General features: G+C 37.2%; 8 protein-coding genes and 1 long non-coding RNA gene across 14 annotated transcripts; 2 read left to right on the top strand and 7 right to left on the bottom strand.

The window, feature by feature from the left end:
• Positions 1-18,281: 18,281 nt before the first annotated feature.
• LOC110692638 lies at positions 18,282-19,244 on the bottom strand. The gene is made up of 3 exons (XM_021869669.1): positions 18,985-19,244; positions 18,628-18,876; positions 18,282-18,426 (listed from the first exon to the last, which is right to left on the bottom strand). The coding sequence occupies exons 1-3, from the start codon at positions 19,242-19,244 to the stop codon at positions 18,282-18,284; spliced, it is 654 nt and encodes a 217-aa protein (XP_021725361.1).
• Positions 19,245-21,242: 1,998 nt separating this feature from the next.
• On the bottom strand, positions 21,243-22,721 carry LOC110692636. Its single transcript, XM_021869668.1, has one exon. It carries the CDS (start codon positions 22,719-22,721, stop codon positions 21,243-21,245), a length of 1,479 nt encoding a protein of 492 aa, XP_021725360.1.
• A 7,742-nt stretch (positions 22,722-30,463) lies between these two features.
• On the top strand, positions 30,464-34,745 carry LOC110692649. Of its 3 annotated transcripts, none has more exons than XR_002505507.1 (4): positions 30,464-30,795; positions 31,408-32,046; positions 32,897-34,119; positions 34,221-34,745. XR_002505507.1 is itself a non-coding variant. In XM_021869680.1 (4 exons), exons 2-4 carry the CDS (start codon positions 33,703-33,705, stop codon positions 34,486-34,488), a joined length of 573 nt encoding a protein of 190 aa, XP_021725372.1. In that variant the 5' UTR covers positions 30,470-30,795; positions 31,408-33,702; the 3' UTR covers positions 34,489-34,745. The 3 variants fall into 3 exon arrangements, 2 of the variants coding, with proteins under 2 accessions (XP_021725372.1, XP_021725371.1); XM_021869680.1 differs by having other exon boundaries at positions 30,470-30,795; positions 31,408-34,119; positions 34,221-34,301; positions 34,414-34,745; XM_021869679.1 differs by having other exon boundaries at positions 30,474-30,795; positions 31,408-34,119.
• A 15,035-nt stretch (positions 34,746-49,780) lies between these two features.
• Positions 49,781-54,632, bottom strand: LOC110692648. 4 transcript variants are annotated; one of them, XR_002505505.1, is made up of 8 exons: positions 52,458-54,632; positions 52,072-52,178; positions 51,942-51,980; positions 51,780-51,851; positions 50,633-51,310; positions 50,247-50,387; positions 50,093-50,170; positions 49,781-50,005 (listed from the first exon to the last, which is right to left on the bottom strand). It is a non-coding gene; the product is annotated as an uncharacterized LOC110692648 (long non-coding RNA). The 4 variants fall into 4 exon arrangements; XR_002505504.1 differs by having other exon boundaries at positions 52,518-54,632; XR_002505503.1 differs by having other exon boundaries at positions 52,072-54,632.
• A 1,866-nt stretch (positions 54,633-56,498) lies between these two features.
• On the bottom strand, positions 56,499-62,129 carry LOC110692645 (probable beta-D-xylosidase 5). The gene is made up of 5 exons (XM_021869677.1): positions 59,108-62,129; positions 58,856-59,025; positions 58,555-58,652; positions 57,711-58,478; positions 56,499-57,406 (listed from the first exon to the last, which is right to left on the bottom strand). Exons 1-5 carry the CDS (start codon positions 59,783-59,785, stop codon positions 56,742-56,744), a joined length of 2,379 nt encoding a protein of 792 aa, XP_021725369.1. The 5' UTR covers positions 59,786-62,129; the 3' UTR covers positions 56,499-56,741.
• A 415-nt stretch (positions 62,130-62,544) lies between these two features.
• Positions 62,545-68,183, bottom strand: LOC110692646 (pyridoxal phosphate homeostasis protein-like). The gene is made up of 7 exons (XM_021869678.1): positions 67,849-68,183; positions 64,824-64,890; positions 64,458-64,504; positions 63,984-64,071; positions 63,299-63,432; positions 63,110-63,208; positions 62,545-62,931 (listed from the first exon to the last, which is right to left on the bottom strand). Exons 1-7 carry the CDS (start codon positions 68,071-68,073, stop codon positions 62,851-62,853), a joined length of 741 nt encoding a protein of 246 aa, XP_021725370.1. The 5' UTR covers positions 68,074-68,183; the 3' UTR covers positions 62,545-62,850.
• Positions 68,184-71,400: 3,217 nt separating this feature from the next.
• LOC110692635 lies at positions 71,401-90,694 on the bottom strand. Its single transcript, XM_021869667.1, has 2 exons — positions 90,108-90,694; positions 71,401-71,866 (listed from the first exon to the last, which is right to left on the bottom strand). The coding sequence occupies exons 1-2, from the start codon at positions 90,692-90,694 to the stop codon at positions 71,401-71,403; spliced, it is 1,053 nt and encodes a 350-aa protein (XP_021725359.1).
• An 11,224-nt stretch (positions 90,695-101,918) lies between these two features.
• Positions 101,919-103,251, bottom strand: LOC110692644 (zinc finger protein ZAT10-like). Its single transcript, XM_021869676.1, has one exon. It carries the CDS (start codon positions 102,868-102,870, stop codon positions 102,154-102,156), a length of 717 nt encoding a protein of 238 aa, XP_021725368.1. The 5' UTR covers positions 102,871-103,251; the 3' UTR covers positions 101,919-102,153.
• Positions 103,252-128,348: 25,097 nt separating this feature from the next.
• Positions 128,349-133,505, top strand: LOC110692643 (ATP-dependent Clp protease proteolytic subunit-related protein 1, chloroplastic-like). The gene is made up of 9 exons (XM_021869675.1): positions 128,349-128,737; positions 130,295-130,410; positions 130,494-130,697; positions 130,803-130,907; positions 131,254-131,316; positions 131,408-131,519; positions 132,582-132,643; positions 132,861-133,043; positions 133,141-133,505. Exons 1-9 carry the CDS (start codon positions 128,476-128,478, stop codon positions 133,225-133,227), a joined length of 1,194 nt encoding a protein of 397 aa, XP_021725367.1. The 5' UTR covers positions 128,349-128,475; the 3' UTR covers positions 133,228-133,505.
• The last annotated feature ends 10,674 nt before the right edge of the window (positions 133,506-144,179 follow it).

Here is a 144,179-nt window from a genome sequence, read left to right as displayed (position 1 = left end):
GAGATAGCCAGAGTATGAGCTAGAGGTGCATTGTCGATGCTTGGCTTCTTACTGGCAGGGGGCAACAGTAGTTTGTTATTGTCGATTAGGTCTTGGATAGCTTCCTTAAGCTTCCAACAGCTTTCAGTAGAATGGCCCCTACCTTGGTGATACTTGCAGTGTGCATTGGGGTTCCAGTTAACCGACCTCTTCTCGACTGGTGGGTCCCCAAATGGTCCAATGGGAGTTATAAGACCTTTTGCATTTAATCGATCAAATGCGGTGTCATAACTCATGCCAATAGGAGTGAAGTTCCTCCTAAATGGTTTTTTCTGTCCTTGGTTGTTCATGGCAAGAACTTCTCCTAAATTAAAGGTGCTAACATTATTTGAGTGGGCGGTTTTGGAAGAAGAAGGATTGTCGTTCTTCTTTCCTTTCCAGCCACTGTTGGAGTTATTGTTGGCAGCTTTTGACTTAGCCAAGTCATCTTCAATATTGATCCCAATGTCATAAACAACCTTAAAGGTATGGAGATTATTTTGATATTTAAGATGCTTGGAATATTTTTCTTGGAGATTCTTGATAAACAGTCTCACAGACTCTTTTTCACTTGGCACCTCAATCATTTTAGCTGAGGTTTCTCTCCACTTGTTAAAGAAAGAGGTGAAGCCTTCATTCTCTTTCTGTTTGAAGATTTCAAGTTCTCTATGGTCAGTCTCGACTTGAATGTTGCACTTGTACCTATCAACGAAAGCGTTTGCTATAGACTCCCAGGTAGAGGTCTTTTCTTTCTCGAGAGAAAAGAACCATTGTTGGCAAACGGTCTCGAGAGATAGTGAGAAAGAGAAGGGAAGACTTCTTATCGATACCCTTGATACTCATTATTGTTTCAAATGCTCTTAAATGAAAGTAAGGGTTTTCAATTGCTCTGAATTTTTGGGATGTCGTTGGCGTTGAACTTCTGCGGAAGAAGATCTTTGTCCACCGAGACCCTTGTGATGTAAGCTCTTGAAACTTGTAGTCGCTGGACAACTTGCTTAGGCTCTCTTGCATGAGGTCCATTTGTTGTTGCTTCATGGGATCATCGATCCTAAGTGCGAGAAGCTTCAGTGTCTCAGTCACAGTAGCCAGTTGGTTCTTAAGATCATTGACTTCTTCTTGAGTTGCCATTATAACCTTGCTTTCCTCTTGCGAGCTATAGGTTTGTCGAAAAGTTGGACTTGTACGAAGAGGTTATCTTTGATTAATCGTCCTTCTTTTCTTGACCACGCGCTGTAAATTAAACCATTTTGCGTTTTAATTACTTGACTCGAATCAACTTGACTTTATGTTTATTTTAAGGGAAAAAGAGAAAAAAGAAAAAAGGGTGCATATTTTTGCAAAAATAATGTACATATTTTAGGGAACAAGTATTATTATTTTTATTGGAGGATTAATATCCGACTTACCCCCCTAAAAAAATGACGGAAAAACGCGCACACAAGACTCTCTTAATCATGGTCAAAGTATGTGTATTGGTGTGTGCGTTGAGTGTAAGTGACATGCTTGGACTCTTGTGTAAGACCATGGGACTTAGTGCAAACTCGATCATTGATTAAATTAAACATTATTGACAGCAAAATTAACCGAATAAACAGAAAACTGATTAATTAGACCTAGGTGATGACTCGACAAATAATCCGAACTGTCGGCCAAGCGACAAACTGGCGTCACACTGTGGAGCTTGGGCCACCAACATAGCTGTCGTCAGGCGCTACACACCATAGTGTGGCGCTACAGCTCAGACCTTGCGCCAATATGGAGCTTCGGTCTGGGACTGTTTCGGTGTTATTAGTCAACTGGGGTATGCCTAAAGTCGTACTAGGTCAATTCCGATTAAAATATTAGACTTTATTGACTCAATTAATTAATTAATTAGGAAAAAGTTCTTTAAGTCATTAATTTATTTAATCTCAACACAAGTCAACAAACGGTTAAGAGAAACATAGAATATATATGCACAACAAATAATGCACAATTAGTCAAGTAGGCACAATATGATGCAATGCGTTCGCAACCTAACCATGGCTCTAGTTTCTCTAAAGTTCGGATATGGTTTAGTCAAAGAGGGTCCATGGTTAATTGTCCGATGCACCGCGCGGAAGCCTAACCGTGAAGGGTTGGCGCGAGTGATGGGACACCGCGAGTTTTAGAAAAAACTCGCTTCCATGGTTTGGTGAATTCAACATCTCGGATGTACCCTTTGTTGCACGGAGCGTTCAATCAGGTAGATGGAGCATGAATTCCCAGAGGGTTATGTCCATATGTAGAACACATATGGGTTTCAGAAAAGTGAGAAAAAATTCAATCAGGAAGTAGGATCGAGCAAACAATACGAAAAACCGGTCGAAATTAGAACGCATATTTCTGGCTCGGTATTGGGGAAAATTGGCGCCAACAAAAGAGACTGGCGCCAGTTTTAACTGTAGCGCCTGGCGCCAATACTGGCGTCTGCGCTACGGCTAAAAACTGGCGCCAAGCTCTGGCCCCTGACGCTACTTCCCACATGCCTCAGCAGCTTTCTGTGCTCGATAAAATTTTCCAGTTTCGCGGTGTTATTTCAGTCCTAGTTGTGAAAGACATTCCTCAAATTTCCTACGTGTAAAATCCTATGTTTTTAACTCATTACGGATGGTCTTTCCAATGAGATATTTTTTTATGCATATGACAATAATGTTAATCAAAATTACGCACATGAAATACTTAGAACTTTTCGAGTCTCATCCACTCATTCTAAATCATTGCCGAAACAAATTCAGGAATTAAAATAGAAATCCTCCCCAGTGGAGTCGCCAAAAACTGTAGGGAATAATTTCAAGCCTTTAAATCCCACTAGCTTGAACCCCACTGTGATCATACACTAAAGTACGGTGGCGTCCAAAAGGGAAGAAGATAGAGCAAAAGAGTCGCCAACAAGTTTTAGGAACTTGTAAACCGTTCATAAGGTGAAGGTTACACCCCTTAACGATCCAAGAGATCGTCAACTCCATAAGGTCAGAACCAAATAAGGGTTCGGGGATGAAGGTACAAATCCAACCTAAAAGAGATTGAACCTGCCCTAATAATAGGCCTCTACTTTATTCTGCTCGTATTCATGTGCGCTTTTTAATTAACATGCAATCAATAGGATTAACCCTAAACCTGTTTAATCTATGTTGGTTGAATTTAATGCACAAATAAACTATTATTGGCGATCACTTGAATTATAATCACATTAACCCTAACAAGATTATTAATTATCTTATTAAGCGTGATTACAAGTACCAAATTCCCTTTAACATGCATAAAAGGTGATCAAGCAATAAAATAATAAATATCAAGCAACATAATAAATAATCAATAAAATAATAATCATCATAATTATAACAATTATAATCATAATCATGTTCATGTTAATATTAAAGCATAATAAAAATAGCAAGATCCTAGGCATGATACTAACAAGATTAATAACAAACCCTAGCATGTCACTAAGCAATAAAAATCAAATCTTTAACCCTAACATGATACTAACAATCATAAATATTAGGAAGAACATAAAGCATCATAATCATAATAAAATATTAAAAATACCCTAGACATGATACTAGGAATATCATAATAACAATGTAAACATGATTCTACATCAAATATCAATTAATCAATAAAGTACTTACTTTGATGCCTCGTACCTCTTTCTAATAACAAAATACACACGTTAGTAACTTCAAGGAAAATAATAAAACAAAACAATTAAATTAAAATATTGAAAGAGAGATTTGGGACCAAACCCTCAGAAATTAAAACCTTTCACGTCTAGGGCGAAGGCAACTTCGAATATGGCTAGGTGTTTCTAGATCTTGCGAATGCGGAATTTTGTATAAAAACAAAGTTAGAAAGAATGAATGAGAGAGAGAGAATGCTAAAGAATTAATGATTTTGGAAAGAAACTTGATTGTTGATGAATGGTGAGAAATTGATGAATGAAAACGGGGTTTTTAATACGATATTTATAGAGAAAATCAGCCAAAAAAGATAAATAACAAAACAGAGTCTGACGCTCAGAAACAGAGTTGGCGCCAACCCTGGCTAGCTGGCGCCAGGCTAGCGCAGGCTTGGTTCCAGGCGCCAAGGCCTGGGGTTAGGCGCCAAGCCTGATTTAACGCGTTTGAAAATCCGATAAGTTTACCGTACTGGAGGATAAAATAATATAATTTCTTCGAAAATGCTATTTGATTTTGATTAAAACTTTGAAAAGTCAACAAAAGTCAATTTATCAATGCTAATTGAATTAGGAATGAAAAGAACCTTCTAGAAGATTCTAGAAGACTAAAACCATTCCTAATTGCATTAGGAATGATAAATCATATTAGGCCCTCCCCTAGATCATTGGGCCCCATATAAAGCTCAAACCGGGCCCAGTTTGGTAAATTGGCCATAACTTCCTCAATATTCATCGGAATTGGGCTTATAATATATCGTTGGAAAGGTCTTTGCAAGCCCCATCCAACTACACTACTATTGGACCCATATCATGGACCAACCAAACTGGATTGACTATTTTCTTAAAATAAGTTTTCAAAAACAGAGAGAAGAGAAAAGAAATTAAAACTTTCCGCAACACTAGACTTTCCACACTTTCACTTCATTCGATTATGATTCGACGTGAAAGGTACTCATCACTGGGTTTGTTGGGGAGACACAAATGGGTGTCTAGTACCCTCTTACACTTAGTGTCAATTCTATCCAAGCCATGAATTTCCCAAGCCATTTGTTGTAAACGGCATAAGTTTTTTCTTGGATTGTTATTTCACGGATGAAATCCCAACCCTATCCATAAGGAGAAAGCACCCCCATGCTTTGACTTTAACATCATGGGAGTACTTTTTGGGCGAGAAAAGAATGAGCCAACTTACAAAGAGGATAACTCCTCGCTCATTCAAACATTCCTACAAAGCGAAAGCTTCGATCCCTCGAAGCTAATCACTCCAGCGAAGGATCACTACAAGGATGGCGCAAGACTATCAAGGTGACTACTCGGAGTGGAAGAAAAATATCCATCACGACAGGGCAAGGACCAATGTTTGAAAAGTCGTCTGAGTCTGAGTCAGAGTCGGAGTCTCTCCCTAAAAGTCATCTAGGTCTTTAGTAGTAGCACCTCCTCTTTATCTCTTCTCCTAGGATAGTTAGTGATCAAGTCCCTGAGGACATATCACTCTTTGATGTAATGATCTCAGAGTACAATAATATTTCTTCTTCTCCTTATGTCTTGTGTTCTTCTCTAACCCAAGATGACGAGCATTGCTTAACTAATAATGAAAAAGACAAAGAACTTATTAAAGCAATGGAAACACTCGAAAAGAAAACGCCGGTAATTGAAGAAACTGAGACGGTTGATATCTCAAACGATTCAACCAATAAAAGAGAAGTTAAATCAGACTAACACTTAACGAACCAGAAAAAACCGACTTAATTAACTACTTAAAGAATTTATCGATGTATTTGCTTGGTCATACGAAGATATGCCAGGCATTAATAGAGAAATAGCTCAACACACTATACCACTAATTCCAGGAATGAAACCTGTAAAACAAAAGTTACGTCGAATGAAACCCGACGTAGCTCTTAAATAAAAGAAGAGGTCCAAAAAAAAACTGCAGGTTTCATCAAGGTATCCAAATACCCTGAATGGGTCGCCAACGTCGTCCAGTTCCAAAAAAGATGGAAGGGTAGAATGTGTGTCGACTATCGAGATCTAAATAAGGCAAGTCCAAAGGACGACTTCCCTTTACCACACATCGATATTCTGGTAGATAACACGGCAAATCACGTGCTTCTCTCGTTCATGGACGGATACGCAGGTTATAATCAGATTCTCATGGAAGAAGACATGGAGAAAACAACTTTATAACACCATGGGGCACTTACTGCTACACGGTAATGCCATTCGGGTTGAAAAATGCGGTGCTACTTACCAACGTGTAACAACTGCCTTACTCCATGACATGATGCATAAAAAAGTCAAAGTATATGTCGACGACATGATTGTAAATCAAAAGACCGTCCAGGCCATCAAGTAGCCTTAAGGAAATTTTTCGAAAGGCTAAGAAAATACAATATGAGGTTGAACCCATCTAAGTGTGCTTTTGAGTCACCTCAGGCAAGCTTTTGGGTTATGTCATAAGCTCTAGAGGAATAGAGATAGACCAACCAAGATTAAAGTAATCATGTTAATGCCACCGCCCAAAACCGAGAAGCAGATTCGAGGATTTATTGGCCGGTTGCAATACATAAGTTGGTTCATATCAAAATTGACGACGATATGTGAACCAAATCTTTAAGAAAGGCAAAGAAAACGCAATCTACTATCTAAGCAAGAAAGTGCTCGAATATGAAGCACGCTATACACCACTTTAGAAATTGTGCCTCGCCTTGGTGTGGATCACAACCAAGTTAAGACATTACATGCTAGTGCATACCGTCTTCGTAGTCTCCGATTAGATCCACTCAAGTATCTATTCGAAAAATCTACACTCAATGGACGCATATCGAGATGGATAGTCAATTTAGCCCAGTTTGATGTAAGGTTTATGCCGCAAAAAGCTACCAAAGGATCTGTGGTGTCAGACTTTCTAGCAGACTTTCCAATAAAGACTCGACACCATACAAGACAATGAATTTCCAGATGAAGACTTAATGGTTACTGAAGATATACTTGGACCTTATACTTTGACGGAGCCTCAAACAAAAAGGGATGTGGCGTTGGAGTATTACTAGTATCACCTAAATAAGAGCATGTTCTAATCTCCATAAAGCTTGATTTGGACGTTACCAACAACGCTGCTGAATACGAAGCATGCGTGGTAGGCCTTGAAACAGCTTTGGCATTGGGAGTAAAAAAGTTAAGGATATTCGGAGACTCTTCATTAATCATTAATCAAATATCCAAAAGGTGGAAAGTAAGGAGCGAAAGTCTAGCCCCTTACCAAACTTATCTGGAAACTCTTACTGATCAGTTAGAGAAGGTAGAATACAATATCTACCTAGAGAAAAAATCAATTTGCTGATGTCCTTGGCAAGGCTAGCCTCAATGGTTAGGATTCCCACGGAAATCGAGCAAATGCCTCTAAATATAGAGAAAAGGCCACAAACCAGCATACATTCAGGCTAGAAGATGATGAAGTAGTCCAAGAAGAAGAAGAAGAAGAAGAAGAGAAGAAGAAGAAGAAGAAGAAGAAGAAGAACGTGGTACATGGATATACTCAATTATGTCACCAAAGGAGAATATCCTCCCCATGCTGACAAAAGAGCAAAACGACCTTAAGACTCTTGGCTTCCCAATATGTACTCATAGACAACGAGCAACATAAAAGGGTACCTAAGGGTCGACTCTCTTATGTGTAGGAAAAAAGGACGCACAAAGAGCAATGGAATAGTCCACGAAGGAATTTTTGGCACTCATATAAATGGCAAAATGTTAGTCCAAAAGATAATGCGAGAAGGATTATTATTGGACTACAATGAATAGGGATTTCCATCAATACGTAAAAAGATGCCCTAAGTGCCAAATCTATACCAATTTACAACATGTTCCTCCATCCTGCTCTACACCTACACGTCGCCATGGCCATTCTCTACGTGGGGAATTGACATCATCGGCAAAATCACTCCCCCAGAACAGGAGGCCATGAATATATCTTAGTAGCAATTATTACTTCACAAAGTGGGTCAAAGCGCTATCATACGCTAAACTCATTGCAAAACATGTAGCACTCTTTATTGAGAGAAATATTATTTGTCGATATGAAGTCCCACATGAAATGATAAGTGACAATGGAACTCACTTTCAAGCCGAATGTGAAGAATTGTTACAAAAATATGGCATTCAACATCACCATTCTTCCCCTTATAGGCCTCAAGCAAATGGAGCAATCGAGGCAGCTAATAAGAATCTAAAGACTATCATCGAGAAAATGACTGAAAATTATAAGGATTGGCCTTACAAACTTCACTTCGCATTGTGGGGTTATCGCACGTCAATTCGCACATCAACAGGAAATACGCCATTTTCCTTGGTATATGGAATGGATGTCGTACAACCTGTCGAACTAGAGATTCCATCTCTACGCGTCGCGTTAGAGAGTAAACTCGATGAAGTTGAATGGACAAGGGCAAGATATGAAGAGCTAATTCTACTTGATGAAAAACGACTAGAAGCTCTACATCACACTTAGTGTTATCAAACTCGCATGGCTAGGAATTTTAATAAGAAGGTTAAGAGAAGAAACATCAAAGTAGGAGACTTGGTGTTAAAAGCATTAAGGAAAAATGTTTTAGATCCAAGGGGTAAATTTAGATCTAATTGGTCTGGACCCTACATTGTCAAAACAATCCTATCAGGAGGCGCAGCAAAATTAACTGATATGGATGGCAATGAGTTCTCGAACATGACAAATCTTGACCAACTTAAGAAATACAACCCATAATTACTTGAGTAGGATATTCAACAGAGCTACGTTCGGCCTGATTCCTTAAGAAAGGATACGTAGGCAACCCTTTACGGGTGCGGCCACTTTAACTCGCATCCTAGAAATAATTAAAAATTCGACAGAAGATCGACGGAACATCGGCGTCACAGAAAACACTCTAGCGCCAGCCGATGACCGTTAGCGCCAGACGACGACTTCCGTCGCCTGACGCCAAACTGCCGCGGCCGGCGCCAGTCTCGAAGTTGTGGCACCAATTCACAGTTAAATTCTGGGAACATTTCGGTGTTTTTCGGAAAATTTTTTACTTCCGTACTCGAAAAATTTCTGGAAAATTAATTTTTTCGGTTTTCATTGCTTTAATAAAATAAATTTAAAGTACATAATTAAAAAGTTGAAATTTCATTAATAAAAATAAATTACATTATTGATGGAATTTAAATAAAGCTTAAATAAATTAACTTTAAATAACAAAAAAAATAAACTAAGTCTAATAATTGGAAATTAAGCAATGCTCTTAATCTTCTTTCTCTTTCTTAGCCCTTTTCCAATTTTTGTCTGCTTCTTCCTTCTTATCCTCTAGCTAGTAGGAATCCTTTAGAGGACCTACATTCAATCTTGGAGTAGATAGTTTCCCCTTCAGCTAGGACTCCATGCTTCTTTTCTACCCAAGCTTTCTTCTCTGTGGTGTCAACTTTCCTTTTTCCCTTATCTTTTGTTGTACTCTTCTTCCTAGGCATTGTAGGTATTTTGAATTCAATTCTTTCACCTAAGAGTTCCCTAATAGGAACCACCTTGTCACCTAGACAACTCTTCACATCAGTTTTACCCTGATTTTTCTTCAAATCCTTTTAAGGTTTCTTCAGCAGCCACTTCTTCACATCATTGGGCAAGGAAGGAGGAACCTTTTGGGTAATTACTTCCCATAAAGGTCTGACACTCCAATAAGTATCAAATTTGTCTACTTCCTGGGAGACATGAACTCGTAGGGAGGACGAAGATCTCCGGAAGGAATAGTCTGAAGTAGGTCGTATTGCCTTTTTACCCTGCAGGGATAATAATAATAATAAGTTGTACGGGACAAGCTTGGAAGACGGAAGAATGGTTGCTTGTTGACACCAACCATTCTTTCTTTTTTCCACCAAGGGATGACCCACTTGATGGCAAAGTTGCAGGATTCGAAGACCCTCTTCCATTCATGGCGCCCCATCTTAAAGAAGCGTTTCTTCCTCCTCACGAAGCAATTTGGAGAGTACTTCTCAATATTGTCTGGAGGGCTAATTAATTCCAGCCTTTCCATTAGCCACATCTGTAAAAAAAAATTGCAATGCAAATAAATTATTATTACTATACAAAAATATATTTTTGATTTCTGTAATTAAAAATATTATTTTTCTACCTGTAATAAAATTAGAGAGCCCAAAAAGGCGCTTTTGGATTCCTCTTTAATTCATCAAGACTAATCATAGTCTCTCCAACTATTAAAGGCATTGGACTTCTCCCTGATTCAATTTGTTCTAACACGGTGGTTATAATTGATTGACCCTCATTATTTTTACCACTAGTAAGAAAAAATTGATTAAGCATACAAAATGAGAAATCCCTTGTTCGATAAATATGAAAAGATTCGAAGTAAGGTTTATCAAAATAATAGCGAGCAAATTCTTTCAAATTAACTATGTTATCATCCACTATTTTTGATAGATCCCTTTCTTTTAAATTGAAGAAGCGTTCAAAATCCTTATAATAATATGCATCTATTCTAGGGACTACTACAAGATCTATTGCAGGGAAACCTAAAATAGCACCAAATACTTCCGGCAAAGGGCTAATTTCATCATACCCTATTCTAAAGCAATGAGTATCTACATCCCAATATTCTATAGCAGTATGAATAAAATCTAAGTCAAGATCTACCCCTTTGATACCATAAATACCCCCCAAGTGAAACACATCTAATTATTTTCTTCTTTGGCATTAAGAGACCGACACCATTCATAGGTGTATTGGGTAAAAGTTTTGGTGACTAGAGACATGATATTATTTTTCTAAAGCTAAGAATTATTTTATTTGCTGAAATTATGAAAAGAATCGGCTGAGCAGGGGGCTATTTATGCACGAAATCGGAGCAGTTTTAATCTGGGAAGGATTTGGAGCCAGCGCTATTTAGCGTCAGACGCTACTATTGGCGCCTGACGCCAAAGCCTGGCGCCAAATGCTAAGTGTAGCGCCTTGCGCTACACCAAAACGCGTGGCGCCAGCTGGCGCCAATTTGCCTCATCATACGCGCTTTCTAAAAACCGCGTTTCTAACTTAATTCGAGTCTGCTAATGACTTTACGGCTTCCTTATCTTTTTCTACATCTCCATTTATTCCTTCTTTTAATTAATGTAGCTATTATATTAATTATATTATTATTTTGGATTTTATTTAGACTACCTTCCAAGTTTTGATAAATCCTTTTTTTTTATTTGACTTTTCCTTTTTTCATTTTTTTTCTTTTTGGGGGAGAAAGTCGGATACCCTCCATCAATAAAAAAAAATGACAGAATTTTTTGCGCAAAATTATTTGTCACATTTTCTTACACACATAAACATGCACATAATAATAATAATAATAATAATAATAATAATAATAATAATAATAATAATAATAATAATAATAATAATAATAATAAATGAAAAAACATGATAAATAAATGAACTCATAATAGTATGTATATACAAATATGTCTAAAAAATGAGTCTAACTAAAAGGCAAAGTTCTATACAAAGTCAAATAAATAATAAAAAGCACAGGTATAAACTACGGCGCCGGGGGACGTAAACCCATCATCGCATAAAACTCCGCCGTACGAGGAGTAACCTCTCCATCAGCTCCGGCTCCAGCTCCAGCATCAGCTCCAGTCTCCGCAGGAGGAGGAAAGCTCAACGTAGGACCAGTCCACCCGAGATCAACCTGAGGCTGAGGCTGCGGAGGCTGCTGCGATGACGAGCCAACCTCGTACATCCCACCACCTATAAGAGCCGAGGTAGCCTCTCCCTGGCCTACCGGTGCAGCATGTGCACCCTCAGAGGAAGAACTTGAGCCCTCTACCGCCTCAGTACGAGCAGCCTCAGAGCGACCGCCCCTACCTCCCGAAGTAGTACAGCGACGTCTCGAGCTAGACCTCGCCGGATCCTTCCGCACCTCATGTCTCGTGCGGGTACGAGAAGGAATGGGCTGACCCTGCAAAAGAAATTAAAATCAGAAACAGGCAAAATCGAAGCGGTAATGCAAAACATATGAAGGAAAGACTACCTCCTGAATGGAGTCGTCCTGACGGTAGGTAGCCACGTTCCTCATCCGGACAAGCTGGCTCCAAAAGGCATCTATGCATCGTGCCATCGCCGAAACCACCTCGCGTGAGAACTGTCAAAGAAATAATTCAGTAAACATGCATAATATATATGGACAAAAGTTGCAAATAAATAAGCTTACCCGAGTCTGGTGCGCGAGGAATCGGCCGCTCTACGAAGCACTCGTCCTCGGGAGCCGGAGGAATCATCTCCTCAATCGGACCATATGTCCCCTGGTAACGGATAGACATACGGGGTGGCACGAACTCAGCAGCGTCATCATGACAAGGCAAGACAAATCAGTGAAGCATTACTTGAGGGCTACTTAACGAAAGGTAAAAGCTGAAAAAACATACCGCCATATCCTTAGCCGGTACAGGAACTGGAGCTAGTAACGGCAGTAGCTCCTCCACATAGCATCACCTAGGGATCGTGTAAGATCGCCAAGGGGTACCAGCTCCCTCTGACATGCTCGACAACCTCGCGGCGTTAAACATGTGGCGTGGTGGAGGAGTAGGAACGACAAAAGTATCGGAGGAATGCTGAATAGCAACCCTCTCTCCAAGGTACGCGACCGCTCCATAGGTCCCTAATAAATAGCGACGCTCAGCAGAATACTGCGCGGCTAACCCAGGGACTGCCAGGCCGTCCCACGGCCAGTTTAGCTCCTCAGGCTCCTACAAAGAACGTCAATCAGGAAAGAATCTATCTAAAGCATCTCAAAATTTCAAATAAGACTAGAATCATACCGAGATGATACAACCTCGCACATATGCAGTGGACATCCCCACACGGCGGCTGCCCCAGGAAGCACTAACTGGAAACCTGCGCGGTGACGGTCTCGCCGGTGCAGCTGAAGGGAAGTACTCGTAGAACCAGATCTAAAAGCTAAAGTTATTAGTATATGCTAACTAAAATGTAGAGCTAAACTTTATAGGGAATAAGGTTTACCTCTACGACCCTCCAAAAGTTGGACAAAGCGACATTCGCCCCAAAGGAACGATGTCGACACGAGTCCCTCAGCGCTCGAATGAAATCAGCATAGGCCAAGTTGGCCCAGTCATAAGTCTCGATCCAGTGTAGATCGAGGACGACAGGAAGGTAGTAAAGCAGCGCCCTACTACCCTTGTCAGGGGAGAACGTCCCTGACAGCAAAATAAGTGCAAATATGCGCACCCGCTGCTCTCGGGTGGTCGAGCGGTGAATCCCCCTAGCGCTGAACTGAGACGACTCTACCTCAGCTCGAGCCCGAATAGCAATCGGACCCAATAGCTCCTCGACCTCTGGGGAAAAGACGTCGATCCCGCTGTCGAACGACAGTGGCACGGAACTGAACTCCTGTCCTGTGATGAGACTGAAGTCGGTAGGAGTGACCATCATCTCACCCTAGGGAAAGTGGAAAGTGTTGGTCGTGTCCCAAAAGAACTCCACTGGAGCACGAACTACATGGTGACCCCCGCTGGAGGCAACCATTGCCTCGGAGGTCTCGTACAGCGTAGTAAGACCGCAAGACTCCCATAGAAGTCTCGTCTGATCGTCACTGGCAATGTACATCTTGTACAGATCGCCCAAGCCGTCACAGCCGGAACCATGACAGCGCGTCCTCCCGACGGTGATGCCCCGTCTCACCCTCTCAGAAATATGGTGGACAGGAGAAAAGTACAAGGTCCGCTCATCCCACTCGGGGAGTCGACCAAGCGAAGTGGACAGCTCGACATCGTCCTCCACGGGCTATTAATATGTTTTAACGTTGATATGATTATTTTAAGTATGATTATAATTGTTATAATTTATGGTGATCATTTAATTATTATTATTTTTATAATTTATGATGATTATTTATTATGTTGCTTGATTATATTTATTTTTATTACTTGATCACGCCTTTTTATGTATGTTTAAAGGGAATTTGTACTTGTAATCACGCTTATTAAGATAATTAATAATCTTGTTTAGGGTTAATTTGATTATAATTCAAGTGATCGCCAATAATTGATTTATTTGTGCATTAATATTCAACCAACATAGATTAAACAGGTTTAGGGTTAATCTTATTGATTGCATGTTAGTCAGAAAGCGCACATGAATACGAGCTGAATAAAGTATAGGCCTATTATTAGGGCAGGTTCAATCTCTTTTAGGCTGGATTTGTACCTTCATCCCCGAACCCTATTTGGTTCAAGACCTTATGGAGTTGACGATCTCTTGGATCGTTAAGGGGTGTAACCTTCACCTCGTGAACATTTTACAAGTTCCTAAAAAAAAACTTGTTGGCGACTCTTTTGCTCTATCTTCTTTCCCTTTAGACGCCACCGTACTTTAGTGTATGATCACAGTGGGATTCAAGCTAGGGGTTAACGTTTGAAATATTCCCTACAATTGTCCTTGCCTTTTTTTACCTTGGACGGATTTTTCATTTGTTCACTTGCCATTATTCACAAAATATACACAAAACATGATCTTGCTTTCGTTTTAAACCAATAACCAAACTTATATACCACAATCTCCAAAATATGACCATTTGCTTTGCAAAAACCAAAGATGAAAACGAAAATGAAACAAAAGGCTCAAGAACTAAAGATGTGGCTTGAAGAGAAGGGAAAAAGGCTCAAAGGGCTAGAAAGTAGGCAAATGTATCCCTACACCCAAAAGTAAAAAGAAATTCACTATCCTAGAAAAAGGAAAAATACCTCCCCGAAAAGATGCCTTTGTCCTCCCTAGGTGGTTCGGTCTCGGTCTTAGGAATCATACGTTAAGATTCAAGATTAGGTTTGCGAAAGTCAAGGATCCATGCCACTCATGCAAGAAAATGTTGAAAGCTTGAAAAAGTATGAATCTCACATGAATGTAGCAAAAACTCACTAAGGTTGTCAAATCAAAGATAGGGAGCAACTACCAACATGCCACAAACAAGTAGAATCCATTTTCATGATCCCCTTAGTTTCTAGACAACTACCTTAGCATGCTTTATCCTAGAATCAACCAAACGTAATCTCAAACCGTGCATACCATGACCACCTAGTAAGATTATTAGTCAAAAGCAAGAGTCCATTATTTACAAGTCCAAGTCAAAATAGAAAGAGTGAAAAATAAAGTCTCAAAAAGCTATGTACAAAACAAAGAACAAAAAGAAAAGAAAATAAAAGATGGAAAACAAAGATAAAGGAAAAGTAGGAGAACAAAGAAAAGGACAAAAAAGATGCAATCATAACACGTATTTCCCAATCGACATACAAGCGGTCAAATGGCCACATCGCCAAAGACCCCAAACACACTAGGTGTTATAATCATACATTCTCGAACCATTCAACTCCCCTAAAACTAATCCTAATCTAAGAAACCAAGAAAAGTAAAGGAATAAAAGTAAAGAGATAAAACAAGAAAGGTCTCACCAAGCGTCCAAGCTATGCTACAATAATCAAAGAGCAAGAACGATCTCCTTTAAGAAGCTTCTAAGACCAAAGCATAAGCAACGAGCAAGGTGAGAAAAAGAAAATGTCTATACACAAAATGAAATTGTTAGTAACTTCCAAATTAAAGCAAACAAAAGAAAGCTTAATTGAATACTATGTACAAAGACCTAGAGAAACCATCATCATCATCAAACGAATCCACAAAACATCATCATCAATACCAAGACAACAAGACAAACAACATACCAACCGAGACTACCAAGAGCGAAGCAAGAGAAATCCATCAAAGCCTTTTCAAACACATCCCCATGAGTCCAAGGTTCCTCCCCAAGATCCTACCCTTAAACATCCTTTTTGATTCCCCCCCCCCTCACAAAATAAGGGCATCGACCGCGATGCTCAAAAACATGCAAAGCTAAAAGGGAGGAAACAAAAAGGGAATCAAACAACCAAGGGGGAAAACTATTGGCCACTAGGGCCGGCAACACCATCACCCACATCCCAACCTCCGGTAAAACCGGGAGGGAACCCATAACGACCCTTAAAAAGCTCAAGTTGGGATGTGGACAATTGGTCAAATGGCTCGGGTTGCATATAGAGCTCAGGGTGAGTGGGGTGAACATAGTAGTAGTCGGGGTCACCTCGATAATCACTCCCCCCCGAAACCCAGTAGTCATAATGACCGGACTCATCTGGGAAGTCACGTCTTGGCTTATCGGGGTGTGTAACCCCAGGCCAATAGGGGTACGTGGGGAGGTTGTCCCCACCCCAAGATGGCGCCGGCCCTTGTTGGGGCGGCACATATGGGTAGTTCACCGGAGGGTGACCTCCCCCCTACGCACACTTGCGTCATATAAGGCGCTAGTTTGAAAAGACAAAGTTTGATGGTTGGAATACATACCTTGCATGCTCAATTGCATGCGCTCCATATGCTCACGCAGAGCCTCCATCTCACGGAGATAGGCATCTCCTTGGTAGGCTTGTTGTTGATGTTGTTGTCTTCTTCTTCTTCTTTGCTGCAGTTGTTGTTGTTCTTCTTGCTCTTCTTCTTCTTCCTCCTCATCTCCACCTTCTCCTTCTCCACCTTCTCCATCATCATCATCATCGTCCTCATCATCGTCATCTTCCTCCATATAATCCTCCACTATCCCATTATCCATAGGAATCCTCCAAACAATCCTATCCTCTCGAGTAATTAAGGTGGCAGCCGGGTTTGGGAGCAAACAATGGTGCACATTACGCACTAGCCAAGAATAAACAATGTCTCTCTTAGTCTTAGTAATGAAGCGCAAAGTGTTAAGTTGCTTCAAATATAAGTACATGTCTTCACTCCCTCCAATCGGAGTGCAAGACCTCAAGAAACGTTCTTGCTTGAAATAATGCACCAATCTAGTAATCATACCACCACAATGAATCTCACCCCTCTTCTTCCCATTGATGATTACTTGACAACAATTCATGAAAATATACCCAAAATTCAACCTTGGCCCCAAATCCGGCCCTGTAGCCATCCAAAGAACTAAGATATCCTCCCTCGAAAGCTTCCCAAGATCTTTCTTATTAAACACGGCATAGCCAAGAACCCGATGAAGAATTCTAAGAGCTGCGTGAATGATCTCACTAGCAAGTGAATCCTGAGAGTTAAACACCATATTCTTAGATATGACACTCCACCATGCTACCTCATTTTAATCGGACTTGAGAAGGGCAACCAAGGGCTCATAGATGTCAGTATTGGGGTTGAAACCAAAGGCTTTGTTGAATTCGGCAAGGTTCATGGTATGTTTTGAGTTGAATAGTTGAAAAGAGATGATATAATCGGTATCCCCTGACCTAATATACTCAAAGGTGGAGAAAAACTCAATGCACGGTTCCAAATAGGTTTGCGGGGATGTCTTTACATACTCATCAAAACCAAGGTTCCGAGTAAAATGTCAAGGTCGGCATTTGACCATAACATCGGGAAGATAGTTGCGGGTAGGTCTAAATTTCAGGGACATGTTTAGACCGGTTGTGAAATTTGAGAGGAGGTAAAGTAGGAGGTGGGTTATCATCTTGAGTAGTTTGGTTTTGAGGAGGTTCGGTGTTTGAAGGTTGGCTACGAGTGGATTGGCCTTGGGAGGATTGGTCGGGAGATTGGTTTGAACTTTTCTTGCAACTCTTAACTTTCCTTAACAAATCCATAATCTCAAGTTCAACCAACACAAGAATTCACACAATCACCCAAAATCAACACCAGCACTACCACCAATACTTATAACACCTTCATAAACCACCCAAAACCACCACAAACTACAAAGTACTTGTTACAAGCAACAAAACAGCCAAAAATCCAACAACAACCAACAACATTAACAATCCAACATAAAAATAGGCACAAATTACTCAAAATAATTCCAAAATCACCAAACAAACTACTAAAAACATCATAGTCATGCTTAATCAAGGCCAACCAAAACCAATGTATAATAATCAATTGAAATTGACAAAAATAAATCAAAGGTTAAAAGTATACCAAGATTGAAGACTCAAAGTAAGCTCAAAAAACCGTCTATGACTCGAAATTCCTGAAAAAAGCCACGAGAAAAGAGATTATGCTTGATGAAAATGGAGTGTGATGGAAATTGGGATGGAAATTTGAGTGAAAACTAGGGTGAATTTGTGTAAATTTGTGTGAGAAAGATGATTTGGGGGTTAGGGTTTGAGAGGAGGAAGAGAGAGAAAGGGGGAAATTAAGGGTGAAATGGAAAATAAGAGAGGAGAGAGAGAGAGGAGGGAAAATCGGGTTACTAAACAACCCAGGTGCCCGCGCCCTCTCTCGACATCATCGCGCCCGCGGAGAGACCGCGGGGCAACCGTGGGCCTATTCTGGAAAATTTTGATTTTTTTTACCAGAAAAGGGGGTCGCGCGCTCTCCGGGATTGTCGTGCCGGCGGGGCAACCACGGAGAGTTCCTAATTCATTTTTGTGAAAATAGGCCACGCCCTCTCCCGACTTTGCCGCGCCCGGGGTGATTAGCCCGCACCCGCGGAGAGCCTGCTAAGAGCTACTGATTCGATTTCCCTCTTTTTAAAGTAAGGGCACCCGAGGCCTCTCCAAGCCCGCAGGGTGCCCTCTCCCCTGCACTCCAAAATCTCCTTTTGCCATCCTCATCAAACACATTAAGTCCATAGATGATGAATGAAGGCAACCTACAAAACAAACCAAAAACACAAGGAAAGGTAAGAGCAAAAATCAACAAAGAAAAATAAAAGAAAGGAAAGAAAAGAGAGTAGAGGTGAGAATCCGGGTTGCCTCCCGTAAGCGGTTTTATTTAACGTCGTCAGCTCGATGTTTACCACCCCACTCAAGGTGGCTTGAAAAGAATCATTTTATGAATAATACCAACAAACACTCCATCAAAATATCTCTTGAGCCGATGACCATTAACCTTGAAAGAAGATAAGGAATCCAAAGAAGAAATCTCCACGGCACCATTAGCAATAACATCTTTCACCAAGAAAGGGCCACTCCATCTTGACATGAGCTTTCCGGGAAATAACTTCATTCTTGAATTGTAGAGGAGGACTTTATAACCAACACAAAATTCTTTTTTCTCAATAAGCTTATCATGAGCTTCCTTGGAACGAGCTTTGTAGGTACTAGCACAATCATAAGCATCAAGTCGAAGCCCCTCTAGCTCATGAAGATCCAACCACCTTTTCTCCCCCGCACTTTTTAAATCAATGTTTATCTTCTTGATTGCCCACAAAGCACGGTGTTCAAGCTCCACCGGGAAATGGCATGATTTTCCATAGACAAGGTGATATGGAGTGGTGCCAATAGGTATCTTGAAAGCCGTTCTATAGGCCCAAAGAGCATCATCTAACTTGTCCGACCAATCCTTTCTATTCCTTGCAACCGTCTTCTCAAGAATAAGCTTTATTTGACGATTGGAGACCTTGAATTGGCCACTCTGAGGATGATATGGAAGGTCAAACCGTTGATGAACTCCATGTTTCCTCAACATCTTTTGGAAGGCATTGTGAACAAAATGAGACCCGTTATCGCTTATCACAGCCTTAGCACACCAAACTTTGGGAAGATGATTTTTTTGAACAACTTCAACACAACTTTGTGGTCATTTGTTAGGGAAGCAATGGCCTCAACCCATTTAGAAACATAGTACACAGCCACAAGTATGATTTAATTTCCATATGGAGTTGGGAATAGTCCCATGAAGTCAATCCCCCATACATCGAACACCTCTAACTCAAGAATAGGTTGTTGAGGCATCTCATTCCTCTTGGATATATTCCCAACTCTTTGACATCGGTCGCATGACTTTACAAAGCCCCATGAATCCTTGAAGAGATGTGGCCACCACAAACCACATTGAAGAACCTTAGTGGCGGTTTTGGAAACACCCATATGGCCACCACTAGGATCCAAATGGCACGTCTTTAGAACACTTGGCACCTCTTCATTCGGAACACAACGCCTAAGAAAGCCATCAACCCCTCGTTTATACAAGATGGGATCATCCCACAAGTAATGTCTTGCCTCCCTCTTGAGTTTCTTCCGTTGGTTCTTGGAGAAAGAAGGTGGAAACTCCCCACATGCTAGAAAGTTCACCAAGTCGGCATACCATGGGAGGTCCGTAACCTTAATGGCATACAAGACATCATCAAGCATTCTATCTTCAATTGGTAAACCATCATCATGAATTTGATCACCCTCAAGGCGAGAAAGATGGTCCGCCATAACATTTTCTGCACCCTTCTTATCCCTAATCTCTATTTCAAAATTTTGTAATTCAAGCACCCAACGAATCAACCTTAGCTTGGACTCTTTCTTGGCAAAGAGATACTTGAGAGCCGCATGATCCGTGAAGACAATAGTCTTGGAACCCAACAAATAACACCGGAATTTCTCAAAAGAGTAAACAATGGCAAAGAATTCTTTTTTCGTTGTTGTGTAATTCTTTTGGGCCCCATTTAGTGTCTTGGACATATAGTAAATCACATAAAGATTCTTGTCCACACGTTGTCCCAAAACACCTCCAATTTCCCAATCACTAGCATCACACATCAATTAAAAAGGTAAATCCCATCTTGGGGCTTAAACAATAGGGGTAGAGATTAGGGCCTTCTTCAATATATTAAATGCCTCCAATCATTTACCATCAAAAACAAACTCAACATCTTTTTGAAGAATATCATTAAGGGGCTTGGCAATGAGTGAGAAATCCTTGATGAATCTTCTATAGAAGCCCGCATGCCCCAAAAATGATCTCACTCCCTTGACATTCACCGCAGGTGGAAGATTCTCAATAACCTCGATTTTGGCCTTATCCACCTCTATTCCTATATGAGAGATCTTGTGTCCAAGCACTATTCCTTCCTCCACCATGAAGTGGCACTTCTCCCAATTCAAGACAAGATCAACCTTCACACACAGTGCCAAACATTTCTCAAGATTCACAAGGCACTTTTCAAATGAGACCCCACCTACGGAGAAGTCACCCATAAATACCTCCATCTCTTCCTCCAACATGTCTCCAAAAATGCTCATCATGCACCTTTGGAAAGTTGCGGGGGCATTACAAAGACTAAAGGGCATTCTCCTAGAAGCAAAGGTCCCGTAAGGGCATTTAAATGTTGTCTTCTCTTGATCTTCGGGGTGGATTGGGATTTGGAAAAATCCCGAATAGCCATCAAGGAAGCAATAGAACTTGTGCCTTGTTAGTCTCTCTAACATTTTATCAGTGGATGGAAGGGGAAAGTGATCCTTTTTGGTGGATGTATTAAGACGTCGATAGTCTATACACATCCTCCAACCGGTGATCGTCCTAGTTGGAATGAGCTCACCTCTCTCATTCTTGACTACGGTCATACCCCCCCTTCTTAGGAACGACATGAACGGGAGAGACCCACCTAGAGCTTAAGATGGGGAATATGATTCTCGCATCCAAGATCTTGGTGATCTCTTTTTTCACCACCTCTCCCATTTGAGGGTGTAGCTTTCTTTATCGTTCAATAGAAGGAAGGGTGCCTTCCTCAAGCGTTATGTGGTGTGTACACAAAGCAGGGCTTATACCCTTAAGATCATCAATAGTATAGCCCAAAGCACCTTGTTTCTTTCTCAAGACACAACATAACGCTTGAGCTTGGCTCTCGCTCAAGGATGCACTAACAATTACGGGGTTAGTGGAATTTCGGCCTAAGAATTCATACATAAGGTGTGATGGTAGAGGTTTGAGCTCTACCATAGGCACACCTTTACCTTCTTTTGTTGCGGCCGCTTGCAAAGCTTCATGACTTGAGATCTTCAAGCACAATTGTTTACCCACTTCCTCCGTGTTTCCATTAAGAAATTCATCATACAATGCCATCTTCTTGCATGGTGCACCTAGCTTATCTTTGTTCAACAAAACATTCTCAAGAGCATCGTTAGAGGTGATCAATTTCTCATGCATGGAAGACACAACATGATCAAGAGAGTCAATTATCATGTAATTTTCAAGAGAAGAACTTGAATATTTCATGCTTTCATTTAAATCGAATTCTATGACCTCATCGCCTACCTTAAGGGAAATCTTTGCACACTTGACATCTATCATAGCACCCAAGGTAGCAAGAAAGGGTCTACCTAGAATGATAGGAATGGTAGCATCTTCATCCATTTCTAGAACAACAAAATCCACCGGGAACGCAAACTTCCCAACCCTCAATGGAACATCTTCGACTTTACCTTTTGGAAACTTGTTTGACCTATCGGCTAGTTGCAAGGTTATGTTAGAAGGTAATAGTTCCCTTAGATCAAGTCTTTGATAAAACAAATATGGAATTAGGCTTACACTAGCTCCTAAGTCACATAGGGCATTATTAATTTGCATCTTGTTAATAACACAAGGGACGGAGAAGTTTCCGGGGTCTTTCAACTTGGGTGGCATTTTGTTCATGATGATCGCACTACAATTTTCAGTAAAAATAATAGTCTCAACAACATCACAAGTCCTCTTCCCACTCAAAATGTCTTTGAGGAATTTGGCATAGTTAGGCATTTGGTTGATCATATCGGTGAAAGGTAGAGAAAGGTGAAGTTGTTTGAGCATGTCAATAAATCTCCCAAATTGCTCATCCAATGTGTGTCTCATGAATTTTTGGGGATAACGGAACTTGGGTTTCACAATCTCTTTCTCTACTCTCACCTCTCTTGGTGTCTCAACCACAACCTCATCTAGAGATGCTCTATCTCCCCCATTCTCAACCAAAGCTTCCTTGGGGACCTCCTTGTCTTCACTCCTCCTAGGAAATCTCTCCTCAAGAACCTTACCACTCCTTGTAACAATAGCATTCACGGGTTTCTTGGGACCTAGGCCTTGGGAAGGTAAAGAAAAAGGTCTTTCTTGGTCTTTCAAAGCATTAGCAAGTTGAGAAATTTGGTTTTCGAGCATTTTGTTGTGGGTCATCATCTCATTGAAATTCTTGTCACTAACGGCCATGTATGTGTTCAAAAACTTGGTTGATTTTCAATTATTTCCTCCAAATTGGTCCTAGAAGAAGAAGGTTGTGAATAGGAATTTTCACTTTGAGTCTTTGGAACAAATCTGAGTGGGGGACCTCTTTGAGAATTATTTTGAAAATTGCCCCTACCTTGATTGTCCAATTACCCCTATTTTGATTTTGACCATAACCTTGATTATGGTTTCCACTACCTTGGTTATGATTTTCATAAATTTGGTTTTGATTACCATAATTTTGGTTTTGATTTGACTACTATAACCTTGATTGTTATAGTTACCACGAGAACCTTGGTTCCCTTGGTTCCTATAACCACCACCTTGATTATAGTTGTCAAAATTACTTTGGTTTTGGTAATTCCTATTCCATTGACCTCTTTGATTATCAAACCTTTGCACATTATTATTTGAAACATAATTCACATGCTCACTCTCATTATTATCAAAATCATCACTGCATTCCGAAGAAGCATGAGGGCAATTATAAGAGTCGTGATCATAAGATCCACATGCATCACAAAACAAGCAACCACTAGGCATATTATTTGAGGAGGGAGGGGGTTGAGAGTTAGAGAGAGTACCTCTCCCCTTAAACTGGGAGGGAAGATTCGAAGCTTGAAAAGAAGAGGAGCTTTCCAACTAACTTGGCCTTGATTGCGGTCATTTCTTTCCCCGAGTTTGTCATTTGTGAGGATAAGTTGTTGATCGCATTTAGATGGTCTATAGAGTACACCGAAGAGCCACTCTTGCTAGTTGAATCCCTATCACCATCTAGCCAATCTCTATAGAACTTAACCACATCCTCTATAATGTCCACCACATCTTCTTCCATCCTATTCATTATGGGACCCACCCGCCTCCCCCATTAAGGCATGATTTTCCTTGAGGACTTAGCCACCATAGAAAATTTGAATGACTTGATAGGTTGGAATTTCGTGGTGGGGACACTCCCTTTAGTAGTCTTTATACCTCTCCCATGCTTTGTAAAGGCTTTCATTAGGTCTTTGCTTGAACCCTTGAATCAAAGCTCTAGCCTCCGCCGTTTTCTTTTTTGGGTAGAATCGGGACAAGAATTCCTTGGTGACTTCGTCCCATGTTCTTAGGGATTTTGGCCTTACCTCCTTGTCCAACCACTCCAAGGCCCGGCCTATAAGATAAAAGGGAAACAACTTTATCCGGATGAACTCTTGAGAAACTCCATTCACTTTGAAAGTTCGCAAAATTTTTCAAACTCCTTGAGATGGTTTAATGGACTCTCATTCTAAGCTCCTCTACATTGTCTCCTCTCGATCAAAGCAATCATAGCCGGATTAATTTCGAAATCATTCGCCAAAGTTGTAGGTGGAGCAATTCCACTCTCAAACTTGTACGCACCGGGAATTCCCAATTCTTTCAAAGCAACTCTTGCTTGTTCTCCCATGCCTAGTTCTTCTTCAACTCCTTCTTCGCTTGAGGAACTAAACTCCAAGGATCGACTAGAAATTCTTCTCCTTGAGAGAGTCCTTTCGATTTTCGGGTCAAAAGGCACAATGGATCAATCACAAGCTCTATGCATGCAAAACTCAATGAAAATATTAGTAGCAAGGCTACAAATGTAGCCTTAAGAAACAAATTTTTTTTGTATTTTTCAATTAAAGTGAAATAGACTCAAAAACTAAAGCTAAACACCAATATCACTCCCCGGCAACGACGCCATTTTGATAGAGGAATAAACGAGTCGTTAATTGTCTATCCCAAAATCAAACACAATTTATAATTTCCTAAACAAAACCAATACAAGTATAAGGCAAGGGTCGAACCCAAAGGAGTTAGTCGGTATTAACTATAGCCTAAGTCAAGCTACTTCGAAGATTGTAGTGAGAAAATGGTTGGTACTATGGTAACAAAGCTAGACTAATCAAGTAATTCAAGAAACTAAACACTGGGGATATAGGTTCCACATGCAAATTCAATAAACATGCTAATTGATAGTTCATTCACTTGATTTAAGCATTGCAAAGGACAAACAATAGTAGCAATCAAGAGAGTTCAAGAGCTATCCCCTAGAGGCCAAGCTAGGGGTCACTATGAATGGCTAATCAAGGAAATTCACAATCAAACTCAATCAATTAAAGCAATTCTCGAATTGGTGGTTCATGTCATTAAGAATTGCAATGCAATCTAGATTAATCTTATAGGTTGATCACTCCTAATCTAATTAATCACATGCAAAACTATGTCAACCAATTTAATTGCAACAATTAAATCAATCAATGATCATCAACTAGCACAAATTATCAATCAAGCATGCTTCTTCTTCTCCCTAGCAACTAATTTACTCACTAATCATGGTGTAGCTCAAGAACAAATCACTAGAAATAGCATTGATCATCATTCTAAATCAAAATCAAGAGAAATCAATATCAACTTCAATATCAAATTCAAATCCAAGCAAATAAAACAATCAAACATGAAACTAAAACAAACAAGTGAAGAGATAAACTAAAAGAAGAGATTCTCACTAATATTAATGATTGAGGATGAAGAAATCCAAGCACAATTGATCCAATGTTGAAATAAAAATCCAAAACCAAGAACTTCTCTATAACTTCTCTCTCTAAAACTAAGCTAATGAAAATTATCTAAAAGTTGGTTTTCAAAAAGGAATTACAAGTGTATTTATAGGCAAAGAAGGAAAACGGAATCCCCGCTCCCTATCTAGTAAACCCCGCGCCCTCGGGGAAATGGGTACTGAACCCATAACAAACTCCGCGGGCTGTCTGGGCAACACCCGCACCCGCGGGTCTTCTAGCCCGCGCCCGCGACAAGGGCGCGGCAAATCCCCTGCTCCCAAAGGGGGATCAGAGGGTCGCGGTCTCTCTAATCTCCCCGCGCCCGCGGGGAGCCCGCGGCCAGACCGCAGAGAGTTCCTGGTCGAAATTGGCCAATTTGGTGCAAACGAGCCCACGCCCGCGGCCTTCAAGACCCGCGCCCGTGGCAATCTTACAGGGCTTGATGCCCTCTCCAAGGCCTCTCCAAGCCGTCTCTGAGCCCTCTCCAAGCAGAGTGATTCCTCCTTGCTTAGTCAATATAGCTCATCTTGATCCCCTTGCAAAGACAACTCCTAGGTACCTACATGAACAAACAAAGGAAAGGAATAAAAGGGAAAAAGGACCAAATAAAAGGAAAACACAAAGAAAACACGAAAAAACACAAGGAAAGAAGGAACTAAAGGGAAAAGGAACAAAAATAAGATAAGAAAGCATGAAAAGGAGATGAAATCATCCTAAAAGACTACCCTATGAGTGCCATAAATGACACTCATCACCACACTCGGCAAACTGTTAAGTCGGCAACCTGTCAAGTGTTAAGGCTTACAAAATCCCAAAAATTACGACTCAATAAACTAGGTGAGTTGTTTACACAACTTAATAGACTCATTGTAGCATTCTAATCGAAACACCTGAGCTCATTTAGCTACGATTACTTGATCAATCTGTTATAAACGTAACTGCTCACCATTAAGGACAAATTCAAAATAGATCATTGTAGGGCCATCATAATAAAAAATCATGGCCGCAAACACAAGTAGCAATAACTAAAAAACACACGCGTCAGCAAAAAGTTGAGTGATCATCACATATCAGGGTACATAGAATAATAGAATAATCAACATTACTAACTCAATTAAATGATGAATATAATAACCTTTGTCTGACTCAACCTTGGATAATTATACGAACCTTTACTCAACTAACTCATATAACCCATAAATGTGTCATGCTCTTTGTTCTATGCCTATCCTTGGATATACATGGGTAATTCGAATAACAAAACCAACAAGTATAAAAACTTAAATACTCTCAATAACCAAAAAAACACCTTGAACCAGACCACATAAGGGTCAATTCCCACTGTAGGGGACCATAGAAAAATAAATAATAAAGATTGTATCTCAGTCTTAACTCATGATCATTATCTCATTACCAACATGCCAAGGACTAAGATCTATTACGTCGAGCCTCAAACCAATAACAAAATAATATGCTCAACCTTTTGATATAATACATTGATCAAATAACCATTCACAAATTAATTGATAATATCTCAATAATGGCACGGGTTCCCAAATTAATTAACGTAACAATTCGATTCATAAATATCTCAACTCTCAGGGAAGGGCGGCGACGGAAAGGGGAGCGGCGGCGGCGGTGCGGCGACCATCAGGGGAAGAGCAGCGGTACGATGGGTGATTTCCCAGTGGTGAGGATAGGTAATATGGTGGTGCTATGGTGGTGAGGTGGTGGCTTAGGAATGGAATGGAAATACCTAGGGGGATGGGGAATGGGGAATCAACTTAGAGGGATTTGGGGGAATGGAGAGGGTAAACCGGTAAAGGGAATGGGAAAAATAGTCTAACAAAAAACAACAAAGGGAATGAGGGTAGTTGATTCTCATTTTCTTTAATGAATACCCCCAACCAAACGGCCCCTAACTTCTTAATACACCAACTCCCCCCAACAATGGCAGCCGGCAGCCGCACCAATTTCACCATAACCTTCAACCAACCGAAGCAACATAACAATAACATCCATGTACCACCTCCACTAATCCAAAGTCCAAACAACTGTACTGTAGCAGCCATCCATCAATTCCCACTTCAATTGCACTAATTTCATCCCCGATTTTGAGACCCAAATGAGTTTGGGCAAGTGGTTTAGGCATGAGCCTCGTGGGCACCCACAGACCTCTCGAAATTTTTAACTTAAATTCTCTATTTTGGGCAAACAAATTTTGCTTTAAGGTTGTTTATTTATGCCACCAACTTTAATTTTTATCCTAATTTCATGGTAATTAACTTAAATTTTTTGAATTGAGGAATTACAAGTAAGCTTAGTCGAATATTGGGACATAGTTTGTGAAACAAGTAAAAGAGACTTCGTTTTTAGCATTAAGATTGCTGGAACTAGTGTTGCCAAAGCACATCACCTAGCAGTCAACTGTAGGAGATTTGGGTGATGCCTATTTTCACCTCTGCCAAAAAAAAATGTTGTTTTTACTAGCTTCGTATTGTTGGTGTTGATTACTACATGAATGTAATGCTACAGTAAAATGATGTTATTAATGTGAGTGATGTTGTTTGGTGATGATTACTGTTAAATTTAGTGCTTCAAGTTTGTGGTTAATAGCTTCTTTAGTGTTAGGATAAATATCTTAGTTTGTTTAATTTAGAATTAGTCAAATTAATTTAGTCATGTGTTAACTAATTGTTAGTGGGTGTTAGTGGACTTGTTAACTAAGTATTTGGATTATATCGTGGAGTACCAACTTCCTAGTTAGATTCTTTATTTTAGCTATTTGGTTTAACTTGTAAAGGCTATTTAAATGGCCTAACTTTCTATTATTGAATGGATTAGAAAGCATCAGTTTTACTTTAACGTTTCTCTTCTAGCCTTTTGCTTTCTTATTTCCAACAAATTGGTATCAAGAGCCATTTGATTCTAAGGGCTTGTGAGGTTAAAAAATCATGAGAGTTCTAATGTCTACCCCAAACAACTTTTCACTTTCTATTCCCACATTCAAAGGGGATAATTATAGTACATGGTCTATTAAAATGAAATCATATTTGAAAGTTATGAGTTTATGGGAAGCAATTGAGAGTGATGTGTACCCAATTCCTCTTTCACAAAATCCAACCGTAGCCCAAACTAAAAAATATGATGAGGATATGGCAAAAATTGCAAAGGCTCTTTCGTGTCTACATTTGCGGTGTCGGATGAAATCTTCACAACTATTATGAGTTGTGATACTCCTAAAGAAGCATGGGAAAATATTAAGGAGTATGAAGGAAACCATCAAACCAAACTCATGCAAATTTTAAACCTTAAAAAGGAGTTTGAAATGATGGCAATGAAAGGTGGAGAAGGTGTCAAGGAGTATGGAAATCGATTGATGAGTGTGGTCAACCAAATCAAGCTACTTGGTGGGGAATTTACAAGCCAAAGAGTGGTTGACAAACTTCTTGTCACTCTTCCGGAAAAGTACGAAGGTAAAATTTCTTTAGTTGAAGATACTAAAGATCTTTCCAAATTGGCATTTGCAGAATTGATCAATTCACTCCATGCGGTGGATCAAAGGAGGACCATGAGAAATGAAGTTGGTGAAACCAAAAATGAAAAGGCTTTTTAGCAAAGTCTCCTAATCAAAAGGGGAAAGGCAAGTCCGTCTAATGCAACAATTGTCAAAAGATAGGTCATGAGGAAAAGGATTGTTGGCATAAAGGAAAGCCGAAATGTTTTAAATGTCAAAAATTTGGGCATTTGGCAAAGAATTGTAGGTCTCAAAATGAAGAGCAAGAGATCATGGCACAAGTGGCCGTAGAAGAGAACCTATTTTAGAGTTGTGGGTGAGAAGTGCACCATGGAGGGAAGTACTCCAAAATTTAAAGAGTGTGTTAGTTGGTGAGATGTGCATCAACAAGTAAACATTGATGGTTGGTGATAATGTGCATCAACAACAATTGTGTAGGTGATGTGAAGGGCATCACAATAAAGAAAAGACGTGCTTCATGATTATCACAAATTTTAAAGCAAGGGGGTGTGTTAAAGTTAGTGCTTCAAGTTCGTGGTTAATTAGCTTCTTTAGCGTTAGGATAAATATCTTAGTTTGTTTAATTTAGAATTAGTCAAATTAATTTAGTCATGTGTTAACTAATTGTTAGTGGGTGTTGGTTAACTTGTTAACTAAGTATTTGGATTATATCGTGGAGTACCAACTTCCTAGTTAGTTGCTTTATTCTAGCTATTTGGTTTAACTTGTAAAGGCTATTAAATGGCCTAACTTTCTATTATTGAATGAATTAGACAGCATCAATTTTACTTTAACGTTTCTCTTCTAGCCTTTTTCTTTCTTATTTCCAACAATTACTACCAGAATTATATGAAAGATAACACTTTGTACCTATGTCTTCTTGTTTTCTCATCCCGCTTATTCCATTTTTCAACCTCTTGTGTGCATCAATTATGAATTATAATCCTATTATCTCTTACTTTATCATAAGATACAATGCTATAGTCTAATAAGATAGTAGAATATGAATTAAGGGGTGGGGATTGCCGAAAAAAATGGGGTTGCTGGGAAAAGGTGGGATTGGGTTGCTTAGTGGCGGATCCAGGAATTGTACCTAGGAGATTCGAACTTCATCAAACACCTGATAATTTAATTTTAAATGCACGAATATAAATTGGGTATTCAAGTATAAAATAGAGTGTTCAAATAAATATCAATATACAAATACACCACAAAATAAGTCCAAACTTCAATAAAATTGCAAAATAAAATAATCCAATACAATAATGCATAACTTTGATTTAATGTCTAAATACAAAACATTTAAAAAATGCAAATTATAAAAGCATTATTTGAGTTTTCATACAATAACACATCTACTGGTTTCCAAAAAAAAAAAAAAAACATCTACTGCCGATTTATTCATTTAAGTTAACAATTAATAAGGAAAAAAAAAACTAAAATTGCGTACTACCAAGCTAGAACCCGAGACAACTATAGAGTAACCTATCCAACTGAGCTACAAGCCTAATGGTTTACATGTTTGCTTCAAATATTATTTATAGAGGAAATACAAGTTAATAACTGTGCTAAACGACCAAAGTTTAGCACATGGCAATTTCATAATAAAATTGTATTGGAGTGCGTGTTTTGCCAATAAACAAATATAAAGTATTCTAAAGTATCTGACATTTGGTTATGGCACTAAGAAACAAATGTAACGGCATAGATCAAACGTTCGTCTAGGTAACTCCCACTCCCAACCACAGTAACTATCAACTCCAACAACGGTAATTTTACTTGAGTTAACATTTTTGTACCTCTTAACTTACTTGATTGTCTTTGGTAGAGAGAGAAAGACAAAATCCGAAAACCCAGTGAGTGAGAGATGAGGTTTCAAGCTTGCTAGATATGTGAAGGGGTTGCTTGAAGCTCCAAGCTTGGTAGATCTGGGTACGGGTTTGGAGATCTGTGAATCTGTGGTTGTTACATCTCGCACAAGACGGAGGTAAGTGTTCAATTGTACCATATTTTGTTGATTACTATTTCCAAATAACAAATTGGATGGATTTTGTCACTTGGTTCTTCGACTTTCGTAGATAATTGTAGGCAATGAGGCAAACTCGTTGTGTATGGTGTTTTGGTAATAATCTGGTTTTGGGGATTTTTTATTGTTGCTTTTGTAGGTGATTTCTAAAATTCTATTTCTGTGTTTTTTGGGGTTGTTTATTGCCGGAGATTTAATTTTGTTATTTTGTTGAATATTATGGAACTCTATTATTGCTGATTTAATTTGGTCTTATTGAGTGTTGCTGCATGTTCTGTATCATAATATTCAGCTATATCCATGTTAGGTTATTGATTTTTAATAGGAAACAATTGAATGTCAATGCCTTGGGTTAACATTTTCATTATAGTAAGTGTGGAAAACTTGCAATAATGGTGCGTTAATTTATCGTCCAACTTCGTTGATATTATAATTAAGCTATCCTAGCAGGTGGTACTTGTTGGTAGGTAGTAGTAATTGTCATAATCCAATGTTATGGTTTGTTACAGTTGAATAATTCGTTGACATTAGAAATTCCCTTTTCTTTAATTTTTATGCTTTGTTTATGTTCAGATGTCTTTGATTGAAGAAAATGATGGTGCTGGTAATTGCATTGTTAACTTGAGTGATGCAAACTGTGTTAGCTTGGCTGATGACATGAATGACCCAGACATAGCCATGGTTTCATTGTCTGGTCGTTCTGACTATGATTATATGGATGTTGGGGAGGGTATGGGGCTGCGGCTGCCTGCAATCTCCCCTAGTGTAATTCCCAGGGTTGCACAGGGTTATTTATCCCCAATCAAGACTATTCGTACTGTTTAGACTGTGGAGATTGTTGTCTCAACAAATAATCAAGTGCCTTATGTAGTAGATCCACCGGCAGAGGGTATGGTCTTCAAAAGCTGGGTGGATATTGAGGCCTACTTTAAACAGTATGCAGAACAACATGGTTTTGGAGTTAATAGGGTTTCAAGTGCGTACAAAGACAAAACCAGGGAGCGTAGGGCCATTACTTGGAGGTGTGAATGCTGGGGTGCGGCTGATATGAGGGCGCAAAGGGAGGCAAAAAAGAGGGCGAAGGCAATGGATGTAAGTGGAACCGGGGGCAATGAGGAGACCTTTGGCTGAAATTATGCCTTCATCTCGACACAGGAGGTGCATATGGCACATTATGAGTAAGATTCCCGACAAGCTTGGCAAATGCAAGTGGTAAGTGATTTCTTTTCTATTATTCTATTTAAGCAAATCCAAGTATACCTTCATGGACTAGGTAATTTAGATGCCTGACTTGACTTTATAATGCATAAATTTATCCTGCGCTGATCAGTATAAGGTCTTAAACCTTTTTTAGTACTAATGCATTTTCATTTTTCTTACATCAGTGTATTGCATAAATTCTTCCCTTTTTTTATTTTTACATCAGTTTGAAAAATTATTGTTAAGAGGTTGTTTATTTTGCAATTATGTTATAGTGTTGCTGTTATAAAGTTGATTGTTAGAAAATGTGTCTCATTCTTAATGTGGGAAAATTTATCATACATCATGTATTGTTTGGAAAATCAGCAATGTTACTGAAATGTAACCCTGCATCATGCATCAATGTTATTGAATTGATTTTGTTCTTCGAGACTGATTTATAATTTTGTGTTCCTGACAATAATTGTTGTACACTGCTTGAAGCTTTGCTGATTTCCCTTTCAGCACATGGGCCCTGTATTTTTTGTTTTATAGGTTGGGATTGCAGAATCATACTTAAAAAGTTCATAACATGCCTATTTTTGAATCCATTAAAGCCATCATTTAATACATTCTGCCTATTTGTTCATAACTTGTTTCATGTATAACCTTTGTAACTGTCTGCCTATTTGTACCCAACTTGTTTCATTTATAATCTCTCATTTATAACATGTTGCCTATTTGTTCAGAACTTGGTTCATGTGTAATCAAATTTTTAGCTGTCATGATTAATAATATGTAGTATTGGATGCTGTCATAATTAGTTATATTTGTTTCCAAAGATGTTATTATGGTTTGATTTGTTCTGTATGGTACCGACTAGGTACAATGACTTTAAAAGTCCTCTTAAGGCTCTGATTTATGAAAGCTTTACTGTGGATGAGTTTGAGCTCCGATGGTGTGCTTGTATTAAGAAATACCACCTTGAAGAAAATGAATGGCTTCAGGAATTGTTCAATGAGCGTCATATGTGGGTTCCATGCTTCATGAAAGAGCACTTTTGGGCTGGTATGAAGACGACCCAAAGGGTGGAGAGCATTAATAGCTTTTTTGATGGGTTTGTGAACTGGAAGACTAAGCTATTTGAGTTTCCCCAGAAGTACACTAGAGCCATGACTAAACGAGTTGAAGATGAAAATGAAGCTGACGCAAGATCAACAAAGTATGTTAGAAGGTTGGTTAGTGGGTTTAAGCTTGAGAGACTTTATCAAAAAATTTACACAGATGCCAAATTCCAAGAGATCCAAAAAGAATTGTCAAGGATGATGTATTGTTATGGGCGGGAGGAAAGGGTTATTGATGATAATACTGTCCATTATTACCTATAGGATTGTGTCTGGGTGGTTCCGGAAGGATTGAGTGAAGAGGTTATTACTGACAGAAGGCGCATCTATTGTGTGAAGTTCAGTCGAGAGTCAAAAGAGGTGATGTGAGATTGCTGTAAATTTGAAACTTTTGGGGTCTTATGCAAGCACTGCATCCGTGTCCTAGATCAAAACCTTGTGTTTGATATACCAGACAAGTATATCTTGGACCGGTGGCGCAAGGATGTTATAATAAAGCACACTCATCAAGGTTTCCTATCACGATCCGACCGACACAAAGGAGGTTCAAAGGTTCAACAAGATAATGAATCACTTCAAACCTATTTGTGATGAAGCATCGATGGTTGATGATGATACAGTTGACATGGTCATGTCTGCTCTGTCCAAGCTGAAGATTGATGTCAGTGATCGGAGGAAGAAGTTCATTGAAGCTAATGGTGTGATGACACTCCCTAGCACACAATATCCTACTTCCGAAAAAGGATCGACGAGTAACTTGAAAACTCCATCTTCTGTCAGAAAACAATTGAACACAAATACTCAAGAGGTCATGGAGTGTGATGAAGTTCCTGACCAGATGGCAAGTCAGCACACCCCTTTACCTGAATTTAGCCAGCACATACTGGATCCGAGTGTCAAAAAGAGATGTCGAGGGAGGCCTAAAGGATCTCGCAACAAACCCTACTCAGAGACAGGCTATAAAACCACAAAAAAGAAACAGGTATATTTCACAGTTCATATTGATTGAGTTGTGAGATTTACCTTTTACTAGTATAATGAATTTACATTTTCAACTTAAACTGGTATGCCTCTGATGTGCAGCCTAGAGATGCAGATTTGGATATGGAAATGGAGCTACCTCTGAGTGCTATGACTCCTAGGGTTCCTGCTGTGCCAGCTAAGGTAATTGAATTCTCATTCTTGACCTACATTATGCTACATTCAGTCTGTTGGGATTGGTTTGAACCAGTACTTGACACTGCAATGTGCTGATTGCTGGGAAAAAAAATCCAAGAGACAGAGAAGGAATATTGCTGTGAAATTGGCTACATGTTTTGAAGAAGAAGATGAGGGTTCAATGGAATTCTGAAGACAACCTAGTAGAATGGTGTTTGCGTGGTGATGAGGATAATTTGTGTTATGTAATATGTACTCTTTTAAATTCTCAGAACTTTTATGTATTGTGATAGCTTCCAGATGTTTGTTATGTCGTCGTATCGTGTTGCTCCTCATCGAGTGTATTGTGATAGCTTCAGGATGTTTTTTAATTTTAGGATGTTTGTCATGTTTGTTATGCGTACTGTCGTGGTTTGTTTGTTTATTGTATACTTGTCCGATTGTTCGTAAGACTGTAATGCGATTTGGGATGGCCTTAAATGGTGTGCCCAGTCGATGCCATCACGTGGGTCCTCTTCCACAAAAGTGTCGAAAGTAGGACCCTCATGGTCAATTTGATTAATGAGGTGGTCAAGGTTGCAGGCTCCAGCCTCATCGAGAGGTTGAAGCCCGAGTTTTTCAAAGGAGTTGTGGGAATATTATTAGATCGTCAAAACAATGATGATAACGATAATAAGAATGTTAATAACAATGTTAATGTAGGCAAAAAGAATCACAGAATCATTGAGGCCAACACCATTTTCGACCTAATTGAGATTAAGTTAGAATTGGGCCTGGTCCAATCAGTGAAGAATAAGAAAATGAACGAGCTTATATTTTGATCTTAGCCCAACTGTGCTCTTGCTGATGGGCGAGCCCAATTATGAGCCCACTCCGGAGGGATGGCTATGGTGTCCAAGAGGATCTTGCGGGTGTCAGCCGTGGTGGATGATCGGGCGCTGCATATGTTCGGATTAATAGCAAAGTTCTCAGCCACACTAAGGAAGTGTTGCATGACATGTTAAAGGTTGGTGCAGTCTCAAAGCTATGCATGGTGTTGCAAGAAGATTTTACAAAAAAAAATTACAATATTTTTTACATTTTATCACATTTTTTACAATTTTGTGCAAAATACCCGACCTGTCGTAACCCTATTTGCAAAAATTTTTACATTATCCCATGGATGATTAAATGTGCTTACATGTGGAAAAGACAAATTATTAAATCAAATTACAGTTTTAAATAATTAAATTATCAAATAGTTTTTTCTTTATTAAAAAATTAAATAATTACGATATAAAAACAAGTGAAGAAGACAACTTTTTAAACACAAACACTGTTACACATATTAAATCACAAGAACATTACAAGATTTTTTAGACAACAACAATTACCACAACCTATTACCACTAATAACATACTTACTTCTTCAACTCTAGTACTTCAATACTAACAATTACTACTTTATGACTCACACACTAACATAGCAACACCCCCACATAATAATACTTCAGTATGGGAGTGGGATTGTTGCTCCGCACAGCTGGTCGAATGTCTTTCTCCTTAGGAACATCATCATGGTGAATGATGGCTTGTTTGGTGTTCTTCTTGGCACATCGGTTTGCAACAAGGCCAGCATGCACCTGCTTCTTGAGTTTCACAACAGTACACCAGGGAACGTCGAACTGTATCGGTTGTAATGGGTTATGGAGAGCTTCAAAAGCGTTGTTGCTCAGGGTTGTCCTCAATAAACGGTTGGCTTTCTTCCCACCCTTTTTTTTTGTGAGGTGTAGGAGAGCCATTGGATGATGATCCATCGGATGAGGAAACTTTGGATTTGTTGGATAACAAGGATGGCTTCCGGGAAGGCTTCATTTTTGTGGAGATAGTATTAATTCGGTTGTGTTGGTTGTGATCTTGTTCTGTTCCAAGTAGAACTTTTTATAAGAAGAGTACCATTAGGGTTTTGACTAATGTGTTGATTTTACATTAAGAGGGTTATATTTCAATAATATTTCAAATGATGGTGTATGTCGTATACAAAGTCTGGTATGCAAATGTTTAGTTGAAATATAATCAATTTTTGGTAGAATGTTGTTTTTATTATTTGGTAGTATATTATTGACATAATTTATAATTAATTTTCAATTTAATATCACACTATTATTCGAAACCACTGATTAAGTTACGCGTTTAATTATTTAGCTTGAACTTACTTACTGGTCTTTATAAAATTAGTCAATTTACTAACTTGACAATAATGAGATATTAGTAATAATATCTATTATTTGTCTGTATTACTCTTATCCGCAGATCTATACCATGTTCTTTTTCGTGCTTTTGTGATACAAAGATAATTATACAACAGGTCCCCAACTTTTATATGTAGCCATTCCTCTTTGGACTTTGGTAACACATATCTTGTAATTCGAAAACGCAATTCCAAATGACATTTCTATATAATTGATTTTCAGTCGGTTTCAATTGAAATAGTATAGCTATTTTTACTTGCAATTTTGATTAGCCGAAAATTGAATGAATAAATTACGTTTTGACGTCATTTAAGTAAATAATTTTGGACATACGTATACGGATGGGTTAAAACATCTAAAATTAAAAAAATACTCATTTTTCCGAATTGTAAAACCATATATAGTATGTTATATCAAAAAACCTTATTAACCCAGTATTTATTAAAGGTGTAGGCTGAAATATGTGGACTTGTTATTGTATTGATGATTAATTACCTCGTTATGATTTTGATGAAAGTACTAATTCTGACTTTCAAGATGTTGTTTATAAGGTACTATTATTTTTATTACAATTTTTTTTTCTCTTGGTTAAATGGTATTATTTTTAAATATATGTTTGAATGAATATAATTAGTTTAGGTTCCGGATCAGTGGGTTGATTTTACTTAGTAGTTGTTAACAGCTGTACTCATCAATTAGTCAATCAATAAATGTTAATTAATTTTGTTTATTTGACCTTGTTATTGACTAACTATTTCATTATTTAAGATTTTAACAAGTAATTCATAAATTAATTTAAATCTAGCTATTAGTAATAACTTAATGAGTTTTTGCAAAAACTCATTGTTAACTAATCACATACAACCTTAAGTATCATTATTATATAATTATGGGTTGTATGATATGGTCTCACAATAACTGAATCTGTTCTCTTAACTAACGTTCTTTCATTATTTTTGTACAATGACATGTTTTTAGTAATGTCTTTGGTATCATGTTTCTAGTAACTCAAATTCTGTTCAACTCAATTCCCTGTAGTTTAGTTCATTTCAGTGTAATACAGTTCATCTCCCACCTCAGTTCAACATCGTTCAGCTCAACTCTTTTCCCCTCCTCATTTCGGTTCTGATATATTCATTTCACTTCATTTCAATTAAGTTATGTTCAAGAATAGGCCCTAAACCCTGAACCCTAAACCCTTAACCCTAAAACAAGAACCCTAAACCCTAAACCCTTAACCCTAAACCCAGAACCCTAAAACCTAAACCCTAATCCCTCTACCCTAAACCCTAAGCTCTAAACCCTAAACCCCTAACCCTAAACCCCAAACTCTAAACCCTAAAACCCTAACCATAAACCCTAATCCCTAAATCCTAAACCCAGAACCCTAATCCCTTAACCCTAAACCCTAAACTCTAAACCTTAAACCCTAACCCTAAACCCTAAACCCTAAACCCTAACCCCAAACCCTAATCCCTAATTCCTAAACCCTAAACCCTAAACCCTAATTCCTAAATCCTGAACCCTAAGCTCTAAACCCTAAACCCCTAACCCTAAACCCCAAACTCTAAACCCTAAAACCCTAACCATAAACCCTAATCCCTAAATCCTAAACCCAGAACCCTAAACTCTAAACCCTAAACCCTAACCCCAAACCCTAATCCCTAATTCCTAAACCCTAAACCCTAAACCCTAATTCCTAAATCCTAAACCCTAAACCCTAAACCCTAATTCCTAAATCCTAAACCCTAAACCCTAATCCCTAATTCCTAAACCCTAAAACTGAAACCCTTAAGCCTAATTCCTAAACCCTAAACCATAAACCCTAATCCAACCCTAAACCCTAAACCGTAAACCCTTAACCCTAAACACAAATCCCTATACCCTAAACTCTAACTCATAACTCCAAATCCCCTATCCCTAAACCCTAAACCTTTAACCGTAATCCCTAATCCCTAAACCCTAAACCATTTCTCCATATACCTACAAGTTGATTGGACTTTTATCATTACTGAACTCATAGTGATTGGTTAACCTAATAAGTACTACAGTGATTGGAGCTCAACTCCAAAAACCGAACTTGTTGGAGCTCAACAGAATTACATTAAACTGAATTTAATTGAATTAATTAAAGATAAACTGAACTGCTTACGATTGTTGAAAGATTGGAGTTGAACTTAAATTTAAAATGAATCGAAAAGCCCTAACTCCAATGTAATGTCATCATTAATATTAAACTCTCCATATGAATATTACCGTAATTATGAACCCATTAACTCTTCGACCTTCCCAGCATTAGGTTTTCTTTTTAAACATAACTACATTATAAAATAGCGTCGGAGACTCCTTATAGAGATGATTATATAATAGTCATTCTATTTTAAACCAAATGTATTTTTTCATTTAATTTCTAGTGTACGAAATGAAATTAGTTTATGAAATAAAATTTTATGCAACACTTTTAATGATTGAGGGATATTGCACAGCTTTTGAATTATTTGTTCATCGAATTCACAAAACCAAAATAATTCTTCTTATTGTAATAAATTTTGCAATGGTCCAAATATTTTTTATTTAAGCTTAGGACTACAATTAGTACATACCTATTGACCTACCCATTGTGGTATCCTAGGAGAATCAATTTGGCAGATTTGTAGTGAATCTATTTAAACTAGGGCAAGCTCCTTTCCAACTTTTCAAAACTACTCTGCAACCATGTCTTCCTATTCCATCTTCCCTTGAATTGTCTTATCATACTTTTAGGATTTTGATCTCACTTCAACTAGGGTTTTATACCATACTTCTTTGCTGCTTCCCCAAGGGTCTTGTCATATGATGTAAACTACAAATGTAAAATATTAGCAATAAAATAAAAATAAAAAAATATAGATTAATTAGTACGTATTAGTATCTAATTTAATAATTATTCTGAAAAATCATTGTTTTAACTAGAAAAGTAACATTGTATTATCATTTTCTTATTAGATAAAAGATATAGAAAATTTATTATCATTTTATTTGTAGAAGATATTTTCGTATGGTACCACATTATTTAAGTTTTAGTTAATTAGTATTCAAAACCAGTACAGTATTTTTTTATCAATATCTCTGTCAAAATATTTTCTTTGTAACATATTCCCCAACTTCCTATATACTCTCACTTAAGCCTACTTCACTAAGCAGCACCTCCCTCCAAAATGTTCATTAAAAGCACCATGCCCCGAGTTGCAAGAACCCCGAATGACAATTGTGCACTTTTGTTTTTCGAACCACCTCAAGGCCGTAACCCGGAAAAGGACATGAATAGTCTAATTATTCTTTTTCGTGATTCGAATGACAACCCTTGTTATGTTTCAAAAAAAAAACAATCGCCAATTTCATACTCAACCCCAATGAGATAACCACCGACTTCTCGACGTTGAAAATGAGATCAGTGGATTTACACGATGAACTACGACCAGCACACTTGCCTAGCGTTGATGACTACTACGGTCTGCCGGTGTTGATAAAGAGGATTATCAAATGGTTCCTAGAAAAACATCACACCGTCCCCTATTACTTACAACACCTAATTGACCCTGAACCTATCCTTGATTTCTCTTACCCTCCATTCAAGTTGGGTTGGAGGCGTTGTTAATATTCATGGGTAATTTCACAGATGCTTTCCAAGTTGTGCATCCACCAGATTACCCATGTGTCCTCATCCTAACAATAATTCGTGCACCTGATACCACAGACAGAGCACCGTACCACACTGTTGGGTATGATCCTGTCCTAACTCTCCCTTGGGTACCTAATATTATATGTTGATATCTTGTTTGCAGGGTGCTCGAAGTGGACCCAACATTTCGCAACCCACCATTAAGAAAGCAAAGAAAGTTTTTCGGGGGATGTGCTTCAAGTGACGTGGATGCCTGAACTCCTTTGTTCAGACGAGCAACACAAGAATGAGTATTAGGAGAATAAGTCGGAATTTAATCAATGTTGATGTTGAATTATGTATCCTTCACGTGGTTGTGTATTGTTAGTACTTAGAAATATGAATTAGTAGCCAGGTGAAATAAAGTGTGTTATGGATGACATCTTGTGGTGATATTGTTATTGTTAAAATATTGTTATGCCATGTTTGTTATAACTTATAAGCGATTACGATGGGATTAGGCCATTCCGATCCAAATTCGTACCAAATCTAATCCAACCTTATACGAGTTATAATTCGATATTTTGATCCAATTCGAAAGTCCGAATTAAAATATAAATTAAAATACGTTTCTTTGTAATACGAATAAAAATACATATTATGAAATTAGAATAATTAATTTACTTGTCTTGAAAGTGTACTAGTACGTGATTTATAAAAGTAATGACAACACATGTGTACATGATTAGTACTATTACAATAAAGCACATAATTTTACATGGTTTATGTCGAAATTCTTATAAAATAATGAAAAATATAATATCGTTATATAAGACATTTTTTTTTTAATTTTTTAAGGCAAGTTTAGATTGATTGGGAGCTGGATTTCCCATCCTTGGAAATGTATTAGGGTATTCCCACTCTCTATATTAAAGCGATTAGGGTATTGTATATTAGTTAAGGGTATATCATTTTTATATTTTAGTTTTTCTTTATTTTTAAGATTGCCTTGGGAGTTGGATTTCCCTTTGTTCGCAATTTATTAGGGTATTCCCGCTCTCTATATTAAAGCGATTAGGGTATAGTAGATTGGTTTAGGGTATTCTAGGCACGAAAAATTTATATAAGTGCCACATCGGATATTATATGGGTCAAAAGTCAATACCTTAACTTAATGGTTTGACTATTTATTTAAAATTAATTATTGTGGGTGAAATGATATAAATTAGCCCAAATCAAGATTACCAAGTCAAAAGCCCAACTCCATTGTACATTAAACCGTAACCCTAGGCTGTCTCACTCTATAAATAGAGACTCTCTAATTCATTTGAAGAGAGGAAAACCTAGAGAGAGAACAACAGAGAGAAAAACCTAGAGAGGAAAAATTCAAAGGAAAAAAGGACTTCAAATCAAGAAAATATCAAGCCTCGAAGGCCCTTAACACGAAGGAAAAAAGGACTTCAAATCATCAAAATCTCTACATCAAATAGTCATTGATCGAGATCAAGCCTCGTCGGCCCTCAATCAAAAATTTAAGTCAAAGGTCTACGTCAACAACAAATTAAAGGTCTTGGTCAATAACAAGTCAGAGGTCTACATCAAATCTTCGATCGAGATCAAGCCTCAACGGCCCTCGTTCGAGAATCAAGTCAATCTTTGAATTACGTCAAAGTCAAAATGGAGATCGAATCAGAGGATAAAATTAGAGATTGTACCCAAAATTATCAAATTAATAAAATTCACACTTTGTTGCATTTATTTTGAATCTATATTTTACAGATTTAAAATTTTTGTTTACAGGTATATCATTTTTTTTGTTTTTCTTTTTTAAAGATTGCCTTGGGATTTGGATTTCCCTTTCTTCGAAATGTATTAGGGTATTCCCGCTCTCTATATTAAAGCGAATAGGGTACTGTAGTAGATTGGTTAAGGGTATATCATTTTTATTAATTTTTTTTTAAGATTGCCTTGGGAGTTGGATTACCCTTTTCTTCAAAATGTATTAGGGTATTCCCGCTCTCTATATTAAAGGGATTAGGGTTGTGTGGATTCGTTAAGGGTATATCATTTTTTTTTATGATTGCCTTGGGAGTTGGATTTCCCTTTCTTCAAAATGTATTAGGGTATTCCCACTCTCTCTTTATTAAAGGGATTAGGGTATTATAGTATATTGGTTAAGGGTATATCATTTATTTTTTTTAAAGATTGCCTTGGGATTTGGATTTCCCTTTCTTTGAAATGTATTAGGGTATTCCCGCTCTTAGGGTATTGTAGATTGGTTAAGGGTATATCATTTTTATATTTTATTTTTATTTTAAGATTGCCTTGGGAGTTGGATTTCCCTTTTCTTCGAAATGTATTAGGGTATTCCTGCTCTCTATATTAAAGGGATTAGGGTTGTGTGGATTCGTTAAGGGTATATCATTTTTTTTCTTTTTCTTTTTTAAAGATTGCCTTGGGATTTGGATTTCCCTTTCTTCGAAATGTTTAGGGTATCCCCACTCTCTATATTAAAGCGATTAGGGTATTATAGTAGATTGGTTAAGGGTATATCATTTTTATTATTTTTTTATTTTTTTTTAAGATTATCTTGGGAGTTGGATTTCCCTTTTCTTCGAAATGTATTATAGGGTTTTCCCGCTCTCTTTATTACAGCGATTAGGGTATTGTAGATTGGTTAAGGGTATATCAATATTTTTGTTTTTTTTTTAAGATTGCCTTGGGAGTTGGATTTCCCTTTCTTCGAAATGTATTAGGGTATTCCCGCTCTCTATATTAAAGGGATTAGGGTATTATAGTAGATTCGTTAAGGGTATATCATTTATTTATTTTTATTTTTTTAAGATTGCCTTGGGAGTTGGATTTCCCTTTCTTCGAAATGTATTAGGGTATTCCCGCTCTCTTTATTAAAGCAATTAGGGTATTATAGTAGATTTGTTAAGGGTAATTCCTTTTTTTAGTTTTTTTTTTTTTTAAGATTGCCTTTGGAGTTGGATTTCCCTTTCTTGGAAATTTATTAGGGTATTCCCGCTCTATATATTAAAGGGATTAGGGTATTATAGTAGATTGGTGAAGGGTATATCATTTTTTTTCCCCAAACTTCAAGACACTTACTTTTTTAATCCACAAAGGCCCCAACATCAATTTACTATTCACTGTATTGTTTAGGAAGTTATGGGAATTATAGTTTAAGGAATTGCATACACTTTATTCCATCTTGCAAGATCGTGCCACGTGTATTCAGTAAAATGTGTTGATTATTGTCTAGTATTGATAAGTTTGCAAGGGGGTGAAGGATCGATGACTCGGCAAGAAAGGCATGCCAATATACAAACTTGGTTTGATGCCTTTTATTTTGCATGTTTTTTTAATAAAATATATATACATAACACAAACATTTAATGGTTTGGCGCCAGTTAGAGACAATTATTAGAATTGGCGCCAAGTTGAATGTTTTGTTTTGGAGCCAAAAACATGAGCTGCTTTTATTTCGCGCCACATCTTCCATGTTATTTATAAAGAAGTCATTCTTGATGCGAAGACAAACATCCAAAACCAAACCGTCTGAAGCCATGGTAAACACTATAAACGTACCGTTGAGTTGTTTCAAAATAACTGCAAAAACCTTAAAAACAAAGAACAAGAAAATAACTAAACACAAATATCGTCCTACCTTCACCATGAAGAAAGTGTCATACCTAATTCCAACCACAAACACTATCCACATCACTAGCAAACCACTTCGTCCGGTGGGAGGAAATCCATTTCTAGGTAGAGGGTTGTTTGTTGTTATACAATCTCATCGAATCGCAAGTGATGGAACAATAGTCGTGAGGATGGTTGAGGCAAGCGAGGTGGCGGCGTGGATATGCGGTGGCAAAAATCAAATGGTGACCTTGTGGTGTTACATAGCAAAGGGTTGTATCCGGCACACGTGCCCGATTTATCAGACCTAGCTTAGCTACCATTGGCGTTGAAAATGTCAGTAAGGTGGGCACTTTTGAAAGAGGGAGGTGCACAAGGAATAAGTGCCCAGCATCTGGTTTCTTCAAGCGTGAAGAACATTATTTACCCAACTTTGGGGTTACCCGACGTGATGGAATCCTTCTCCATTGCATCAGAAGGGGTTCACGTGATGGAAGTGAATAGCTACTCCGACGACTTGAAAGTAATTGTGACTGAAGCCCATATTAGCCTCAACAACATCTCCGTCGATTCGTCTTGATTGGGAGGACACCTCTTGGACGGTAGGAAAGCTACATTGCAGTTCACAACCACCCATACTAAAACAAAGAGTAAATCTAAACTTGTTACGTGGAATTGTAGGGATATGGGCAGGAAGTCATTCATGGAGCAGTTAGAACTTTTGATTGAACTGCAGCTGCCGGATATAGTACTCCTAACGGAGACGCGGGTGTCCATTCACTTGGCTAGATTCATATGGAAGCATATTAACTGGACTTCAATGCATGGTCTTTCATCAATGGGTGTTGTAGGAGGGTATGCTATTATGGTGTTGTCCAATAAGGTAAATGTAAGTGCTGATAGTGACAGTAGGAAATGGAGAGTCATTGATATGTAGTGTAAGACTTCCGAATATTGTATTGTCATTCTATTTATTTTGTAATTGCGTATTGTAATGTACGAGGGTCTGCTATATTATGGTGTTGTCCACCTCTTGGTAATCCTGGGCACCGTGCCTGCCGTGCCTGGCGGGCCGCGGGCTGGTTCGTGCCGTACCGATCGTGCCGGCGGGCCCAGGATTTCGTGCCGTGCCGTGCCGGCCATTTTCACAGGCCAGCCCACGGCACGGCACGGCCCTCGTGCCTGGCGGGCTCGTGCCGTGCCGGCCACGTGCCGGGCTGCGGGCTGGCCTGCGCGGGCTGGTGCAGTTTTCATTTTTTTTTTTTTTTTTTTTTTTTTAATGACAACATTATTAATTAATAAGTTTATAATGTATATAAGTTATAAAATTATAATTATAAGTTTTATAAGGTAACTTATAAGTTTATAACTTATAAGTTATAAGTTATTAAGTTATGAATTTTATAATTATAAGTTGAATATTTATGTTTTATAATTTGTATATTCAATATTTATATTTATATATTTACTTTATACTATTACTTTAAAATTTAATGTTTATGATTTATTAGTAATTGGTATAATTTTATTTTTTTTTAATATGAATTTACAAATTGTAACAAAACGGGGAAAAAAGGCAAATTGGACTTTGAATGTGAATAATGCGTACTTTATATTATTATTACTTGAGTTGAAAAAATTGTACAATGATAACAATGATAAAAATCATACAATGATGGTATTAAACAAAAATTGGAAAATGATAAAATTGATATTTTTAAAATCGTACAATATACAATAATTGTCTATTCTTCTTCTCCTTCTTCTTGCTCGTCTTCGTCTTCGTCTTCGTCTTCGTCTTCGCCTTCGCCTTCAAGGTCATCGGCTAGTTGCATAGATTGGGAACTAGCCGAACCCGAACCGGAAGCGGAGGTTCCTTCTTCGTTGTCGTTGTGGTCGTAAGAACGGTCTTGTGAGCGATTTTCCGCATCCAACCAATCTTTGAAACACACGCACATTTCTAGTGTTTCGGGTTTTAGACTTGTTCTTCTATCGTCTAAAACCCTTCCGGATGCGCTGAAAGCTCGTTCGGAGGCGACGGAGGAAACTTGGATAGCAAGAATGTCTCGTGCCATTGCCGCCAAAGTTGGATGCTTCGAGCTTTGTTGTTTCCACCATGCAAGGAGGTCGAGGCTGTTTATCTCATCGTCGTCCATGCCTTTGGTGAAGTCGTAACTCAGGTACATCTGCAACTCCGAGACGTCGCTTTGCGTTCTCCTGATTGATGAATCACCTGAAAACCTTGAAATCAAGTTAGTAGCTTGTGAAAATAAATGTTTGGCCTTCTTACTTACGTTTTTGGATGGTTGGGAAGGCCCTGAGCGAGGAACGGTGCCATATTTGGCTTCATAGACTCTATATAAAGCAAAAAACTGATCCTTCACATTAGTCTTATAGTTTTCTACATCATCGTCAAGAAACATGCATTGAAAGTAAATGTCAACTAACATAAATGTGTTTTCATACTTTTGCCTAGGATCTAATATGGAAGCAAAAATATAAATCAAAGGAATCTGACTATAATATTTACGCCACTTTTTTTCCATTGCTGGAAGATACTGATCATAATCACTTTGATCGCGATGATCAGCGAAAAGTTGGGCGAGTAAGCATGCATTAGAAAGAAAGTTTTGAGCACAAGGATTGTAAACAGTAGAAAAACAATACGTCATGTTATATAATAACTGTAAAAATTTCATATATCTTTCACAGTTATTCCAATCATCATCATACAAAGCATTTTGTGGAAATTTTTGGTTGTAAAATAATGTTAACGGGCCCTTGTACTCAATTGCCTTTGTTAACATGTCATAGGTGGAATTCCACCTAGTTGGGCAATCGGTTCTAATTTTTATTACCCTTATCTTTTGTTGTTTTAGAAAACTCTTCCATTCTTGGTATCTCATGTTAGAGCTATTAATAGACATAATAGCATCTCTGATTTTGCTGTAGTATGGGCCAATTGCCCGAACTCCATCCTGTACACATAAGTTAAGTACATGGCAAACACATCTAGTATGAAGAGCTTCACCGTCTAATAGTACATCGGTTAAGTTTTGTTTGATAAGATTAGCTGTGTATGTCATAGAGGTTGCATTATCAAAAGTCATAGACATCATTTTATCTCGAAGGTTGTATTCGTCTATTGCTTGCATTAAATGGTGAGCAATGTTAATGCCGGTGTGTGGGTATTCCAGCATTTTGAAATGTATTATTCTTTTTTGTAACATCCATTGATCATCTACCCAATGGCAAGTCACACATAAATAGTGATATTTATAACCACTATCCCAAGAATCGGCTGTTAAAGATACTCTACAGTTAAGGTTACTCAATTCGGCTTGTAACCGGACTTTGTACTCTAGGAAATTTTTCATTGCTGCGGAACGAACGGTTTTCCTAGAGATTCTTTTATGTTGGGGTTGTAGTGCTTTGTTAATGTAGGTGTTGAATGCGTCACTTTCCGAGAAAAGAAAAGGTTGTTCGGCGTGTACTATCATTTTTCCTAGTTCATCCCTATCCCTCTCATAGTTGTATGTAAAGCCGTATGGATGGAATTGGGAAATTTTGGGCTGGGTTGGATCACTAGCTGGTTTTGCACAAGCTTTCATGTGTCTAGATAAGTGTCCCGTCCCGTTTTTGGTAACTGCCGTGAATACACTATTACATGTTTTACATTTTGCCCATTGTTCACCATCTTTACTTAGGACAAAATAACGCCATACCTCACTCCTTCGGTTTTTCAAAAGTAGCATCTCAGTTTCGGTTAACCATTCATGATGTGTGTATTGGTTAGTAGGGGGACTAGTGGGAGTGGCAGTAGAAGGGGTAGAACCGGAGGGAATTCGGGTACTTTCTTGGCTACCTTGGCTAGAACAATAGTTTTGTTGATTACCGATATAATTAGGTGGAAATTGGTATGGTGGTAGTGGAAATTGGTTTAGTGGTGGTGCTGGAAATCCCGACGTATTATATGGCTCATAGCCCGGGGGGAAGTAAATGGGGTCATTGGTTTGACTCGTAATTTGGGGGCTCGTTGTATTTGGTGGTTCCCTAGAACTACTACTACGGATAAGTCGGCCTTTCCCCCTAGACCTAGATGATGGGTTGTTCGATGCCATAATTAACAATTAATTTTTTAATAAAAAGTGGTTAACTATAATAATAATAATTAATAACAACAATTTTAACAATAAAAATATCAATAATATTAATTAATAACAACAACTATAACAACAACAATAACAACAAAAATAAATAATAACAACAATTGTAACAATAATAATAATTAATAACAACAATTATAACAACAACAACAACAATTAACAACAATAATAATTAAACAAGATTATTCTAATAATAACAATAAAACAATAATAAATTTAAGATTAGTTTAGATCTTACAACCGTGCTTCAACGCTCCACTAATTACGATTACGAACTTTTTAATTTTTTCCGATATTAGGAAAATAATTAGAGAATTTAAGAGAATAATTAGAGAATTTAAGAAAATAAGGATTATTAGAGATTTAGAGAATATAAGAGATAAGAAGAAGAGATTGTGATTTTGTGATTTGGGAATGAAATGGAGGTGAGTATTTATAGAATTTTTGGCAAAAAACTAGCCGTTTATAGCCGTTTAACTAGCCGTTGGCCCGCGGGCCGTGCCTGCGGGCCAGCACGGCGGGCCTTGCCCGTGCTCGTGCCGGGCCGTGCCTGGGAATTCTCCACCGTGTCCGTGGCACGGCCCGTGGCACGGAAGTCGAACTTCGTGCCGTGCCGTGCTTGACTTTGGGCCGTGCCGGGCTGCTCCGAACGGCGGGCCGTGCCGGGCGGCACGCGGGCCAACCCGGCCCGTGCCCAGGTTTACCTCTTGGTAACTTAGGATTGTACTACATCAGATTTAATATTTAATATTTTTTTCATTTAATATTATTTTCTGTAATATGTTTTTATTCAGTTAGTAATTTTAATTATGTTATAATTGAATAATAGTGTACAGTACAATAAAGATGATTGTATGTTCCTTAAAATTAAAAAAATTGAATAAATTTTAAATTAGATGAAAATCGCAAACTAGATTAATTTTTCAAAAAAAGAGTGATGAGAAGTTTATTCACCTTTTTAAAAAGAGGATAAGTAGTACTACAAATATATTATCCTTTAAAAAAAAAAAAAAGAGAAAGTACTATCCTACACCAACAGAAAACAATTGTAAAAATATTATTTTCAAGAATAAAAAGTATGAATTGTCTTATCAAACACTACTACTCATATTTAACATATCTTCTCAATGAAAGATAACTTGTAAACTGTGAATTATAATTGGTAAAGTGTGAAATATTTTGTTTATTTAGGTAATACGCATTGATTAGGAAAAGTTATATCTACTGATCATACTCTAGTACAGATGCATCTAAGAAATCAAATATCTACTGATCATACTCTAGGTGATATTAGGGAGATGTTGTGGGTAGTTATTCTGATTTTAATACAAAACATTAAATATGTTGTTACTATGTGTTAAAACAAAAAAAAAAAAAAAAAAAAAGGTGTGCACTAGTTGTAAATAATGATCTTGTATTGTGCAATATGGGATAAGAATTATACTCGTAATTATTTAGTTGTCCGAAATTAGGAGACGGATTGATTAAGGAGTGCTATGATAGACAACTAAATTTATATAACCATGAGTCATTAAGGAGCAAGCGATTTCAAAACTAATTATTCGGAGATTTGGTATCTGGATTGGCCATGTAGTAGGTTGGGCGAGGCCCAAATGTTAAATCATCAAATGTCAGTTTGGACGGATACAATTAGAAATAATTAGTTCATCCATTTGGTTTGGGCTTAGCCCAAACCGTTGTTTCACATTATAAGACCTAATGTCAATTTATTCAGTCCAAACTAATTTAAATCATCATATATGAGTTTGGGCGAAAACGATTAGTAAAATTAGGCCGTCTCAGTTGGTTTGGGCTAAGCCCAATCCTTTGTTTCACAGTATAAGCTTTAATGTCCAATTATTCATTCCAAACTCAGTAACAATTCAACTCATCAAGAATACAATACACATTTCGTTACATGATAATAGGTAACTCTGGCCGTACTTATTTGAACCATGATACAACATCTCCCTTCCAAGGCCTCCTTCGCCTAGGCTTTGGGGATGAGTTCGTTTCTGGCAGTTCGATCTGCAGGTGTAGGAAGTAATATTATCAAACTTAAACCTTTAATATGATAGCATGGAATACATTTGTCTATCAACTGCTATATTGTACCTTACAGCATGATTCAGGAGGTCCATTGGTATCCCTCGCGTCTAGAGGGTGGGTTTCACCATAAGCAACATCCAACATCTGTCAAACAGAAACTGTAACTACGTAATGCGGAACAGATGTTCACTAATTATCAAACAACAGATGAGAAACATACCCCAAGTTTGCCAAATTCACCAACATCGCTAATGCGATCATCTTTGGCTGCAAGACGTAAATCATGTTTGCCCCAAACATTTATTCGAGGGAATGTCCCCCACCGAAGGGGATCCCTGATAAGCCGATCCAGGTAAAAGACCTACGGTGACAATACAAAACCATCCAAGACAGCAAAACAGGAAAATATGTCAGGATAAGAAAGCACACATCCAAGACATCAAACACCCAAGGCACAAAAAAAGAATACTATGCCAAGAACCATCACAGGAATGCTGTGCCAGGAAACAACACACCAAAATCATATGTTGAACAAAAAAACCGCGGGTTCAACATCAAAGTCACGACTTTAAAATCAGTTAAGGATATTTTGATTAATGTACTAACCACAATAAACAACAAGCAGCCACCGCTACCACCACCATTTCCTGTTGCATCCAAGCGCTTCGCAAATGAAGAGACAGAGGATAGAAATTTTGACAACACTAAGTTGCACCAGTCATACTTATCACACTCATTTGCACAAGTCACAGCAGGCAGCAAATCGGAAGATAACCGTGGCGACTGTCCATATGAAGTGAAAGAATGAGAAATAGTGTCTTAAATTCAGCCTCCTCGTTCTCTTCCCAATTACCTTCAACCGTATCCATTATAGTGGAATTGACATGGATGCCCTTGACAACATACGCACGGCCTTCGTATCTCCGGCATTTTGTTTCCCATGAATGGCCGTATCGACTAAGCAACTTCTCAACTTGCTCCTTCACATCTAGCCTCATATTTTTTTTTCAAGGGAACACACTTGCCACCATTCGGGATGCCAAGTATCCAATAAACTTGATTCGCGGACAACTTAAACTCAGTCCCCTTGGGAGAAATCAGCATCTTCCTAATGGGATCCACCCGACTCATCAACCAGTATGCCAACTGCCTAGGCATATGCATCCTAGAAGCTAAATGAAGGCGGCCAGAAAACCCTATTTCAGACACCCACCTCTTCCTTCTCTCGTCAAACTTCTGACATATTCTTCCGAATGACTCCACACGGCAAGTCAAATTTGATGCCTGGCAAACCAACAATTGATAATTTTCAAACTACGCCATATTGTTTATGAGACTAGCTGTATAACTACATATGTTTCAGTAATTTAAATTTAATGACATATTGTAAAGGATCCATGCTGTGTTGTTATGTTTATGACAGAATTTCAAACCATTACAAAATAATCATAATTCAATTCACTAAAATAAAGAAAAGAATTACATAAAATTCCCCAAATCAGTTGCAAGGTCCCACAGTCAATCTGGTCATAGTGTCTGGTTGGGTCTTCATCAAATACACTAAAAAGAATTTCAAAAGCAACAACAACAATTTGGGCAGAAGTATTATACTTTTTCCTAAGGTTTTGGGCCCTGAATTCCAAAAGTTTTAGTGAATTTTGAAATTCTTTGAACAAAATTCAGCATAAGGATTCAGTGCTTTTGTTTTTTTATTCAACATGATGTTTGAACAAGGTTGTATGAGTTGACTAACCTTTGTTCTACCTTAACACTCTTGGGGATTCAGTGCTTCTGTTTTTTTATTCACTTGACCCCCCACAATGTCCTGTTTCCAGTTTGTAACAAACACAATTCAACCAATGTGAATCATTCTATTACGAGCATTAGTATCTGAACTTGTATGAAAATATCATACCTTCTCTACCAAATTATTTTTCGACCTTGCACAACCAGCCTACATTGGACACAACGGCTTAATCAGTACCAATTTGTTCATCACCACATACATTACAAGATACAAACAGAAAGTAAATGTGAACTCATACCTTCAGCTCCAATTTCCTCTTCGACATTTACTCTGCGATATTTTGCCTAATTTACATGAAAAACAACACTCTTCACTAAACACCTACCCGACGTCAAAATGCCAATTCTGTTATAAAACGCAGAAAATTGGAGTATATGATAAATAAACGCAATTAAAGTAGCAATCAGTAGCAAACCCCTATTTTCCCTCTCATTTGCAAACAAACATAGATTGAAAGTGAACATGCAAACATTTCGTAGTAAATCAGAAATTACACATACCCACCAAATACAAATAAAACCCCTAATTTTCATCTCACTTATGTAAATCAAAAGCCAATTAAAATTGGAAAATTACTATTAAAAAAAATCCAACAAATAGGAGTAGTTCGAAATTTACACCTACTTTATAGCAAACAAATTGAAAACGCTAACAAATTAGATGAAACGCCAACACAACACGCACCTGCCAAAGAATTTACAAAATTCCACCGCAATTTCCCCAGATCGACGAACAACAGCATTCGAGACCAAATCCACAACAATCGCTATTCAACCAGTAGATGAGAAATGCAAAATTTAAAACGATTCATTCCATGCATAAGGATTCAAGTTCCGGCTAGGTAAAAGAACAGGAAACAAACAAACAATGAGGGGAGTGAAAAGGCACCGACAAAGTAAGGAAGACGAGGACACGTGTCTCATAATTAAAGTCGGGTGTCTTGGGTTGCTGTAACAGCAAGTAACCATGGTTAAGCAAGGAAAAGTAACGTCCAACATAACAGCAGTTAGGCATCAAATTCCCCTTGGACATTTTAACCCTTACTTTTGAATTTGAATTGACGATTCTGCCCTGTTATAAACGGCCCAAGTTTAGCATGGTTATTAACCTGGGCCGCCTCTTATTTATATATTTTTTTTAGTTTTTTTTTTAATAAAATTCCTATTTTTTTTTTCCGAATCTAACGGGTCAACTTGTGAAGTGTGAGGGTTAATGACTTTGGCAAAACCTATATTTTTGGGTTTTGATGGGGTAAAATAAAATAATAATTTAGATGGGTAGTTTAAATCAAATTTATGCAAAAATAAAAATTTCCTAAAAATTAATGTGCTTTTCAACATATTTATTTTTTTAAATTAAGAAACAAAGGTACACATCTAATGATCATTCTATTGCACGAAAAGATCACTAGAATATAAAAGTCTCAATTTCTCAGCAAAATATAATAGGTCAAAGGAAATTTTGTCAAAATAAACCATTTATAACAACTATTTTGTTGGAAAAAAAACTTATAAAATTTTTTTGACAAGGAGAAACAAGATTATAAAATATTTTTGTTGAAGATATCCTTACATCTCTAATCACTCAATCAACCACTAATTTACACTAATTTCTTCTAATTAGTCATAACTTTTACTAAGTATTTAATAATTAAATTGAATTATAAATAATAAAAAAAACAAAACAAAACAAACCAAAAACCAAAAACCAAAAAAAAAACAAAAACCACCTTCACCACCACCGGTCAACCACTCTCTCCTTCTCCCCCTCCCATGGCAGCAACCCGCTCCCGGCCTCCACCATCTCCAGCCGCCGCCTAGAACCCCTCACCCGCGCCGAACCCACCCCCTCCCTTTCCTCTTCACCGGCCACCCTCCTCCGGAACCCAATTCACCATTCTTCTTATTACCTTTTCTCTCTCTCTCCTCTTCTTCCCCAATTCAACATTGTTAGACCGTTAAACTTATCCTCACGATTATCAGATTATGTTCGTCTCATTTTCTTTCTCATCCACTTCTTCCTATCTTCCTTTTGTTTTCGAATTTGGCGGCGCTTTTCTCCGGCAAATTTTCTCTCTCCTCCAGTTGGGGTGGTTTTCTGGTTTGTGGTTATGGCAGAAGGTGGTATTGATGGGTGGTTAATTTTCCGGAGGAGGGTGGTCGGCGAGGGTGAGGGGTTCTAGCCGACGGCTGGAGATAGATGGTGGAGGCTGGGAGGGGGTTGCTGTCATGGGAGGGGAAGAAGGAGAGGGTGGTTTTTAAAAAAAAAATTATAAATCAAACTTACTTATTAAATACTTAGTGAAAGTTATGAGTAATTAGAAGAATTAAAGGAAAATTAGTGGTTAATTGAGTTATTAGAGATCTCAATTCAACAAAAATATTTTACAAACTGGAATCTTCTTGCCAAAAAATTTTTATAAGGTTTTTTCCAACAAAATAGTGATTATAAATGATTTTTTTCGACAAAATTTCCTTGATTAAAAGAAAAAAAAATACATAAACCAAAGAAATACGATAGTAGTTGATAATATAAACAATTGAACATTCATTCCAAATTCATAATGGATTCACCTTTTCTAACTATTTCCATCAAATTGACGATGGTATCTACTTTAGCTTCACCCACTACAACAACAACAAATCAACAAATAAAAGAAAAAAAAAAATTATTAACCCCCCAAATTAAAGTTCCCAATCGATTAATGGGAAAAATTAAACAGAAATACTCACATAATAAAATCTATCTTTTCACACTTGGAAATTTAATGAAACTTATTTTGCAACTCTTAACTAATTAACCCATTAACTAATACTGATGAAACTTGTTGATCGTCTTAGAACCATGCTTATTACCATAATCATAATTATAATTATAATTAGAAGCATTATTTTGATGTTGTATATGCCTTAACCCTTTGCTAGTAGTATCCATGTTAATGTTGTTGCTCTTCATGCTACGTGAACGTATAAACTGATCAACTTCAGGCTGCAAATCAACCGAACTCGGGGCTTGAAACTCCGATTGTGTTCTCCTATGAGACGACCCGTTAAACGAGTCTCCGGCACTGCCTAGCAAGTGGTAGCTCCGCCTCGAGCCATCGGAGAGGCATCGAAAACTATGTTGGTGTATGTTTTGCTTCTTGATTGCACGTACAAGAAATGGAATTAGTCCCTCCATGTATAATTTTTGTGGTATGAACTCTTTTTTTATGAACAAATAAAGTTGAACTTAAAATTGGGTTTGTAAGAAATTGTTTGGATATTGTATGAAATAAATGGATTAGTGTATGATGATATATATAGTGGAATAATGTCAAATAGATAGCTGTAAAGATTGAAAGAAAATTCAAAGAAATCGACATTTGAAAGAGGAAGTAATAGGATATTACTAGTTGGCCAAAGTTGAACATAGAAAGAGAACAAATAAATGATTAAAAATTGATAATAGTATGTTGGTTTTGGTGCACATGACGGGTTGAAGTTATCTTGATTTAAGGAATTTTAGTGGGTAGCCACTAAATTAAACAATTTTGGCATGTTGTATTTGCTATAAGCTATATTGTAGGGTATCTTTTGGTGTAAAACCAGCAATTTGTGCACGGTTTTATTCGGTGAATAAGTTATATGGCGTTCGCCTTAATCATTGCCGTCTTCTAGTGGTCAAGTCTCATGTCTCAACATTAAAAATCTGTTAAAAATGATTAAAATGGTAAATAAAAAACTAGTGACTACTTTATCTATTTTTAATTCATTGCAACATACAACTTTTTTTTTTTTCTTTTAGAAAATTAACTACTATTTTATTATTTATCTCTTTCACTTATTACTTGCACTAATTTTATACTTATGCCCGCTCCCTTAATTATATGACGGGATAGGCACATATTTTGAGATAAGGATAGAGAAAGAGAAAATTAAATAGAAAGAACATGCAATGAGACAAAGTCTCTATTTGCCCAATGAGTAAAATGTGCTTTATTAAAGATAGAAAAAAAAAATACAAATGAATGATCGGTGTATAAATTTTTTTCACTTACATGAATGTTTGCAAGTGGGTTAAGGGATAGAGGTATGTTATTATATTAGGATAAGGAACAATCTTAAAGGGACATTCCAAAATAGAATATAGGGTAAACAAATAGGGACAAGGGGGTAAAGAGAAAGTGTGCTCAAACAGGAAAGTGTTTGTAAACTTCCTAAATTGATACGGCCTTTTTTTTTTTTTTTTTTTTTTTTTTTTTTGTTTAAGTGTTCCATTTTGACTTTTGCACAGGTACACCACTTTAACCAATGTTTATGATATATATGAGTACATAAGATTAAACATAGTCAATGAATCATGTATATAGGCACTTGTTATAATCGTCTCAATATACATTTTCCTGATATAATCTTTTTATACTAGTGCTTAGTAATGTATACTCATTGAAAACTGAAAATATTTTTAGTCAAAGTTCCACATTAGCAAATATGCTAATCAAACTAGGGCACTAATAAATCACATGCCAGCACCAATTGTTCCGGGTGTCCTAGATTAAAACGAGTTGGTAGAGGAGCTAGATAGTAATTGTTACAATATTTGGAGAACGGAAGTATTACTGACAATCTGGTACAAAAGGTCAAATGAGACAAACAAAAGAAACCAAAAGAGTAATACTTAGAATTAAAAAATATATATCTTAATATATATTCAATGTCAAGCTTCATACAATGCAGTAACGAACGCTACATACATTTTTGGATATCAATAATAGAAGCTTAAAGGTGCAAGTCTTATTTATACAATAAAATCATGAAGTATAGATTCATATATATAAGGTTTCCAATTATACTAATGTATTACTGTATGGATGATCAGATCTGAAAGGAAAATTACTTTGAGCACATACTTGTAGCATTACATGCTTCATACCTGGTGATCCTTAATGCTTTCATCAGCGCGAAGAGTAAACTTATGGCTAAGCCTTTTCTCACTAGGAGCACCAATCACTAATTCGTGGCGTCCAGTAACCAGCTTCCTATCGCCTTGCTTATCCACAAGGCTGAAAGCTTCACACACATTTACTTTAACTACAGCCAACTCTGTCTTCCCTGCTTTCACTTCAACTCTCGAGAATCCAACAAGCTGTATATTGGGTGCTCCCTCGATCTCACTCCATACAGGCGGCTTCCAAAACACGAGCACAACGTGCCCTCCATCCATCTTCCCTTCATTTTTCACCCCTACGGCAACAACATAGTCTAACTTCTTGCAGTTTACTTCTGATACATCAATGATCATTTTGTCATCAGCCTGATTATCAGTTGGAAGAAGCAGTGTTTGGTTATTGGTGTTGTTAAAATTTTGTTCGTATGATCTTTTGACGGTTATTTTTGAGGGGGCGTGTATTAGAAACTTGATGAAAGTAGTATAGCTGAGTCCATGGCCGAACTCATAGACAGTTTTCCCAGTGAAAAATCTGTATGTCCTACCGGGAAGTCTTCTGGATCTGTCCCTCCTCATATTCATGTTTGTCATTGGAATTTGATCTACGTACTCTTTACGGTACCATGTCACAGGTGTCCTTCCACCTACAGACATCAACCAACATTAGTACAGAATTAGTATTGCTTAGGCTTTATGCTTCTCACTATGTGGAAAAAAATACTTGTAGCTTATTTATCTGAACTTATTTAAACTCCTCGGAACTAGCATAACGTCATCTGAACTTTAAATAGTTGTGCATTGACCTTTGGTAACCTTTTTGGAAATTATTAGAACTACCTAAGCTTATTTTCGTGAAACATCTTTTTTGAGGTTATGCATAAAGCCTAAGATGAAGTTAGTTTTTCTTATAGTTATGAGTCATATCAGTAAAGAAAAGTTCAAACTTACTTGGGTTATGATATCCAAACACTACTTGAGCAATGGCTTCACCTCCTTCTTGGCCTGGGTAGCCGACCCAGAGAATTGCTCGAATCTTTTTCAATTTGATTGCAAATGACACATCTATCGGACCAGCTGACATGATCACCAGAATAACCTTTCCTTTGGCTGCACTAGTGACCTTCTCTACTAGTGACTTCTGGTAGCCGGGCAATGTCAAGTTAACCCTGTCTAGTCCCTCTGCTTCAACCGACTGATCAAGCCCCATTACCAATACCACCACATCAGCAGTGGCAGCCACCTTAGCAGCAGCCTTTATAGAGCTTTTATCTTGACACTTCACATCTTGGCACCCTGATTTATAATACACTCTCTTCACATTTTTTTGAAACCCTTGTAGAGGACTAGTGTACTTGCACGGTATACTAGCATAGTTACTTAACATGGTTTTAGTGGCGTTTGCATTAGGACCAATAACGGCCAATTTTCTTACATACTTTGAGGATAATGGAAGTGTTGATCCCTTATTTTCTAGCAAGACTATCCCTTGTTTAGCAGCATCAAGAGCCAGTTTTTTGTGATCTTTCGTACATACATCAGACGGCCTTAGTTTTCCAAAAGGGTGCTTTCTAGGGTCCCCGTCAAAGAACCCAAGTCTCATGAGGACTATGTAATTGTATATCAATGCCTGGTCTACAACTGATTCCTCCACTTTTCTCTCATTGACTGTTCTTACCGTGTACTTACGTAGAAAGTCTCCACAATTCATGTTAACTCCTGCATGATGATTATAGATATAGATCATGACTCGCAAGAGTAAAAAATTATCTTAAGAGGGATCAAATAATCTTACCTGCTTTTAAGGCAAGGGCTACTGCATCCTCTGGTGAAGCTGTGTAATTAATCGACTCATAGAAGATTTGTATTGAATCACAATCAGTGACAACATAACTGGTTAGACATCCAAGAAGAAGATGTCAAATTTTAGTGTCTTTGGAAAGATTCACATTTCAAATTTCATGTGAATGCAAGAAATAAGATAAATATACAAATCAATATATTAGCAAACAAGATATACAACATTACTTCATACGACTTTGAAACTGCATACATGTATCTTAAATTAAACATAGTAGGGAAAAAAGTGTACAAACCCATTTAAATTCCATTGCTCGCGAACTATTCCTTTTAGAAGATTGGGATCAGCACAAGTTGGAATTCCATTCACTCTGTTGTATGAGCACATCACACTACTAACACGCCCCTTCTCAACGCAACTCTTGAATGGGGGCTGATACGTATCCTCCAAGTCCTGCTTGCTAACCTACAAAAATTAACATACCAGATTCAGATGATTAGCTGATTGTTGTCAAATATAGTTAAAGTTTTGCTAGTAAATATTATACCTTTGCATCAAAGTGGAAGCGATCAACACCTTTCCAATTATCAAGGTCATAAGCAGTATAATGCTTACAAGAACTAGAAACCTTGAGCATGTTTCTATTACCAGAGATATCAACCTCTTGCAGACCTCTGACATAGTTGACAGCATACTTGCTGACAACCAAAGGGTCTTCCCCTGGGGTCTCTTGCCCTCTACCCCACCTCGGGTCTCTGTATACATTCACATTTGGGCTCCAATACGTGAGCCCGGCAAGACCTGCATTGTACATTGCTCGAGCTTCAGTTGACACAACCTGGCCCATCTTGTACCACAATGAAGCATTAAAGCTTGCAGCAGATAAAATAACTGCTGGAAAGCTTGTTGCACCAGGTATTGTTCCATTGAACCTTACACCAGGGCCAGTGTTAGAGACTCCATGCAGGGCCTCTGACCACCACTCGTAGGCTGGTACCCCTAGCCTAGGGATCCCCCTAGCCGAGTTTACTAGTTGTTGTGCCTTTTCATTCAAGGTAAGGCGAGAAACTAAGTCCTCAGCACGAACAGAATAAGGTAACGATTTGTCACAGAAAGATAATCTTTTTACATCAACTTCACGCTTGTTACAAGCATATTGTTGAGTAGTGTATGGGGCTAGAAAAAATGTTAAGAAAACAAGTAAAAATCGAAGTAGATTCCTCATTCTTTCTCTTTTAATAAATTTTGTACTTCAATCTTTGTTTGAGGTACATTTTAACTTATCTAAGTCGCGTTCATTTATAGCAGAAACCCTTGGACCAGTGGTAGAGTGAAGTGACCAGCTTGAGTGAAGTAATAGTAAATTTTGGGTACCTAAAACACAAGGTTCTGAGTCTTGGTGCAATCACCAAGCAAGACTTGACTCACTAAGTAAGACTCTTACTTTATCCTAGAGGTTTATGGTTTGAATCGTGCTAATAAGTGATGTTGCTTGGACATGATGATTCTCTTATCTTTTCCCCCTACTTTCAAGTATCTGGATCGTAAATACCGGACCAAAAAGACCATAAAGAGTTAGAGGTGTAATTAAGATCATTCTCCTTATGATTAAAAGAAATGTTTGGACGCATGCTAAAGTTGTTATTTTGGCATTTACTGTAACCTTACATTATAAGCGAGAATGATTCTAATGCTTTAGGAAGCAAAAGTTTCACTGTAGAGAAGGTAAAATGGCCCTAAGAATGCTGCCTTGATGGTCCTATGCATGCGTTGCTATGGGAATTTTATTGGATGTAACTAGACTTATTGCACACTTCAGATCGCTTCCATCATGCTCTTTGCTTAGTGGTATATACATCTTACATCGTTTTCCTTTTGTTTGGGGACCTGATCGGTCATCTTCAACCTACTGTTCATGAATAACTCACCAAGCCTACTACGACCAAATGCTTGCGGAGCCGGTGAGCTGTCCTCTTGCATTAGGCTAGGTTTGGCCGTTTGGGGAAAAGTCCGGTACCACTACCTTGTGTTCCAGTCTTCCAGACCTAATCGACCCTTAGCAAGCAGTTCATTTATTGGTAAGTCATTTTATTAAGAGCTGACCACATAAACACTCTTCTCATTTTGAAATTAGGTATTGGAGGAGCTCACTGACTGTATCTTTGAGTCACACAAGATCATGCGTTTAATTCTTTTAGCTACAATTAGCAACCATGTTATACTGTGATATATTGATATGATAGTTATTGACTTATTGTTAACAATTCAACACATGATTTTAATTTTGTATCAAATTAATCTGGTAGCCATAAACTATCCCCTATCAAATACTACCTCCGGTTCTTATTGCTCGCAACAAAGGGGTATTATCTATGAGACATAAAATATTTCATTGTTGCGAGTAATAAGAACCAGAGGTAGTATGTAAATAATCCTTATGAAAATTCAGTAGACAAGAACACACAGAGTTGCTCGATGCTTGAGATGCTAGATCATTTCACCAAGGCAGGTCGATTCATTACAGCAAGCCAAAGCTTACTGCCTCTGTTTTGAGGATCAACCCCCGTGCCCCACTTGCAGGCCCTAGCCACAAAGTCAGATAGATATTACACCGATGCAGATTCTCTCCAACCACGACCCTAAAAACTGTATGTCTTCTCATGCATTAGGCTAGATAAGTAGAGCACTGCCGAATGAGGATAGCATTGCCTCACCATCATAAATGATCCACAAAATTTATAGCAAAATATCAGCGTATTATCATGAAGTTGTTTTACTCTGTTGTCGACTGGAGGAAGGATAGATTAAATGAATTTTTCAGAACATAAAATGTACTAATTAAATTTTTATTATATAGAGTCCTTTCATACGCTGATCTCTAAAGATTAGAAGCCAAGAATACAAAAGCAATAGTGATAGTTTTTTCGCTCATTTGATCACTTTTTGTTCATTCTATGATCTTTGAATAAACAATACAAGCAAATGAGCAAAGAAATACACTTGATTTTATGATGGAGGTTCTTAGACACAAGATGTCCTAGTATATTTTTTAGTTTATTTTTAAGCGTTATTAACGTTTATTGTGACTATAAAGCAACCAGATGTCAAAGCGAGAAAGAAAAAGTGGACTGACTTTCCAACAACTTTTGAACTATTCACCAGGCAATGAATACCTCAATTAGTCTCTAAATATTAACAATATGAAAATTAATTTTCGGCACAGCACAGAGAAAGCCCCACTAAAAGTTTTGAGGTTGAATAACACAATACTGCATTTGATCGAAATCAACCAACCCAAAACTGTAAAAATTTGAGTTTACTAGTGTAAACTAAATTAAACCATTGGAGAAATTCAAATTTTAACTCAAAAAAAAAAAACCCTAGACAATTAACCCCCTTGACAAGTTGACAGTAACACTAACACATAGTCACATACAGTAACAAATTGCATCAAACAAAAAAAATACAAAAATTGGTAAATAAATACATAAAACACAGAACCTATACTGCACAATATTTTAAGGAAAGAAAGAATAAATAAATAAATAAATAAATAAATAAATAAATAAATAAATAAAGCTCATATTAAATGCAAAGTTAATAGACTTACACGCGCAGCAAACCTTGAAGTGAAACTCCGTTGAGAGAGGAATGAAGATGAACTGAATTATGGCTGTGAAGAAAACAAAGCCACAGGAAAAACAATTGAGGGAGACAGAGCAGAAGCGTCTTGATCAGAAAACAAATTGATGAATGCATAGAGTTATCAGACAACCCGCCTCTTTCTCATGCATTATTTCCTTTTTCCAACGTTGCTGGCGCTGACATCTGTGCTGGTTTGGATGCTTGGTTACACCAACCTTGGTGCATCTGAAAGCAGTAAAAGTGTAAAACACGATAATTTGCAAATTTGACCCTATAAATTAATACCAAGCTGCCCTCTTGCATCTTAAATACAATATGAAGCAGGAAAAAGTATTGTATTCATAATGCAAATGGAGATACTTTTTAGCTTATTGATTTGATACCGCCAACTGAATGAGCAAAGTCAGCAAACACTCGAAGTACAAAACACAACTGTGTGATTCATTTTTATCCAACAACAATCCATTGCCTAGATTCAATCATAGGTGCAAGCATAATAAACATGTGCATTGGCTATGGTTTCAGATCCGTATACAGCATATAATTTATTGAGCCTTGAACATAGCAGCATGGCCGTTTGGGAACATTTGATCCCACAAAACCCTTGACACTGAAAAATTATACTGTTCACATGAGAAGAAGATACTAGTTTGATTGTTTCTTCGGGTATTCTCTTGCCCCAAATATGGTGGATCCTATTCTCACAATTGAGCTGCCCATCTCAATCTGCAACAAGCAAACTTGCCAAGTAAATCTTAACACCCAGTATAAAATATTGTTTATTCTTTCACATCTCAGCAACGAGACATGACAACATTTAGAATAAAGATGCTGATATAAATTAACATAGTACTAGCACAATATCACAAAGTGAAATTGTTCAATTGGATCACAATATTCTTACCGCTAGCTCAAAGTCAGAAGACATGCCCATAGACAACTCGCACTGCTCTTCTTTTAACCCAAGAGTCCTGCAAACCTCACTTCTACAGTTCGCTAATGTCTACAAGACAGAGGATTGAATTTAGTCCACATACATAAGGTCTTGAGCAGTAAGGCAATTTTTGTGCTGAGCTTATTATCACAAGAATACCTTGAAGTTTTCAGGAGTTGATGTGTAATCTAACATCCCAATTGTCATTAAGCCACAGAACTCAAGGTTGGGACAATTTTGGCAAACGTGTTTTGCAAGATCTACACATTCTGAGGGTTCAACACCAAACTTTGCTGCAAGTACATTGGAAAAGGGAATCAAAACGGATTTTAGCATGAGAATAGTTAACCAATCTGGAAATAAAAGAGCAAACTATGACCAAAAGATAATAGAAAAGTGCCCCAAACCATCCTTCATTGTAAACTGATTCATAAATATTCTAGATCATGGAAGTGACTCAGTTTACATGCTCGTAGTTGGGAAGCAACTTTCTGAATTTCATGCAAAGCAAGTTTGATTAAAAGCAGCAGAGTACTAAATTCTTGAGCAATCTTCAGCAATTTTCAAACAAATAATAAAGAGTGTTAGTCGATATCTAATGCCAGGTAAAGGGGAAATGTTTCAGTCCAAAGCATAGTAACAACAAAACCATGGATTTAATTTATTATTTCTTAACTGTGAGGTGCCATACTGCATATTTGCACAAGCATTGGCCTTTACCCTAATTTCAGTATGGACTACTAACCTAAGCTACTACGAAATAATTGATTGCAAACAAGTTACTTTAATATCTTGCAAGAAAGGTAAAACCATTATTCATCACAAATAGGAAGATCATTCTCACATGTTTCTCCACTGGTATTCACTTGGACCAAAACTTTTAATGGTGTTCTTCCAAGATTACCCACAGCACGATCAAGATGATTGGCTATCTGCAAATAAATACAAGACTTGTGAGTGAATAGTTGGATATCATCACAGTTTTCATTTACCAATCTACACTGAACAGCTATCTAGTACAATTACCATCAGTCATCTAGATGGGTGATGCTTCATTATTAGAGAAATATTGATTATAAAATGTACAGTTGTCAAACTTAGAAACTACTCCTGTTACGCTATGGAGTAGATTTCTATCAACTAAATTCACAAACACCTGAACAAAACTACAGCCAAAAGGCACTATGCATTCAGTAATAAATAAAAACCAAAACATAAGACTGAGGAATAACAAACCTATATCAAAACTTAGTATATAATTCTGAAAATTTTTTAACTTGATTCATCTCAAAACTTAACCAGACAATTATATGTTTACCTTCTGATCATCCACACTTTCCACCATGTAAAGATTTGGGACACCATCTGCAAAATGTAAAAAAAAACATTTATATATCAGCTGCAAAATGGGGGAATAGATGTGCAGAATAAATAAAAAAAAAAAATTAAGGTTCTAATAGACATATATGCATGAACATACCAATACATTTATAAGAAATATAATTAATTCAATTCCAGACACAGTTGCCGTCGTCTCCCTCCCATTCCCCCACCCTTGTCCTTCCGCCCCCCCCCCCCTCCACGCCCCCCCCCCAAAACCCCACCCTCCTCAATGGGTGCGTTTGCATCCGTGTGTGTGCTTAAATGAAAGTGAACAGAACTCAGGAAGAGAAGAGTATCTTACTTAGAAGAACTTTAACTTTGTTGCTCTGCAAGTTCCCAATGAAATGCCATTCAATGTCTTCAGGAAGCTACACGATACATAAAACACCAGCATGAGTAATCTTCATATAAGAAGATATAACGCTCATTCTGACTAACCTTATTTAAACACAGGCCTAATTTCATAAAAAGTTAAAAACATATCATCTTTGTTCTGCTTTCCCTTTTCTCACACTCTTACAGCTTATTCAGTCATTTGGCCCAACTCCTCAGGCCTCTTTAGCAGGCAGCGACTAATGACTGTCATAGTAATGCGTTATAAGTAATTTTACATTAAAAGTCTTGGTAATGTCCTCAATAATAATTCTCCACCTTTACTTGTGGGTTTTTCATTCACCTATTCACTATTACCAATATGCCAAAATTACCACTTTTTTTTTTTGGTAATGTACTAATTTGTTGTAATAAATTTTACGGAGTATAAAATTTATCAAGGACATTAAAATAGGACTTTCCTTACATACTGACTGCCTACCAGACATGCCACTAAGGTACTAAATTAAGCTAAGTACAACTTTTGCAAGCAAATTTATACTTATATGAATCTATGCTAGAAAATTTAGTATTTCTTCATCATCCTATGAGTACCAATAGATACTTAATTGATTAATAATAGCTAATTTTATCTCAAATTCAATAAAAGAAATAGAATAAAAATAAAACAGCAACAGAAAATTAATAATGAAAATGGAATGTTTGCTAAAATATGCATCCAATGTACCATCTCACTACCTATAAATTCACAACCTAATGATAAAGAAGGAGCAACTTTTAGAGGTATCTCTTAATTACCTGAGGATTAAAATTTCCGCTATTGTTGACAAGATACCATTCTAGTTTGTTGCATTGTGCATGTTGATCTTTTAAGTAGTGTGTGCACTCATACTAGATATATACGAAATCTTCTCTTCAAGAAGCGAGAGCACTTAATCAAATTTTTTTAAAAGAATAAATCTATCCTGCATTTATTCTCCTTGTTAGAACCAAATTACTGGTTGTTCTACAGTTGCAAGCTTGCAACATACACTTTCAACATATTTCTAACTAAGAAGAGCCTTCTAAACAATTCATCCTCATCTTTCTCCATAAGCCAATTAAATGTACGCCCACAAAAACATTTCATGGAAAACTAGAAAGAAGAAGTTCGAATTTCAATGCCTCCAAATATTCATTAATGGTTAGCACCCCACACTTCCCATGGCCAGTACTAAAGAAAACAACATTGTTTCCAAACTCCAAACCCAACCTATCATACATAGGTAACATAGGTCTACCAAGACAAACTCGATTATGGAGCAGTTGTTGGAACCCTCTCTCCCTACTTTATATGCTGTTCATCTCACAATATAAGACTACATGAGACATGGCAATGCATCACGGCTAGATGCAAGAGAAATATATGGGGCCAGGTTTCATCTCCTAGCAAGCCCTTAGACTAAGAAGATGCTATTAATAAAGTTATTGAAAAATCTCAATGACCACCTATCAAACCGAGGCAGATGTAGCTGATGATATCATTTTCACATATCATTATATGAATGCTTACATCACCACACGATCAATTCGCTTCCCAGCCAAATTTCTTGGACAACTATCAGAAACTGCATTGAATGGTCCACAGTTTGATAGTCAGTGTCCCAAACATTTCATGGACGCTTATAATAGTCCCTTGGATTCAAATTCATTATAGCAACCATGGGACTTTACTAAACCAGAATACATGCATTTATGATGTTCTTACAAAGCTCCAATGACAAATGCCAAACCAGTTCCCACTCCCATCGCTATCAATCCACCATTATATACGCAAACAGGAACCCCCACCCCTTCCCGAACCCCATATCCTATCGTTCACTTGTTGGCAGTCGCCAGTGCATATCTCTTAGTTGGCAAGTCAGCTTAGTGTTCCTTCAACCATAAATAGTTATGCTTATTGGACTCCCTCAAACATCTCCATCTATACCTTGCTGGAACTAAATTGCCAGTCACCTCTCACCTTTCTTCTAACATAATTGTGTACCTACATTGATGCAGATAGGGCTGGCAATAAACACAAGTATGTCCCAACAACATGTATAATTTTTTAATTTTTTATTGAGCTGTAACCCAGCTTTGTGAAGCTCCAAAAAACAACAGACCCTAGCTCATTCCTCAACTGAAGCTGAATAACTTGCCACCACAGCTACAACAGCTGAAGTATCATGGGTTCTAATTCTTCTAAATTAGCTACATCACACACCCACAGCTCCAACTACCGTGATAATATGGGCACAACATATGCAACCGCCAATCCCAAATTCCATTTTAAAATAACTCATTTCACCTAGACTACCACTTTGCTCATAAAAACGTACAAAGTGACAAAGTTAAGCATCACACATATTCCTTATAATGACCAACTAGAATGAGCCATTTTCACCTTGACTACCATCAATTTGTCACGATATGGACACAGCCTTACGCAATTCCCATTTCAAAATGGGCCATCATCGCCTTGATTACCACTTTGCTCATGAAAATGTACTAAGTAGTGACAAATTAAGTGTACAACGAATTCCTAATAACGACCAACAAGAAGAAGCATTCACCAGCCCCCTTTTCGTGTACTCTTATTCTTACCTTTAATGTCCACAATTCGACTTACTCTACCGCCATCCATCTTATGAGGTTATGAGGGCATGATAGATACAAACAATTCAATGATATCCCTTAATTATCTTCAAATTAAATACTTTTCTATTGTTCAAATAATAACAACTCCTAATTTGCATTCAATACTACTACAAACAAATCCAATCTCACAATTATTGACCATCACATAGAAATTAACATCAATTTCAAATAAACTCTCTCAAATTCATTGCAAATTGATCATACAACACCAATAAATCAATCTCAAACATCATATAAAACGCTATAAAAACAGCAGATAGCATGAAAAGAAGCTTATTTTGGAAAGAGTAATAAACCCGAAAGAGAGGATTGACCTGAGGAGCTTTATCAATGAGTTCCTGAACGTAATTCTCGCCGAAGCAACGGTGGCCGGCGTCGTAGACCTCTCGGAGAACAGAGACTGGCTTAGTTTTACTGACGGCGACGACTTTAACCTGGTCGGGACTACGGCCAGAACGCTCGACGGCTTGGCCGACACGGTGAAGAACTGACCGGAGCGCCGTCGCTGGAATGCCTTCCATGGCTGAGGTTGCGGCCATGGTTTTAGCTGGATTGTTCTTGTTCTAGATGGTTTTGGGCTTGCTTTGGGTACACAAATGGAGAGATTTCACTGTGATCAATTTTGATGGTGTAGCCACTGTAGTGGCAATAAGGGGTGAGCAAAAAGAGTGCCCTCAATTAGGGGTGAGCATGGGACGGGTACCCGTACCGTACGTACGAATGGTTCGGGTACCCGATAACCAATATCATTAAAAGTGATATCCATAACCTGAACCTATAAGTTTGAGTATTTCGGAACGGTTATCGGGTATCCTATAAAGTATCCAATAGTGATAATTAAACTTAAAAAAATAGTTATTATGATTTTTTTTAACACTAATTAACAACAATACCACATGATCTTTGTAACACCCCAATAATCTAATATATCATATAACGAATATATAAAGCTAAACTTTTAGCCAGGTCACGAGGCAGCGACACTTGGCATTCTAACTTTTCACCAAGTGTCGCGCCACGTTGAATAGGTTCAAATTGACTTCATAAGATAAAAAAGGTTAGTTTAGAATTATATTTTGAATAGAATTTTAGGATAAAATTGTTTAGTTAAAGTTTTATTTTTGATAAAATATAATTTGAGTGCCGCGCCACGTTGGTTAGATTTAAATAGACTTCATAAACAACCCGGGCATCGCACGGGGCGGGGAGTTTTTCCCCGAGTTTTTAGAGATTTATTTTTCTTAGCGCGCCATGTAGGATTATGAATTTAAGTTGTAGCCAATTAAATAAGAGATTATTAATTTATTTTACAATTAAATAATTCAAATGTCACGTTAGCAAAATTGACGAAGGAAATTTTAAAGTTTAAATTAATTAAATATAAAATAGTATATTTTGAGATTAGAAATTTTATCTAATATTTTCAAGCTAATATAATACGTAGTAACAAAAATCACATAAATATGAAAAATATTTTTTTAAAAAAATACTAACAAATCGTGCATTGCACGGGCTTCATCTAGTTCTCTCTTTAAATCTGTGAGGACCCTGAACAATATTCAAGAGAATTACTGGCGTGCTCCCGCCGCCACCTGTTCAAATGTTAAGGCTCTTTCAGAAAATAGCAGCGGGAAAACTAAAATAAATATATATAAGTTTCAAAACCAATAACCAAAACCAAATTAAATCTTACAACTTGGAACCCTTAAGACCCTTATTCAAAACTGAGACCAATAGAAATAGTATGAAAGCAAAATTGAGTTTAAATAACTTTAATTGTAAATACTGCCTCCGTAACAATTTACTCGCAACAATTACTATTTTTAGCCGTAACACATTACTCGCAACAAAGAAAATTATTTCCTATTATGGTAAGTTTTTAATGGTGAAATGACTATTTTACCCTTAGTTATTTCTGAATTTTTTTTTTTAATCCCTAAACACTACTTATCTAACATTTAATCAAATACACTTAACCTAATCTAATCTAACCATTCCCACCAAAAATAACCCTTCCCTTTCTGATTTCATTAGAAATCATTCAACTCCCCAACTCCTCAACTACCAGAATTGAATGAAGATCAATCAATTCTCCTCGTTCATGGTGCCCAGACTCTCCTTATCCTAGAGAATTCTCCAGATGAACATTATAAACCCTAGATCTACTCTATTTCCCTCCTTTCTCTCTCATTTTCGTCCTCTGTTCTCTCTCCTGAGTGAAACCCTAGTTCTCTCTCTCTTGTCTCTGTTTAATTTTTGTGAGAATGAGTTCCAAAAAAGCGAAGAAAGAGTCCCAAATTCGTCCAAAAAGGCTGAGGAATCCACTAAGTACATCGCTCGTAGAGGATCTGGTGTTATCAAACCAGTTCGTCGCAGTTCTTCTTCGTTTTCTCGTTACTCTGGAGGCAAAATTGGAGCGAAATTGTATTTTTCAAGCGACGAGGAGGAAGTTCTGGAAGTAGATCCGCTTCAGGTAGTCCCTGTTCCGGCGGAGGTGGTTGCTGAACTACCTCCTCCTGCTGTTGAAGTTGTCGGTGCTGAGAAAACTACGAAGGAAAGCCCTAAAAATGCTGCTCATGACGCCGTGGTGACGCCGGAGAAGGTTTCAGGCGACGGGGCGTCTCCACAGGGACAGAAGAGGCCTAGATCTGTCTAGAAGGACGACTACAGTGACTGGGATTCCTGCTACATGGCGTATTTTAGGGACAAGTACCCTCATGAATTTCCCCCAGATCTCTGAGCATGCAGCGTAACTATTACTAAACCCTAATTTTATGAATTTTGCCTAAATTTGAGTCCCTTTGACTGATTTTTGGTTGTGATATTCATTCCTTGTTTGATATTGTTGGGTAAAACTGTTGTTGTTTGGTTGTTGGTGTACAAAATAAACAATTGTGGTTGTTTTGACCTTTATTTATGTTGGGTATGGTTGTTGATTGTAGTTTTTGAGTTGAATATGTTGATTTCGTATTGGCATTGTTGGTGATTGCGGTTATAAATTGGGGGTGTTTGCTCGTGTGCTTATGTTGGTTGAAATTGTTGCTTTGGGTAAGGGAAATTTGTTGTTGTATTGTTATATTGGGCACTTGACTTGAATTCATTGGCTGCATGTTGTTATGGTTATATTGTGAGCATGAATTGCTTGGTGGTTTTTTGTTACTGCCTCTGAGTTGCTTGGCTTGTGTGGCTTTTTTTACAGTATGGCCTATGAATAGGTTGTTGTGGGTTGGTTATTGTTGATATGAGTCTATGGATTGGTTATTGTTGATATGAATAGCCTTTGGAATACTCTGGTTTGATGTGTGTTGATGTTGTTGCCTATGAGTCCCCACAGTTTGAGTCACTCCCTGTCATTGGTATTTTATGATGATGCTTTGAGTCCCTTTACCCACATTGCATCATAGATGTAGGTTTTCCATATGATGAAGGGATTCTTATGACTTGAGCCCATTACTTAAGGGAGCTCCAACATCTTCTAACAAAGGACGTTGTTGAGGTGCCTGTTAATGGTGGCTTATATGGTTAAACCAATCCCATCTGATGGAAAAAACAGACAATAACCAACCCATACTTTAAACACAGTGTCTACTTGTTAATGCTATGATTTCATTTGCCCAAAAAATTGTTGATTGTACAAAGTTCCATTTCAATAATAACTACCTACTAACACTGCCTACCTACTCTATTTAACATAATACACCTAACCATTACAAAACAAACAAAAACTTAGTTTTCAAGTTAATAGTTATGAGTGGCAGTCTTTGGTCTTCTGACTTGGTTGCTGATGAGTCCTTCATTTACAAAAAATTACTTGTTGTCTTGTTCATTTACAAAAAGTTGCATGTTCTTACTTGCTTGTGTGACCTTCAATCTGCATCTACTTCCATATCTTCACTTTCTGGTTGAGGTCCTATGGTTGGAACAAAGAGAGTGTTGAGATATTCCACTGTGTCTGCAATTAGTGTCCTGTCTACCTTCAAAATGTCCTCCAAAGTCCCTTGCCTGTCTTGCCTTGCTTTGCCCATATGTGGTGGATTGTAGTTGTTCCCTCCTTGTTTTTCCAATACCTTAATCATGCAAGCCTGTAGTGTGATCCAAGTGTACCTATTTAGTGTTGGATCAAACAACTCAAATGCCTCTGCCACTTTCTCAAGTAGCTCATCAATATTTTTTGGGAATGACTGGCATTGTATGGATTGAATTGCCTTGAACAAACCTAGGTCCAACACATTAAGGTCTGGTGATTGGGCAGGTTGGAAAACAAATTGAATGTTAAACCCATTAGCTTGTGTTGCTGCCAAAAACTCTTCATCTCCTGGTACTTGATGTGGCCTAGCATTATCCCATTGTATGATAATATTCTTTGATAATTGTGCTGGCCATTGTGCATGAATTGTTGGGATATTTTGTCTAAAATCATGTGCCTAATAGCTTCTTTGTTTACATTCTGAATTGCTTTAGTCTCCTGATGTGTCTATTTTATACAGTATTTTACCCCTGTCCCTTGGTCATAATTAGTAGTGTTTTAGGCTCTTTAGAGCCACTTTTATTACTAATTGGTGTTTTCTAGTGTTTTCGTAGATTTGGTTGACTTTTGCAGGGATTTATGCTTTTGGAGTATTTTTCCGAGATATTTTGGAGCAATCACGAGCATTGGAGAAACACGACCAGATTTTATAGCCCAGGGCCGGTTAGAGCCAGCGAACCGGTGATTAAGGGCTCGGTATAGGTGATACCGGGGCATTTGGACCGAGTATTCAAGACCGGAAGAGGAAACCCAGATTGGCCCGAAGAATTGGAGCCCAATCGTAGTCCAAATAGTGGCCCAAATGAGCCGCCCGGCCAAAGAGGCTGGCGCCCAGAGGTGCGCCCGGCCGGGCGGGAGAAGCTTAGGCTAGCGCCCGGCCGGGCGCGAGTTTAGTATTAGGAGCAAAAAAAGGCGCGCCCGATCGGGCGGTGCCTCGCCCGATCGGGCGCGTGTATTAATTAGTAGACGCTTAACGTCGTTTTAATTTGTTTTAGTTTAGGATTTTGTACGGAGTATAAATACTCCTCCGTAATACGATTTTAGTATCTCTTCTTCTCCTTTTTACTCTTTTTTTACTCTCTTAATTATTCTCTTAGAATTCTCTCTCTCAACTCTTGTTCTTGATTATTTCCATTAATTCCAGATTTATTTTGGTAACGATTCCTCTTCTCTTAATCTTAGTTATTTATTTTTTAATCATGTCTTATTTTATTGCTTTGATTAGTTTAGTTTTTACCATGTGTGAGTAGTTTTATTTCTAGGGTTTATGGGGATCCATAAATAATATGAAGGGGTAATTTTTTTGTTGTTAATTATCAAAGCTAGATTAATTTCCTATTGATTGGTTTAATGCTCTGCGACTAGATTTGCTCAGATCTTTTATGCATGAGTTTAACAATATTGATTCGAGATTCGACAGATGAGAATTGATGTTTAGGTCTAGTTTCAATAGGCAGGTTGATTTATAAATGGTTAGGTCGAGATTCAAAAGATGAGATTTAATACCGGTAAATTAATTTTGTGATTATAATACGTAGCGAAAGCCCTTTATAATCTGATTGATGTATGCTTTGATGAATGATTATTATATTTTACCCTGGAATATTATTTATTGGTGAACCTATGCCCTAGACCCCTTTATATATAGTTTTCTCCCTATTCTCATTCTTTGTAGTTTAGTTTCATACTCAAATATAAATATTGGTTACTTCATAATCTAGATTATTTGAGGTAATTAGGAATAGAAAGACTTGTTTCCCTGTGGAGATCGACCCTACTTCCCTATCTGCTTTAGTTAGAGGACTTAGGAAATTATTTTTGATTAGAGGATACGACTTTACCCTGTCAAAATTTGACGCCGTTGCCGGGGAGACGGTTTTATTTTTATTTCTGATTGTTTTTGTAGTCTAGATTATTTCCCTTTTGTCTCAGAGAGCGTTAGTTCTCTGAGACAAATCTCACATTTGCTTCTATTTAATTTTGTTTATGCCCAGGTGTTCCAGATCAGGTTACATCCCATTCGATCCTGAGATCGAACGTTCCTTCCATAGACAGAAAAATCTCTACAAGCAAATCCTGGCAGATTCTGGTGATAATAACAATAATCACCGCGATCCCCCAACACGTTCTAGCGATTCAGTGACATCATCAGACGCAGAATCAGAGATGACGACTCCAAAGAAGCTTAGTGATTATTCACAACCAAAGCTTACGGATTTTCCACATCTCACCCCTACTCCGGCTCTTGATGGGGTTCAATTTGAAATTAAACCTCAATTTATAACGATGATAGAGAGGAAGCAATTCAGTGGAGCCAAGGGTGAAGACCCGAATCTTCACATTGCCGACTATTGTCAATATTGCAACACCATCAGACAAGCCGGGGTCACTCAAGACCAAATCAGGGAGATTCTCTTTCCTTTCTCATTAACTGGAAAAGCTAAATTGTGGTTTAATGGTTTAAATAGAACTACACTTGGTATAACTGATTGGGAAACTCTTGTTCTGAATTTCTATAACAAGTATTATCCTACAGAGAGAACAGTCGTACTACGGAGTGCGATCCATAACTTTGCCCAAGAAGCCGATGAATTTTTATATGAGGCTTGGGAGAGGTTCAAGGATTTACAAAGAGATTTCCCCCACCATAATTTAGCACAATGGTAGTTAATCCAACCCTTTTATAATGGCCTTGGAAATTCTTCACGAATAATTTTAGACTCTACAGCTAGTGGGAGATTTATGAATCTTGATGTTGATGATGCAGGTCAGGTTATTGAAGACATGGCAATACACAATTCCCAGTATGGGAACCCTAGAGGATTCGCTAACAAGGGGAAGCATAGTGTCGACTCTGTATCCTTTTTGCAAGCTCAACTAACCTCTATTTGCCAAAAATTAGATAATCTGAGCACTGCTAATGTAGCCAATGTTTCTGCGATTAATAATAATTCTAATGAGGCTTTCTGTGAAAATTGTTGTATTGTAGGTCATTGGGAGCAGGATTGCAGGAATTCCGTGGAGCAAGTTAATGCCTTTCAAGCATATAGGCAGAATAACCCATACTCCAACACTTACAATCCTGGGTATCGGAATCATCCATACTTTTCCTACCGGAGCACTAATGTTCAAAATCCACCACCACAAGAACCACATACGCCAAAGCAACAACAGCAGAAATATTATCATCCCAATGCTAGCCAGAAGAACCAGCCACAACAACCCTCCTCATCTTTTGACCCTTCTCTGGTGGAAATTAGAGCAATGTTGGCCAATATGCAAAAGCACATGGAGAGCAGAGATGCGACAATTGATCAAATTCTAGCGCATAATAAAATTGTAGATAATCAAATTGCGCAACTCTCCGCTACCCTACAAGCCCGCCAACAGGGAGCCTTGCCGGCACAGCCTACTAGGCCTATGGATCAATCATTTGCAATTACTCTACGGAGTGGTTCAAACTATGAAGGGCCCTCTATGCCCAGAGTTGATGAACCTGTTTTATCAAATAATGCTAATCTTAATTCCGTTAAACCAAACAATGTAGTTGATAGCCCTGCAGGGCTAAAGGATAATACTAACATATCTAATTCTACATTGCAGGGTACAACTCCAGAGAAGGTGGCTAATCCAGACAAGAATAATAATGCTCCAAAGCCAATTATCAAACTTCCTTTCCCCAATCGTCAATTGAAGACAAACTTGGATAAGCAGTTTGGTAAGTTCCTGGAGGTGGTAAAAGATTTGAAGGTAACAGTGCCCTTTACTGAATTAATCACACAAATCCCCTCGTATGCAAAATTTATGAAAGAAATATTGACAAGGAAAAGGTCTATTAGTGAGGTAGAGACAGTAGCTTTCACTGCAGAGTGTAGTGTCGTACTTCAAAATAATTCTCCACCTAAATTAAAAGATCCGGGTAGTTTTTCTATCTCTTGTCATATTGGCAATCTCTTGATTGATAATGCATTATGTGATTTGGGTGCTAGTGTTAGCGTCATGCCATTATCTGTGTGTTCTAAGTTGAATATGGGTAAATTAAAAGCTACCAATATAACTCTACAAATGGCCGACCGTTCTTTCAAATACCCCTTAGGTGTTTTAGAGGATGTCCCCGTTAGAGTAGGTAAATTTTATATACCTGTAGATTTTGTTGTTCTTGATATGGTTGAGGATATGCAAACCCCAATTATTTTGGGTAGACCATTCCTTAACACTGCAGGATCAGTCATAGATGTAAGAAGTGGTAAGTTAACATTATCAGTAAGGGATGATAAAGTTGTTTTTAATCTGAACAATGCCCCTAAAAGCTCCATGACTGAGGAAAAATGTTTCAGTGTTAATGTGGTTGTAAATTATTCTAACAAGCCCCAAGCACTTGAAAAAGATCCCTTGGAGGCGGTATCTTATGTTGCATCCTTTTCAGATGAGATAGACAAATGGTAGAAGGAAGTCGATGCAATAGAAAGAGCACTCTACAATGTTGGTCTTGGTTTCGAGGATGAACAAGTGGAACCGATCGAGCAAGTTGTGCGAATCGAGCCTACGGTAAGTGTTCCGCCAAATCGAGTTGCAAGTGTTGAACACAATGACAATTTGGAGCAACGTTCGATCGAAGGAGGATTTTTAGTGCATAGCATTGAAGATCCCCCAGTCCAAGTCAAGGAGGATCCGCCAGATAAGGAGATTTGGCGTCCCACAGGGTATGTCAGGAAGCCGTATCGCAGCCTAAACACCGCTAGACCGGGTGAGAAACCACCCGATCAAGCGTTAGGCCAAGGGTCCTAGAAATTGTACTTGGTAAGAAGGTCGTGCGGGACCTAGATAAACCAGCGCTTTGCGGGAGGCAACCCGTATTTTTAATGCTTTTTAGTCTACTTTTTCTTTTCTTTTTCTTATGAGAGGAGAGATGAGGGAATTTAATGAGTTTTATGAGTGTGTATATAGGTTTGAAGGAAAAGAGTTAGCCGGATTTTGGGGACAAGAAGAAAATTAATATTTCGCCGATTTAGTCTCGGGCCCGACCGGGCGAAGCTCGCCCGATCAGGCGCGAGAGCAAGGATCTGAAAATAAGTAATTTCGCCCGACCGGGCGAGTGGCGCCCGACCGGGCGCGAAATTCGTCGTATACGGACTAATTTATCCGCCCGATCGGGTAAGCCTTGCCCGACCGGGCGCGAGAAGGGCGAAATTTTGAACCTCAAGATCGCCCGATCGGGCGAAGGGCGCCCTATCGGACGCGAGACCAGGTGAATTTTGGGCAATATAGATCGCCCGACCGGGCGCGAGAATCGGTCGAAATTTAATTGACAGATCGCCCGACCGGGCGAACGCCGCCCGACCGGGCGAACGCCGCCCGACCGGGCGCGAGGGCTAGCGTACCATTTGTGATTAGATCGCCTGACCGGGCGAGCTGGTGCCCAACCGGGCGCGAGCCCCAACCGTGCCTTACCTTCTTCTTTCTTCACCTTTTCTCATTCTTTCTTCTTACCTCCATAACTTTCTCTCTCTAAAACTCAAATTCTCTCTACCTTCTCTCTAAGATTTCTCCTCCATTACCAACCCAAATTCAAAACTCTTTACTTATTTGTGATCCTCTCTTCATCCTCTACACTTTCATATAAAAAATTTTCAGTTTTAATTCAATAAATTTTCAAACCCATTTCTTAAACATGGCTTCAAAGAGGGCTAGGTCCATTTTTGGTAGGAGCTTCAGTTCGAGGGAGGAATACGACCCGGACTTGCAACTCCCGTACTGGCCGACGATCCGGATTGTGAGCCGAGAGCAAAAGGAACGGCTAGAGCATTTGATCGGTCGTGAGGTAATTCCTTCTCGGTGGTTACACCGCCCTACCCTAGAATCATTTGGTTTGTATGATTTTGTAAAACGATTTTTGAATGACATTGGCATGAGAAAATTTGTTGAGATGCACTATCCTACATACCGAGAACTTACTTGTGAATTCCTGTCCACTTTCATGTTGTTAGTAGTAGAAATGGGCCAAATTTATTTTTCAGGTTAAAATAATAGAAATATTAGTTTAACTTTTGTAGAATTTTGTAAAATTTTTGAATTAAATTCTGAATTATCTCACTAGTGGCATGCGAACCATAAAAAGGGTGACTTATATTATGCTTTGACTGGTTTACTTACCCCGACCCGCAACATGCTAGTACCAAACCTATTCACCACCCTGTCCCAAAAATCTGGCAAAGATTTGCGGGTTTGTGTTTTTTAGGTAGGGCCGAGCCCCATAACGCTCAATCTAACGAACTAGCTGTCATAGGACATTATGTGTACGGGTACGGGAAATTGAACATTGGTAGGTTTATAGTTCACAATTTGAGTAGGCATGCCACAGCCAGCACCACTTCCAAGACCCCTATCCGTTTAGGTGGCCTTATCACTCGAATAGCGGTGAAAAAGGCCGGTTTTGTAGTAGACGGACCCCACCAGCCGACCAACTGTGGACCAGATACCTACATGACTGCTAGGTATTTTGAGGATGTGGGGTGGGTTAGACCGGATAGCGAGCAGACACCCTTTTGGTGTATTCGGACTGGGAATGAGCAACCTTTGCCCATTTTTCCCCTACCCAGTCCTGAATTGACCGTCTTTCCCCCATGGCAACCTTCTTACACTTATGATGTTTTAGTTTCCAACGCTAGGGGGCAGGCACCACCACCACCAGTTCCACCACCCCAGCCTCAGCCCGAGGTGGCTTTCTCTCCACCTCGTATGTCTCACTCCGTCCCTCATGATGACTCTGACCCAGTTTGGGATCTTCAGAGTATAGGTCAGGCCTTAGGACGTATCGAACATTCACATACTGACCTTAGGCGGATGGTAGGCTCCATAGACCAGAGATTAGGGTACCTAGAGAGGAACCAGGGTAAAGCTCTCTACCCTATGTACGATGATTATGCTCGTCGGAGCGACATTCCCTACGACGCTATTCACCCTGACTGGTTTCAGCCTCCACCCCAGGGATACAATAGGGGATCCCACTGCCCGTGGTATTTACACTGACTATTCTTCTTTCTTCGGGTACGGCCAGGACATTCCTTTCGGGGGACCGGCGTGGGGAGGGAGTTTTCACGCTGATTATTTTGGTGGTAGCTCTTCTGGTGCAGGTGGTGCAGGTGGTAGTGGAGGTGTAGGTTTCGGGTCGATGGATAAGGATGATGAGGACTAGCTATGCTGGGCTAGTTTCCGAGCCAATGAGGACATTGTCTGATTCCGGCTTGGGGGAGATTTTGGTTTGGTATTTTTCTTTTTCTCTTTTCTTTTATTTTTGGTGTGTTTTCTTAGGTTAGATTTCTCGCTTTCTAGGTTAGTTTTATTGCTTTTTTTATATATATAAAAATACAAAAAAATTGAAAAAAATAAAATCCAAAAATACGTTCCAATGAATTATAAATTATGCTTCCCTGTGCCCCTTACTTGAGAAAATTGTTTTGATTCTTGGTATTTGATGATAGGCATTGTGGATTAGTTGACCATGATTTGATGTTTGGTTGCCCTGAAACTTTACACGGTCAATTTTGTCCAACTACTTGTGAATATAGTGCTTGACTAGTTGATTTGGTAAGGAATGTGTGATAGTTCCATAGTTCCTGGTATGTCAATGAATTTGAGTATTGGTTTGCAACTATTAGTAATATTTATATGATTCATTATTATGCACATTGTGGAGGACGAAGGCATTTGTTCTTTTAGATAGCCTCCATATATTGTAGATACATTTGTTCCCTTCTTGCTACCCATGTTGTTGCCTTGACCTTTTGTTGTTTATTAGCCGCATTACAAGCATATTTTGCCCCATTGGTTACTAGTCCCAAGCTTGGCTTGGGGGAGCTATTAGTGAGTGAGGTGAGGGAGTTTTTAGTATGCTTCTTATTTGCACAATTTGGATGGGATTTGAGAAGTTGTTTTGTTGTTATTCATGTTTATTTTTGATGAGTTTGAGAGTTATATTTTCTTGAAAAATAAAGCATGATATTATGAAAAAAAGAGAGAAGTTCAAAGAAAAAAAAGTGTGAAAAAATAAGTGAACTTCGAAAGAAAAAAATATGTTCAAATGTTCTAGTTAGAGGTTGATCAAAAGAAAAAAATAGAAAAAAAATTCAAGTTTGGAAAATAAAGTTTGTTTATTCACTCTACTTCTTCATTATTATATCTTATGAGTGAAATTGTAAGAGTTGGGTTTATTTATTATGATTGGAGTATATTTGGTTGGTGTCTGAGTTGGTTATGTTGTTGGAGATGTATGATCATTATTTATTTTGATCATGGGTTTTATTAGGATATGGCTCCTTTAAGCATAGCTTTTCTCTCACTTATTCCCAAATTTATCCTACCCTTTACCCTAGCCTTACATTACAAGCTTTAAAGACCTTCTGACCTTTGTGCATAGAATTGTATGAATGTGAAAGTGTTGTTTATCAATGCAAGTTATGATTTGGCATATTTCGAGTCGACTAGTAGGATTGAGCGTTCATTGTTTTATACATACGAGAGTGTGAGTTGGGAGAGTAATGTTCACATAAAGGGGTTGGATGGAGAGCGATCGAGTACATATTTTACTCGCCACATAAATGAGAGTTGAGTGTGTGAGCACTAGTCTTGAATTCTATATGCTCTTGTGGTTTGCTCTATTTGACAATTGTTAGGGAAGAAAGGTAATTGGATGGATTTGATTGGTTGACTCTGAAGCATGTTTATTTGATTTACCCTGGATCGTTTGTGCTTGATTTTTACTTTTTGGGGTGAAGCATATTTATTGATTCATTGATGGGATCTTTGCTTAGGGACAAGCAAAGGTTTGGCTTGGAGGAGTTTGATGTGTCTATTTTATACAGTATTTTACCCCCGTCCCTTGGTCATAATTAGTAGTGTTTTTGGCTCTTTAGAGCCACTTTTATTACTAATTGGTGTTTTCTAGTGTTTTTGTAGATTTGGTTGACTTTTGCAGGGATTTATGCTTTTGGAGTATTTTCCCGATGATATTTTGGAGCAATCACGAGCATTGGAGAAACACAACCAGATTTTATAGCCCAGGGCCGGTTAGAGCCATCGAACCGGTGATTAAGGGCTCGGTATAGGTGATACCGGGGCATTTGTGTAGGGAATTATAGGTACTACGCAACGGAAATACATGAATCATATTCATACAGTACCTAATCCCAAGATCTAATGCATAACACATAAAGAACATATAATCGTACCTTTGAAGCGTGATTCCACGTGCGATCGAGCAAGAACAATGGGAGATAAAGAACCCCAAGAGTGATTCCTCTACTTAGTCCACGAGCATGGATTAAAACTCCACTAATTCTAGTTAGTTGTGACTGAACACTTCAATCAACCTTCAACGGAGATTTGAGCCACGAACACACCACAACACCACCCACGCACCACCACACGCCCCACCCACAAGGGAGGGCCGTACGGACAGGGAGGAGAGAGATAGGGCCAAGTAGAGAGAGAGAGTTAGGGTTTTGGGATGCTTGGTTGCTTGTGTGACAATTTACTGTATGTTAATTGTTGTGTCTTGAAACCCTAGGCATGGTTTATATTTGTAGATCATATCTAGATATAAAACCATGTCAAGTCCAAAACCCATTAGACTCTTCTAGCTATCCAAGCCCAATTATCAACATGGTATGTCATGTACTCATGAGGCCCAATAATGGGCCTCTAACTTGTTTAACCCAATACTCTTATGTGTGACCTTGTAGGATCCATTCTATAAGGCTTTGGGCCATTAAGCTAGCCCACAGATCAATTGTCATATCTAGCACCAAACATTGACGACCCTATAGAATGAACTTATTATCTCCATAATAGTGATCCTTGATATATCTAGTAATTGCACTTATCGAAGACATAACTCCTTCAATCTCCCACTCGTCTGAGACAAGTGCGCAATATTCAAATTCCTTAAGTCAATGTGTGTCGATTTGATAATATGATTGCATCTCATGTCGTGATCATAGTAGTCTACAAATCTTTTCTTGAAAACTGAGTGAGAATTACAAAACAAATGGTTACTATGTAATCCATTTGAGCACGGCCATGCATTTTCTGAATTCTCCCTCTTAAAGGGGCCAAAACACATTCCTAATTAAATAGGTAGACTCTATCCAATCTTGTGGCAACCAAAGCTCCCACTCAACTTCTGAAATAACCGGGAAACACCCTTTATAATCTCCAGTTACGGGCAGACGTTTGAGTGTACCACAGCCATAACATCCATTAAATGAAATCAATGTTCCACTCATGTCAAAGGAATCCACTAATATATCCGGAAGTTCTATACTTGAACTTCAAAGTAGGTCAATAGTTCGGTCATGCATCATTCATGCATATCCATGTGATTGACCGAGCATCATCACTATGCTCCTATAGCCCATGAAACTGCACTATCCAATCAATCTTACATGCTAGTCCAATTTATGAAATCATTTATGTCCAGTTTAATGATTCCGAACTAGGAACTTAAATAATGTATGAATTTAGTTCACCTGTGGGGTTTCATTCAACAGGTCATCAACCTGATGAGCCCGTCAATTCATAATTATTTTGGACATTTTATTTAATCTTGAAACCACGATTAAATAAGATTGAAACTTTGTTTCAATTGATAAACATAATTCTGCAAATGAATGTATTATATATGTAACTTGTTTTTCTCCAAAAACAAATACAACTTCTAATTACATCAATTTCCTCAATCCAATTTCATTAGCATGTTTCTCATGCTTTGGAAATGGAAGGGGTTTAGAAAGTAGAGTTCATGAGACATTCTCATAAACATGAATTTTGCGATTTCTAAATCTTATAATCATTTTCATCTCCATACACTAAGAATTTTCCTTCGTCCTTTCGCATGGAACTTTGGAATTTCTAATTTGTATTCCAACGTTATATTGGATTTTGATTGAAATCTATCGTCACTTGTTCTAAAACACGTGAATCAAATTGATGAGTATAGTCCATGGCATGCATGATGCATCCTTTGCGAATTGCAGCACTCAAAACCTTGGGTTCATCAACCTTTCTCAAAGTATTGAATCATTTAGCAATGTGCCATGTTACATGGGATTAAAACTCCTTTCAATATAATGTTGAACCTTATCAGAATCTTATCAATATAAGCTTCTTAACCAAACTCAAACATCAATCAAAACCTATCTCTATAGATTTTGAATCCCAAATGTACTCATCATTCTCTTCAAGGTTTTTCATACAAAATGCACTACCCACCACTTGACTCTTCAAGCAATGAATAATTTGCTCTTTATACTAGACCAAGAAGACTTCATAGCTCCCACTAAACATCTTGTACACACAAGACCTTTTCTTCATTTTACGAGAACATCAAACAATTTGATTAACTCAAAATTAAGAACACTAACTCCATGATGCTATGCATCCCTAGGATTATTGGATCTTCAAACTTTTGATTGTATCATATATAAATCTTCTTTCATGAACAATTTCAATAAAGTGTTTTGAAGTCCATCTACCATATCTTATAAGGTAGTAATCACTAAAATATCTTTAATAGATCTTTGCAACACGACTAATATAAAGTTTTCATCGTAGTCATAGTCATACTATGAATTAGTTGAATCCTTTAATAAGTATTTGCCTTAGTTAGAAAATATTTTTCTTTCTTGTATGTTTTGCTTATAATGGGTCTCACCCAATTAGGCAAATTATTCAAGTGTCATACACTTGCTTACAGATTTAGAATCTATTTCAGATTTCCTGGTTTTTAAACCACTTGGAGTCATTACTTGTCAAATCATCTTTGTTACTTGCATAATCATCATGTTCCAAAATGAATATTTTAGAACTCTTAATCAATCTGAAATCATATTTCTTTGGCTAAGTTTTACATATGCTAGTCATCATTGTGGGTTTTGATGCAACAATTGAAACTTATACAACAACTTTGTTTAGTTTCAATGAGAAACGACAATTGAGGATGTGCACTTGGAATGTACTACCTTCGACACATGGTTATTATTCCCATTACACTTAATGAGACCATGCGTTGTCACTTGTAACATGAGGTGAATCATGCTCATATTGTTGCTTTGATTTGATTACTTCTCAAATTTCTTCAAGATTTTCGAAATCACTTTTCTTGAACTCTTTCAAGGCTCTCGAACTTTTCGAGATTCTTATACTAAGGCTACCTTTTTGAGGAGGCACATTTAGCATAGGGTGAACCAACCATGGTTTGAGCCATGTTTGTTCGTTGCTTTTCTCGAACTCTTTCGAGATTTATACTACTCCCACTTGACCTTTTGGAACAATTTCCATAAGGGCACCTACTTGAGCAACAAACATTTTGTGCTAAGTATGATTTGTGTAGTAGTACCCCGTGCTCTGTATAGGAATTGATCGTGCATTAAACGATTTAATACAACTTTTATTCCTTGCTTTGTAGAAAGACTTTATAAGAACTCTTCTTATCCATATCACATATGAAACCTTTGCTACAATTTGATTTGACCTATGTTTCTTTGTTTAGTTTTGTAGCTTATCTTAAAAGTATATCCCTTGAACAATGGTTGGAAGATAGGTAATTTTCATCCATTATCAAAATATATCTCATATAGATTGATAGCTCCCTTCATAAACACTTCACAAGGTTTTCTTTCGAAGTTTGTCGTAAAATGATTTCACAACTCTTGGATGTTCATCAAGGTCTTGGCTTAAATTTTCATTATTACGATCATATCGCAATATTTTGAATGTGTTGCCAAGTAAATGTCTTGACTCAAATTTTCACAATACAATCATATTGTAATGCAATTATTATCTTGTCAAGTTGATACTGAACTTCATACTGAACCTTTTGAACATTTTCAAAATTTTCATACTTATGCTTCAACTAAGCACATGTGATCATATCACAAATGAAGTTTCATTGTCCTTCTCTAGCCTTTGAACCTTTGGTTTTCTTACATCGATATGTATTCGACCTTGAGTTCTCATCATCATTTCTCTAAATGGTGACTTTGTCAATACTTTCAAATTAGAATGATATTTACATATATCAATGGATTCATAATCCAATGATATTGAAAGTCCATCCCTTTGGATCTTTCGCATGCAATGTTCATTTTTCATTCGAATTAATTGACATTTTAGAGACAATTTATATATATAGAAATGGTTTAATAATTTCTATCATATAGAATTTTGAACCTATTTAGCAATCTCAAAACACATAAGGACTCAATGAAGCATAGAATAACATTTATTCCACGTTTTTTTTTAATCTTCGATGTTTAGTCTTTACTAACATTGAATGGTGTTTTGATAATGGCAAATTTGAATAACATTTATTTAATTCTAGCCAATTACAAGGTAAGGTGAAATATAGCTTTTACTTGTAAAGTTGCAACTTTTACTTCTAAACTCGTAGATTCTACTTGTGAAGTAGCAACATTTGCTTCTAAACTTGTAGATTTATTTCTCCTTTAGCCATACTTCTTCATTTAGTTTAACCTCATTCTCAATGAGAGAGAACTAAACAAGACATCATATGTCCAAGAAGTAGCAATGTGCTAAATCAATTTCTATAATATACTTCTTAAATTGGAACATTTCCATTCTTTTACCTTCCAACTATATGAGGTAATTTCTAATCAATTGGAATTGGTCCATTTGATTTGAAACATTGTTGTTCATAACAACTTTTAGCACGTAAGTAGTTCTAGGTTTGAGAAGTAGCAACTTGTTTGCATTTCTTGGCCTATAACTTCTTAATGTAATCCTCACATATTCCTAAACCTTTCCCATTTGAGCCACTTAGAACACTTCTCTTAGGTTCAAAATGATGCTTTGCTTAACTACTTTAAGCACATTTCATGATTTTGCTAAGTCTATTCAATCATCATTCATATTATAGTTTAATCAACTATTTAACTCTTATATAAAGTGGATGAAGAATAGCGTCATTTGATCAACTTTTGATCATAGAGATTTCCAATCACTTTCTTATATTCAATCATATTGAAGATAAGAGATTTTATTGGACTTCTATACTTGTCTTTTAGAGAGTTTGTACCTCCTATCTCATTGTATCCCTTGAAACACTTTTCAAAATGAAGATGTGTTGGAATTTTACTCAAACATTTTGAATAAAACCAACCTTAGACATGTGACATGGATTTTTAAAACTTGCCTTTTAGAACCATCTTAGCAAAGTTGGAATATAGGTTTATGGATTATCTTTTAACCTTTTGAGAACGTTTCTCAACTTTATTTTCAATCGAGGAGATTATAATAATAAAATGAGAACGACATGTTACTTAAAAGTAAACGCAAAATTCAATTATGTTTAATAAAAATTTTAAAGTACCATAAGCGATTATAAAACTGGTAACTTTAAAACATTCATTCAATTTAATTGATCCCTATTGAATAGAATGATTCCAAGATCCTTTATTTGTGCAATGATTTACCGGACTTTGGCCCTACCATCAACCATTACATTTTCAAGGTGAGTAAACTCTTTACTGATTACAACTCTTTGTAATTCTTGGTTGAATAATTAACCATCACATGTTTAGTTATTACCCTTAGCTTCAAGGCTCTAAACTCTTTAGGTAACCTTGTTGAGTATAACCAATCAAAATTGTAAAATTTGTTTTACCCCCACTCCCCTAATATATAATATGACACCCTGCTTTGGCATGACCCATCATAAATATCAAAGGTTTCATCGAGTTTTTGATTGGAAAAGCTACCTCAATATTACTGGGACCTAGATTCATTATGTTGTGATTATTTAGTGAACTCTAGCGCATCATCAAACAACATAAATAAAATATAACATGCATAATCTACTAATGCATAAATAAAATATGACATAGTATGTCCCCTTAAACCTAAGAAAACTAATAAAGCAAAAGCTCCTACTTGAACCTTCATGGATCTCATCCATCTTGCTCCTTTGGGCCTCCACTCCATGGATTCTTGGATTAACTGCAACCTGTAATAATACTATTCTATTCTATCTACTACTTAAATAAAATAAAATAAATTACAAAAATACTTAACGGTACGCAGACCGTATTTAGATTACAAAAATACGAAACGATGCGCAGATCGTATTTAGAATCTATAGGGCCATACTAGTCATTATATAGCAATAAATAACATCATATATTATAAATTTCCACATAATAAATCACTCATCATGCTTTCCTAAACTACAACATCGAATGTTCATAATTAAGGAAACATGGCACCAAAATATCTCATATTTTAATTAATGCAATTAGATAATATCATATATTATTCATGAACATCAATAAAATATCATATATTCTAAATTAGTCATGAGATAGAATCAAATCTTATTTTAATCCTAAAATATAAATCATATTTATCCTCAAAGATTATCCTAACAAAGTTAGGAAATTCTATCCTAATTACTAGACAATCACAAAATTTTAAATCAATTATATCCAATATTAATTATGGGATAATAACATTATTTAAATCAATTATTATCCTTTTGGAATATGCTCAAAATATCCTAACAAATCTTATCCAAAATTAACCACTTTAATTATGGATAATTACCAATTTAACAACTTTAAATATGGATAATATCAAATATAACAACTTTTGAATATTTGATTTTATCCTAAAATAAAAAATTTTATCCAAATAAAATCGATTTTATCTTTCAAAATAAAAGATCATATTTTCAAAATATTTTATCTCATCCAAAATAAAACTGATTTTATCCCAAAATAATTCATAATTATCTTGAAATAATTTTTCAAAACAGTTTTTTTTTTTTTTTTTTTAAAAAACCGCAAGCCACCACCGCCGGCCACCGTGGTTGGCTAGCCGAAGCTAGCCACGGTGGCTGGCTTCCATAACAGCAGCCACTGCCGTAAGGCAGCAGCGGGCAGCTGCTCTGGCAGTGGTGGCAGCAGCCATGCAACACTTGCACGCTGCTGCCCACAGCCACCCCGACCTCCGCCCTCCCCTTCCCTCCCTCTTGGACCACCACCTGGTCGGCAGGCGTCGTGGCTACGCCACCCAGCCGCGGTTGCCGACCAAAATAATAATTTTTTTTTGTTTTTAATTTAATTAAAATAACATTTATTAAAATTAAATTAAATCAGTCCATAAGATTAAAATTAAATCACATTCAACTTTAAAATTAGGGTTCATCATAAAATTAATCCCAATTTAATTCTAACTTTTAAAATTAAATCGATCATCATACATAAAACACTTTTATGCATAAATCAATCCGATTAAAATTATGAATCATAAATAAATCGAATTAAATCAAAATCAAGCACAAAAATCATATTTTAGGGCTAGGAATTTCGAAAAATTCGAAAAATAGGGTTAGGGGTTCGAAATTTTCGAACATATTAGGGCTAAAATTCGGCCTCTTCATGGCTATTTTGAGCATAATTAAATCATATTTAATCGATTCCAAAAGTTTAATCACATTAAATATAATAATTGAACCATAATTAAATTAATCTCCCGCTTAATTGAATTAAAATTGTGGACTATCAAAGAATTATAGTCAATATGCGTAAATGCAATAGGCTAACTGATACCACTGTAGGGAATTATAGGTACTACGCAGCGGAAATACATGAATCATATTCATACAGTACCTAATCCAAAGATCTAATGCATAACACATAAAGAACATATAATCGTACCTTTGAAGCGTGATTCCACGTGCGATCGAGCAAGAACAATGGGAGATAAATAACCCCAAGCGTGATTCCTCTACTTAGTCCACGAGCATGGATTAAACCTCTACTAATGCTAGTTAGTTGTGACTGAACACTTCAATCAACCTTCAATGGAGATTTGAGCCACGAACACACCACAACACCACCCACGCACCACCACACGCGCCACCCACAAGGGAGGGCCGTACAGACAGGGAGGAAAGAGATAGGGCCAAGTAGAGAGAGAGAGTTAGGGTTTTGGGATGCTTGGTTGCTTGTGTGACAATTTACTGTATGTCAATTGTTGTGTCATGCAACCCTAGGCATGGTTTATATTTGTAGATCATATCTAGAAATAAAACCATGTCAAGTCCAAAACCAATTAGACTCTTCTAGCTATCCAAGCCCAATTATCAACATGGTATGTCATGTACTCATGAGGCCAATTAATGGGCCTCTAACTTGTTTAACCCAATACTCTTATGTGTGACCTTGTAGGATCCATTCTATAAGGCTTTGGGCCATTAAGCTAGCCCAAAGATCAATTGTCATATCTAGTACCAAACATTGACGACCCTATAGAATGAACTTATTATCTCCATAATAGTGATCCTTGATATATCTAGCAATTGCACTTATCGAAAACATAACTCCTTCAATTTGGACCGAGTATTCAAGACCGGAAGAGGAAACCCAGATTGGCCCGAAGAATTGGAGCCCAATCGTAGTCCAAATAGTGGCCCAAATGAGCCGCCCGACCAAAGAGGCTGGCGCCCGGAGGCGCGCCCGGCCGGGCGGGAGAAGCTTAGGCTGGCGCCCGGTGACGCGCTCGGCCGGGCGCGAGTTTAGTATTAGGAGCAAAAAAAGGCGCGCCCGATCGGGCGGTGCCTCGCCCGATCGGGCGCGTGTATTTTTTATTAGACGCTTAACGTCGTTTTAATTTGTTTTAGTTTAGGATTTTGTACGGAGTATAAATACTCCTCCGTAATAAGATTTTAGTATCTCTTCTTCTCCTTTTTACTCTTTTTTTACTCTCTTAATTATTCTCTTAGAATTCTCTCTCTCAACTCTTGTTCTTGATTATTTCCATTAATTCCAGATTTATTTTGGTAACGATTCCTCTTCTCTTAATCTTAGTTATTTATTTTATTCCTTTAATCATGTCTTATTTTATTGCTTTGATTAGTTTAGTTTTTACCATGTGTGAGTAGTTTTATTTCTAGGGTTTATGGGGATCCATAAATAATATGAAGGGGTAATATTTTGTTGTTAATTATCAAAGCTAGATTAATTTCCTATTGATTGGTTTAATGCTCTGTGACTAGATTTGCGCAAATCTTTTATGCATGAGTTTAACAATATTGATTCGAGATTCGACAGGTGAGAATTGATGTTTAGGTCTAGTTTCAATAGACAGGTTAATTTATAAATGGTTAGGTCTAGATTCGAAAGATGAGATTTAATACCGGTAAATTAATTGTGTGATTATAATACGTAGCGAAAGCCCTTTATAATCTGATTGATGTATGCTTTAATGAATTATTATTATATTTTACCCTGAAATATTATTTATTGGTGAACCTATGCCCTAGATCCCTTTATATATAGTTTTCTCCCTATTCTCATTCTTTGTAGTTTAGTTTCATACTCAAATATAAATATTGGTTACTTCATAATCTAGATTATTTGAGGTAATTAGGAATAGAAAGACTTGTTTCCCTGTGGAGATCGACCCTACTTCCCTATCTGCTTTAGTTAGAGGACTTAGGAAATTATTTTTGATTAGGGGATACGACTTTACCCTGTCATCTCCATTGTGCATGCTTCTCTGTTTTTGCTTTTCTTTTTTGCCCTCTCATGTTTCACAAAAGGGAACAAACCATACTTCCCTGAGTGAATAAGAGTCCCATCTGCAGCATAAAGTGGTTTGCCTACCATTCTCATGAACATTGCCTTTATCTTAAACCTTTTAGACTGTTGTGCTCTGTATGGGACCTCTTCATTTGGGGTTAGATAGAAAGTCCTTGTCTTTGGGTTTAGGTAGAACCACTTCTCATCAATGTGTATGTGATGTTGCATATCCATAATTGTAGGGTCCCCCTCACTTGGAATTGGATGAATGTGTTGCAAAACCCACTTAAGCCTTGCAACTTTGTGATTTTCTGATAATGCTGGGTGATTACTTGCTGACACTGCCCTAAATCTGCCCCTTTTCTTCAACCTGTGTATCACCATATGATTGATATGTAGAGCAGCACCATAGCTTCTGTTTGTGGTTCTCTTGTAAAGTGGGACAAACATAAGCCACTCATCAGAGTATTCAAATGGCTTGCGACCAGTTTTCCCTAACTTTTTGGTTCTCACATCCACTACTTCTCCCAGTTGCATGTGTTGTTTAATTACTTTTAGCCACCTGCTTGTAGTAGATTTGTGTACATGATGTTTCTTTGCCAATGAGGTCAGCATTCCTCTTAGCAGTGTGTCTCCTACCATATTAAGCAGAATACATCAACAATCTGCCTTTTTTCTTCAATGTTTAATTCTCTGCTGCTCCTCACAAATAAGTGTTGCTGATTTTGTTGCTCTGTATCTGTTTCTGATTCTGCTGATGAGATGTGTTCATGTTGTTGCTGCTGAGTTGCCTCTTCAGTTTTTGACCCAGAAGAACTGGAATTTTCTTCCATCACCAATTCCTGCTCCATGAGCAGTTGGTTTATGTTGAAAAAATCATCCAACATTTCTGCCATGAGTCTCTTATTTTTTTTTCAGATTTGATGGTAGGTGATGAAGTGGAGGTGACTTGCCTTTTTTTGGGAGCTTTCGGTGGAGCCTAATTCGTGCACAAATTCACTAATGCTGCTACTACTAACACAGCAATTAGGAATTAGGACTAATTTCAAATTATGGTTTTTGTAATTTTGCAAACATTTGGTTGTATCCTCTAACTTCTTATTTTGAAGAATTCTGATTCCCCCCCCCCCCCCCCCCGCCAATACCCTCCTGTGTTTGAATGAGGATCTTGAATGAAACAGCTACTCCTTTTTTATAAGGAGCTTTTGGGTTGGTAAAATTGTTGCTTTTGCTGCCTGTCCAATTGTTTTTGAATTGCTTTTAAATTTTGTGAATTTTTTGGGGGGGAAATGAAATTTTTGGGAGGCAAAAAAAATTCCCTCCCAAAAACACCCCTCCCTTCACGTGAATAAGAGAAGGAAAGAGAGGGAAAATAACAAAGGGGCCTCATGGCCTCCACTAAAAAGGGACCACCTTTTTTTCCCTCCTTTTTTTACACTACTAATTACATACACTTTACTTTAATTTACTCCCTTAAAATAAGAAAAGTAACCAACTCTTCACTCAAGATCCCACCATCTAGAAATAGATGCTGCATGTGTAAGAACCTGTGGTTAATCTGCTCCCCAATATTACAAGTGTAAAAATTGGATCGTCACAGGGTCATTGAAAGGCGAAAGCCATGACCAAAGAAAGACATATAAAGCACGCAATCAGCAAAGCTGAGTACATACAAGCTGCGAAATAAATTAAAAAATACCTAACATGCTACTAAAATCAAGCATAAGCATCATTAAATTATAGACTCGGCACATGACTCAACCATCAAATTTATTAAGACTTCACTGGTTAATATTAACTAACTCATTTATTTATTACATTGGATTTAGCAATAGACAAGGTTGTCCAACCCATGTCCCATTTGGAACATCAATAAAAGAAAAATCCCATGCCTCCTTTCGGAAACATCAATAAACATCCAACGACCACGGACGCGACTCCGTGACCGTAGTTAGTATGAGATCTCACCTAACTCCTATTTTTAAAAGAATAATATTTGAAATAGGAGACTCGTAGATCAGACGGCCTCGATAAAAGTACACGACTAATACCCCATGTACCCCAACCCCTGATTGTCATTACTCTAGATGTGCACCAATCCAGAGTTTTATTGCTCATGCATCTTGCGCTTTACGTGATTTACAGGTTTAGACTTGGTGATGACTCATATGCAAATTAAACAATACAATCAATCCAATATCAATTCAATCAAGTAAAACAACTTTCCAATTTCAATTCTTGATTTATTAGTGACAAACAACACTTATTATTTATTCCTTTACTACCTCGGTGTATAAACACCTTGAGTGCATAAGGCACCCCAAAGCCTTAACCTCGTCTTATAAGACTTGAATTCTTCCTTTACTCATCCTATTTCAATAATCATGAATGAGTAATAAATTAATCTTTACACCAATTGCATACCTTTGCCTCTAAGCGGACCTTGCATAATTAGAGCACAAATAATACTTGCAATATAAAATAGTGCACATCATATGACATTCACAATGTATAACCAAACAATTTAACCCAGTCATCCCTATACATGATACTAAGTTCTCGATCCGTCCTTAAACATGCACCTACAAGCAAGGTTTCGTAACTCGTACGTACCTTGAATAAACGAATTGGTATGCCACTTTACTATCTAGAAATCACCTTCAATAAACTCCTCTCCTAATCCAAACAATTACATCTCAATCAATACCCAATCAATCAAATTTACAGCAATACTAACTTATTTTAAAACCTTCAAAATACAAATCAAACAACACTTTAAAACCTTCCCTTTAGTTAAAATTAAAGGCTTATATGTAGTTCTTTAAATTTTCATCATAAAAACCTTAAAATACACTCTTATACGTGAAATTACAGCAAGTTTAAAGTTTAATAAAAATCTTAAAATTATTTAAAAACTCCTAATAATCTCCCTTTTAATGGGTGATTAAACCCTCTTTATAAAACATCAAAAGTAATACTTAGAAACTATTTCTAGCACTTAAAACTTCAATAAAAACATATATTTATGCTTAATTAACTTTAAACATAATTAATTTTATCAATAAAACTCAAGGATATTATTTTAAGTATAAAAAAAACTTCGTTAAAATCGAAAACTGTCCGAAAATCATATTTAGAGGCTGAATTTTTTAAAACATTGTTTCCACATGAAAAACACTACTTTTTCATCAAAATCGGATGAGTTCAGAAACTGATCGGGATTAAAATGGGATTAATATAAACGAATTAAAACACGAATTTAAGTGTTCAAAATAATCTGGAATTAAGTTAAACTAATCATTAGTTATAATCACCAAAATTTCAAAACATCGTTACTGTAAAAGCCCTAAATCAATTGTTCATAAAAACCCTAAAATCATGATTTTCAATAAATTGAAACCCTAGGTTTATAATTCATAAAATATGAAAATTTATAACATAAATAAAATCTGAAATTTATAATCTTTATACCATCAAAATATAATTTGATACTAATATAATCTTTATACTAAAATCAAAACCCAAAACAATTAAATTAACATTAAGCAAAATAATGAAACAAAGGAGGATGAAAATAAGACTAACCTTTTTGTGTGAGAAATTTTTGGAGATTCATGGGGTATTTATAGGAGAGAGTTATTGTAGGGTAAAAAGGAAAATTGGGCCTCATAAAAATAATGGGTCAATTAAGTAAACAAATGGGTTAGGCTTGTTTGATTGGACATAAATTGTAGAATAAAGGTGCATAAAATAATTTGTTGATTAATAGAAAGTCATACGACTATTACAAATGAAATCTAAATCAACAAATATATAAATTAAATTAGGGTTTTCTTCAAGCTACGATTTTTGAATAGATCTTACAATATGGTACATTTCTCGCACACATTGATAGAATATACAACCTTTTCGAAGAGACGGTCTAACGGTTTGTTGTAGGCGTTAGGATGATTTTCATCTTATTCACTTGAACGCATTTGAAGATATGACAATCGTTGAAATTCCGAACAACTCTTTATCAACAAACTGATAATAAGGCATAATATGATTTAATAAACCCTAAACAAACCCAAACAACTAAACTAACAAAAACTAATGACTCCACTATAAGGAAACGAACGAACATCTACACTAGTAGTGTAGATTTATTGATATCTAAATTGCAAAACTAATGAAAAATAAGGGGAAAGGGGTCAGAAATGGTCTAATTTTCAAAGAAATTAGAATATTTCCAGCCTAAACGGCCAAAAAAAATTGGAAACCCCTAGAAGTGAGAAGAAGAGAAGGAGAGAGAAGAAGCGTTCGTTAATACTTACTCATATTGGAATGGATTGGTGTAAATTTCCGTACAAAAAAAAAGTACTGCTAAGGAGTATTAAAAAGAACGGAAATCTCATAATAATCTACTGTAAAAATTTTGGTCTCATTGTCGGAATGATTTCTATAGTTCATTAATGCAATGAATTGTACTTGAACTCTAAGTCCATTCTAATCGGTTCTAAAAGGTCCAACAAAAAATGAATTGGAATAGTGTTAGAGTCCATTACATCCATTTAATTATTTGGTTAGGCGTTTTAGGTATGGAATATCATACTTAGTTGATTACTACTCCACCCCATTCCCTAAAAAGTAAAATCTTATACTCAAATCACCCCTCACAATCCATTTCTTTAATGAACTGTAAAAGACATTCCAAAAATAAGTCAAACAAGCTTAGACTAGTATGAATACATTCCTCCCTAGCATGAGATCCACACCAATCCATCCCATTACCCAAACAACCTCTTAGGGGTAAGGTGAGTATATATGGGATTCTATGAGAATTAGGTTGAGTTAGAAGCCTTTTGGTATGAGATTCCATGGTTAAATTGTTTAACCTAACAATAAAATAATTTAAATAAATTCTACCTCCATTGCAACCTGTTTTAAAACATCTATCCAAACACACCATTAGTTTCTTTTTGTGGTTCCTGTTTTGACCAAAAGAAATAAATGAAATACAACCATTGGAACTTAAAAACCAATTATGCAAAACAAATGGTCGAAATCTAGGGTCGGTTTGTTTATTTTGATGGAAAACATTTTATAGCAAATCAATAGTTAAATCTTCCCTAATTTGATTCTTAAATAATACTCCTGTTAGAGATATTAGAATTATTAGATCTAACCAATTAAGATTTCAACTTGTATAGACACAATGATTTAACATGACTCAAACTTAAATCTCATACGTGAATCACATTATACCTTAGAGGCTTAGAGCCTCGATCCAATTTGTTTCATATTGTCTTAATGGGCCTCTCTTTATCTAGGGTTGTACAAGTTCGAGTTTGGTTACTTGTCAAAAAGTTAATTTGGGTAACCATTACTTTCAATTAGATGTGTCAATTCGAGTGTTCGAGTTGGGATCAGTGGAATTGATTCTATTTTAAATTTGAGTCATACTAAATATATTTTGTACATACAAGTCGAAATCTGCATTTGATTTTTTTTTCGTATTAATTTTGAGTCAGGTCAGTTATAAATTCTTAAATGGACCTGATTCACACTAATTTACTATGGACCACTAATAAAAACATTAGGTAAATTATGGTTGTTTTATTAGTAAAAATGATATGTCCATTTTATATAGTATTTTACCCCCGTCCCTTGGTCATTATTAGTAGTGTTTTTGGCTCTTTCGAGCCACTTTTATTACTAATTTGTGTTTTCTAGTGTTTTCATAGTTTTAGTTGTATTTACAGGAAATTGCACTCTTGGAGCATTTTCCCGGGCTTTATGGATCAACTACGGAAGTTAGAAGGACACGACCTCTTTTGAAGCCCAGGATCGGTGAGAGCCGATGATTAAGGGCTCGGTATGAGACACCGAGGCTATTGGATCGTTTGATCAAGACCCGATGAGGAAACTTAGATTGGGCCGAAGAATTGAGCCCAATCAAAATCCGAGCCTCGAAGAAGAAGACCGGGCCCGATCGGGCAAGCTTGCGCCCGATCAGGCGCGGCGCGGCGTTGGTGCTATGCATGCTTATAGCGCGCCCGATCGTGCGAGCGTCTAGCACGATCGGGCGATGTTGCTGAGAAGGAACGCGAAGTAAAAGGCGGGCCCGATCGGGCGGCCCTTCGCCCGATCGGGCGCGTGTTTCTATAGGACCTGATTAGTTTAGTTTTAATTTTTGTTTTAGGGAACGTTTTTATACGAGTTTTGTACGGAATTTTGAGGATCTTCTTTTCCTAGACTTTCTCTCTCTACTGAGGATTTTTCTCTCTCTTAACTTTTCTCTCAACTCTTGTTCTTAATTATTTCCATTAATACAGATTAGTTTGGTAACTATTTTCTCTTCTCTTAATCTTAGTTGTTTATTTTACTTCTTTCACCATGACTTGTTTTATTGCTTTGATTAGTTTAACCTCTATTATGTGTGAGTAGCTTTCATTCTAGGGTTTGTGGGGATCCATAAATAATATGAAGGGGTAATTTATTGTTGTTGATTATTAATGCTAGATTAATTTTCTATTGATTAGTTTAATGCTCTGTGATTAGATTAGGCTTGATCTTTTATGCATGAGTTTGACAATATTGATTCGAGATTCGACAGATGAGAATTGATGTTTAGGTCTAGTTTCAATAGGCAGATTAATTTATAAATGGTTAGGTCGAGATTCGATAGATGAGATTTAATACCGGTAAATTAATTGTGTGATTATAATACGTAGCGAAAGCCCTTTATAATCTGATTAATGTATGCATTGATGAATGATTATTATAATCTACCCTGGAATATTATTTATTGGTGAACCTATGCCCTAAATCCTTTTATATATTATTCTCTCCTTATTCTTAATCTTCGTAGTTTAGTTTTACATTCAAATTCACATATTGGTTACTTCATAATCTAGATTATTTTAGTTAATTAGGAATAGAAAGACTTGTTTCCCTGTGGAGTTCGACCCTACTTCCCTATCTACTTTAGTTAGAGGACTTAGGTAATTATTTTTGATTAGGGGATACAACTTTACCCTGTCAAAAAAAAGGGTCACTATAATAGAAAAAAGGTCTCTATGTTGAAATAAATGTTATTTTGGTAATATATAGGTTGTAAGAGGTTAATTTTTGTAATGAAATATTTTATATACTGGTTAAATGAATAATAAAGATCATTATGTTAAATTTAGGGTCATAACGTTGTACTTTAAGTTTACAATAATATTCAACGGTATACTAGTTTTAATAAAGGTTACTATGTTAAAAATAAGGTTATTACTATGTAAAAACTAAAGGTCACTAGGTTCAATATAATGTCAGTTGCGTGTGTATAAGTCTCGGGTCCACAATAACATTATTGTGGATCAGGTCCACGTAAGTCTTTCTGCAGGTCAGTTTTTAATACCTCTAATTTCAAGTTGCCTTGTTATTATTAGCTCTAAAATACAAAGTATTTCGAAAACTTTTGGTACTTGCCTTTTTTTTTTTTTTTTGAATAGTTTGATACTTGCTTATTCGAATATTGAGTTCTGTTGCATAATGATTATTTCAAATTTGCAACTATGTTGACACCAGGGCCGTTTCTGAGTTTTTAGGGGCCTAAGGGCAAACTAATAATTAGGGGCCCCTATAAATTTGGGTGTGCGCAATATACTAAATATACATTCAATTTCCGTAAAACTATACTTAAAAAAATAATAGTACTGTATTAACTTAAAGTGCGAATATACTATAGTTAAAATAAAATGTTTATCTATGTAGCATAAAATTCACTAACCCAAAAAAAAAGTAAACAAAAATAAACAAACTTTAAAGAAGTAGGGGGAAAAAAAACAAGAAGAAAATCATGCGGATGGGACTTGGGAATATCATATATGTACTAATAAGCATTAGAAATAATCAAAATGAATAGTATTAATATACTTAGCTTTTCATAAGATTTATTAGAAATATTATACCTTGTTTGTCTCAGATTATACTGCATGTAATCTATTTTTGGTGTTTTAAAATGTCACTTTATTTAACATATTTTAAAATGTTTCCTTCATCTTCTTAAGTGCCTCAAAATATTTTGTACAATATTATAGAATGGGAGAGTAGTAAATAAAAAATTTGTAAAGGTGACTATAAAATGAAACTCAAAAATTAAAAAAATGAGAGGGAAGATTGAAACAAATACAAAAAAGAAAACAAGTAAAAATAATGAAAATTATATGCTCTGGAAAAAAAAATTAAAAACAAAACCAAACAAAATAACTAATGGTTAAAATAAAAAGAAGAATATAGATTAAAAGTAAAGAAAGAAGTAAAAAAAGAAACAAAAAGATAAACTGTTAGGTCTTGAACCCTGTTTTGCTGAAATACAAGGCCAATTAAATTCCACTATAACAACTTGCTTTGACCACTAAGCTAGCTTATTTATTAGTATAACATTTAAGGAAATATATATTTGTAGCTTAACTATTTTTCCTTAAAACAGCGAATTTGATTTCGGGGCCCTGGGCGACTGCCCCGGCTGCCCTGGGCCAGCGACGACACTGGTTGACACTAAAATTATTTCATTTATTACTTAAAAAATTCTTTGTTGGAATTATGGACATACACATGTAACACATGTACACATCTACTATAACTAGTATTTTCTTAACTAATTGTCTTATGTTGCAACGACGAATTACCTTTTCCCCATTTGCAATTAAAATAAACATTCAATATGTAGTTCATATATCTTATGTATATATGTTATGTGATGTTCAATTACTTACTTTGTTTATCCACAATTTCATTTCATATTTTTTACACATTCAAAAAATTCAATCCTAAACCTAATAGTTTAATTCAATTACCTATAATAATATTTTTAGTTCGAATTTTTCAACTTTCATATTCAATTCCGATTTATCGGGTTTTTTTCACAAGCCCTACACTTATCCCCTATCAATTAATTACTTTTTAACCCTTTTTAACCAATTTTCTTACCAACATAACTTTTTACGTAATTCATTACCTCAAAAAGTTTGATTTCTATACCTTGCAACAAGTGTTCACTCTAACGCGTAACCGTAGAACTCCACTCTCCAAAGCTAACTAAAATTAGAAGCAACACTCTCCTCAAACCCTCACCTCTTTAATCATCACCTACACGCAAACCCTTAACCTTAATCTAAACTTTTTTTTAAGATAATTACTTAATTAATTTATTAATACTACGAGTATACTCTTGCAGTCTCTCCTCCACTAATCATTTTATAAAAACACATCACTTAATTTTAATTTTATAAAATAACTCTTTACATGTGTCGTTTACTCAAAGCCTTAAGCTTTGCTACACTTACACATCATAACCCCATAAAATAAGGTCACAAATATATCCACAAAATAAATAAAAGCTTTATTATATTATATAGTTTTTATACAAATAAGATTTGGCACCTGTCCTTAGCATAATACTCGCTGGTTACCCTTGTCAATCTTATCTGTACTGTTTATTCACCCTGCTTCTCCACTACACTCAATCACAACTCACCAACAATATGTTTTGTGCGTAGATTTTTTTTAAAAGATGTTTTTTTTTGTATTTTTAATTAATTAGTCAATGGGTGATTGACACTTGTCATATTTTGGGTTCCGTAGATAAATTATTTTAATGACCTAGATTTAAAATTGTCTCGCTTATTTTTAGGAAAAGTAAAACACAAATTAAATATAGTACATGTTACACGCTAACGTATCACAAATTCACAATCACATCATTTGCATGGATGCAATTAAAAATCATGATCTAGATCCTAAATCCTAAAATGGTAAAAGTAACTTTTTGATATTTTAAATTTAGTTATCTCAGCTCCATCCAAATTTGGGAGTCGGCCAGCATTTTTCTACAATGCTCGAAAATATATATGATCCTTAAACGATAACTTAATTGCAAAATTTAGGGTCTATTCTCATTGACTGAACTCAGCTGAATTGAACTGAACTGAAATGAAATGAATATTTTATAAGAGATGGAAATTAGGAGCTGAACTGAATTGAACTGAACTGAACTGAATTGAACTGAACTGAATTGAACTGAACTGAACTGAGCTGAATTTCAACGTAAGAGAACGGACCCTTAATATATCTTGTTTTCGAGTATAGTTAGAGCTATGTACTACTTCATATTTTTTAGTACTACTTTCGATTTTTATTATTTGCAATTTTGGAATATTTTATATCTCATATATAATTTTCGATAGTAGTCGGGAGGCTAATGAAAGTCCTATCATCTATCTTATAGAGTACTAGACTAGAATTACACTCAAGACGACTAAACCTTTAGAATTTGAGGATAAAACTTAACAGTTGAGAAAATAAACACTTACAACGCTAGTGTTAAGTGATGGAAAAAAATAGAAAAAAATAATGCTAAAACAAAGAATTAATAATAAATTGTGAGGTTATTAATGGAAATATTATAACTAACAATATGCAAAATATAAAATTATTCCGAATATAGTAATCTCTCATAGTAGGTAATGTTATTGGTTAGTCAACTAGGTAATTGATCAACAAGCTAATAAGATGCTTCCAATAAATGTCAATTGTCCACCTTAATATTGCCCAAATTATAAAAATACAAGTATTCACAATTCACACTGCATTCACACTTAGCACACATATACAGACTGGACTTTGAAGGTGAAGAGATTCATTACTTAACTAATAATTAAATTAACACCACCTTATTCTTTGGATACTCTAACTTAGCTAACACGGATGTAACTATGACCTCACTCACTGTTTTTCCTCTTTAAGGGACTATTTCCTCTATTTGACGTACTCCACTAGAGCACCTCTCCTTTTGAGCCGACTTCTGTATTAAGGAACAAAGGAAGTAATACATTACGAAGTACTTCTATTGATCACTAGCTAATAAGCAATTTTGAGAACCTGTATTAGCACGATTTCTTAATACTTATAACATGTTGACTTTTATGTTGCATATATACGTTCTAATTTGACAATAGGATAGTTATGCTAAATAAAAGCTAGGAAAAACATAGTCATGTGCAATCTTATTAAATTTGACTTAATCTATTAGATAATTATAAACCGACTAATAAGGAGTAATAAAGAGATAATATCTACAAAACTTGGAGCCGTGTTTTGAAAACCCCAGGTGGCATGTTATTACTTTCTATCACCTTCGAAAAAACAAAATAAAAAATAAATAAATTATAAGAAGAAGCTTCAAAAAGGGTGAGGTGTCGCTTTGTAATTGGCATACAATAGTTGGTTAAGAAATGGAGAAAATTGGAAGGAATAAGGAAAATATGTTGGACCACACATACAGATTGAATGAATGAATACTATAATAAATAACATTTGACAAAAACTAAATAAGATAATAGGATAGTAAAGGTTAGCTAAGTGTTTAAAGTTGTTATCTATCTGAAACCATGCCAAACATGTGCACGTTAAGTTAAAAGAACCTTAACACATTAACACATCATCACTAAATTAGAGGTAATCAAATCACATGGGCAACTAAGGAAACATAGGCGGTTACCTTTTGTTACTCTATTCCAGCCCACATACATCCATTCTCCATTATTAACCTAAATTATTCTAATGCCGACTATAATCGACTAATCAACTATTATACGTAAATGCATATCAAGATTGCTTGCCAACTGTCTTAGCTGGTTAAAGTATTGAAACAACACTAAAAGCTTGATAGCTAGTTCAAATATACTCTATGTATTAAAACGATTGTGATCTTATTGATTTATAGTCGTAATGAACAATATTGCACTGCATATATAATATGTACAAAAAATTTCTTAATTACATGGTAATAAATCAAATCAATATGTAATTTCTACTACTAAAATTTATTAATAAATATTTCACCCAATAATAATTTTGTAACAACAATAATAATTATAATCATAATGACAAGAATCAACCTCTCTATTATTTACAAGAAATACCCAAAAAAAAAAAAAGTATTTTTTGAAGTAATTAATAAATCAATGAAGACTAAAAGGGCGAGGCTTCTTAGATGGATGTGGACTTTCAACCTCTTGATCAAAGCAAGCTTGTTTGATAACACCATCAAAGTCAACGGTCAAATGATTATCAGGAAACGCCGGTAAATTCAAATCGAAATCGACACGACTATGTGTCACGGTGGATGTTGCGGCGGCGCCGTCAGACACGGTGGAGTTCGCAGCGGCGGTAGCGGTTATAATAGCGGTGGCCGAAACACTTTTATTATTATTATTACTAATCCCACCTTCATAGTGACACCTTTTGTGACCACCTAAGGCTTGACCACTAGGAAAAGACTTGTTACAAATCGTGCACACGTGCGATTTACCACCGCCGGTAGAGGTGGAGGAAGACGAGGTAGCGGTTGCAGTGGTTGCTATTGTGGTATGTAAACCGTCTACGACAGCCGGTTTCCGGTGACTGGCTTTATGACCGCCTAAAGCTTGGTAAGAAAGAAACTCCTTGTCACATACTCCACACTTGTACGTCACCCTTTGTTGTTGTTGGTGTTGGTATTGTTCCTTTTCTTTGGATGTGGCGCCGCGAGCGAGCATGACAAGGCAGAGAGCGAGGTACTCCTCCTCGGAAGGCGGGGAGTCGAGGCGAGGCCGCTTGGACCGCTTCTTCTTGGTCATCATGAGATTCTCATCGGATTTCATCGGTGAATTGGACGAGTTGAGCGCCTCAAGAGCCATATATGAACAACCAAGAGAGAAGGAGAGATTGAAATGAATTTGGTGGAAGTGAAGAGAAAGAGTGAGAGAATGAAATGAGTTTGTGTTGTGTTGTGGTGTGTTGTAGGTAAATAATGTTGTGGTGGGGAAGTAGGGGAAAGCAAGGGAATATATATATAGTAATTTGGGAAAAGGGGGAAAGGAAAGGAAATGAGTTGTTGGAGAAGAGAAGTGAAGTCGGTCAACTAAGAGAGAGTAGTAGAGGAGTGGGGAAAGAGAGGTGGTGGCTAAGTAGATCAGGCAAATTTTGGACTTTTTCCAGGTCAAATACCCACTTTTACACACTATTTTTATGTTTTCTTTAATTTTTTCCTACTCCATAATATAATCCTTTTGGATTTTATTTTATATACTTGTATATCGGATTTACTACGTATGTATACCTTGCGTATATCTTTTTGATTTGCATTAAATTTTTAAGTATCTTTCTATTGTCATAATGAGGTGTATAGTCAAGTATCATTTTAACTTTTTACTGTTAATTACGAGTAATATTTATAAAAATATTACTATCACTGAATTGTATTATTATATTACCTTCGAATTGTATTATTATATTACCTTCGAATTGTATTATATGCAAATTTGGGGTATTATTTGTGAGACATAAAAAATTCTATAGTTGCATATAATACGATCCGGAGGAGGTAGTATAAATTTGATTGTTATTGTTGTGTTAATGTTAATTATTTTTTTTAAATAAAAGTAATTAGTTGAATAACAAGTGTTAGTCAAACTTGTGCGTCTATTGAGAAATAGAGATAATAAAAACGAAGTACAGAAGTACTAAATGTTTTAGATCTGAAACTACCATATTTATGTAAATATAGTTATTTACTATTAAAAAAAAATGTAAATATAGTTACACACCTATACCTACATGTTTGTAATTGGATTCCTAAATGTGCAGCTTACTCGTTTCAAAGATTATGTGCAACTTGCAATTAGTCAACAAAAATCAAACAATAAATATATGGAATACTTTGCGTTGAATAGTTACTGTTGATACTCATATATACTTGTCCAATTTATTGTTCAATAGAACCCTCAATTAGAGGATGTCAACATTAAAATCTGATATTGATCAACCTCACACATATACGGATTTACCTAAAACTACAGAATACTTAGCAAATTAAAATTAATTACTTAAGTTGATATTCATGTGTACGAGACTAGTCAATATTACGTTGATTACATAATCAAATTTCCTCATTATATAATAGTCAAAATATTATAGTCATAGTTTTTTTTTTTTTTTGAGGGAATATAGTCATAGTTTATTGATTTCATGTAGAAATGTTAAAGACAATTAAATCATATGATGTATATTAACAAATGGGATAAAGAATTATAAAATAATACCACTACTAGTACAGTCCACTCTATATTTTAGTTTCGGGGAAATTGGATCGTGTTTTAGTATTAATTTTTGGCATAAATAACATGTTCGTCTTTATCTTTATAATTTATGGATATTATTAAATCAATACATACTTTAATAGAGATTCATATACATGACCAAGTAAGCGTATGTAAAGATAATCTTGGGAAATATTGAATTGGATCCTAGTATCAACTTCACTCAAGTACGCCACATTTTTAAGAGTACCGAGTTATTGCCTAACTATTTAATTACTTTTCCATTATTTTAATTTTATTACGTTAAAAAGTTGAATATAGCTTGATATACGATAAACATAGTCCGATACTTTGTATCTATGTGCGACGCAAATAAGTGGTCCCATATTTTTATGTGATGCCTTCTACTCCTATCAATTTTGTTAAAAATAAATTATTAAAGCATGATTTACATACGACCCAAATCCTTATTGTAATAACTAATTAAGTAATCAAGATTTGTTGATCTTACTAATAGTAATTGAAATTACGTTTAACAAAATCAAATCCTTTTATTGTAATAATCAAGATTAGGGATGGGATCTTGGTGACAATTAAATTTTAGATAATTGGTATATGAGATTGATATGAGGTAGATATTAAGTTATGCCATAAATTTGGATCTAATATTAACTTGATTTGTGATGTTTAACTTTAGATTTGATTTTGGAATTTGGGATTGGTAGAATAAGAAAGATATGAGGTTCTCTTTGGGTTTTTTTAAGACAAGAATGCAATGTTAATGAAAGCCAAATAAATTTATGTCTTACCTCTTTTTTTTTTTTCTTTTTTTTTAGAACTTATGTCTAACTGGATTGACCTATGTCTGGACAATTAATTTAACCTGGTTTTAAGTCATACCTAAAAGTCCCTACCTAAAACAAGATAATTTATGGTATGTTCGGTAATACTGTAGGTTTTTTTTTCGAAAGTCATATGATGTTATATATGTGTCATATAATAAATCACTAGTTAGGCAAACATGTTGAAACCATGACAATTTAGTAAACTGACAGTAAAAAAAAATGAAAACTTTATTTTATTTTTATTAATTATTTGGGTTTCAAAAACAAAAAAAACTAGAAACAAATAACACTGAGAAATAGATTCTACAAACCAATAAGATTAACTCTTTACCTAATTCATGTTTTTGGTTGACAATAGCTTCAAAACTAAGGGTTTGTTCCGATTTACTGAACTGAGTTGAATTGAACTGCACTGAATATTTTATGAGAGAAGGAAATTAGGAACTGAACTGAACTTAATTGAACTGAATTAAAAAATAAGCTGAAGAGAATAGACCCCAATAATGCTATTTCAATTTGCACAAATTTGAAAAAAAAAACGAGTATATTTATCTCATATTTTCATCCCACACTATCTACTTTAATCACATCTATCAGACAGATGATCGAATCATCGAAAAATTTGTTGAACTTGGTCACTATAGTCCAATTAAGCATGATGCAACATCTTCAATAGGGACTTATTTGTTCTTACTATTTTGATAGTGTAGGTTTCTTCCTCGAAAGAAATGTCAAAAAAAAATATACTCTTAAGTTAGGCAAATGTACATTATTGTAGATCTTGATGAGTCTAAATACATCCATACAACCATATTGGCTTCTATAGTTCTATATTCTTTATAATATAATTAACTAAATTAATTATAGTTTTTTCTTTTTATGTATTTAAAAACTAAATTAAATTTTATCCTCTAATTGAAAGTCATATGTCATTTTTAATAGATATCAAAGTGTAACAATATCTTATGTGTATATCAAGTTAGTTAAAATCAATCTCCTAGTCAGATTTCAATTCTTCTATGTAAGACAGATCGTAAATTCATCATATCATGCTCTCTCTTTCATACCATTATTTCATTATATAAACTTTTACAAGAGGGTTATTATAAATTTAAAATAGAAGTTTGATCTAACTCAATATACATATTGTACTTTGTAGATGAAGTATGACATTAGATTTGAGACGGTATTCTCTCTATTAGCGAATTAATTTGTTTGTATAAAATTAACTGCAAAATATAATTTAACATACAATATGTAAAGAGTAACTAATAAATCATGGAAGTCACAACACGCATGAAAATTTATTGAAATTTAAAGGCATGAATTAAATTAAACGAAGAACTTTTTGTAAAATCTATTAAGGACATAGCAAATAAACCTTTGAGATGAAAGAGATTCGACGAATATTACTACTACGTATTTTGTTATTTTATTTTTTTCAACGCGGTATATCGAATGAAAGGAGAATAAACTCATGCCTAACTAAAACTAAAGAAAATAAACTCCACATAACAATAGTAAGCATGTGCTTGTGTCATGGGTTAGGACGATAAATGGCATAATTATGAGGAAATTAAAGAGGATTTTGATTGAAAAAGATTATGCTGCCACTTCTAATTCATTTCCCATAACAAAATCACATGTTATAGCATTACTCTAGTCTCTACTAATCAATTGTGTCCATAATAATGAGGTGCAAAAGATTTTTGTTTGCTACCTTAATATATTTGTGAAGCCAATTAAAAGAGTTTAGAAGACTTAATTTGGTTTTTACGTCACTAGAACTTACGTCATTGCCTTATTATATATTTCTCACGTTACTTCCTCATTGTTGGACTGTTAGTTATGTAGGGAATTTGTGGTGAACCGCAATTAGAGGTGGCAAGTTGTTTATTGTATCGAGGTTGATTTGAGTTGGCTTAACTAGATCGAATTATGTTCTAATGATAAGTTATTCTATTTGAGTATAAATTAATCGAAATCATGTACCAGTTGGCAATGCAAGTAAAATCATAACAACTTTGGCGATATTAAGTTCATGTTTTTAGCCACTCTTGTATGTGGTTGACCACACCGTGTAACCACTTTTAAAATAATAAAGTAATCCCTATAACACTGATCAAGTAACCGCTGTTACACTGACCGAGTAACTCTTATAATACAGACGAATTAACCCCTTTAACACTGACCAAGTAACCTCTATTACACTATTGAGGTATTTCATATAATGGATGGCCACACCGTATAGCCGGACACATATAAGAATTTGTGTCATATTTTAGTTTGGTTTGAGTGATCGGTTTTCCAAAAACATGTACAATGTGTATGTTTAATCTCATAATTTGAATGCATCTTTGCAAAATGATTGCTTACATATGTTAACCATTTGATCAAAAATCATCCTTTAAGTCATGTAGCACATTGTAATTTGTTTCTTATTTATACTTTTTTTAAAATCTTAAATTTCAATTCTTCCTTCCCCTTTGAGACCCTTCCTAATTTTCCCATCACTTTTAGTGTTATAATAGTCCCACATATATTGATCTTATACATAGGGAAATACTTGATCAAGAAATTTCGATTTAATAAGCTATTATATCTAATTGCCTTAATACATTATTGGACTTTTGTGGTGCTCAAATCTAAGGTTCATAGTCTACATCCTTTCAAGAGTTATTTTAGTCTTCTTAGAGGATTTGTTCACGAAATATCCTTGTGTTTATTTATTTATTTTACAAGGTACCCTTATAGCCTGAAAATTGCACCAAACATCGATCCTTAATGAGTAAATATATACTTAATGAGTAACCACTTCACCTAAGATAAGCTGAAAGCTAGGTAGCTAACCCCTACAGTTAGTTGCACACAATGCATCAATATCAAATATGGGCCTAGGCTGTACCTAAGAGAGGAAATTCACTTCACAAAATCATAGAGCGAGGTTTCATCCCAATTATATGACAATAGAAGGAGTATATTTGTACATCCCTCGAGCCTTATTCATTGTTTAACTTTCTCTTCCTTTATTAATGTGAAACATCATGCGCTGTTTAGAAAATCTATACATATGCTGATATGGTTCAACACTGTATACAACCACACATATATGGAGTCATGCTAATCCTAAAGATCAATGCCATTGTTCTAATCTATATTATAATTGTAGAGTCACTTAACGAGAGCCCTCCAAATCCCCAATCCTCAACTCTCATGTATGAGAATTTATTTATTTATTTAAAGAAAAAATAACTACCAATCCCACTACTTTAATTTTTTTTATCCTTTTTTTTTAAAAAAATAAATCAATAACTACCCATTCACTATTTCTTTTTGTTTTTTATGGCACTACTATTAACATTTCACGTGTGTGTGTGTTTTTTTTTGTACGTAGTATTACATATAAAAAAAATGTACTCTAAATCCCCAACCCTTCGATTATAGTACTCTAAATCCACAACCCTTCAATTATATGCATTTTTCTAGGGACTACCCTCCAAACATTTTCCATTTCTTTAATCATCAAAAACAAAAACAAAAAAAAATATACAATGCGTTTTTGTGCAACTGGCCTCAGCGAAAAACTACTTGCAACAGAACAAAGTATGTAACTCCTACAGCAAGACACTAACCCATATGACACTAACTGAGTAACACGAGTAACCCCTATAACACTGAACGAGTAACCTTTATAACTTTGAAAAAGTAAACCCCGTGATAGCATTGTGTGGCCACCGACATAAAAGAGTAAGACCATGTTTTTGGAGCTTCTAAGCTTTGCTTAAAATATCATATTTCAGCATAGCACATCAGGTGTCAGCACATTATTAATACGATTATTATTAATACTCTTCACAACAGAGCTATCAGTCCAAAACCAAACATTATATCTCAAGTCTAAATTACAACATCAAAATCAACTTTCCACATTTTAAATATATTTTTTTTTCTTATACATCCCGTGCATTTTGCACAGTACACTCTAATTGTATCAAATTATGAGCAATATTGCTTTTAGGAAAGCGACCTTGCCAAATAATCACATAGTCACAACACTATTATTCAACTCACATCTTTACCACTAATTCAAACTAAGTTAAACCAAAACATTGAACAATGAACATAAACATGTAAAAAGCCAATATCATGTTTATACTATAGTTTAGACCACGAATACAGTTATACAGAAAGCTTAAGAAAGTGTGTAATAAAAAAAAAAGTAGAAACAAAGAAATCTCCTAACAAGAGTAATGTAGTTAACAACTTTGGCAACTTTTAGTATAGTAGTGGTCACTTCACACACTAAACACTTAGCAATACAAACAAATTGACACCACAAAAATGAATAAAAAAGGACGCGTGTATAATTAGGCAGGTAGAACAAGTAAGACTAATTTTGCAAGCCACACAAATACAAATACACTCCCCCCACTTCAATACTTCCCTTTAATATGAGTGAATATGAATATGATGATGATATTTGTTTAGGTATCATCTTCTTTTTTTGGTACCCACTTTGGTTTTCTATACAATTCCATCCTCTTATGTTTAACATCTGGAAGTTGCTAGAATAAATGCTTCATAGTCCCACACCTTTACATTTTCCAAATCTTTCTAGAAAAATTAATTATAAGTGTGCCGGTTATGTTATTTACTTCCATTCATTTAAGCTTATTTTAGCTTTGCGTTGTCATAATTTCGATTTTAATAAATACTCCCTCCGTCCCGGATTGATAGTCACTTTTGTCATTTTTGGTGACTCAAAATGTTAGTCACATTTACTTTTTTCAAATGCCATTAATATTATTTTTTTACCAAAATTCTTTAACATTTGTAAAAATATTTGTGCAAATTTTACTTTCCCATGTACTTTAATTATTTTCTCCCTTTATTTTTTTGCATACCCAATGTAAATTTACTTTTTCAATGTACTTTCTTTATTTCTCCTTAATTCCCGTGATTTTTTTAGCAAAAGTGACTATCAATCGGGGACGGAGGGACTATGTAGGATGAGTTATCGAATAAAAGTTATGATGAAGTTTGTTGAGACTTTTATTATACTAGATTAGGTCCCGTGCCATGCACGGTTAATTTCAGTATTATTGTCAACAAAAAGTATGAACTAAATTATCAAAATATTTATTAAAATGAAACATATTCATGAAAAAATCGATTAGCTAAATATGTATTTTAAAGTTAAACAGTTGAGCATATGATTATTTTTTGTATTTTTATATATGTGGTAATGTAATAGTGTTATTTTTTTTATTAACTAAATGAAAAATTTTAAAGCTATGTACTAACCCTGTGAATAAATTTTCTTTTTGCACACAAGTAAGATCACCCTATTATTTCATTCAAATCATCCAACCTAAATTAATATTATTCAAATCATTATTCCAATAACATCTTATTTCTTATTCAACTTTTCTCCTACTATCAACTCTAATTCAAATATCAATGTATTTGAAATTATATTTTGGTACTATATATACATTATATAATAATTAATAGTTATCAATCAATAAGTTATACATTTATTTATTGATATTTTTACATAGATATTGATTATAAAGATAAGTTTCTTGACAAAAATAAGTAATAAAAATCTTATGTTGATAATCTATATGATATTTTTTTTCGTAAAAAAATTATTGTTTATTTATTCTTTCTATAATTAAAAATCTAGATGATAAATAATTTTTTACAATTAAAGTTACTTACGTTTTTGATAATTTTTTTCCTCATTTAAACTTTATTTAAAAGAAGATCCAAAGAAATAAATAAAAATATACGTAATATATATTTTATGACACACCAGGCGATGACACGAGTCATTGCTGATGTGTCTTTTAGTATATATTATTGATTATTGATGATTATTGTAGAGTTTTTTTTGTAGAATGTGCATTTGGTCAATGTAGAGTCAAAATGATGGCCCGATGATTATGTTAAAGATAAAAGACATGATAATAAAAATTTAAAAAAATTACCTGTTCAAGTTTAGTTTAGTTTTCACATATTTGTGTTAACTTTTGTCTTAATTATTCTTATTTTTTCTTGACAATTTATTTATTTGTCTATTGTCAACCTGTTATTGACCAACTATTTGCTATACTAGTATTGTGCTTTGATTATCACAACCTGCACCAACCCGACTCAACTTGCCCATAAAGTGCTTGGTAAGTACTCGTAATTGTTGATGCAGTTGATACGCTTGATAGAATGATATTTTTTAAGCTGTAACTCTCAAAAATACATCCTGTCCACCATTGGTATGAATTGTACAACTTAAGTTTATAATCTTCACAAAGAAAAAAAAAAAAAAGAGTTTAATAACAACATATAGTAATAAACATGGGCAACGGGCCGTGCCGTGCGCAGTGGGGTCGTGCTGTGCCGTGCCTAATTTTGGCACACCCTAGCTCACGGTACGACCCACTTGCTTGGCGGGCTGTGCCGTGCCGGACCGCGGGCCAAACCGTGCCACTTTTTTTTTATTATTATTTATTTATTTTTATTTTTGTAAATAATAAATGTAAATAAAAAAACGATATATATTTTTTAGTACAACTTAATTTTATATAAATAATGTGATTAATTTATGTTTATGTTAATGTTAATATATTTTTTTTAGAACAACTTTATTTTAATTAAGGTTATATAAACTATTTATCTGATTATGTATAAGTTTATATAAACAAATAAAACAATTTTACTAATTTAGCAAAAAACAACAATGCATATAATAAAAAAAAAATTTACGAGTGCGATAATCCGAAAACACAAAAAATTGAAGAATAACTTATTTTATTGGTACGATAAATCGATAATACAAATAATTTATGATAATTAAAAATCGTACAATATTTGGTGAATAACTTTATTTATTATATGGAATACAAAGTTCGATATTACAAAAATTGAACAATAGTGTATAATGGTTACTATAGTAATTCATATATTGAGTAAGCCAAAGATGAATCCCAACTGCCATTGACTAACTAAAACAAATATAGGAGCAACAGTTACACAAGTAGGATATAATGAGGCACATAGTTGACTTTAATTTATATACCAAGAGACGTTCATACCGTCCATAGTGGAGGCATTTAAACTGTTTATTGGTGGCTACCAAATTAATTAATTACTCCGTATATTATTATTATTATTATTATTATTATTATTATTATTATTATTATTATTATTATTATTATTATTATTATTATTATTATTATTATTATTATTATTATTATTATTATTATTTTATTATTATTGAAACTTCAATGATTCACCGTTGTTTCGGATGAAAACAATGGGACCTTGTCGAAGGTCCGATGAACTGGACGAAGACTGGTCCGGTCCAATGGATGTTGGGCCGAAGGTTTCCTGCACAGCAAACACACGTAAACTGGCCTTGGGGGTGGATCCGAGGAAGACCCCTCCGATGCCGAAGTCAAACAGTGTATTTAGAGAGGAAGCTATGCAAGAGATTTAATGCTTGAGGCTTTTGTGTGTCTGTCATAAATGAATGAATTGAAGGCTTTTATACCTTTTCATATGAGGAGAGGAGAGTAATTGGGCCCTTAAATAGTCATGGGCTGACCATAGCAATTCGGACCAAAGGACTCCTAGCTGACTTGACTTGATTGGAGGCTCGGGCCTTGACCTTGGAATATTGGATCATTTAATGACCAGGCCCAATGAGATAAATTGACCCAAATAAATGACTAGGCCCAATTAGGTAAATTGGACCCAAACAACTTGCCCCCCAGACCCGATTTGGAAGGATGACGGGTCGGGTTTGAATCCAATAAGAAATGGAGGGAAGTAAATGATTTAATTAAATCAAAAGATTTTCATTTTTAAACAGTTATTAATTAAATAACTGTAATTTGGATAATTAATAGGAAGTGGAGTGGATAGTGGGCGGTTAATCAAGAGAGAGAGTGTTTAACGGTTAATTAAGGAGGCATTTAAGAGAAATTTGAACTTTCCGACCTTTGGAATTCTCCTTCATGGAATTATAAGGTCTGATTTGCATCTTTGCCTCATTTCTTCACCAACTTACACTCGAATTCTCGCATAAACCCACCTTCGCTTCGAACTTCTAGCGCACCATTCTCGAATCCGAGTTCGATACTCAAATCCGTCGCTTCCACTAATTTGACCGGCACATTCCGGCCAATTTGAAGGTAATTTTCTTCGAGTTTTTTCGATTTTCTTGCCTTTTTTAAGGAAATTCTTCTTCTCCCTCCTTTTCTTCTTCGAATTTGGGTATGGCTCGAGGAAGAGGGCGTCAACCGGGTCGACGGAGCCAGGCTGGGGATCCCCGTGACCGCGCCGACATCTGGAACGGGGAAGACCCGGAAAAGGGGATTCCGGCCGTTCCTTTAAATGCCGCGCCGCCTCGGCAAGACGCCGGGGCCGGCGAGGCGGAGCAACCTGAGCAGAGGGAACGGGCTGGGCAGGCCGGAGATTTGCCCCCTGTGCTCTGGGACCTGCTTCCTGGGCATGCTGAGTGGCAGGACGCCGAGGCCCAGGACGCTATGGTTAGAAATGCCCCATACTCGTGGTGGGTTCGGCATGCCGAAACCTACCGGTTCGCCGAGCAAATTGAGTTGCACTACGGCATTTTCGAAGAGGATGGGCACTGGTGCCGAATGCCCTCGCCGACTGACAGGATTCACTGTCCCCTTCCTGGATATATAGGGGTGTACACTCGGCAACTACAGTACGGGCTTCGGTTCCCTTTGGATCCCTTCGTCAGGGATATTTTAATAAAGTACAGGATCTCCTTGTGCCAATTAACACCCGTTAGCATTCGGCGGGTGATGACTTATATCTAGGTGTGTCAGTTTTTTGCTGTTGAGCCGAATTTGCACTACTTCCGAAAGATGCATCAGTTAGTGCAAAACCTTCAGAGCATATACGGCCAACATGGGTCTTCAGGCTGGTGGCGAATAGAGAGTCGCCCCCAATATCTGACTATGTGGCCGAACGATTCCTCGGACAAGGATTGGAGAGGTCAATGGGTCTGGGTGAGAGTTCCCGCTGATCCAGAGCATCCCTATTTTTTCGGGGCTCCCCGATACCTCTCCAGGCCCGATCTGAACATGCAGGATTTGGGCCCTGAGGACCCTGATGCCGCTCGTCACCCCAGCTACGAGCAAATGAGCTTCTTCGGGAAGCAGAATAACCCTGGGGGAGTTGGCCGAATGAGATTTATCCCGGCCAGATGGCTTCCAGATAACCATTACGTCTTCCAAGAGAAGTTGTCGGCCTCAGCCGAAAGTACAGGGATGGTAAGTATGTTCGGTTGGGGCCGAGGAATTTGACTTGTTTAATTTTCCGCTTATCTTTATGCTTATTCCTGTAGTCTAACCTTCGTCTGTTCTTTTCAGAGCTGAGCGAAGCTACTTCGGGGATTGACTATAACCGGCTTGGGGTGAACGCTGAACGAGTCATTTTAGACCGGGCTCCGGCAATCACAGCTCCGAAGGACCGTCCACTGCATCTGCACGAAACGGGCCTTCAGATCGAAGCTGCGGCCGACTACACCAAGCAGAAGCCTTGGTGGGAGAAGCGAGATCCCCTTCGGCCTTTATTACCTGAGGAAGCACAGGCTGCTCAGACAGCAACTGACGTGTCCCGAGCAATCGACTCCTTGGAAGGAGGTGTTCGGACATCTGGTGCTGCTGAGAGGGATATCCCTGCATCTGGAGCTCAGCCGAGGGTTCCAGTAAGTTCTTGACTTGCTCGTTTTTTTTTTTTTTTTTTTTTTTTTTTTTTTTTTACTCACACTTTGCTGCCCCCCCCCCCCTTTCTGCAGTCTGAGGAAGGGAGCGAAAGAAGAGAAGGGAAGGCGCCTGCTCGTTCTGAGGATCCATCTTCGTCAGAATCTGAAGAAATGGACGAGCAGCCCTTAGCAAAGAGGAGGAGGAGGTTAGCCGTGCTGGGGCCTCGTCTGTTTCAGACGGGGATGAGGCCTAACGGGGGCATCCTCATACGGAAGCCTGATGAAGGTAGACGCTCGCCGAGGGCTCCCCCTCCGCCGGAAGCTCCGTGTCCTCAAACCCCCCCTCCACCTCCCGAAACTCAAGAGATGGAGGTGGACCAAAGAACTCCTGATCAGAAGGGGGGGGGGGGGTTCAGGGACGCCCTGCTGAATTCTGAGAAGCCAATTGCTGAAGGCTTCTCAGATGATATTGATAGGGAGGTTGACGCTTTTCTTCGTCAACCTAATCTGGGGGAGGAAGCAGAGGAGGTCGTCGCTGCTGACCCTGGTGGAGACCAACTGGGCTCCGCCGAAGGAGAAGGTCATGCTGAGCCTGAGAAGGTTCAGGAGGTTCCGTCTTCTTCCTTCCCAACCTTCAAGACACTGAACTCTGGAGATTTGGGTTTCTCGGCCCCCCGCATCACAGTCCCAGAACCTGTTTGGGAACGAATTTGGGGCCAGAACCGTGAAGGGGCTGCAGGTTACTTAGGCGACCTATCTAGTATGTCCGAAGTGGACCGAGCAAGGGTGTGGTCGCTGAAGGCCACGGATGGGATGGGAGAATCCAGCCGAAGGGTCCCTGACCCCGCAAGAGACAACCAGCGTTTGCTGATGCAGGTACTCAGCCATTTAGTTGTTTTGCTTTGCTTTTATTCAGCTCTTCTCCTCCTCCTTTTCGGCTCTTCCTTTTTTCATTATTTTATTTATTTTAACTGATGTGCCCCTGCAAACAGGTTGTGCACAATCAGACTCTTACTGTAGAGCTGATTGACACCCTCCAAGATAAGCTAGAGCATGCCTGGGAAGATGCGAAGATTGCCCAGGAGGAGGCGAAGCTTGCTGAGCTGAAATAGCAGGCTGCTGAAGAGAGGCAGCAGCAGAGCGAAGAGTATGAAAAGAGGGTTGCTGAAGCCATTCAGACCTTCTGCTCTGCCATGGAGAAGGAAGTTTTTCCCCCATTGATAGAAGGGGAGAAATTCCTTCAGGAGCAAATGGGAGTGGACATCTCCAAATTTAAAGCTGCCATCGAGAGCCGAATTGAAAAAGGAGCTGCTGCACAAGCTGAAGTGCAGCAGAAGTTGGAAGCTCTTGAAGCCAGCAGGATGGCTGCTGAAGAGGCTCAACAGACTAGGGATGTTCACCTTTTTGCTGCCCAAGCTGCTGCTGAGAGCTAGGGCCAGAAGCTGAAGGAGCTGGAGGATCAGCTGAAGGTTAAGGGAGATGAGCTGACCCAGGCCAAGGCCGAGGCTTCCAACGTCCAACTGGAGCTTAATGAGCAGAAGACTTCTTCCTCCAAACTCTCAGAAGAGTTAGAAAAATCTAAAAAGGATTTGGAGAAAAGTCAAAAGAGATTGGCTGACGCTGAAGCCTTGCTCCAAGTTCGCCTCTATACCCAAGAAGAGTACGAGATGGGCTACATAAATGGGTTTAAGGTGGCTCGGAGGTTGGCTCTCCATGCTGAGCCTTCGCTGGATTGGTCTAAGTGTGCGCTTTGGGCTCAGGACCCCGAGGATCTGCACATGCTGTATGCCACTCCTGCTGAGCATGAGATTCTTCAGGCTGAACAAGCCGAGGAGGAAGCTGAGCGGCAAGAGTTGGAGGCTGAACAGCGAGCCGCCGAAGCTCAAGAAAGGGCCCAACCTGCCTCCTCTGCTGCTGGAGCCGAGACTGCCCCGGGGCTAGACCCAGCTGACCAACCTGATCCTTCGGCTGAAGCATAGGAAATCGGGCAGTTGTCTTCAGAGTCTTGCGGATCAACATGTGCTTAATTTCAGACTCGCCGCTTTCTGAATCTCTTTTTGCCTTATCTTTTTGCTTCAGCTTGCCTTGATGTACAAACAGTTTATTTTTATCTCTGTACGTATTTCGGCAGCTGTTATTTTCCGCTTGTGGGAGGCTGCCGATATAGTCTTTAATTTATTTGAACTTTGTAGCTCGCTTCCTGAGCATTACTTTCATTAATCTGATGCTTCTTCTTCGATTGCTTTGTCTTATTTTGAATGCTTTACTGTTTCTAAACTTGAGAAATTTTCGCAAAAATTTGCTAAGTTACAAAGCTTTCAGCTTGAAGAATTCTGCTGAAGATAAACTTGCACTGATAGTGCCTCTTGCTCCCCCCCCAGAAATCTGAAGACTCAAGTCTTTGGATTGCTGAGTTGGGTTTTGTTTCTTTAACTTTCAGACGAACTTGAATAAAATATTTCTAACAGTTGTTGTCCTTGATTCTCTGTCTATCTTTTAAAAATGGATATCCGAAACACAGGGCCAACTGAAGGCAATGCTTCGGATAATGACTTTCTGGGATACAAGGCTTAGTTAAGGCAATATCCCAGACTTGTCCATGGACTCTTGTCTTTAGAGAACAAGTCTTACTGAATTTCGACTTCAGCTGAGAGACCAGAGTTCTTTAAAAAGACGAGTTTGTCAGCAATCTGAAACCCAGTTACCCAGAGGCGAAGGCTTCAGACGAGGCTGAATAAAAACCCTTAAAGAGTAGATAGAATAAAGAAAACTTGAAAGAACAAGAAGTTGCAAATACTTATATAAATGGTGGCTCCAAGGCATTTCATTAATGATTCAAAATGTACTTACAAAGATTGTTCTGCCCCGAAAGGTTTACACATGATATTTCTTAAGTACATCAGTATTTCAGTGATTTTTCAACTCAGTCCCATCCAACTGCCGAAGTCGGTATATCCCTGGCTGAAGCTCATCACAGATTTCATAGGGTCCCTCCCATGCAGGTGAGAGTTTCCCGTGAATTCTGGACTTCTGCAATGCAGCAGCATTCCGAAGGACGAGGTCTCCAATTTTGAGAGGCCTCGCTTGAACTCTTCGGTTGTAAAATTTGCTGATTCTCTGCTTGTATGCAGCCATTTTGACTCGAGCTGAGTCTCTCACTTCATCGAGAAAATCGAGGGATTCTTTCATTAGGTCCTCATTCTCAGCCGAGAAGTGGTGCACTCGCAGGCTCTCTGTGCCGATCTCCACAGGGAGAACGGCTTCGGCGCCATACACCAATTTGAAGGGTGTGTGGCCTGTCGCCTCTTTTTTCGGTTGTCCGAAGGGACCAGAGGGTTCCTGGGAGCTCCTCCAGCCATTTGGACTTTTGACCTTCCACCCTCTTTTTGAGAGCGTTTGGATCTGTTTATTTGCGGCTTCGGCTTGTCCGTTACTTTGCGGATGGCATACCGGTGAATATGCCAGTTTGATGCCGAACTGATCTGTATACCGCTTCAGCGACAAGTTATCGAACTGCCTCCCATGATCGAAGACGAGTGATGATATTCTGCCAGATAAACTTTCTAACAGTTTGCTCTGTAATGTTTGAGGCTGCTTCGGCCTCGATCCATTTACTGAAATAGTCGACACCGACTATCAACCATTTTTTCTAGTATGTAGCATCATGAAATGGTCCCAAAATATCCAGCCCCCATTGGGAAAATGGGAGTGGATTAAGGATCGGCTGAAGGTCTCTAGCTGGCTGATGGATGACTGGTGCGGATTTTTGACATTTTTCACATTTCCGGACCAGCTCCTTAGCATCTGAGATCATGGTGGGCCAGTAATATCCGGCCCTCAATGCCTTGTGGGCTAAGGTCCTTCCCCCGATGTGGTTCCCACAGATGCCAAGGTGAATCTCCCGAAGGATGTAATCTGCATCTGTTGGTCCCATGCATTTCAGCAATGGGGCTGAGAAGGACTTTTTCAGAAGCTCCCCTCTGAAGACGATGAACCTCGAGCTGGTTCTCTTCAGCTTGGAGGCCAAAATTTTATCTTCGGGAATTTCTCCCCGAAGCTTGAAAGCTAGGATGGGATCCATCCAGCTGGGCTCTGGGTCAGCGCAGCACACTTCAGGTGCTTCGTCGACACTTCTTTCTCGGCGCACTTCCACATATACAGATCTGTTCAGCTCAGTGAGAGTTGAACTGGCAAGTTTGGAGAGTGCATCGGCTTGAGTATTCTGACCCCTTGGGATCAGCTGAACTTCAAAAGTTCTCAGTTTCGCAATGACTGATTTGATCTTGGCAAGATAAGCTATCATGGAGGGCTCTTTGGCCTCGTAGCTGCCACCGATCTGATATGCAACTAGCTGAGAGTCTGTCTTCAAGCAGACATGCTCGGCTTCCAGGGAGATGCACAATTCTAGGCCAGCGATTGCTGCCTCATATTCAGCTTCGTTGTTCGAAGCCTTAAAAGAAAATTTTAGTGCATACTCAAAGGATTTGCCTTCGGGAGAGGTTATCACTACCCCTGCCCCCGAACCATTTATGGTGGAGGATCCATCCGTAAACACTGTCCAGATTTTCTTTTCATCGTCTAACGTTTCTTGGTACGAGCATTCGGCCAAGAAGTCCGCTAGAGCTTGAGCCTTGATGGCTGCTCTCGGCTGGTAGCTGATGCTGAATTCGGTGAGCTCAAAAGCCCACTTAGCCAGCCTAACAGATTTTTCAACTTTGCCGAGAACTTTTTCCAGCGGCTGATCAGTTAAGACCACTATCTGATGGCAATCGAAATAGGGCCTCAGCTTCCGAGCAGCTACCACTACTGCAAAGGCGACTTTCTCGAGTAGAGGGTCGCGAGTCTCGGCATCCGTCAGAGTATGACTGACGAAGTAGATCGGTTGCTGAATTTTGCTATCTTCCTTTAGCAGCACTGCACTGATGGTGGCTGGGCTAACAGCCACGTACAGTTACAAAGTTTCTCCCTCTGCTGGGCTAGCCAGCGTTGGGAGTTGAGCCAGATGCTCCCAAAGCTGCTTGAAGGCTTCTTTTTTCTCTTCTTCCCAAACGAGCTCTTTTATTTTTGGGAGTTTCAGGGCTTTGAAGAAAGGTAACCCCTTATCCGAAGCTCTGGAAATGAACCTCGAGAGGGCTGCCATTCTTCCGGTGAGCCGCTGAACATCCCGCTTTGTTTTCGGCTTAGGAAGATCGAGCGCTGCTTTGACTTTGGAGGGATTGGCACCAATCCCCCTCTTGCTGACCATGAACCCAAGAAATTTCCCTGACTTCACGCCGAAGACACACTTCTTCGGATTCAGCTTCATTTGGTGCTTTCTTAAGGTGGCGAAGGTTTCAGTTAGGTCCTTAACATGGTCCTCAGATTTTTTGCTTTTGACTATTGAATCGTCAACATAGACTTCCATGTTTCAGCCCTTTTGATCGACAAAAACTTGATCCACCAGCCTTTGATAGGTTGCCCCCGCATTTTTCAATCCGAAGGGCATCATTTTATAATTGTACACCCCGGCGTTCGTGACGAATGCCGTCTTTGCTCGATCGTCGGGGTGCATGAAGATCTGATGATACCCCGAGAATGCGTCCATGAAACTAAGCAAGGCATGGCCACTTGTCGAGTCAACTAGCTGATCGATCCTCGGCAAGGGATAGAAATCCTTCGGACAAGCCTTATTTAGGTCCGTGAAGTCAACGCACATTCTCCAGGTACCATTGGCCTTCAGAACCATCACCACATTTGCCAGCCATTCTGGATATTGGCAAGGCTCGATGAAGCCTGCGTTCAACAACTTTTTTACCTCGGCTGCGATGTCTCGGTTCTTATTAGCGGAGTAATTCCGCTTCTTTTGCTTAATTAGCCGACACGTTGGGTCAACATTAAGCTTATGGGAGATGAGGTTTGGACTTATCCCGGGCATATCAGATGCCGAGAAAGCAAACACATCTTTGTTGTCCCAAAGGAGTTGAATAAGTTCGCAATGGGTGTTCGGATCGAGGTCCATCCCGATTGTTACACATTTCTCAGAGTCTGCTTCGGTCAATTCAACCGTTTCGGTCTGCTGGTCCATGTCCATTGCTGATGGGCTGGACTCCTCACAATCTGGCATGCTGTCTATGTCAGTGGCGTCCCAGACTTCTTCGGCTGGCTCCCTGAGTCTTTCGGCTCAGACGAAGAGCTGGCCTTTTCCTTTTCTGGCCTTTTTTCTCTAGGCACAGAACCTTGGGCCGAAGCACTTAGACCTTTCACCTTTTTTGTGCTTGGCTCTCTTTCTTTTTCTTTCTCCTCTTCATCCTCATCGTCATTTGGGAGACTAAGGGATGGCTTGAGGTAGTTGCACCTTCGGGTGTCCTTTTGGCTGCCCTGGATCCTTTCGGGGAAGCCGGCGTCTGAGACGTAAATCATCAGCTGATGATAGGTTGAGACGACCCCTTGGATCTCGTGAATTATGGGTCTCCCCAAAATCACGTTGTACACTGAAGGAGCGTCAATGACCAAAAATTCAGTCATGACGTTCCTGGCTGCCTCATCGCAGCCGATGGTGACAGGAAGTGTCACTTTCCCGTCTGGATAAGTTGAAGCCACGTTGAATCAGGATACCGGGTAGGGTACCGGCGTAAGGTGCTTGGGCTTCAGCTTAATTTGATTGTAGGCCTTTCGGAACAGAAATGTTTGCTCCGCTGCCACCGTCAACAAGAACATTGATTGGAGAGAATTTTCCCTCCGCACTTTTGCTGTTCTTCCGGGGGAAGTCAAGGTCCTGCCAAGAGTCCTTTGCTGACTTCTCGGCCTCTTTTTTCTCGAGGTAATCCGCGATGTATTTTTTCAAGTATCCCTTCCGGACCATGTCCTCGATCTGGTCCTTCAGCTGGATACACTCCTCGGTGTTATGTCCCGGTGATTCATGGAACTCGCACCACTGATTTTTATTTTTTCGCTGATACCACTCTGGGAGTGGTCTTGGATTTCTGTAACTCTGCTCCTCCTTTTTCACGTTGTAAATTTTGGCGCGTGGAAGAGAGAGTGGAGTGTAGGACTCATATCTGCCTGTGAATGGGGCAGATTTTTCCTTCTTCGGCTATTTGGCCGAAGATTGCTCCGAGGCTTTCGCCTTTCCTTTCGTCCTCTGGCCTTGGCCTTTGGACGGTTGTTTTTGTTTCCCATTCCCAGATTGGGGTTGGGCTTTTGTTTTATTCCACTCCTCGGCTCGGATGAATTTATCCGAGGCGTTCAGAGCTTCCTCCAAGGTTTGGGGGGTGTGCATGACCATGAAGTCTAGGAACTTCCCGGGCTGAAGGCCATTCTGCATTGCAAAAACAGCTAGCCCTTGGTCCAGCTGAGAGACGCTGGATGACTCGTTGCTGAAACGGGTCAGGTAGTCCCGGAGACTCTCGGTCTCCCCTTGCTGCAAGCTCATGAGCTCAGCACTGGTTTTCTCTCGGCGGTTTGCCGTGGAAAATTTGCTCTTAAATTTGGTGGACAGGTCGTCCCACCCTGTTATAGAGCCCTCCTTTACTCCCTTGGAGATCCACGCTTGCGCGACCCCCTTAAGAGTGGTGGGAAAGTACTTGCACCAGGTCGCTTCGGACCTTGGGAAGAGATGCATGTGCCCCTCGTAGGAGGCGATATGCTCCTTCGGATCCGAAGTCCCATCATATGTGATGTGCGACGGTATTTTAACCGTGGGCACATGCTCTTCCAGAATCCATTGCTCGAATGGGGAACTGGTGGGTAGCATAACGGCCTTGCCTTTGTTCCTGGCAGAAGGGACCGCGCTCCGCCCTCCTAGGGAGGTAGAAGTGGTTTTTGTCCCTGGCTGGGAAGTATGGGCCTCGGCTACAGGGAACGAGAGGCGGCTGTGCACACTCGGCTCCCTGCCGCCGAGTCGGTCGAGTACGCTTCGGCGGACAGTCTCAGGTTGCTCTCGTCGGGCAGATTCCGGCCGAGAGGCTGAGCTGCTTCTCTTGCGCGTTTCTGGCAGAGAGGTTGAGGATCCTTTGAAAAATTGAGGGTTCTTTTTCCTCTATCTTTCAGTTCTCCAAGTATCCTCTTCCCACTCTTCCAGCTCCCTGAAGGAGGGAGGTTTCCCCCCATCACGGTCTAGCTTCCTCCGCTGATGCCTGGTATGCGGAGGAGTTCGATCACGAGGTGGAGGCATATTTTGTGCCCTCATTGCCTCTATGAGCACTGCCAGCGCTCTCGCCACCTCCTCCGAGCTGGGCCCCGTCAAAGGGGTCCTCGGCTGAGTGTGAGAGTGAGAGCGGATGGTCGAAGGTTGGCTTTGGGGCACTGAATGAGTCCCATGATCGGCCTGACCTCTGTTAGACTGAGGTGGACTCGGTCTATGATGAGAGTTGTGAATTACGGGAGAAAGGGAATCCTCTCGGTATGATCCTCCCTCCGAACTGGCACCCTTGGAAGAGTTCCGGTTCGGTGAAGGTGATGGCGTAGGAGTTTTAGGCCTTTCGCCTGCTCCTTGACGGCGGCTTTTGCTCTTGCGGTTCTTAGCCATTGTCACTAAGATGATTGCAAGATGATTTCGATTAAAGATTTGGCTTAAAGATTTTTGAAAGTCTTCCCCACAGACGGCGCCAAATTGTTTCGGATGAAAACAATGGGACCTTGTCGAAGGTCCGATGAAGTGGACGAAGACTGGTCCGGTCCAATGGATGCTGGGCCGAAGGTTTCCTGCACAGCAAACACACGTAAACTGGCCTCGGGGGTGGATCCGAGGAATACCCCTCCGATGCCGAAGTCAAACAGTGTATTTAGAGAGGAAGCTATGCAAGAGATTTAATGCTTGAGGCTTTTGTGTGTCTGTCATAAATGAATGAATTGAAGGCTTTTATACCTTTGCATATGAGGAGAGGAGAGTAATTGGGCCCTTAAATAGTCATGGGCTGACCATAGCAATTCGGACCAAAGGACTCCTGGCTGACTTGGCTTGATTGGAGGCTCGGGCCTTGACCTTGGAATATTGGATCATTTAATGACCAGGCCCAATGAGATAATTGGACCCAAATAAATGACTAGGCCCAATTAGGTAAATTGGACCCAAACAACCGTAATGCCTGGCAAATGGCCATACAATTATTATTAAGCCAAGGCTCATGCTTAAATGTGGGAAGTTATTTTCATTCCTTTTAAGATAGTGTGCTAGTGTGCTACAACACCTACAACTACAACAAGTTCTTACGTAGTATTTACATTATTATTATACATAAGCACTGCGCGCAACCCTCTTCACTCACGCACGCAACCGCTGCTTTCTACACCAAGTTGATTGCCGCGGTACAGAGTTTTTACTCCACAAGTCACTTTTAATTTTTATATTTAATATTTTTTTGTGAGAGAAAAATGGTCAAAACGTAAATATTTAAAATTGATCGAAAAAGTGTTTTTAAATTAGTTTTCTTTACGAAACGTTGTTGTTGAAAAGAGTTTTAAGAGATTAGGTGGTTTGATTCTATAGCTATTTATATAAAACTTAACTTGGGTCACATTATGTGATCCATGTCAAGTTTGAGCCTATTTAAAATAATGAACTAGTGCTTTTGCATTTTAATACCTTGGTAGGTGATGAATCACATTTATATAGGATTTATAGGCACGTTTATGCTAAGTTTATAGTTGATTTTTAGGTCTTTTAATCGCTTTTTAGGTCGTAAATACATAAGTTGTTTGTTTTGTACTTTATTACACTCCGTCTGTGTTTTTCTTAATATTTCAGGTGATTTGATAGACATTTGGACGCTTTCGTAGTGTTTGGAGTTGATTATGATATTTGGATGGAAGTCGATTAATTGAGTTTATAAATCAAAGATCCCACGTTCTTGGATGTTGAATTTGAGATTTATATGCACGAGGAATGAATATAGCATCCACAAGGGTTGTTATGCACTTTTCGGAATTGAATTTGAGTTAGAATCGAAGTTAAACGATGTTTTACAAAGTGGCAAAACAGACCTTTGGTCACTCTTTTGATCATAACTTGAGTTCTACAGATTGGATTGAAGCGATTCAAATTGCATTGGAAACTAGACCTGAAGAGCTTTCCAATAATAGGTCTCACGCCTCAAGAAGCTTCCTAAAACAGAAGTTATATACGTTTGAATCTAAGCAATGCAATCAGCCACCCGCGGGATGTTGCTGCGCCCCTGTCCCGCGACCACTCGACACCAGCCGTAGCTACTGCCAGCCCGTGGCCACCAGCCTGCGCCCGCAGGTTCTGGAGAGCCAAAGCAGCCCATGAGGTGCTCGTGTTGTCGACTTTTCTTGCGGTTTTATGCCACGTCATCTTTTATCATCCAATAATAATTCAACCTATGTAATCTTTATTTTCTTAACTATTTTCTTTATTTATTTTTAGATTAGTTTTAAGATAATATAAATACTCAAAGATATTATTTTCCCCTTATGCCTTTTTATGTTTTATATCAGTTTACGTTCTTTTGGGTTTTCTCTTGAACCCTAGTTTCTCATGGCATCTCCATGGATTGTTCCATGAATGATTCTTGGGTTTATTATTTTAATTCAATGAGGTATTTATACTCCTATTTCTTGCTTTCAATATTTCTTTATTATATCTAGTTTTTATTATTTATTTCATGTTTGAGTAGATTATTTCTAGGGTTTGGGAATCCATGTTTATACTTTAATTCTTGATTGATATTATTTATGATTTGATTATTGATATCTCTAATTGATAGTGTTTTTCTTATTAATCTTGCAACCTGATCAATTGTTTGATTAATTCATGTTAATAAGAGTTTGAATAGAAAGATCTTACTTTTAGAGACTTCCCTACAATTAGCAATTCTGATTATGTTAGCGACCGTACTACTGCATATGTTGAATTGAGAGCGTTAAGACCCGACCGTAGGCTTAGCAATTGCACTAGATAATTGATTGATTGAATTGTTATTAATATTTGATAGATTTAGAGCTACAAACGTGGTGAACCATAACCCTAAATCTTTTTATTAATTGTTTTAATTCTATTTTAATTTAGACTATTTTTCTATCCCAATAGTTTAGTTTCTCCATACCTTAGAAGTTAGATTGAATAACCATCTCTCTGTGGATTCGACCCTACTTACCCTACTACATACATTGTTAGTTAGTTTTGTTAGGAATTTATTTTTGACAGGTGTACGACAACCTTTCAGTAGGTAGGATGCTAGTGTATATGATTTTAAATTTACCCAGTTTTCTTTTTTTACTTTCAAATAAATTTTCGGTGATTACATTATTCACATACTTAATTTCTATTATATTTCATGATTAATACTTTTTTTAAAAAAAAAAATAGTCATGTACATGTGATTAAGAAATCGTAAAAATAGGGCTACATATAAGCATTAAATTTACACTTGAAAATCGTAAAAAAGTTAAGAAATCATGAAAATATAAACACTAATCATACTGACTTACGCGTATTTTTGTCATGAATTTCTAATTTTATACAGTTTTCAAGAGTATATTTAATGCTTATATATAGCCCTTAGGGCTACATATAACATTACCTTTTTTATTATTAGTCTAAATTTATAAACTTAAATTATTTTTCACCAACTTTAATATGTGTGGCCAGCCATCATAGGAGTTACTTCGTTAGTATTATAGGGACTACTCGATCAGTGTTACACGTGTTACTTGATCAGTGTTGTAGGGATACTCGGTCAGTATTATAAAGGTTACTCGATTAGTGTTCTCTTCTCTATCATAAGAAGTGGATGATGAGGATCGAACCCCATCACTTAGGGAGGAGATGAAGGGACTAATCATCCCTCTACTCCTAGATCCTCAATTTGAAACAAACATACCCAATGTTGGGGTAAATGTTGGCCCATTATAATAAGTGGACGCGCTAAAATATGATGGACATTAGCTCACACTCAAGACTTGTTCTCTTCAACTTATTTCAGATAATATTACTTATTCCTTAATAAATCCAGATTAGATCATAAAGATTCAAATTAGACCACATCATGACTTTTGGTTATCATTTACTTATCGTTAAATATCGTTAATTGCGTATTAATTTTTTTTTGTAAAAAATACATATTTCAAAAGTTCATGATGAGAAGAATCTAACAAGATCCATTTTGATAATGTTTTTCTTTGTAGATTAGTATTAAAATGTGGTCAAAGTTTAGTCAAATTGTTAAATCAGATCAAACCAGACTACACCAGAAAAATTCAGATCAGACCTAAAAAATATTTCAGATCAGCTTTACTTGTTTTAGGTGAAGAGAACAAGTCCTCATTGTGGTAGGATAGTCATCAATCCTACACATTTTCAGTTTGCAAAACATCAATAATACATGTAGTAACTCAATTTAAGGAAAAATACAAGTTAATCTGCAATTAATTAATTTTTTTTGGTAGAGAATGACTTTATTAAATCTAACACCTTTCACAAGTAAAGCTACACAATTCAAATCATTGCTTGAGAATAAAAAAGGAAGTTACATGTCCTCTCATATGTAGTTGGTAATATACAAGTCACAAGTGGGAGTTCCTCATAAGCTTGATGATTTAGTTACATTAATCAAGAGGCTTCTATTCTTCAATGACTTTTAATTTTAAAAAACGAACATGACTCAGAAATTATCTAGTAAACAACTAAACAGTGCATTTTTCAATTCTCACATGTCAAAAACTTCCATTCTTCAATTACTTTTGATTTCAAAAAACGAACATGACTAAAAAATTATCTAGTAAACAACTAAACTCGATACTCCTCAGTTCTCACATGTCTTGTTTGAATTTTTAAAAATATATATTGTTTGTATTTTTGTGCTAAAATTTGTTGCATATTTAGATAAAATTCCTAATATCAAAAGATAATATTGTATATTTAATTAATTTAAACTTAAATATATCATTCGCTAATTTTGCTTGCGTGGCATGCATTAATTAATTCTAGAAGAAATTAATAATCTCTTATTTAATTGGCCACAACTAAACTTTATACTCTTACATGTCACACTAAGAAAATTAAATTTTACGTGACTCTCTAAAATATTGGGAAAAAACTCCTCTTTATATATATATACTAGTTTTGTGCCTCGTGCGATTCCCGGGTTGTTTATGGACTTTTAAGATAAAATTATTTTATAATTCAATTTGATTGAAAATAGAATTCTAAATTAACTTTTTTTGCTACACAATCTATCTATATTTATCCAACGCGGTACGACACTTGGCGAAAAGTTAAAAGTTTAAAACGCTAAATGATGTTGTCTTGTGGCCTAGTTATGAGTTTATTATTTGGTATTTTATCGAAAATAAAACTCTAAACAACAATCTTATTCTAAAATTCTATCCTAATTTGATTGAAAATGGAATTTTTAACTAACGTTTTTATCTTATAAATTTTCTTTAAATCTATCCAATGTGGCGCGACACTTGGCGAAATTATATGGTACGGAGTATTATATTTGATTAATAAAGCATTCAAGCCTACACATCAAGAAAGCAATCCCATGGGCCTTGAGAAACCAAGTCTTAGCTCAAAAATTGAACACAGCAGAGCCACAACCCAAAATTGAACATCCCAATCTCGGTATATCACTTCAAATTTCGCAAGCAATCAGTTTAGAGCTTCCAAACTTAGCTTCAATGGCGACCGCTTTTCTCTCTCCTATCTCCACTCATATTCCAGTCTCTTCTGAAAATCGTGATATGGGTATTCTCTCAAATGGCCTCTCTCAATCCTCTTTTCTTCTGGGCACTAAACCCTTTTCTTCTTCAACCCTTTTCTCATCTTCAATTCAATCAAAATCCACGCTTAATCGGAGGTTGTACAAATCACCTTGTGCCCAGAAATCTTCTTTTGATCATATTCCCAAGCAATTTAGGCAAGATAATCTCAAAGAAGGCTGTAAGTTTCTACTTTTCTTCAATTTATTATTGCTTGGCCAATTTTCAAATCCTGCTTATTGTATTCTCTTATAGAAGATAATTATAATTATGTTATTGTTAGAAGATTATATTTTTATCAATTAGTTAGGGGTATTGGTTGATTTTGCTGATTTATGTATTTGAACCTTTTTATTGGATGGAATTTGGTGTTGTAATTTAGAACTTATGGGGTTGGGTGTTAGTGTTACAGTCCAAATGTTTCGACACGACACTCGAATCGTGTGGCACGCTCTTGCTGATATTGGGACAGTGACAATGAGTCTCAGCTGTATGCTAGACTGTGTTATAATTTAATTGATAACTTATTATGTGATTTGGTTTATATAAGATAGGTTTTTCATTAGAAGGAAATTGTAAATATGTGAGAAATTGAACTTTATAAGATGATATTTTATCACTAAATATGTGATTAATAGATGGGTTTCAAGTTTAGGGAAGCTTATTCCTAACAAAAGTAGGCATTTCATGGAAAAGTGATAGAGAGCTAAAGAAGACTTGATAGTATGACCAGCCGAGTTTGGTTACGAATTCTATTGTAGACTAAGATATCAACATTTTTATTTGTATTAGTTTCTCATTTGCCTATAAGAGAAATTGCAATAACATTTCTAGATTATGAATAATTGATGATAATCAAGAGTGCTGTTTCATGGATGTTATCACTATTTGGGCAACATTTCTTTCGTACCCCCATTTCGAAATGGATATGTCAGTTTCTTAATTGCATATATTTTGCGAGCCAATGAAGGGGTCAAGGATTAAAGTTCATTAGAAGAGATAGACTTCTCTGCCATAATACTGTTGGATTACCCTCGATGTAACTTCAAAAGGGACATGTTATCTAATGGATTGTGCTTAGAATTTAAATATTTGAAAGAGTTTCAATCCTCTTTAAGGGTTGTCCGTCTGATGGTTTGCAGCATAGTTATCTAATTTGCTTTTATCATATTGTTATGTGTTTGCACATTGCTACGTGCTACCTAAGTTTTACTTTGTAAATTAGAAACACGAAACTCCCATATGTCAGTGGATAAATTTGGCTAGACGTGTCATCATCTTACCATCTCTTATCCTTTGTCATGTTTCTAAACAATATTCAAGTTATTAGAGAATGGTTTTTTCTTTTTCGTGGAGGGACTGAGGAGAGGGGCAAAGGGCCACGCTTCTCTTTTGAGGATCACTGGACTACTATATAAATACGTTGGAGAACATCTAAGGCTCATTTAAGTAGATGTGAACAAATTTACCAAGTATAGAGCTTATTGGGCCTATTCAGTACTGGAGTCATCTTGCTCCCACCTCAACAATGCGTCAATGCAGACAGGTCAAAGAAAATGCAGGAGACAGGAAAAGGAAAAAAAAAATAAAAAAATAAAGTGGCATGCTTAATATGATAGTTCACAACTTTGTCCTCTATTGATCATCAAATTAAAATCAATAGGATTTATCATATTTCTGAGTATATTCTCTATTATTTTTAATTCTGTCAATGCTTTATGCATGTCTTCATTTACAGTGATGGATAACTTCAAAAATGTCCCTCAGTATCTTTATGGCCTCAGTCCTTCACAAATGGACATGTTCATGACAGAGGATAATCCAGTTCGCCGGCAGTCAGAAAAAGTATCAGAGGTACATGATTGGCTATAAATATTGCTTTAATGCTGTGTTTCAATTTAACAGCTAGGTCTCATGTTTGTAATAAATTTTTTCAGCAAAGCATTTCTTCTGCGAGCAACTATCTAGACAATGGTGGGATGTGGAGCACTAGAGGCATGGATGATAGGGGTCCATCAAAATACAGTATGAGCATTAGCATGTATCGTGGTGGTGCTAGAGGATATGGAAGACCAAGAACTGCCCCACCTGATCTTCCTTCCTTGCTTTTGGATGCTAGGATTGTGTATCTTGGCATGCCAGTAAGACCTCGTTACTCTTAAATCTTATATAAAAGTACAGCGTTTCCATTATACTTTCAGTCTTTGGTTCTAATCGTTGTCAATTTTTCTGCTCTTTTTGCTCAGATTGTGCCTGCAGTTACTGAGCTGATTGTTGCTCAGTTTATGTGGTTGGACTATGACAACCCTTCAAAGCCTATATATTTATACATCAACTCATCTGGAACACAAGTGAGTGAAAAGATATACTATTTGTGTGGTGACTCTTGTAATTTAGAAATCTAAATAAGTACTCTTGTCAAGAATATTGTACTTACTACTTACTGCACGGTCATCTTGTATGTGTGTGCATGGAACCTAATGTAAATCTATGCTGGAATATTAGAAATGATTCACATAAACATGAAGGGAAGGTACTGATAATTAGTTTGCCATTCATATTTTCATACTTAAGACGTTGGGGAGGGCTGTGAGTGGGAAGGACTCACTTACGTCCAATAGACTTGAAGGATATAATTGTTTGGTTGGTTGAAATGCAGCCCCAAGTCATGTCTTGACATGCTTTTTGTATTTTCAGAATGAGAAGATGGAAACTGTTGGTTCAGAGACAGAGGCATATGCCATAGCTGACACCATGGGTGTAAGCAAAATTGTTTATTATTATTTTTTGTGCATCTTGTGTGAGCCCAACCCATTAGTCCTTGACTTGTGCTTTATCAACTTTCATGTAGTATTGCAAATCAGATGTCTACACAGTGAATTGTGGCATGGCATATGGCCAAGCAGCTATGCTTTTATCACTTGGAACGAAGGGTTACCGTGCTCTGCAGCCAAATTCATCAAGTATTGCCCTACTTCTTTGCCTGTCCTTATTACTGCGTATATATATTTGCTGCATCTCTGACAAATGCCTCTTTACTTAATGCATACTAGTAAATAGTTGGAAAACTTCGAATCTGAAAGGAATCAGATTCAATTATCTGAGAACACTTTATAAACTGGATGTTATTTCTATGGAATATGGATTCCTGTTGCCACTTAAAAATGTAAATAGCAATGACAATGCCTTTAATAAAGTGTTGCTTGTGATAGTGACCACATATTTTCTTTTACTTAATTAATCTTGAGGCTCGAGAATTGCCTTTTTGGATTGTTGAGTGAACTCATCTAGAATGAGGAACTTATTTTAAAGGTCCACATGTGACATGTCCCTTCTCATTTGTATTTGTTTGTGGGGAATAGGGGACATGCAAAATATACATCCCTTCTCGTATTTTTTTCGTTTTTTCCCTTTTTTTTTTCTTTTTCTTTTTTTTTTTTTTTTTGTGTGTGTGTGTGTGTTGGTGTGGGTGTGGCCGTGTGGGTACTTGGGTAGGGAACATGCAAAATGTACATTTGGACATACATGGTAGATGAAGAATATACATGTTTAGTGAGTAGGCCTCGTTCACTTCACCTTATTTTTGCCAAGCTAAAATTATTTTTATTGAAAAAAAATTATAGTTGGTGAACTTAAATTATTTTTACTGAACTGAAATTATTTTTACTGATTTTCTATTGTAATTCGTCTTTAAAAAAATTGAATTTTACTTAACTTATTTTTACTGAACTAAAATTATTTTTACTAAACTAAATTAATTTTACTGTACTGAACTTATTTTTACTGAACTGAAATTATTTTTACTTAATATTATTTTTTTAAGGTGAAGTGAACAGGGCCTTATAAGTTGTTGAATTTGTATTGCTTTGTCTTGGTTTTAAGGTTAAACCTTAAACTTCTTTTCTTCCCCCTCTCATCATCAAATCTTAAAAATAAGATGCACCTTCTAATAGTTCAATTTGCATTACAACTAGAAGAATATATCAAATCCTGGTTTCTAAATGCTCTCCAATCTGAAAATGCAGCAAAATTGTATCTGCCAAAAGTGAACAGATCTAGTGGAGCTGTGATAGATATGTGGATCAAGGTACACCTAATCCTCTTGTCATGATCTTTTATTTATGCTTGCAGTTCCAAAATGTTGTATCAAAACTGTATCATATGTTAATCTAATTCCAAAATATTGGGGTTGATGACTAATTGTTATATCAATTGCCCCTTACACATAAGGATGATAAGAAACAAGCACCCAGCTCTACTAATTTTTGTGTAATTAAGCTAAGTAACCTTGATGATTTTTGAAGGCAAAAGAACTGGATGCAAATACGGAGTACTATGTTGAACTCCTAGCCAAAGGTATTGGCAAACCAAAAGAAGAGATCGAGAAAGATATTCAGCGCCCCAAGTACTTACAGGCACAGGAAGCCATTGATTATGGCATTGCAGACAAGTTAATTGATTCGAGGGATTCTGCGTTTGAGAAAAGGGTGAGCTTCTCTTATTATGACAAACTCAATTTTATTTCCCCTTTGGGTATTGGGTTCTATCCATCTTTGATACTGACGGAAACTTTCCATGGGTCAGAATTATGATGAGATACTTGCACAATCAAGGGCGATGAGGAGAGGAGGACCTGGACAAGCTGCAGCAGCACCCTCTGGCTTTAGGTGATTAGTGCGAAATGGGTGTTTTGATACCAGAAGCTGTTGCTTTTGAAGCACTTGTTAAATCTGTTTATTATAGACGGACTGCTGGTGCTTCCATGCTCCAGCACTACCTTTCAACTTAAAGCTTATGTAACATACAAGGGGGTGATGGAATTAAAAGGCTAACCTCAATTGTCGAAATTTTGTGTAATGATGCTGTAAGTCTGGAAGTGCCAGTTAATGTAGAAAAAGCATACGTGTCTATAAGCGCTATTTATATGATTTATTGGCTTTTAGACTTCATAGTTTGTGAATCTCAGTTTAGTTTCATCATGATTTTGTGGATAGTAGAGGTGAAGACTCATATGTGGGGAGTTAGACCTGGTTATTGAGCGGGGCGGGTCAGGTCAGGGTTAGTGTGGGTCGGGTCAAAGAGGGGTCACATTTTATAGGGTCAATATCGGGTCGGCCAATGCGGGTTGTGGGTTAATAGTGGGTCGATAATGGGCGGGCTTACAAAATATCAAGTATAATAAATATTGGACAAAACTATTATTAAGTATATATGAATACAAATTTATCCATATAATTATTTTGCATTATCTATTTTCTTTATCAATTAAATTGGAAAAACATTTTGACCCGATACTAACTCTTATATTGACCTTATCCATAAGGGCTCTGTCCATTAAAGCCCTTTAAGTTTGGCCCTGACCCTATTATCATTGGGCTACTCTACCCAATAACCACCATACGTGGGAGTAGGACTGAAACTAGTATTAGCCATAATGCACGTATCAAACTCGAGTTGTGACTTGATGGAAGATAAGTTTAGATAATTTCTTGGCGAACATTTTTACTTTGAATTAGGCCTTGTTCACTTCACCTTATTTTTTATGAACAGAAATTAACTAAAATCAATTTTGCTAAACTTAAATTATTTTTACTGAATTGAAATTATTTTTGCTGAATTGAAATTATTTTTACTGATTTTCTGCTATATTTCTTCTTTATGTTTACTTATTTTTACCGAATTGGAATTATTTTTACTGAACTAAAATTATTTTTACTGAATATTATTTTTTTAAGCTAGGCGCCAGTAGCCGAGCTGTGGTCAGGCGTTGGAGGCAACGGTTCTGAGCTGGTGGAAGTTTTTTTTTTAATTTATTTTTTCATAATTAACTATTTTTTTAATTGTTTTTTTTTTACTTTTTAGTTGATTTTTAAATTTTTTGACTAATTACGTCCTGACACGTGTCAGGTGACTTGTTATAATAAGTTTTATAACCGGTTGGGACTATGATAAGCAAATTCATATTAAAGTTCGGATTATTAAAAAATAATTGAAAGTTGGGATTATTATGGGCGAATCAAGCAAAGTTGAAATTAATTTTGTCAATTTTTCTTAAAAAATTTAATTAATATGATTGTTATTTAGTCTAGACGTATATTATAGTAATATAGTACTCCGTAGGAGGAAATGCATGAAATTTTAATTGTAGTAGCTAGTCCTTGATCTAGTTTAAGATACTACCTTCCTTTCTTATTATTGGCAACAAAAGGGTATTATTTGTGAGACATAAAATACTTTTTTGCTGCAAATGATGAGAAACGGAGGTAATGTTACAAATTGTGCATTGACAAGCTCACAAGTGTGAAATTTTGAACGTTACGATTAAAGAAAGAACGGACAAAGTAAGTGTTTTATTTTTTTATTCGTTTTATTAAGAGAATTCTATAAGGGTATAACTGTATTGACAGGGTAAAGTCGTATCCCCTAATCAAAAGTAATTCCTAAATCCTCTATCTAATGTAGATAGAGAAGTAGGGTCGAATCTACAGAGAAACAAGTCTTTCTATTCCTAATTAATTAAAGTAATCTAAATTAATAAGTAACCAAAATATTATAATCGAAGGGAACTAAACTACTAAGTGTAAAAGTGGGAAAGAATAAAAGTAGGAGGAGAAACAATGAATAAAAGGCCTAGGGCATAGGTTCACCAATAAATAATATTCCAGGGTAAAAACATAATAATCAATCATCAATGCATACATTAATCAGATTATAAAGGGCTTTCGCTACGTATTACAATCACACAGTTAATTTACCGGCATTAAATCTCATCTCTCGAATCTCGACTTAACCATTTATAAATTAACCTGCATATTGAAACTAGACCTAAACATCAATTCTCATATGTCGAATCTCGAATCAATATTGTTAAACTCATGCATAAAAGATCTGCGCAAATCTAGTCACAGAGCATTAAATCAATCAATAGGAAATTAATCTAGCATTGACAATTAACAACAATAAATTACCCTTTCATATTATTTATGGATCCCCACATACCCTAGAAATAAAACTACTCACACATAATTAAATCGAAACTAATCAAAGTAATAAAACAAGACATGATCAAAAGAATAAAATAAATAACTAATATCAAGAGAAGAGAAATTGTTACCAAATAAATCTGGAATTAAGAATAGAGTTAAGAACAAAGTATATGAGAGAGAAACTAATCTAAAAGCTAAGTAGAGAGAGAAAATCTAAGAAATAATTAAGAAAGAGTAAAAGAAGGTCCTAAACTCGTTTTACGGAGAAGTATTTATACTCCGTAAGAATCCTAAACTAAAACAAACTTAAACGACGCTAATCGTCTCCTAACAATAAAATGCGCCCGATCGGGCGCGCCTTTTCTCCATCAAGAACATTTCTCGCGCCTGGCCGGGCGCGAGTTCGGGCGCCACCCTTGCTTCCCTCGCCCGGCCGGGTGCGCCTCCGGGCACCAGCCTCTTTGGCCGAGCGGCTCTCTTGGGCCACTATTGTGACTTCGATTGGGCTCTAATTCTTCGGGCCAATCTGCGTTTCCTCTTCGGGTCTTGAATACTCGGTCCAAATGCCCCGGTATCACATATACCGAGCCCTTAATCACCGGTTCGATGGATCTAACCGGCTCTGGGCTATAAAAACTGGTCGTGCTTCTCCAATGCTCGTAATTGCTCCATAATATCTCGGAAAAATGCTAAAAAAGTGCAAACCCCTACAAAAGTCAACCAAATCTACGAAAACACTAGAAAACACCAATTAGTAATAAAAGTGGCTCTAAAGAGCCAAAAACACTACTAATTATAACCAAGGGACGGGGGTAAAATACTATATAAAATAGACACATCAAACTCCCCCAAGACAAACCTTTGCTTGTCCCTAAGCAAAGATCTCGTCAATGAATAAATAAATATGCTTCACCCCAAAAAGTAAAAATCAAGTACAAACAATTCAGGGCAAATCAAATAAACATGCTTCAAAATCAACCAATCAAATCCATCCAATTGCCCTTCTTCCCTAACAATTTTCAAATAGAGCAAACCACAAGAGCATATAGAATTCAAGACTAGTGCTCACACACTCAACTCTCATTTATGTGGCGAGTAAAAGATGTACTCGATCGCTCTCCAACCAACCCCTTTATTGTGAACAATTCCCTCCCAACTCACACTCTCATGTGTATAAAAAGATGTACACTCAACCTACTAGTCGACTCGAAATATGTCAAATCATAACTTGCATTGATAAACAACACTTTCACATTCATACAACTCTATGCACAAAGGTCAGAAGGTCTTTAAAGCTTGTAATGTAAAGGGTAGGAATCGTTTGGGAACAAGTGAGAGAAAAGCTATGCTTAAGGGAGCAAATCCTAGTGAACCCCATGATCAAAATAAATAATGATCAACATCTCCTACATAACCAACTCTAACATCCACCAAATATACTCCAAACAATATAAATAATCACAACTCTTACAATTTCACTCATAAAAATATAATAATGATGAACTGGAGTGGATAAACAAACTTTATTTCCAAACTTGAATATTTTTCATAGAAGCTCAATTTTTTTCTCTTCCTTTTGATCAACCTCCAACTAGAACATTTGAACATTGAACACTTTCTTTTTTTTTTCTTTTGATTTTTTTTTTTCTATTGAAGTTCACTTATTTTTTTTCACTGTTTTTTTCTTGAACTTCTCTCTTTTTTTCATAACATCATAATTTATTTTTTTTCAAGAAAATATAACTCTCAAAATCATAAAAAATAAACATGATCAAGAATAAAATAACTTCTAAAAACCCACCCAAATTGTGCAAATAATGAGCACACTACAAACTCCCTCACCTCACTCACTAATAGCTCCCCCAAGCCAAGCTTGAGACTAGTAACCAATGGGGAAAAATAGGCTTGTAATGTGGCTAATAAACAACAAAAAGTCAAGGCAACAACATGGGTAGCAAGAAGGGAACAAATGTATCTACAATCATCTGGAGGCTACTTAAAAGAATGAACGTCTTTGTCATTCTCAATGTGCATAATAATGAGTCATACAAACATTACTTATAGTTGCAAACCAATACTCAAATTCATTGACATACCAGGAACTATCACACATTCCTAACCAAATTAACTAGTCAAGCACTATATTCACAAATAGTTGGACAAAATTGACACATGTTAAGGTTTCAAGACTATCAAACATCAAATCATGATCAACTAATCCACAATGATTATCATCATATACCAAGAATCAAAACAAATTTTCTCAAATATGGGGCATAGGGAAGCATGATTTACAATTCATTGGAACGTATTTTTGAATTTTTTATTTTTGAATTTTTTTTGTATTTTTTCATATATAAGAAAGCAATAAAACTAACCTAGAAAGCAATAAATCTAAACTAAGAAAATACACCAACAATAAAAGAAAAGAGAAAAAGAAAGATACCAAATCCAAAATCTCCCCCAAGCCAGAATCAGACAATGTCCTCATTGGCTCGGGAACTAGCCTAGCATAGCTAGTCCTGATCATCCTCATCCATGGAGCTGAAACCTCCATCTCCTCTGCCACCTGCACCACCTGCACCAGAAGAGCTACCACCAAAATAATCAGCATGCAAACTCCCCCCCGCCGGTCCCCCAAAAGGAATGTCCTGGCCGTACCCATGGAAGGCAGAATAGTCAGTATAAATTCCATGGGCAGTGGGATCCCTATCATATCCCTGGGGTGGAGGCTGAAACCAGTCAGGGTAGATAGCATCGTCGGGAATGTTACCCCGACGAGCATAATCATCGTACATAGGGTAGAGAGCTCTACCCTGGTTCCTCTCCAGGTATCCTAACCTCTGGTCTATGGAGCCTACCATCCTCCTAAGGTCAGTGTGAGAATGCTCGATACGTCCTAAAGCCTGACATATACTCTGAAGGTCCCAAACTGGGTCATAGTCAACATGGGGGACGGAGTGAGATATGCGAGGTGGAGAAAATGCTACCTCGGGCTCAGGCTGGGGTGGTGGAACTGGTGGAGGTACTGGTGGTGCTTGCCCCCTAGCGTTGGCAACTAAAAGATTGTATGTGTAGGATGCTTGCCCGGGGGGAAAGGCGGTCAAGTCAGGACTAGGTAGGGAAAAGATGGGCAAAGGCTGCTCGATCCCAGTCCTAATACACTAGTGGGGTGTCTGCTCACCATCTGATCGTACCCAAGCCAACTCCTCTAGGTACCTAGTGGTCATGTAGGTATCAGGTCCATAGTTGGTCATCTAGTTGGGTCTAGTCTCTACAAAATCAGCCTTCTTAATAGCTATCCTAGTGATAAGGCCACCTAGACGGATGGGGATACTAGCGGCGTTACTAGCCGTGGCATGCCTAGCTAAGTGATGGATGATATACCTAGCTATGTTAAGCTTCCCGAACCCGAACACATAATGGCCAACAACAGCAGGTTCATTGGTCTGACAGTTATGGGGCTCGTTCCTACCTAAAAAGCTAACACCCGCAAATCTTTGCCATATTTTGGGAACGGGGTGATGGATTGGTTTAACACTAGCATGTTGGGCGTAAGGTGCCGACAAACCATTCAAAGCAGTATAAATATCATCCATTTTGTATTCAGCATGCCATTGGTGAGGCAAATCAGATTCCAAATCAAACAATTTACAAAAATCAACAAAAGTTAAAGTAATATTTCTATTATTTAACTTAAAAATCAATTTTAGCCCAGTTTTGTGGTTATGAACATGCAAAGAGGAAAGAAATTCACAGGTTAATTCACGATAAGTGGCATAATGCATTTCAACAAATTTCCTCATACCGATATCGTTAAAAAATCTCCTGACATAATCATATAGTCCTAATGCTTCTAGAGTAGGGCGGTGTAACCACCGTGAAGGAATTACCTCACGCCCGTAGAGTTGCTCAAGATTTTCCTTTTGTTCCGGGGTTGCTATCTTGATCGCCGGCCAATGTGGTAGTTGCAACGCCGGGTCGTATTGCCGACTTGAGCTCGAGCTTCCCCCTAGAAGTGTTCTTGCCCTCTTTGCTACCATTTTTGAGAATTTTTGAAAATGGGTCTAAAAATTATTTGAATGGAACTTGAAGATTTTTGTGTAGGATTGTAGAGAATAAAGAGATGATTAAGAATATGTAAAAAAATTTGGATTTGGGTGAGAAATGAAGAAGAAAACTTAGAGAGAAGGTAGAGGAAAATAAAGTTTTAGAAAGAGAAAGTTATGGAGGAAAAGAGAAATGAAGAAAGAAAGAAGAAGGAAGAAGAAGAAGTAGGCAGACGGGTGTCTCGCGCCCGGTCGGGCGATCTGGGCTTTTATGTCTGGTCGTTCTCGCGCCTGGTCGGTCGCCATACTGCCCGGTTGGGCGATATTGATTCCTAAATATATTCTCCTCTCGCGCCTGGTCGAGCGATCTTCGCCCAATCGAGCGATCTGACGCCCAGAAATTACTCATCTCTCGCGCCCGGTCGGGCGCCCTTCGCCCGATCGGGCGGAAAAATATGTCCGTATACGTCAAATCTCGCGCCCGGCCGGGCAAAAATTGAACTTCTCCTAACCCTTGCTCTCGCGCCCGGTCGGGCGAGCTTCGCCCGATCGGGCCCGAGGCTAAATGGACGAGTATTCTGTTTTCTTCTTTTCTTCAATATTTGGCTAACTCTTTTCCTTCAAACCTGTATAAAAACTCATATAACTCATTAAATTCCCTCATCTCTCCTCTCATAAGAAAAAGAAAGAAATACTAGTCTAAAAAGCATTAAAATACGGGTTGCCTCCCGCAAAGCGCTGGTTTATCTTTTTCCCGCACGACCTTCTTACCAAGTACAAGAACTAGGACCCTTGGCCTAACGCTTGGTCGGGTGGTTTCTCACCCGGTCGAGCAGTGTTTAGGCTACGACGCGGCTTCCTGACATACCCCGTGGGACGCCAATTCACCTTATCTGGTGGATCCTCCTTGACTTGGATTGGGGGCTATTCAATGTTACGCACTAAAGATCCCTCTTCGATCGAGGGTTGTTTCAAACTGTCATTGCATTTGGCACTTGCAACTCGATCTGGCGGAACACTCACCGTAGGCTCAATTTGCACAACTTGCTTGTTTGATTCCACCTTTTCATCCTCAAAACCAAGACCGACAGTGTAGAAGGCTCTTTCTATCGCATCAACTTCCTTATGCCATTTGTCTATCTCATCTGAAAGGGATGCAACACAAGATACCGCCTCCAAGGGATCTTTTACAAGAGCTTGGGGCTTGTTAGAATAACTTTGAACCACATTAACACTAAAGCACTTCTCCTCTGTCATGGGGCTTTTAGGGGTATTATTAAGATTAAAAATAATTTTATCGTCCCCTACTGATAGTGTTAATTTTCCACTTCTCACATCTATAATTGCTCCTGCAGTGTTAAGGAATGGTATACCCAAAATGATTGGGGTTTGCATATCCTCAGCCATATCAAGAACAACAAAATCAACAGGTATATAAAATTTACCTACTCTAACGGGAACATCCTCTAAAACACCTAAGGGGTATTTGAAAGAACGGTCGGCCATTTGTAGAGTAATATTAGTAGCTTTTAATTTACCCATATTTAGCTTGGAACACACAGATAATGGCATAACACTAACACTAGCACCCAAATCACATAATGCATGATCAATCAGTAGATTGCCAATATAACGAGGGATAGAAAAGCTACCCGGATCTTTTAATTTAGGTGGAGATTTATTTTGAAGTACGGCACTACACTCTGCAGTGAAAGCTACTATCTCTACCTCATTAATAAACCTTTTTCTTGTCAATATTTCCTTCATAAATTGAGCATATGCAGGAATTTGTGTGCTTAGTTCATTGAAGGGGACTGTTACCTTCAAATCTTTTACCATCTCCAAAAACTTACCAAACTGCTTATCCAGATCTGTTTTCAAGTGACGATTGGGGAATGGAAGTTTGATGATCGGCTTTGGAGCATTATTGCTCTTATCTGGAGTGGCCACCTTTTCTGGAGTCGTACCCTGCAATGTAAAGTTAGATATATTAGTACTACTCTTTAGCCCTGCGAGGCTATTAGCTACATTGTCCGGTTTAACGGAATCAAGATTAGCATTATTTATTAAAGCAGGTTCATCAACTCTGGGCATAAGGGGGCCCTTTATAGTTTGAACCACTCCTGAGAGTAATTACATAGGCTTGATCGGTTGTGCTGGCATAGCTCCCTGTTGGCGGGCTTGTAGAGTAGCGGAAAGTTACGCAATTAGATTGTCTACAATTTTATTGTGTGCTAGAATTGAATCAATTTGGGCATCTCTACTCTCCATGTGCTTCTGCATATTAACCAGCATCGCTCTAATTTCTATCAAAGCAGGGTCGGAAGATGAGGAGGGTTGTTGTGGTTGGTTCTTCTGGCCAGCATTGGGGTGGTAATATTTCTGCTGTTGTTGTTGTGGCGCCTGTGATTCTCGTGGTGGTGGATTTTGAACATTAGTACTCCGGTAGGAAAGGTACGGATGGTTCCGGTACCCAGGATTGTAGGTGTTGGAGTATGGGTTATTCTGCCTATAAGCTTGAAAGACATTAACTTGCTCCACAAAACTCATGCAATCTTGTTCCTAATGACCTAAAATTCCACAATTTTCACAAAAAGCCTCATTAGCATTATTATTAATTGCAGAAACATTAGCTATATTAGCAATGCTAAGATTATCTAATTTCTGGCAGATAGAGGTTAATTGAGCGTGCAAAAAGGATACAGAGTCAACACTATGCTTCCCCTTGTTGGCAAAGCCTCTAGGATTCCATATTGGGAATTGTGTATCGCCATATCTTCAATAACCTGACCTGCATCATCAACATTAAGATTCATAAATCTCCCACTAGCTACAGAATCTAATATTATTCTAGATGAATTTCCGATGCCATTGTAAAATGCTTGGATTAACTGCCATTGTGCTAAATTATGGTGGGGGCATTCTCTTTGTAGGTCCTTGAACCTCTCCCAAGCCTCATATAAAGTTTCATTGGCTTCTTGGGCAAAGTTCTGAATTGCACTCAATAGTACAACTGTTCTCTCTGCAGGATAATATTTGTTATAAAAATTCAAAACAAGAGTTTCTCAGTCAGTTATACCAAGTGCAGTTCTATTTAATCCATTAAACCATAATTTGGATTTTCCAGTTAAAGAAAAAGGAAAGAGAATCTCCCTGAATTGGTCTTGTGTGACCCCAGCTTGCCTGATGGTATTACAATACTGACAATAGTCTGCAATATGAAGATTCAGGTCTTCACCCTTAGCTCCACTAAATTGCTTCCTCTCTATCATCGTTATAAATTGGGGTTTAATCTCAAATTGTACCCCATCAAGAGCTGGAGTGGGAGTAAGGTGTGGAAAATCTGTAAGCTTTGGTTGTGAGTTATCACTAAGCTTCTTTGGAGCTGTCATCTCTGATTCTAGATATGATGATACCTCTGAATCGCTAGAACCAGTTGGAGGGTCCCGGTGATTATTATTATCACCAGAATCCGCCATAATTTGCTTGTAAAAATTGTTCTGTCTATGGAAGGATCGTTCAATCTCAGGATCGAATGGGATGTACCCTGATCTGGAACACCTGGGCATAAACAAAAAAAAAACTAAAACCAAATATGAGACTTGCCTCAAAGAACTAACGTTCTCTGAGACAAAAAGAAATAACCTAGACTACAAAAATAATCAGAAATAAAAATAAAACCGTTTCCCCGGCAACGGCGCCAAATTTTGACATGGTAAAGTCGTATCCCCTAATCAAAAGTAATTCCTAAATCCTATAACTAATGTAGATAGGGAAGTAGGGTTGAATCCACAGAGAAACAAGTCTTTCTATTCCTAACAAATAAAAGTAATCTAAATTAATAAGTAACCAAAATATTATTGTAACACCCCCAAATTACTCTCTAGTAATAATAATAATGCAACTTTAGGGAGTAACTTGGGAGTATTACCGCCACGTGATTACGTAAGGATTTTCAAAAACAGAGACTTGCAGCGGAGAAAATACATACTTAACCTTTATATTGATAATAATAGTAATAGTAGATTTCAAAATTGAACCATATGAGAATTTTTCATACAAAACGTCAACCATGAGACCTAGACTACATGATTATCGCCCTTCATCCCCAATGCCATATTTAGATCACGTCGAGTCATCATCACCTATCTACTTATCATAATGATAAGTAGGGCCAAGCCAAAACAAAAGAGAAATACGTATTAGCAAAACGCTAAGTACATACCAATGCTAGATACGTAAAATCAAGTTATTTAATTACACATGCTTTCGTAAGATTAGCATTTATAAATAGCATTTATTCAAACCTTCCATAAATAGAAACTTCACATTAAGAAACGTTTAGAAACATTCCAAAAATTATCAACATTTTAAAACCAACGACTTTCCCAAAATAGATTCCAATAGAAATGGAAGATCAATATTTTCGTAAACCATTTTTCCACCTAAGTGTGCACACCCCCAAGCTAGTAACTCCTTACATAGTGCTATCAAGGGGAAAGACTAGGTCATACATAGTCCATAGTCTTCAATTTTATCTCCACATAGTGGGAGTCATAAAATCCAATATATATCTTTGATAAATCAA

Source organism: Chenopodium quinoa, unplaced genomic scaffold (assembly GCF_001683475.1).
Source record: "Chenopodium quinoa cultivar QQ74 unplaced genomic scaffold, ASM168347v1, whole genome shotgun sequence".
NCBI classification, from domain to species: Eukaryota; Viridiplantae; Streptophyta; class Magnoliopsida; order Caryophyllales; family Amaranthaceae; genus Chenopodium; species Chenopodium quinoa.
Note: the sequence above shows the minus strand (reverse complement) of the source record. Positions and strands in the feature narration are given on the sequence as shown.

Excerpts from the sequence above, each read along its gene's own strand:
- LOC110692638 (XM_021869669.1), bottom strand. The coding sequence starts at position 19,244 with ATGTTGAGGAAACATGGAGTTCATCAACGGTTTGACCTTCCATATCAT. Across the intron at positions 18,877-18,984 it reads GAGCTTGAACACCGTGCTTT|TACCTACAAAGCTCGTTCCA; the intron begins GTGGGCAATCAA and ends TGATTGTGCTAG. Across the intron at positions 18,427-18,627 it reads AAGAGATATTTTGATGGAGT|GTTGCCTTCATTCATCATCT; the intron begins GTTTGTTGGTAT and ends TTTGTTTTGTAG.
- LOC110692636 (XM_021869668.1), bottom strand. The coding sequence starts at position 22,721 with ATGGCCGTTAGTGACAAGAATTTCAATGAGATGATGACCCACAACAAA.
- LOC110692649 (XM_021869679.1), top strand. The coding sequence starts at position 33,703 with ATGAATCACTTCAAACCTATTTGTGATGAAGCATCGATGGTTGATGAT. Across the intron at positions 34,120-34,220 it reads AAACCACAAAAAAGAAACAG|CCTAGAGATGCAGATTTGGA; the intron begins GTATATTTCACA and ends TCTGATGTGCAG.
- LOC110692645 (XM_021869677.1), bottom strand. The coding sequence starts at position 59,785 with ATGAGGAATCTACTTCGATTTTTACTTGTTTTCTTAACATTTTTTCTA. Across the intron at positions 58,653-58,855 it reads GAGCAATGGAATTTAAATGG|TTATGTTGTCACTGATTGTG; the intron begins GTTTGTACACTT and ends ATGTCTAACCAG. Across the intron at positions 57,407-57,710 it reads GTTTGGATATCATAACCCAA|GTGGAAGGACACCTGTGACA; the intron begins GTAAGTTTGAAC and ends TGATGTCTGTAG.
- LOC110692646 (XM_021869678.1), bottom strand. The coding sequence starts at position 68,073 with ATGGCCGCAACCTCAGCCATGGAAGGCATTCCAGCGACGGCGCTCCGG. Across the intron at positions 63,433-63,983 it reads GAATACCAGTGGAGAAACAT|CAAAGTTTGGTGTTGAACCC; the intron begins GTGAGAATGATC and ends ATGTACTTGCAG. Across the intron at positions 62,932-63,109 it reads CTTCTGACTTTGAGCTAGCG|ATTGAGATGGGCAGCTCAAT; the intron begins GTAAGAATATTG and ends TGCTTGTTGCAG.
- LOC110692635 (XM_021869667.1), bottom strand. The coding sequence starts at position 90,694 with ATGCAACTGGGAGAAGTAGTGGATGTGAGAACCAAAAAGTTAGGGAAA. Across the intron at positions 71,867-90,107 it reads TGCACAATGGAGATGACAGG|GCCACATCAAGTACCAGGAG; the intron begins GTAAAGTCGTAT and ends GGATAATGCTAG.
- LOC110692644 (XM_021869676.1), bottom strand. The coding sequence starts at position 102,870 with ATGGCTCTTGAGGCGCTCAACTCGTCCAATTCACCGATGAAATCCGAT.
- LOC110692643 (XM_021869675.1), top strand. The coding sequence starts at position 128,476 with ATGGCGACCGCTTTTCTCTCTCCTATCTCCACTCATATTCCAGTCTCT. Across the intron at positions 128,738-130,294 it reads AGATAATCTCAAAGAAGGCT|TGATGGATAACTTCAAAAAT; the intron begins GTAAGTTTCTAC and ends CTTCATTTACAG. Across the intron at positions 132,644-132,860 it reads TGATAGATATGTGGATCAAG|GCAAAAGAACTGGATGCAAA; the intron begins GTACACCTAATC and ends TGATTTTTGAAG.